The sequence below is a fragment of the Lepus europaeus genome, chromosome 10 (genome assembly GCF_033115175.1).
Source record: "Lepus europaeus isolate LE1 chromosome 10, mLepTim1.pri, whole genome shotgun sequence".
NCBI lineage: Eukaryota > Metazoa > Chordata > Mammalia > Lagomorpha > Leporidae > Lepus > Lepus europaeus.
Window position 1 is genome coordinate 4,373,134 of NC_084836.1, and position 135,928 is coordinate 4,509,061.

The 135,928-nt window shown below is 63.7% G+C and overlaps 4 protein-coding genes across 12 annotated transcripts in view; 1 reads left to right on the top strand and 3 right to left on the bottom strand.

The window, feature by feature from the left end:
- Nucleotides 1-383: 383 nt before the first annotated feature.
- Nucleotides 384-31,867, bottom strand: SAMM50 (SAMM50 sorting and assembly machinery component). The gene is made up of 15 exons (XM_062202715.1): nt 31,719-31,867; nt 29,553-29,663; nt 28,729-28,830; nt 26,608-26,695; nt 22,525-22,631; nt 21,473-21,603; nt 21,188-21,275; nt 18,140-18,268; nt 17,728-17,799; nt 16,506-16,592; nt 12,669-12,739; nt 10,304-10,371; nt 5,557-5,703; nt 4,410-4,551; nt 384-542 (listed from the first exon to the last, which is right to left on the bottom strand). The coding sequence occupies exons 1-15, from the start codon at nt 31,737-31,739 to the stop codon at nt 497-499; spliced, it is 1,410 nt and encodes a 469-aa protein (XP_062058699.1). The 5' UTR covers nt 31,740-31,867; the 3' UTR covers nt 384-496.
- A 2,637-nt stretch (nt 31,868-34,504) lies between these two features.
- LOC133768280 (1-acylglycerol-3-phosphate O-acyltransferase PNPLA3-like) lies at nt 34,505-66,866 on the bottom strand. 6 transcript variants are annotated; one of them, XM_062202717.1, is made up of 10 exons: nt 66,782-66,866; nt 58,990-59,158; nt 49,498-49,730; nt 48,356-48,421; nt 45,424-45,633; nt 44,778-44,838; nt 41,858-42,058; nt 40,643-40,775; nt 38,979-39,083; nt 34,505-38,240 (listed from the first exon to the last, which is right to left on the bottom strand). In XM_062202717.1, exons 3-10 carry the CDS (start codon nt 49,708-49,710, stop codon nt 38,189-38,191), a joined length of 1,041 nt encoding a protein of 346 aa, XP_062058701.1. In that variant the 5' UTR covers nt 49,711-49,730; nt 58,990-59,158; nt 66,782-66,866; the 3' UTR covers nt 34,505-38,188. The 6 variants fall into 6 exon arrangements, with proteins under 6 accessions (XP_062058701.1, XP_062058700.1, XP_062058704.1 ...); XM_062202716.1 differs by lacking the exon at nt 66,782-66,866 and adding an exon at nt 65,958-66,048; XM_062202720.1 differs by lacking the exon at nt 58,990-59,158 and having other exon boundaries at nt 66,782-66,833.
- Nucleotides 66,867-72,660: 5,794 nt separating this feature from the next.
- On the bottom strand, nt 72,661-89,771 carry LOC133768281 (1-acylglycerol-3-phosphate O-acyltransferase PNPLA3-like). 2 transcript variants are annotated; one of them, XM_062202723.1, is made up of 9 exons: nt 89,395-89,771; nt 86,049-86,281; nt 84,788-84,853; nt 81,932-82,141; nt 81,285-81,345; nt 78,362-78,562; nt 77,269-77,401; nt 75,334-75,438; nt 72,661-74,595 (listed from the first exon to the last, which is right to left on the bottom strand). In XM_062202723.1, exons 1-9 carry the CDS (start codon nt 89,579-89,581, stop codon nt 74,544-74,546), a joined length of 1,248 nt encoding a protein of 415 aa, XP_062058707.1. In that variant the 5' UTR covers nt 89,582-89,771; the 3' UTR covers nt 72,661-74,543. The 2 variants fall into 2 exon arrangements, with proteins under 2 accessions (XP_062058707.1, XP_062058709.1); XM_062202725.1 differs by lacking the exon at nt 84,788-84,853.
- A 26,299-nt stretch (nt 89,772-116,070) lies between these two features.
- SULT4A1 (sulfotransferase family 4A member 1) overlaps nt 116,071-135,928 on the top strand; it is a 26,675-nt gene continuing 6,817 nt past the window's right edge. For all 3 annotated transcript variants that reach the window (XM_062202727.1, XM_062202728.1, XM_062202726.1), the window contains exons 1-5: nt 116,071-116,258; nt 127,486-127,616; nt 130,020-130,100; nt 130,502-130,628; nt 135,820-135,914. In XM_062202727.1, the coding sequence (XP_062058711.1) occupies nt 116,090-116,258; nt 127,486-127,616; nt 130,020-130,100; nt 130,502-130,628; nt 135,820-135,914 (603 nt within the window). In that variant the 5' untranslated portion in view covers nt 116,071-116,089. The remainder of the gene's footprint in view (nt 116,259-127,485; nt 127,617-130,019; nt 130,101-130,501; nt 130,629-135,819; nt 135,915-135,928) is intronic.

Sequence of the window (135,928 nt, forward strand, 5' to 3'; positions counted from 1 at the left end):
GACTGGGGAGGGGAGGGCGGGTCAGACCCACGCAGGACCGGAGAGGAGAGAGAGCAGGTCAGACCCACTCGGGACCAGGGAGGGCTGGTCAGATCCACACGGGACCAGGGAGAGCAGGTCAGACCCACATGGGACCAGGGAGGGGAGAGCGGGTCAGATCCAGGCAGGACCGGGGAAGGGAGAGCAGGTCAGACCCACGCAGGACCGGAGAGGAGAGAGAGCAGGTCAGATCCAGGCAGGACCGGGGAGGGGAGGGCGGGTCAGACCCACGCAGGACCGGAGAGGAGAGAGCGGGTCAGACCCAGGCAGGACCGGGGAGGGGAGGGCGGGTCAGACCCAGGCAGGACCAGGGAGGGGAGGGCGGGTCAGACCCACGCGGCATCTGAGCGTTTCTGTGAATTTATTGACATGGTTGCCACTGGGCTGCGGTCCGAGGGCCGCCCCGCAGTTACTCCGAGAAGGTCTGGGCCCGGGGCTGCTCCCGCAGGGGCGCCGGCTACAGGAACCTTATTCCGGCTCCAAACTGGACGCCATCGCAGATCCTGGAAAAGAAGAGGAGAGGGCAGGGAGCGCTGAGACGAGTTCCCGCAATCCGTGTTCTGCCCCGTGCTGCTTCTCACCGGCAAGACAAACGTCATCTACTTGGTTAAGGGGGAGGCGGGGGCGAGTCACAGCCTGCGGCCTGCCCCCCCCCCCCCCGCCCGCGGTTCTGCCAGTGCAGGAGCCTGCTCTCGGGGCACAGCCCCGTGCCCGCCCTGCCACCCGCAGCTGCGTTAAGGATCAGCCTGACAGAATGAAGACACGGAGACACAGCGCCCCCTACAGGTCCTTCCTCACCACTGTCATGGCCAGACGGGGAGGTGCTGGCCCAGACCCCAGGAGAGCCCCAGGGTTCAGAAGAGGCTCGGCCTGGCCACCATGCAGACCCCTCCTGCCCCGGGCAGGCAGGACAGGAGAGGGCCCGGGCTTTGACATCGTGAGGGGGATGCTCCGCGGGCGGGGTCCCCACGCAGGGCGGGTGGGGTCTGCGGACAGATCGCTGTGCCCGTTTTACCCGTGTTCAAGACACCACAGACCCTCGGGTGCTGGGGGAGCCGGGGCCCTCAGCCAACCCAGCGGTGCTGACGTCGGCAGCCTACAGGACCCCCGGTGACCCACACTGAAGACCTCAGGGCAAGACCCCAGATCCAAGCTGCACAGCGTCCGGACCCCTCGGCCGCGTTCGGGGGAGGGGTCTCTGAGGGCGACTTTACCCCGTGGGCTCAGCAAAACCAGGCCGAGAGTGAGCGCCAGACCCGCGCGGCTCTTGGCTCCCGCACCCAGGAGACGGGCGGGCGTCCCAGCAAGGCTCACGTGCTCACAGGAGCACAGCACAGGTGGACGCCTGGAGACCGCAGGATGCGGCTCAGGAAAGACGCCAGGACAGACAGCAGCCCAGTGCTACCCGGGCCACCGCGTCCCCAGACGCCTCCGAGCCGCCCCAGCACCCACGCCCGCCGCGGTCTCCCTCCACCTCAGCATGGGGTCTTCAGCAGCCCCGGGACGGGCATCTGCCCCCACCCACAGCACCTCCCGCCGGGACTCCGCACGTGCCGGGGCTCCTCTGATGGGCTCTCGCTCCGGCAGGGAGTTCAGCGGTCAGGGCGGCCAGGGGACCGGAGACCAGTGTGACTGCAGGGCAGGGGGCGGGAGGTGAGGGTGAGCAGGCCAGCCTCCCGGCCCGGCCCAGGGGCCCCTCCAGCGCCACCCTGTGTCCAGACACCACAGACTCCACCTGCTCCTGGGCTGAGGCTGCCACGCTCTTCCTGGCCGGGCCCTGCCTGTCCCACCTGACCATCGCTGGGTCTCCAGAGACCCTGCTCACACGGCAGAGTGACGTGGCGACAGCAGTGCCACAGGTCACCGGCAGCAAACGCTGAACGCTGCCCATTCCGGAAGTGCTCTGGAAGCCTGACCGCAGTGGGAGGAGCCAGCGGCTCCCCGCCGTGCGCGTGACCCCGCCTGCTGCTCGCGACATCGCGCAGAACTCCCCACATCCCCATCCTGACGACAGAACGTCACACCAGGCCACCCCTGGACACGGCGACCTCCACCCGCACGGACGCCAGGCCCACGGCTGCCCTCTCACAGTGGGAAGGCAGAGCGTGCCCACAGCCTGGGGCTAGGGGTGCCCGTGGTTCTGGCCCTGGAACATCGTAGACACCAGACCACACCACACCTCCAGAAGAAACCACACCTGGAAATTCACCTCCAAATGTAACTTTCAGGTTCAACACACAGGAGGGGGCAAAGCGGAAACTAAGTGTGGCCAAGAGCAGCCTCCGCCCTCCCAGGCTCACTGACACCTGGTGGTCACAGGCAGTACTGCATGGGGCCGGAGGCCGGAAGCACAGGACCGCCCACCCACCCCTGCTGGAGGGGTCCCCAGGGGTGGGTCCCAAGTGCAGCCAGAGGAGTGGGACTCTCTGAAACCCAGGACAATCACGGCGTGAGAGGCCCCGGCTCCAAGGCCCTCGGCACGTACACGCCTCCGGTTCAAGCAGGATGGCTAAGCAGCTCTGGTGGGATACGCGCTTCCCAGAAGGCAACACCAGAGCGCTTCGCTGCGGCTGGGGAGGCGCAGGGGGGTCTGCCGAGTGCTCTGAGCACGCCTTGCTCCAGAAACCAGGACACACGCTCGCCTCCCTGCACGGCAGACGGGGTGGCGGGAGCCGCACGGGGACCCGGAGAAGGGCTGCCCGTGTGGGCACAGCTGCAGCAGCCGCAGGACAAACCATGGCCCGGCACAGCAGGGCTGAGCCGAGGGCAGCCACACCTCAACACCGCGGAGGGCTGCTGTCGCCACCGCCCACTCTGGACAGGGACGGGAGGCCCGCAGAGGTTGAGGAGGTCTCCCGGGTGACACGGCTGGGCTCCGCGGCACACGCCTGCAGTCCGTGATTACGCCTTGATCAGCTCTGCCATGCGTGGCGGGCAGCCGGGGTGAGGGGAGGGGCCCGGGGCCCCTGCAGTGTGCGGGCAGGGCAGCGGCAAGCGGGGGCAGGGTCACCGCAGGGCTGGGGGCCGCCCGTCCGTGAAGCCCAGGACCTGGCTCGCGCAGCCGCTCTCCCAACAGCACCACCCCCGCCTCACGCGAGTGTTAGACCAGCAGAGCCCACTGCGTCACACGTGAGACAGGGCAGACTCAGCACACGCCGGCGGCCACATGGATGCAGACACGACAGGAGGGAGGCAGCACAGCCGTGACACGCAGGCTCACGGTCAGGACCGCGCGTGCCTCCCCCAATGCCCACGACGGGGCCTCACCCACAATGCACTGGAGTTTGGGGGTGGGGCTCCAGCACAGGCCCCAGGGTGGGGCTGGACCCCACCTGAGACTGGTTTGCTCTAGTCCTCTGCCCCGCCAGGACCAGTGAGACCACGTCAGGACACCCACGGGCCGGGAGGAGACCTAACACTGCGGCCACGCTGGGCGGGCTCGTCCCAGCCTCCTGCCGACAGCAGCAGCCAGCCCGGGGAGTTGTGCGAAGGTGGCCGGACCTGCCTGACACACACCGTGACGACTCTCGTCTGCACTCCTTAAAACTCACGCGTGCAGCATGCTGGCCACGCTGTACGAGACGGGACTGACACCTGCGAGCTCTGACCACAGTCGCCCTCTACAGCCACGGCTCCCAGTCATCAATTCAACAACTACACAGACCAAGGAAAACTCCAGGAAGTTCCCAACACCCCATGCACCCAGTACAGCGCCACTTTCACGAGGAGGCAATGATGTGCCGGCACCACACGGGGCACCAGCAACCGAGAGGGGCTGAAAGCGGGGACAGACGGCCCCGGGACCCAGAGCGGGGGGCAGACGGCCCCGGGACCCAGAGCAGGGGACAGATACCCTGGGACCCAGAGCGGGGGGCAGACGCCCTCGGCTGGTCTCCGCACCTGAGCGGGTGTGGATTTCAGTACCTCGCGGGGTCCTGGAACCCATCCCCAGAAGCCCAGGGACGACTGGGTTAGCACATCTTTTCTCAACGAAGCAAGTGGAGGAGAGTCGGGCGGCGGGGCCGCCTGCAGCGAGGCTCGGCAGAGCTCTCTGTGGCCACAGCAAGCCTTGGCAGCTCCGGCGTCGGGGCTGTGGTGTCAGTCAACAGACAGCGCCTCCCGCCAGCAGCTCACGAACGCCCCACCGACCCCCATCCCCACCCTCCAGGGGCTCCCGCCCCCTGGGGGACAGCAAGGCACAGGGTGAGAGGGAGGGGGATTGGTCACTTCACATTCTCTCCTCCAACCTGGAAGAAGCGCCTGCGTTTTCACTCTCCAGCTAACTGTTCCACTCTAAACTCTAAACTCTAAAGCCACGGAGACCGGGCAAGCCCAAAGTGGAGGCGGCGGCAGGCGCGGCCCAGCCGTACCTGTCCCCTCTCTGCACGCCCATGGGGATGCAGTAGTTCAGCTCCAGCCGCGCGATGTTGCCGAGCCGCAGCACGATCCCCGCACCGTAGGACCAGCGGATGCACTCGGCCAGCTTCTGGATGTGGGCTCTGGGCCCCTCCCCTGAGGAGAGAAGAGCAGGTGTCACCAGCGCCGAAGGAAGTCAGGGGCCCCGCCCACTCCCGGCCGCGCTGACTCAGCCCCTGGGCCGGCACCTTCCACCACCTGGGGAGCTCTGCTCCATGCCTGGCTCAGGGCTGTGTCAGGGAGGCCAGGCACCTTCCACCACCTGGGGAGCTCTGCTCCATGCCTGGCTCAGGGCTGTGTCAGGGAGGCCCGGCACCTTCCACCACCTGGGGAGCTCCGCTCTATGCCTGGCTCAGGGCTGTGTCAGGGAGGCCCGGCACCTCCGGCACCCCACGGAGCCCCCTGTGGCCACAATGAGGGGACAGCCAGTGCCCCCAAGGCTGTGTGTGTGGGTTACAGTCTCCACTGGGAGGGGTGAGGAGGCGGGCGCTTCCTACTACAGCGCCGAGAACTGGGGCCTCTGGGAGGGACCAGGCTACAAAGCCATCAGAGCGGCGCCCAGGGCTGGTCCGGGGTTTCACAAACAGCAAGTGAGACCAGAAGCGAGGGCCACGCACGTGCGTGCTCCCTGCCTCTCATGTGGTGCCACCTGACGTCTGCCAGCCAGAAGCCATCACCAGAGGCGGCCCCTGACCGTGGACCGGAACCAGCCGGAACCAGCCGGAACCAGCCAGAACCAGCCCCTCTTCTCCATGACTCAGCAGCGTGTGGAGCCGTTACTGGCGACAGACAGGGACTCGGGCTTGTGGACCGCGCCAGGGGCGCTGGCTGAACAGATGCTGTAGGACAGCACTGCGTGGCTGCGCTTCATTCCATGGATGACCTCCCGTGGGCCCTGCAGGTGTCGCAGCAGCGCCTCTCTAGGGAAGGCCCAGGCCCCAGACAGAAGGACAGACGCCGTCCCTGACACCGCCCGCCTGCCCAGCCTGCCACCACCCAGCCAGAAGCTGCCTGCCCCAGCCCAACGCAGTCCCTGACACCGCCCGCACGGCCGACACCACCCGCCTGCCACGCCCCCTTACCCCTGCCACGCCCCCTTACCGTAGTTGAGGTTGCAAAGGTTCCCCGCGTTGAGGAAAAAGTGGGTTCTGAAGAGTTCCCCGAAGCCGCCCTGGCCGGGCCGGAAGGGCAGCGGCGTGTACAGGTGCAGGCCGCCGGCCCAGTACGCCTCGCCCCCCAGGTAGTCGCCTGGAGCAAGAAGACAAGAGGCCCCGATGCACCCCAGGCCAGAGGGCCGCGCCCAGCCCCGGGAGCTGTGGACCTTGCGTGGGACGAGCCTTCTCCCGGTGTGACCCTGATGCCACCGAGGAGTGCGCGGCGAGCGGGCGCAGCACGGCCAGGAAGGACAGACTGGGCGACAGACCCCATCTGTGCGGGTCACCGGGCCACGCCCACCTGGCCCGAGAGCAGTGTTTCGGCAAGCGCTCAAGGCCACGACACAGGCACCAAAGTGGAGGCGCGCCTGCCGTCTCTGCAGCCAGAGCGCGACGGCCAGTGCGGCATCCACACACAGCAGCCTGTGAGTGTGCAACCACCACTGGATTTCGCGTCACTGCTGCTAACGTGGCGACGCACCACGGAGAGCACACGCCCCACTCCCGAGAATGCTCCCGCCCACTCCACTCCAACCGTGAGCAGCCGCGACACGAACACCAACCCGCACGCTGGGACCGTCTTCACAATGTCCCAGTGCCCTCTGGCACAGGCGGAGGCCTGAAGGGCGACATCCGGGCGCCTCCAGGAGCAACCTCCAGGACTGACCCTCAGCAGCTCCTTGATCCGGGACAAGTGACAGACGGACGTGGTTCCGGGACGCCGTCCCCTTCTGATGGAGGGGGCATAGCACGGCGCAGCTCTACAGGCCTCGGGCTTCCCTCTGCGCTCTGGGAATTCCTCACTCAGAGACAGAGACGCTGACGGGTCACCGCCAGGTGCTTACAAGGGCTGGGGCTGAAGCCAGGGGCCAGGAGCTCGACCCAGGTCTCCCAGTGAATCCAGCCGACCCTACAGCTCCCAGCTCCTGCGCTGGTGGCAGCTGGGCAAGGAGTCGGAGCTGAGAGTCCAGGGACCGCGGGCGGCGGAGCTGTCACCTCGCGTCCCAGTGCCTTCCCGTTCTGTGTCTCTAGAAGCACTCTCACCACAGGGAAGATGATCCGCGTCGTGGGAAGCCCTGAGCCACGCGCAGCGCCGTGGGCGATGCCCCAGAGCAGCACTGGGTGCAGCGGCGAGACAGGACAGGGGAGCACACGGCCACCCAGGTGCCGGTCACCAACGCGTGCAGAGACACCTGAACAAGTTCCAGACCAGGCTGGCGGGAGCAGGACTGGGACAGCGTCCAGAGGACAAAGCCCGAGTGCTCGGAGTGTGGTGCCCGTGCTGTGGCGCGGCAGGCTGATGGCCGCCCGCCCGCGACACCAGCGGCCCATTCGCTGCTGGCTGCGGTCCCGACTGCTCCGCTTCCCAGCCAGCCCCCTGCCCACGCACCTGGGAAAGCAGCGGGAGACGGCCACGTGCTTGGATCCCTAACCCCAGCATGGGAGAGGGGGGAGTCCTGGCTCTTGCCTTCCACTGTGGCTATCTGAGGAGTGAGCCGGCAGACGGAAGATCTCTCTCTCCCCATCTGTAACCCTTGCCTTTCACATGGACAAATAAATGCGTCTTAAAGAAGAGAGCTCTCGTGTCACGTGACAGGGGCCTCCGAAGCCTCTGACTGCGAGGAAGGAGCCGGCCTGACCGGGCTGGTGCCTCTGCTCCGAGGAGGTCCAGAGGGCAGGGGACGGGACAGTGAGGTCAGCGGCCGGTAGGTGGCCGGCGACGGGCAGCAGGGATGGCTAAGTGGAGTGGAGCGGATCTGTGGGAGGTGAGGCAACTCTGTGTGCTATCCTGAGAATACTTCAGGGTTTGTGGAAAACGGGATTCTTTTAAATAGAAAAACAGTTTGAAATCCACATGTGCAGCGCTCCTCAGAGTTCTTGGGGACGAGTGCTCGGCAGAGTGGAGGCGGCCGGGGCACCTACAGGCCGCACCGCCGTGCAGCCTGGGAGTCCGTGCCCCTCAGGTTCCTGCGTCGGCTGATGCAGCCCCTGGGGGCAGCAGGGAGGGCTCAGCACGGGGTCCCTGCAGCACACGGGAGACCGGGCGAGTCCTGGGCTCCCGGCTTCAGTCTGGCTCAGCCACGCTGGGGTGTAAGCCAGTGGATGAGAGTGCTCTGTCTCGGTCTCTGCCTTCCAAATAGGATAAATAAACATTTAAAAAATAATAAAGTTCATGAAAAATGCATATTATCAAAAAAAACTACACATGGATTTCAAAATGTGTTGCACCAAAATAGCTCCGTTCCCCACGCACCTCGGAGCACCCTCAGCGGCAAGGGCATCGTGCCCCGCCACGGCCCACAGCACGCGCACACGGGGGCCCTGGGGAGAGCCGCAGACTGGGGCTCCCACGGCACCGACCGCACGCACTTCCCACGCCCGCATCACGGGAGCTGAGCAGGTGCCCCACGACTCCCAGCGCCTTTTCAGTGGATCTAAAAGTGCTTTATAAACAAAATATCTTACAATGCAACTACAGTGCGTCAGTAAGATGAAACATGCAGCCACTTAAAATGATAAAGTGAAAGAAACGTTTAGGATTTATGCCCACGGAAACTCGGCGAGGTGCCGCGTGAGGCGGGGACTGGGCGGCACAGCGCCCTCTCTGGCGGGCGGGCGCCTGCAGGGCACTGCCTTCTCCAGTTCTGACGCCATCCTGTGCCTGCTGCGCGCTGATCTCTGTGTTGGAGCTAATTCCAGTGCTGTCAAATATGGATGCTACTGTTGTCAGATTTAAGCCAGCAAACACATGGTTTTAAAACTCAGATGTGGGGCCAGCGCTGTGGCACAGCGGGTAAGGCCGCCACCTGTGGTGCTGGCATCCTATATGGGCACTGGTTCAAGTCCCGGCTGCTCCACTTCCAATAACGCTCTCTGCTGTGGCCTGGGAAAGCAGTAGAAGATGGCCCAACTGCTTGGGCCCCTGAAGCCAATGGGAGACCCAGAAGAAGCTCCTGGCTCCTGGCTTAGGATCGGTCCAGCTCCAGCTGTTGCAGCCATTTGGGGAGGAAACCAGCAGATGGAAGAACCCCCAACTCCACCTCTACTCTCTCTGTGTAACTCTTTTCAAATAAATACATAAATCTTTAAAAAATGAAGTTAGATGTGGAGGCCTGAGCTGGGGTGCGGGGAGTTAAGCTGCCACCTACAGCACCCACATCCCACATGGGCTGCTCCATTTCTGATCCAGCTCCCTGCTGATGGCCCGGGATAACAGCAGAGGTTGGCCCAAGTGCTTGTGCCCCTGCACCTCTGCAGGAGTTCCCGATGAAGCTCCCAGTTCTGGCCTGGCCCAGCCCTGGCCGCTGTGGCCAATTGGGGAGTGAACCAGCAGATGGAAGATCTCTCTCTCTCTCTCTCTCTCTGTAATTCTTTCAAACAAACAAATAAATCCTAAACAAAATCAACACAAGGGAAACCTGGCCATGACCCTGAGGACCCAGACCTGGCCATGACCCCGAGGACTTAGACTTGGCCCTGCTGAGGACCCAGACCCGGCCCTGCTGAAAGACAACCTGGCTGTGACCCTGAGGACCCAGACCAGGTCCCTGGGTGAGGACAGACCTGGCCGTGACCCCGAGGACCCAGGCCTGGCCGTGACCCCAGGAACCCAGACTTGACCGTGACCCCGAGGACCCAGACCCAGCCCTGCTGAGGACAGACTGGCCGTGACCCCGAGGACCCAGGCCTGGCCGTGACCCCAGGAACCCAGACTTGACCATGACCCCGAGGACCCAGACCTGGCCCTGCTGAGGACAGACTGGCTGTGACCCCGAGGACCCAGACCCGGCCCTGCTGAGGACAGACTGGCCGTGACCCCGAGGACCCAGACCCAGCCCTGCTGAGGACAGACTGGCCGTGACCCCGAGGACCCAGGCCTGGCCGTGACCCCAGGAACCCAGACTTGACCGTGACCCCGAGGACACAGACCTGGCCCTGCTGAGGACAGACTGGCTGTGACCCCGAGGACCCAGACCCGGCCCTGCTGAGGACAGACTGGCCGTGACCCCGAGGACCCAGACCCGGCCCTGCTGAGGACAGACCTGGCTGTGACCCCGAGGACCCAGACCCAGCCCTGCTGAGGACAGACTGGCCGTGACCCCGAGGACCCAGGCCTGGCCGTGACCCCGAGGACCCAGACCCGGCCCTGCTGAGGACAGACTGGCTGTGACCCCGAGGACCCAGGCCTGGCCGTGACCCCAGGAACCCAGACCTGACCGTGACCCCGAGGACCCAGACCCGGCCCTGCTGAGGACAGACTGGCCGTGACCCCGAGGACCCAGACCTGACCGTGACCCCGAGGACCCAGACCCGGCCCTGCTCAGGACAGACTGGCCGTGACCCCGAGGACCCAGGCCTGGCCGTGACCCCAGGAACCCAGACCTGGCCGTGACCCCGAGGACCCAGACCTGGCCCTGCTGAGGACAGACTGGCCGTGACCCCGAGGACCCAGACCCAGCCCTGCTGAGGACAGACCCGGCTGTGACCCCGAGGACCCAGACCCAGCCGTGACCCCGAGGACCCAGACCCGGCCCTGCTCAGGACAGACTGGCCGTGACCCCGAGGACCCAGGCCTGGCCGTGACCCCAGGAACCCAGACCTGACCGTGACCCCGAGGACCCAGACCCGGCCCTGCTGAGGACAGACCTGGCCGTGACCCCGAGGACCCAGACCCGACCCTGCTCAGGACAGACCTTCGCTCTGTGGTCCGATGCTGTGCATGCTGAACCCACGGACGCTCGTCGGTCCCCCGAGGTAAAACCTGCGACAAAACGACAGGTGTCAGAGACAGCTCACCGGAAGTTCTCACGTCTGGGCTGGATGGCGGCAGCGCCAGTTAGTTACACACGACCACGGGGAACTCCATAAACCCAGCCTTCGAATCCAAACTCCTTGACGGATGCCCAGAGCTTTGGTGCTGCAGGTGACGACAGACCCTGGTGTGTGTGTGGGGGGGGGGGTGCCTGTCCACTCCAGGGCACGCGCTGTTGCTCTGAGAATCGGCAGACCGGGCTTCCGGCCGGCTCACACCGCAGCATCAAGTTAAAAGGCAGGGTACAGGAATGGAACAGTGTGGTCCCAATATGACAAGAGGAGGGAAACAGACCGACTGGAATCACTGTTTTTTTTAACGTTTTTTGCATAATTTTCAACAATGATTACTTTAATTAGGTTGTAATTTTTTAAAGGTTTTAATTTTTATTAATTCCCCTGTGTTTCTTAACGCACCGGGATGACCACACTCCTTCATATCCAAGAGCACAAGTTAGCAATAGCTCAGACGTTCCATCCACTCTAAGACACTGGGCAGCGTTTCAGGTTGTGCACGACACTGAGGAGGAATTACAACAAGGAGAGAAGCCTGCGGCATCTGCCGGGCTGTGGGGGCCCTGCTGACCGGGAGCGGCCGGGGGCTGGGCACCCGCACAGAGGGACAGGGAGCCGAGCCGTTCCTGGTTACCCCCCTCACACACAGGAGCGGCACTTGAACTTGGAAGTGTCCAATGGGCTTTTAGACTTTGAGATTTCTAAGCCACGCCTTTCTGAATACCCCATTAATACTAGAAACAAACAGGAAGCTCCCTTTTCTTCAAAATGACAAACCCTTCACGTTCTTGGCAAGAACTCCAACGACGCAGGCAGCACACAACCTGCCCAGGGCAGTGAGCCCAGCGTGCCGTGCCCAGGCCGGGGGCAGCACCTGGTGCGCGGCAGGCGCCCTGCGCAGCGCTCAACGTGCGGACACCGGTCTCGTTAGTTCTGCTAATTACGCTGCTCCTTCAGGTGCTTCTGCCAGAACGTAATCACTTCCCGGCCGGGGGGGGGGGGGGGCTGTGTGAGGCACTGTTGAATTTTTTGCTATTAATCACGTTTCTATGATGGACATCCTTGTACATAAATGCCTGCACTTATTACTTTTGTAAATTAGATTCGTTGAGGTGAAACTGTTAGGTCCCAGAGCTTATAAATTTAAAATTGTTATACTTTGAAACTGTCATCCAAAAAGGCTGAACCAGTTCAAGCTAAAATAGGAGCGGAGCTAATGCAGGGTGGAAGAGAAAGTTGCCAGCCCCCCAGGACGTGATTTGCATTTCAAAGCAACAAGCACCACCTCCCATCCTGCCAGCAGGCTGTGGGCTAAGTCTGCCGCGGAATCTTCCCTAGAGCCTAACAGGCTTTGCCAGGCTCTAAGCCCCGGTAACTCCACAAATAGGACTCCCTTCTCGGAAAACACTAGGAGCAACAAAGTATTTACAAAGTTATTCTTCAGTGTTACTTCTGAACCGCAACTGAGACTCCGTGAGAAGCAACTGAAACACAGGACAACCAGGCAGGCTGGCAGGTCCCGCGCACGACGGCAATGAGACATCTGCGGCTGCTGGCAAAGGACTCAGGACCTGAGAATGTGAGAATCTTTCCAACCTCCTGAGAAGCACACAAGACCGCACAGTGCAGCACACGGCCCAGCGGCACCCGTACGTGCACGCCACGGCTGCACCAGCGCCCAGCGGCCCCAGCGCCCACTACTCAGCAGGACCGAGTGCACCTCCTTAAATGTGTCTGTGTTTTTGTAATGTGTGTCAACTGTATTCTTTCATAAGCAAAAGGGAACAACACAAGCTTTTTAGTATAATAAAGCAACTCCTCTAACAGAAAGCACAACAAATATTAAAGATGAGAGCTTGGGTATTCTGAAATTAGCTTAAACATAAAAACTAAAATAAGCAAACTTGTTTAAAACATCTTGTGAGAGGGGCTGGCGCTGTGGCACCCCTAGGGCCCCGCATCCCATATGGGCACCGGTTCAAGTCCCGGCTGCTCCACTCCAGATCCAGCTGCGGCGGCGGATGGCCCTTACATGGGAGACCCAGACAGTTCTGGGCTCCTGGTTTCCGCCCAGACCAGCCCTGGCTGTTGCTGCCATCTGGGGAGTGAGGGAGCAGACAGAAAATCTGTTTCTCTGTAACTCTTTAGATGAATTAATAATAATAATAAAAATAAGCCTTGTGAGATGCAAAGGCAAACAGGTGCAGCTCACCCCCGCTCACTGCCACTCACCTGTCAGCGATGCTGGACGGTTTATCCCCGATGGGCACCAGCACGCCCCCCCACAGAGACGCCGAGACGACCTGTGCAGACGCAAACACACAGCTGTTTCCACTGCCTTCATCCGCAGAGAAGAGGGGCCGCACGCCGGTGCCCACGGCTGCACAGCCACCTCGGTGCCAGGCTCCAGGAGGGCACGGCTTGCGTGGCTGAAGAACGGAACTGGTCTGGTGCTGCGTGGAGACCTTTCCCACGAGCAGGTGCAGCTCCAGGCCGGCACACCGAGGTCAGCCAGCGAGGCTCCCACTCTGACCCCACAGCTCAGCCCCATGGTGGACACAGCGCCCTGGCCTGCTCAGCCTCCCCCCTCAGGATGCCCCCCACACAAGGTGTGAAGGCACAGCCGTCTCTTCCGTGCTTTCAGGGAACAGCGCCCCCTTCCTAGCCCCTCACCCCCACAGGACGCGCCCCGCCTGCCCGGTGTGCAGCAGCAGCTCCAGGGGCCTCTCCACCGCCCTCCTGCTTGCACCTGTCCCCACGCTCCTGCTCCTCGTCCGGAGTAGCAGTGACGACCACGACCTCGGACTCCTACCGAGCCCTCACGGCCGCTCCCTCCCCGGCCCCCGCCAGCCGTGGCCCCGTCACAGCCCTGGGTCCGGCTCAGGTGCTGCCTTCTAAGACACTTCTCGTGGCCCTAACCAGCACCCTCTCTTCCCACTGCATCTTTCTTCATGCCGCTTGTCACCTCTGGCCAAACGAGACAGGAGCGTCTGCAGGCCCGCAGGCCCGGCCCCCCAGATCCTGGGAGCGTCTGCCGGCCCCTCTAGATCCCGGGAGTGTCTCTGCCGGCCCCCAGGCCCAGCACCCCCTAGATCCTGGGGGCGTCTCTGCAGGCTCGCAGGCCTGTTCCCCCTAGATCCCGAGAGCATCTGCCGGCCCCTCTAGATCCCAGGAGCGTCTCTGCAGGCTCGCAGGCCCGGCCCCCCAGATCCTGGGAGCGTCTGCCGGTCCCCAGGCCCAGCACCCCCTAGATCCTGGGGGCATCTCTGCCGGCCCCCAGCCCAGCCCCCCTAGATCCTGGGGGCGTCTCTGCAGGCTCGCAGGCCTGTTCCCCCTAGATCCCGGGAGCATCTGCCGGCCCCTCTAGATCCCGGGAGCGTCTCTGCCAGCCCCCAGGCCCAGCACCCCCTAGATCCTGGGGGCGTCTCTGCAGGCCCAGAGGCCCGGCCCCCCAGATCCCGGGGAGCGTTTCTGTGGCCCCCGGCCCCGCCCCCCTAGAACCTGTGCTCCTCAGAGCAGGAAGTGTGCTTCATTCACTGGCAGTCGGGGCACTGCCGTGCGCGGGCTGGCAGGCTGGGTGGGTGGGTGGGCGGATAGGTGGCAGGTGGATGGCTGGCGGGAAGCAGAGCAAACACAAGGTAAGCACAGGTGGCATGCGCACAGCCGAGGAGCCTCCCTCCATCTGGGCGCTCCGAAAAGGCTTGCGGGAGGAAGGCCTGTGCCAGTCTTAAAGGAGGGAGTGGGGGAACAACAGCTGAGACAAGGAAGTCACGGCGGGCAGAGGGTGGCGTGAGGGCCCAGCACCGCTCGGCCTGCGGCTGGCGAGGAGAGGGGGCTACAGCTCCGCCCCCGGGCACTCTCCCTGCAGGCAGGGGTGCGACAGGCTCCGAGGGCTACAGCTCCGCCCCCGGGCACACTCCCCGCAGGCAGGGGCGCGACAGGCTCCGAGGGCTACAGCTCCGCCCCCGGGCACACTCTCCCTGCAGGCAGGGGCGCGACAGGCTCCGAGGGCTACAGCTCCGCCCCCGGGCACACTCTCCCCACAGGCAGGGGTGCGACAGGCTCCGAGGGCTACAGCTCCGCCCCCGAGCACTCTCCCCGCAGGCAGGGGCGCGACAGGCTCCGAGGGCTACAGCTCCGCCCCCGGGCACACTCTCCCCGCAGGCAGGGGCGCGACAGGCTCCGAGGGCTACAGCTCCGCCCCCGGGCACACTCCCCGCAGGCAGGGGCGCGACAGGCTCCGAGGGCTACAGCTCCGCCCGCGGGTGCTCTCCCTGCAGGCAGGGGAGGCTAGTGAGGAGAGGGGGCTACAGCTCCGCCCCCGGGCACTCTCCCTGCAGGCAGGGGTGCGACAGGCTCCGAGGGCTACAGCTCCGCCCCCGGGCACACTCTCCCCGCAGGCAGGGGTGCGACAGGCTCCGAGGGCTACAGCTCCGCCCCCGGGCACACTCTCCCTGCAGGCAGGGGCGCGACAGGCTCGAGGGCTACAGCTCCGCCCCCGGGCACACTCTCCCCGCAGGCAGGGGTGCGACAGGCTCCGAGGGCTACAGCTCCGCCCCCGGGCACACTCTCCCCGCAGGCAGGGGCGCGACAGGCTCGAGGGCTACAGCTCCGCCCCCGGGCACACTCTCCCCACAGGCAGGGGTGCGACAGGCTCCGAGGGCTACAGCTCCGCCCCCGGGCACACTCTCCCCGCAGGCAGGGGCGCGACAGGCTCCGAGGGCTACAGCTCCGCCCCCGGGCACACTCTCCCCGCAGGCAGGGGCGTGACAGGCTCCGAGGGCATTACAGAGGACCCACCTGTCTGCAGTGAGCAGGAGGAGGGCCAGAGGGCAGCAGCGAGCAGGGACAGCAGGGGCTGAGCAGCTCTGGGTGGGGGACTCTGAGGGGCAGCTGGGGGATTGCTGTGCAAGCCAGGGGTCAGGAGTCCAGGCAGGGAGGTTTCAGGACGCCGGCTGCTCCAGTCCTGCACAGGCCGGGGACGAGGCATCTGGAACACTTGATCTGGGGCTGGGAGACAGTCCGGCGAGCTCTGGGGGCACGGTGGACAGAGGCAGCTGTGGCCACAGTCGGGAGGCCTCCTCAGGACGGGCCGAGCAGTGGAGGCCCTACGAGAACCCAGGGGAACCCAGGCCCTCGGGGCAGCAAAGGCCCAGGAGGGAGAGACTGAAGGCGGGGAGAACGCAGCCAGGCAGGGCCACAGAAACCACGAGTGGAGCAGCCCGGGGACAGACGACGTAGAGGCCGTGGAGGGGGAGGCAGGCAGGTGCCAGGGGGCGCTGGACCAAGGACTGAAGGGGGCAGTAGCGAGCTGTGCTCAAATAAACCGTCTGAGACTGGGGGTGTGGGCCACTTTACTAACACTTGCAGCTGGGGCCAGCATCCCATAATATCAGGTGCGAAGCCAGCATCCCATAATATTATGCCACTTCAAGACCTGTCTGCTCCGCTTCCCACCCAGCTTGCTGCTAAAGCGCCTGGGAAAGCAGCGGAGGATGGGCCAATGACTTGGGCCCCCGCCACCCACATGGGAGACCCGGATGGAGCTCCAGGCTCCTGCCTTTTACCTGGCCCTGGCCCGGCCCCAGCCACTGTGGCCATTAAAGGATTATCTGTGTCTCTTCCTCTAACTCCGCTTTTCATGTAAATAAGTTTTGAAAAAAAAAAAAGAAACCCCCCGGCCCCTCGGCGGCAGGCGGCAGGTGAAGAGCCCAGCGCCGGGCACTGGAGGACTTGAGGGTCAGCAGGGGTTCTCCCAGCCGGGGCTCCGCCGGCTGCCCCACCGCCAGCCCCAACGCCTCGTGTCCTGGGAGGACGAGCAGCCAAGCGGCCTGGATCAGAGGAGAGACCGTCTGCGGAGGCACTGAGCACGGACGCAGCAGAGCCACGGCGAGGGGCGAGCGGCACGCCTGCGCCCGGGGGCCGCGTGCAGCGGCTGGTGCGGGACTCCCACAGAGCAACAGCCGCTCGTGCCCGGACTGGGGGGCGTGAACCCTCCTGCTTGCGCACCGCCGTGCTGGGATCCGAGACCTGAGATCAGACGGGGACGCGGCAGCGGCAGGCACTCACCGAGTCGAACACGAGCTGTCTATTCAGCTGCAGCTCAAAGTCCTCCTTCAAGAAGCTCACGTCCCCTCCCGTGTAGCCGGCCAGCTCCTGCGGGCGAGGGGCCTCAGGTCAAGGGGGCAAGACAAGCAGCCCAGGGACCCCGAGTCCTACCACTGACTCGTGCCTTCTAGAAGCTGGGTCCTACCTGCGGTGGACAGCACTGGGGCCTGACCACACACCGCACACCACAGCCCCGCGGGGCAGGGCCTGCTCTGCAGTGGACAGCAACCTGACCACACATCGCACACCATAGCCCCGCGTGGCAGGGCCCGCTCTGTGGTGGACAGCAACCTGACCACACATCGCACACCACAGCCCCGCGTGGCAGGGCCCGCTCCGCGGTGGACAGCACTGGGCCTGACCACACACTGCACATCACAGCCCCACACAGCAGGGCCCGCTCCGCTGTGGACAGCAACCTGACCGCACACCGCACACCACAGCCCTCCGCGGCAGGGCCTGCTCTGCGGTGGACAGCACTGGGGCCTGACCGCACACCACAGCCCCGCACAGCAGGGCCCGCTCCGTGGTGGACAGCACTGGGCCTGACCACACACTGCACACCACAGCCCCACACGGCAGGGCCTGCTCGAGGTGATCGGCCTGGAGGCCCTGTCGGCGTCTGGGCCGAGGACCCAGGCAAGCTCTCACAGCTGTGAGTCTATCAGCATCTCATTTCCAGTTGCTCCTCTAAACCAATGCCCACGTCCCCAGGCTCCTGCCCCACACGACAGCCAGAGCCAGGGCCAGGGCGGCTCCCACTGGGATTGCGGCAGGGAACGCTGCTCTCCCTGGCCTCGGCCGAAGGAGGGGTGAACAGGAGAGGGCACGTCTGTTTTGGGCAGGCACCAGGCACACGGCACAGGTGGCAGCAACGTGCCCACCGTCAGCTGACCCCACAGGTAACCAAGGACATCCCCACTCCGACTCACGGCTCTCCTCCTGGCCATGACCAGCCCAGGGTCCCCAGCCTCGCGCCCACCAGACGGCTGTGAGAAGCAGGATGTGAGCCCGGGCTAGGAGTCCCAGCCAGCAGTTTGAGAACTTCCACACTAAGGGAATAAACGCGACCTGCGCGACGTGACCGCAACGTGACCACTCCGTGACCCCAGCCCCAGCCGCACCGCCTGTGGAGGGCTTGCCCCCACGCCCGCCGGCCGCAGAGGTCAGAGGCGAAGGCTACCTGGTTCACTCTGAGCAGGGCGCCGCGTCTTGGTAAGATGGATGAGCTCCGGGAGTCGATGACCATGGCGTGCTGAAAGAGACGTGCGTGGGTGTTCCTTCAAACAGCGCCGCCTGGGCACTACGGGCCGTGGCCCGGGCCAGGGCCGCCACAGTGGGACCCGCTCCACCCTTACACAGCCCGGGGAGGGCGGCACCGGCACTTCTGTCTCACATAGGCAGCGACAGCCCAAGACCAAGCCTTTGCGCATCTGCAGGACGACCGACGCCGCTCCTCCCGTGGGCGCTGACCCTGTCCCGGCGCCCCGGCCGCCCATGCTCTCCTGCAGCTCATCAGCCTCACAGGGTGCAGGCTGCTCCCCCGGGACAGCCTCGCTCTCCAGCAGCTACTGCCTAAAACCCACGGTCCTCACCGACAGGGACGACTTCAGCGAGTGTCCACTCTCCTTCCGCACCGCGAACGACGCCGTCCTGGAGAGGCAGCCCAGCTCTCGCCACACGCCCTCCCACTTGACGGTGTGGCTGGTCTTCCACACGGGGAACTGCAAAGGCAGGCGCACGCGGGGATGTGGGCACAACTCACCGTCCCCATGGCTGCTTTCTACGATCTGTTTATTTAGGGCCAGTGCTGTGGGTGAAGGCTGCAGCATCGGCATCCCATATGGCGCACCCTAACCCTAACCCACATGGGCACTGGTTACAGTCCTGGCTGCTCCACTTCCAATCCAGCACTCTGCTGTGGCCTGGGAGAGCAGGAGAAGATGGCCCAAGTCCCTGGGCCCCTGCACCCACGTGGGAGACCTGGAAGAAGCTCCTGGCTCCTGGCTTCAGATCAGCTCAGCTTTACCCATTGTGGCCATTTGGGGAGTGAACCAGCGGATGGAAGACACCTCTCTCTGTCTCTCTCTTTCTCTGGCTGTACCTCTCACTGTAACTTTCCTTTAGATAAATAAAATAAATGTTTCTCTTTTCTAAAAAAAAAAAAAAAGCTCTATTTATTTATCTGAAAGGCAGTTACATATGTGGGTTGGAGAGAGGGGAGCAGAGTGGAAGTGAGAGAGCCCTTCCATCCACTGGTTCACTCCCCCAAATGACCACAATGGCCAGGGTTGGGCCAGGCTAAAGCCGGAAGCCCAGAGCCCCATCCAGATCTCCCACGTGGGTGCAGGGGCCCAAGCACTTGAGCCATCTTCCGCTGTTTTCCCAGGTGAGTTCGCGGGAGCAGGATCAGAAGTGGAGCAGCCGGGACTCGAACCTGCGCTCATACGGGTAGCAGGCATCACAGCAAAAACGACCCCACCAGGCACGTTCTGGAGTGAGGCATCACCGAGTCACTAGGTAGGTACCTAAGATGACGCATCTGTGAACGATGGCAGGGTGAGGGAGTGGACAGGCGGGGCAGAGGCTGTGAGCTGAGTCGGGACTTCCCAGCCCGCCCACTGGGAGCTGTCCGGAGGCCGCGCCCCGTCTCTGTGGACAGCCTCTGGTGGCTCTGGGGAGCACTCACGGCTTCACTCTCGCAGGGAAGCCAGGCAGCTCGGCAGCTCCACGCGCCCCAGAGGGTGCCCCTCCCTGGCATTCTCTGGAGCCCTCAGGCCATGAGGGGTGGGCACCCACACAGCACCAGGGCCGCCGGGGATGTGGGGCTTCCTCACTCCTCCCTCTCTGCAGGGCGGCTCTCCACAAGGACACCGGTGCCCCTCTGCACCTGGCCGCCACGTCGGCCCCACAGCACGGCTCACTAAGGCAGCCCTCCCCTCTGTGGCCCGAGGACACGGCAGGAGCCCGACCCAGCCCTCTCCCCCACCGCTCAGCGCCCTCGACCTCGGGGCTGCCAGGGCCTCTGCCCACCCCCCCATCCCTGCCAAGGCCCCTAGCCCACAGCTCTGCACTCGGCTTTCACCTCTGCCACCCCAGGTGCACAAACAGGTTCACTCTTCCAGGAATCCGCTCTTTTAAAAAAGCTTAAAAAAGCACCTGCCTGGGAGACCAGGAGGAAGCACCTGGCTCCTGGCTTCGGATCGGCGCAGCTCACCAGCCGTAGCGGCCATTTGGGGGTGAGCCAACAGAAGGAAGACCTTTCTCTCTGTCTCTCTCTCAACGTCTAACTCTGCCTGTCAAAAAAAAAATTTAAAAATAAAAAATAAAAAAAATTCTTAAAAAGCTTAGAAAAAAGACAAGAGACGGGGACACCAGACAGAGATGGGAGAAAGCTCCCAGGTGCCTCTGCACGCTGGCCTTGCCCAGCCCGGAGAGGGAACAGCGTCTGCCCAGCCTTCTGGCCTCCAGCCACAGGCCCACCTGGCCTCCCACAGCAGGTGGCGGAGGCGCGGTCTTCCAGCGAGGAAAGACTGCCACTTGGTGGACAGAGCTGGAAGTGCAGCTGCTCACGGCTGTTAACCTGCCTGCCCTGGGCTTTCATGACCTCGGTCTGCAAGGACTGAACCCGGGCAGCTCCTGCTGTCAAGAGCTTGCACCGTGCCAGGCTCCGTCAGGGCCTGACCCGCTGGTCTGGGTCTCCACACAGCCCCACGAGGCCCTGCTCTCAGCTCAGGAGATCGGCCGAGGGCCACGGCTGGTAGGGCCTGGGGGAGCCCAGCGGGGCCGGCCTGTCCCGGGGCTTCCAGCAGAGAGAAGGCACCAGAAGCTTCCTGGGCCCCATCCCCAGCGGCTCTGAGTCCGGGCAGCTCAAGGAGGCCCTGCGTGTGCACTTGTTTCTCCTGTAGCCTCATGTACTTCAGAGGCAGAAGAGAGAGAGGGAGAAAGACTTTCCAGCCACGGGCTCACTCCCCAGAGGGCCACAACGGCCAGGCCAAAGCCAGGAGCCAGGAGCTTCATGCCAGTCTCCCATGCCCACGTGGAGCAGGGCCCAAGCACTTGGACCATCCTCTGCTGCTTCCCCAGGCCCATTAGCAAGGAGCTGGATCGGAAGTGGAGCAGCCGGGACCCGAACCGGCGCCCACATGGGATTAGGCACTGTAAGCAGAGGCTGACCCACTGTGCCACAGCGCCGGCCAGAAAGGGCACATCTAACACACCGCAGGTGAGGCCAACGCTGCTGTCTGACCACACGTGGGGGCGCAGAGCTCCAGGCGCTCCCTCCTCAACCAACCCTAAACGGGAGGGGAGGGGCAGGGAGAGCGCAGAGCAAGGGAGAGGCCCGCAGAACGGTGAGATGACACTGATCCCCAGCTGCCCTTAGCCACGTCTGTCTAGGTGCTGCTCCAGTGACAGGACGGTGACAACGTCCGGAGCCTGAGGCACGTGGGCTGGCCATCGGGCTGTGCGGAAGGACACACACGGACAGGCACAGAGCAGACGACGCCAGGGTGGACGCCCGGCAGCCGCTGGGAGGGCAAAGGGCTTGGGCTCTCCTACCCCCTCCCGCTCACTCTGGGAGCCAAGAACAGGCGCTTTGTTTCCGCCCACATCCACAAGGTCCTGGCCAAAAGCCCACTTACGCTATACTCGGCGGAGACTCCTCTGTCCGTCTCCCGCAGCGAGCTCCAAGGGAACTGCCCGGTAACTTTATACAAGTTTACAGAGAAGCTAGGAGGCAACGCAGAGAGTCACAGGCTGAACAGAGAACGCGACCCAGAACAGTCACAGCTACACGTGAAGGAGCAGAGCCCAGCAGGCGGCGCCGCGGGAGTGGGGGCTGAGCCGGCAAGGGCCCCGCACAGGCAGGCCGGCTCCGTGAACCCCCCCACGCGCCACCGCACTCAGCGGTCTGCTCGGCTCCCTACTTCCTGTCGAAGTTTCCAGGCTGCGGTTTGAAGAAGGACAGGCCGTACGAAGTTTCCTTTGTTCCGTAGGAAAACTGGAAAGTCACCTTTTCCGCACGCCCTAGGAGATTCGGGAGCTTAAGGCCAAGAACCTAGGAAGAAGAAAAAACCCCAGTGGCCCGACCCGCAGGAAGGGGCGCGTCTCTCCTCTCCAAGACGGGGCAGCCGGAGACTCCCGTGACCCAGAACCGACTGCAGCCCAGAGAGCGGCCCTTCCTGCTCACAGCTCCTCCCCTCCTAACACGCCCGCGCGAGCACACACCCCTGCACACGAAGCCGACCGGTGCCGGCCACAAGCGGAACCTGACCACTGGGCCACTCCAGGCAATGAGCCCTGCAGCCCTGCAGGAGGGGATCCGAGCGAGAGGTTCCCCGCTGCTCCAACCACTGATGCTAAGTAACGCAGCAGACCACGCAGCATCCCAACTGCAGCAGGCGCAAGACGGCGGTGCCTGGGCGGGACGTTCTGAAGCTGCTTCAGCTTCCAGGACCCAGGCCCAGTGCAGGGCGCCTCCTGCAGGCCCAGTGTGGAGCGCCACCTGCAGGTCCAGTGTGGAGCGCCACCTGCAGGCCCAGCCTGGAGTGCCACCTGCAGGCCCAACACAGGGCACCTCCTGCAGGCCCAGTGTGGAGCGCCACCTGCAGGCCCAGTACACAGCGCCACCTGCAGGCCCAGTGTGGAGTGCCACCTGCAGGTCCAGTGTGGAGCGCCACCTGCAGGCCCAACACAGCGCCACCTGCAGGCCCAGTGTGGAGCGCCACCTGCAGGTCCAGCACACAGCACCACCTTCAGGCCCAGCCTGGAGTGCCACCTGCAGGCCCAGCACAGGGCACCTCCTTCAGGCCCAGCCTGGAGCGCCACCTGCAGGCCCAGCCTGGAGCGCCACCTGCAGACCCAACACACAGCTCCACCTGCAGGCCCAGCACACAGCGCCACCTGCAGGCCCAGCACACAGCGTCAGCTGCAGGCCTAGCGCAGAGCGCCACCTGCAGGCAGGCAGAGCAGTCCGTACCATGCTGCCTTCGTTGTTCCCCACCATGGTGTTGTAGCTGCCCGTCAGCCTCCTTAACTCGGTCACCTCGAAGGTGACGTCCAAGCCGTTGGGAAGGGCGTCATCGCCTACGTGAACAGAAAAAGGGAAGCAGTGAGACAGCCAGAACGTCTCCTACTGGTCCCGCTGTGGAAACGGAAAAATCAAACAAGGTTCATTCTCTCCGCAGGCTTCTCTGGGGGATGCACCATCCCCCCACAGAATTAGAGCACCCCCACCCTCAAACAGCCCCCTCTAACCCCTCAGAGCCCCCCCACAGAATTAGAGCACCCCCACCCTCAAACAGCCCCCTCTAACCCCTCAGAGCCCCCCCACAGAATCAGAGCACCCCCCCAAACAGCCTCCTTCTACCCCCTCAGAACCCCCCCACAGAATCAGAGCACCCCCCCAAACAGCCCCTCTCTACCCCGAGCCCCCCCCACAGAATCAGAGCACACCCCGCAGAATCCGAGCACCCCACCCTCAAACAGCCCCTCTGTACCCCCGAGCCCCCCTCCACAGAATCAGAGCACACCCCGCAGAATCCGAGCACCCCCACCCTCAAACAGCCCCCTCTACCCCCTCAGAACCCCCCCACAGAATCAGAGCACCCCCACCCTCAAACAGCCCCCTCTACCCCCTCAGAACCCCCCCCACAGAATCAGAGCACACCCCGCAGAATCAGAGCACACCTCCCCCGCAGAATCAGAGCACCCCCACCCTCAAACAGCCCCCTCTACCCCCTCAGAACCCCCCCCGCAGGATCATAGCACACCTCCCCCGCAGAATCAGAGCACCCCCACCCTCAAACAGCCCCCTCTACCCTCTCAGAAGCCCCCCCGCAGAATCAGAGCACCCCCACCCTCAAGCAGCCCCACTCTGCCTTCCACGGCGCTGTTGTGTGCAGCTCTACACGCTGCGGATCACGTGTGCACAGGGTGCTATGTTTATAACACGTCTGTAGGAGTGCACGCCAGTTCCAACAAGGAGGTGACCGCACACATGTACTCAGGCACACGGGGTGATCTCAGAGTTGTTTTCTAATATTCAGTTATTATTTGAAAGGCACAGAAGGGAAAAGGGGACCACCTTCCACTGTTTCCCAGTCGCACCAGCAGGGAGCCGGGGGAGGGAGCAGTGCAGCCCGGACTGGAACGGGCGCCTCTGACAGCGAGTCCCGGTGTCTCAGGGGCACTCGGCCAGGCCACCAGCACTGGGCTCTTAGCTGACTTGAGATGCAGCATCCGGGGCCGGCGCTGTGGCACAGTGGACTAAGCTGCCGCCTGCAGTGCCAGCATCCCACACGGCAGTCCCGGCTGCTGCACTTCCGATCCAGCTCCCTGCTAAGGCACCTGGGAAGGCAGTGGAGGACGGCCCAAGTGCCTGGGCCCCTGCACCCACGTGGGAGACCTGGATGACGCTCCCGGCTTTGGCCTGGCTCAGCCCTGGCCCTTGCAGTCACTGGGGAGTGAACCAGCTGATGGAAGACCTTACCCCCCCCCCCCGAGTAAGAGGAGTTCCCATGAGGCTCTCCCTCCCCACCCCGACTGTTCCTCACGTGCTGTTAGCACCTCTCATTCTGCCCCACATCTGCTCAGCCATGAACCCAACTCGCAGCTTCCTGCTCACGCCAGCCCGCGGCTCCAGGGGCCGCTCCAGGCGGTGTGCGCTCTCGGCACGGACGGCGCAGACACAGCACCCGGGCAGCAACCAAGTTCGCTGCTGCGAAGCCCTTCTAGGAGAGTCTACGGTGCGGCCGGCGTGGAGAGCCCCTGCCGAGGCGGAGCAGCTGAGCTCGCCCACGGCCATGTCTGCGACCGGGAGAGCAGAGCTAGAACCGAATGCCACCAGCAAACGCCACACAGAGAAGCGCCGGGACTGGCTCAGGCCTTGGGTGCCAGGATTCCACCACTGGCTGCAGGGCCTGGGGCGGGTACTCAAACCTCGGCAAGCCTCGCTTCCGCCAGCTGAAAACACTTTTAGAAATAACGGCGGTGCCGCCTCATCAGACGTTGGGAGGGTTAAGGCCGGAGCTCGCACGCTCACTGCGGTGCCACACAAGTGCGGGCACTCCTGCTCCCCAGGGTGCGGCGCCTCCCCACCTCCGCTCCCCTTTCGCCAGTCAGCAGGTCCCAGGCTGAGCCACACAGCAGAATCACTGCAGGGCCCCCGACGCCCACGTCCGTGCCCCAGGCTCCCAGCTGACGCCGCGCTGCCGGTCGGGACCACACTGAGAACCCGGTCTGCTCCTCCTGATCCCTCACTGTAACCGAGCAGGTGGCCACCAGCCTCCCCGGCACGGTCGTGGTCACGTGACAGGTCCCGGCCAATGGGTTAGGGGAGTGCTGAGCACAACACCCAGGATAGGTGCCCGCAGGATGCTGTCCCGGTCCCTCTTCCTGCCTCCCCACCCCCGAGGCTGGAGCAAGGCCGCGGTGCTCAGCCATCGGGGACCTAGGGAAGACAAAGGACGGACACCCAGGCAAAACCACGCCATCGGGGCGACCTCAGGGACGGAGCCACCCCGCAGCCCCAGCTCAAGAGCTGCCGCGCTGCCTCCTGGGCCTCGGCTGCGGGCCGTGGCTCGTCCTCCTGTCTCCTTTCCACAGCACCCGGGCTGTCTGCACCCGTCTCCAACGCCTCACCTGGTCTTCTCAAAACAGTGCCCTGCCCAACCCTGCAGAGCTGCACCCCGCCTCGCCTGTCTGCGCCCTCATCACCTCCTCCCTGACCTCTCGTCCCTCCCTCACCCCTGCACCTGCAGCGCTGCCCCAGCCCTAAGCCACCCTGCGGCCCTGGGCCTGGTGAGCGCCTGCCCTCCCCGCTCCCACACCAACCCAGGCGCAGCTCACAGATCAGCCCTTCGGGAAAATCCCCCGCGCCCGTCCCTGCCCAGCCTGGAGGCCAGTTCCCCCTCAGCTCCTTTTAACAGGGGAGGCGACCACTCCCTGTCTACCCCCACCCGTACGCTCCCCACAAAGCACTGGGCCTGGCTTGCAGCTGCAGCTCCCCTACTGTCCGCACAGGGTCAGGCATACAGCAGGTGCTCACTAATGAGGGACTGAACACTGACCAGTCAGGAGACTTGTCCCGTGTCACTCAGCACACAAGAACGTGAACACAAGCCAAGACAGAACTCTTGATTCCCCTCTTTCAAGCCACACATTTTTCTAAACATTTTATTTATTTAATTTTTATTTATTTATTTAAGATTTTATTTACTTAAAAGATTTTATTTATTTGAGAGGTCGAGTTAGAGAGAGAAAAGTCCTACCCTTCCACTGGTTCCCTCCCCAAATGGCCACAACGGCCAGAGCTGGGCAGATCTGAAGCCAGGAGCCAGGAGCCAGAAGCCTCTTCCAGTCTCCCACATGGGTGCAGGGGCTCAAACACTCGGGCCATCTCTACCACTTTCCCAGGCCACAGCAGAGGGCTGGACCAGGAAAGGAGCAGTTGGGACTTGACCTGGTGTCCATATGGGATGCCGGCACTGCAGGTGGAGGCCCAGCCCACTACGCCCCAGCACTGACCCCAGGCCACACATCTAGACGGTGTCTACCGAGACCCTGTAGGCACCGGACTAGCACGGTTGAGTGCGGCCTGGCTCCCTCCACGAGGGCCTCTCTGGGGAGCACAGTGTGGTCAGGGGTTTGGACACCAGCACCTTCGGCGCTCACACCCCTCCCCCCGGGGGCAGCTGTTCGGCACAGAGGTTAGCACACTGCTTCGGACGCCACATACCACACAGAGCACCTGGCTCGGCTCCTACTTCTGCTCCTGATGCCAGTTCCTGCAGATGCTCCCTGGGGGGCAGCAGGTGATGGCTCAACGCTGGGGTCCCTGCCACCCACAGAGCTTCCGGCTTCGGCCAGCCCAGCCCTGGAGGTCAGGGGCATGTGGGGAGTGTCTCCCTCTCCCTCTTTCCAGTAAACAGTTGAAAGATAAGAAGTCCAGGTCCCTCCCCAAGACCTGGTTGCCAAGCCCCGTGCGTCTGATGCACCGTCAGGCTGTGACCTGGAGGACGGACGGGGGACGGGGGACTCGCAGACCGCCGCACACACGTACCTTGACATGTGTCAATCAAAACATCCACCTGCCGAAAAATCCCCAGGCGAAGAAGTTTCTCGCGGGCTTCGTGCGATTTCCGCATCACCTGTGAGAGGGAAGGAAGCAGACACTGTTTTCCTACGACACAGGACACAGACGGGGGCTCAGTGACCAGGCGGGCGGTCACCACTCGGCACCAAGCCGCTGACCAGAGGCTGCAGCAGCCAGGCCGGCTGTGGAGCGAGCGGGAGCCCCGCGGGGATGACCACACGCCTCCTGAGAAGCGCGACACCGACCCGGGCACGAGGGCCGCACAGGCAAGGCCCTCACTGCAGGGAGCGCCGACGGCGGCGACCACGGTGCCACGGAGGGGGGCCGTGAGCTCGCCTCGCTGCGTCCCTGCCCACGTTCCAGCTGTCCCTAACCACGGTTCCCTTTGTTCCCCTCCTCACTGCCAATGGCGGTCCTCTCGGATGGGCCAGGAGCACCAGGAGGGCAGGAGGAGGGAGGAGGAGGCCTGTGTGACAGGTGCAGTGTAGACTCCCTGCAGGGACAAAGGACCAGACTTCCCCAGGGGAGACACGCACGCAATCACCCCTGGATGGACAGAGCTGTGCTCAGGTCAGGGGAGTGGACACAGGGGTGCACCAGGGGCTTCTGCAGGAGGCCCGGGGGGGGGGGGCAGGCTGTGAGCCTGGAGAAGAAGACAGATCCAGGGCCAGAGGACACTGCCGCGGGCCAGAGCGGTCACAAGGAGGCAGCTGTCAGAACCTGAGCTCTGGGCTGAGCACCTGGCCAGAGGTCAGCGCCATCAGAGAAGCCCCGTGTCCCACGAGGGCGCGGGTGCACAGAGGAGAGGCCAGTGCAGAGGTCCACACAGGGCGCTCACAGACGTGACGGAGGCCCGCACAGCAGGGCATCGCACAGCCGGCACAGGGGCGTGCGCTACTGCGCACAGACCTCTGCGATCCACGCCAGGACGGCCACAGCGGGAGAGCCACGAGGAGGATGGGGTCAGTCTCAAGGCCGTACCTGTCCAGGCGGGCAGCCTCTGGACGGAGCGGGGACACCCGCAGCCCTGCCACCCCGCACTGGACGGGCGTCGGCTGCAGGGGGACAGGTGCACCCTTAATTCCAGGAAATTCTGCAGCACGAGTGTTCCTGCTGTTCCCCCTGTGCTCACGCGTCAGTCTTATGAAAATACAGAGTTCTGAGTGGGACACGCCGGAGTGCCCAAGCCACTCCAAGGACAAATCAACGTGGGCCCGGCCACAAGACAGCTGGTGACCTCCGCCCGTTCAGCAGGTCAGAGGTCGAGGGACCACAGAGGAGAGGAGAAAGGGAAGAGAACGGGGCAGGGACAGAGGAGGGCCCCACCCAAAGGGTCCAGGGAGTCCAAGCCGGTGCCCAGAAAGCCCACTGGCCCCCGGGACGAGGCCAGAGGAGGCAGAAAGAACACAGGAGGGGGCCGGCACTGTGGCACCATGGGTAAGGATGCTGTTTGTGATGCCAGCATCCCATATGGGCACCCGTTCACGTCCTGGCTGCTCCATTTCCAATCCAGCTCCCTGCTAATGCCCTGGGAAAGCAGTGGAAGATGGCTCACATGCTTGGGCCCCTACACTCACAGGGGAGACCTGGAAGAAACTGCTGGCTCCTGGCTTCTATCTAGCCTGGCTCCAGTCACTGCAGCCATTTGGGGACTGAACCAGTAGATGGAAGATCTCTGTCTTTCTCACTCTGTAACTCTGCCTTTCAAATAAAATAAGTAAATCTTTTTTTTTTTTTAACAGGCAGAGTGGACAGTGAGAGAGAGAGAGACAGAGAGAAAGGTCTTCCTTTGCCATTGGTTCACCCTCCAATGGCTGACGTGGCCGGCGCACGGCGCTGATCCGAAGCCAGGAGCCAGGTGCTTCTCCTGGTCTCCCATGGGGTGCAGGGCCCAAGCACTTGGGCCATCCTCCACTGCTTTCCCGGGCCACAGCAGAGAGCTGGCCTGGAAGAGGGGCAACCGGGACAGAATCCGGCGCCCCGACCAGGACTAAACCCGGTGTGCCAGCGCCGCAAGCAGAGGATTAGCCTGTTGAGCCATGGTGCCAGCCCGAAATAAGTAAATCTTAAAAAACGAATCATACTTACTTCAATAAGGTTTTTAGCCTTAAAAACATCTCCAATTTCACAAATGATGATGTCATCCTTCGTCCTCCCAAGTCCATCAAAATGAACGTGTTGCACCACCACCTAACGCGACACGGGGACAGTGATTGCCATGACCGGCTCCAGCCGAGACGGGCAGCAGCCCTGGGGCAGCGGCGGGAGCCGCCTTCCCGGGCTGTCCCGCGTCTGACAGCCCCACCTCCTACTCTGCACCTCACTCTCCGCTTTCGGTTTTCTCCGAAGCCTGGCCCCTTGGATGCACTCCTTCCTAGCCCACACGTTCTGTGCAGACCTACCAGGTCTCCCCAGCGGCGGCCCGGGCGGCCACACGGGCTCCCTGAGCAGCAGGCCGCAGGTGGCCGCCGGCCGGGACCCCGGACTCAGCGGCCCTGTCAGCCGGCTCGAGGTCGCGGGTGGATTTCCCGCAGCGCGGCACACCCCGACTGCAGGACGCCAAGCTCCTCGCGAGTGGAGAGGCGTCTCCCCCACGTCCCAAAGCCCAGACTTTAGGAAAAGCTTCCTGGGAGACCCAGGGCCTTCTTCCCAGGAGCAGAGGTCAGAAACACAAACGGAAGCACAATTTTCCTTTGTCCTCGAAACGCTTCTGGGCTTTGCAATGACACAAACACGACCACGGCTCTGCCTGAGCGCTCGCCAAGGAGGGGCCTCTCTGGAAGGAGAAGCGGCACCTGGGGACAAACGCTCGGCTGACAAGGACACTGCGCCAGGTGACTCCTCGCCCCCGGTGGCTGACGGAGGTGAGTTTCCAGGAAGGACCCCAGCGAGACCCTCCATAGCAAACTCACGTCTTTGTTCTCAAGGATTTCCTGTTTGGCTTCAGGCTCGACCTCAACGAACTCGGCTTCTTCTCCCAGTGCTCCAAAATCAGGCCCGCTGGACGGGAGGGGCTCCAAACTCTGGGAGGAGGGGAGAGCAGAGGTCAGGGAGCGTGCACCAGCCAGCCAGCCAGCCAGGTAACCAGCCAGCCAGCCAGCCAGGTAACCAGCCAGCCAGCCAGCAAGGTAACCAGGTAACCAGCAAGCAAGCCAGCCTACCAGCCAGCCAGCCAGCCAGGTAACCAGCCGGCCAGCCAGCCAGGTAACCAGCCAGCCAGCCAGCCTGCCAGCCACCAACCAACCAGCAAGCCAGCCAGCCAACCAGGTAACCAGCCGGCCAGCCAGCCAGCCAGCCAGGTAACCAGCCAGCCAGCCAGGTAACCAGCCAGCCAGCTGGCCAGCCAGCCAGCCAGCCGGGTCACCAGCCAGCCGGGTCACCAGCCAGCCAGCCGGGTCACCAGCCAGCCAGCCAACCAGGTAACCAGCCGGCCAGCCGGGTCACCAGCCAGCCAGCCAACCAGGTAACGAGCCAGCCAGCCGGGTCACCAGCCAGCCAGCCAACCAGGTAACGAGCCAGCCAGCCGGGTCACCAGCCAGCCAGCCGGGTCACCAGCCAGCCAGCCGGGTCACCAGCCAGCCAACCTGCTGCCAGCCAGCCAGCCTACCAGCCTGCTTTCCTGTTGTTCACAGTATCCTAATTTTTAGAACTAAAATTCCACGTTTTAGGATAGCTACAGGGGCCGAGCTGTGGTGTAGTGGGTAAAGCCACCACCTGCAGTGCCAGCATCCTATCTGGGTGCTGGTTCAAGTCCTGGCTGCTCAACTTCCAATCCAGCTCCCTGCTATGGCCTGGGAAGGCACAGAAGATGGCCCAAGTCCTTGGGCCCCTGCACCCACGTGCAAGACCCAGAAGAAGCTCCTGGCTCCTGGCTTCAGATCAGCTCAGCTCCAGCCATTGCAGCCATCTGGGGAGTGAACCAGCAGATGGAAGACCTTTCTCTCTCTCTGTAACTCTCTCAAATAAATAAATAAAATCTGGGGCGGGGGCCAGTGCCAGGCACACAGTAGGCCATCAGCTGAACACACGAACGTCCACTTCAAGACGCCACCAGGGACGCAAGCTCCGCAAGACGTGGCGTCCACTGTAACGCCCAGGACTCAGAACCTGACAGCCCAAGACCAAAACCGCCAAGGGAGCTGACAGGAGGACAGCACGAACCGCGGCCAACACAGGCCGGGGAGCGGGATCTTGCGGGAGGGAGGTCGCTGAGAGCCCAGAGCTGCGGGGCGGTGCAGCGGGCAGTGCAGGGGGCGGTGCAGGGGGCGCCCAGCGCCGCGGCCCGCTTAGGGGCTTGGGGACGCGCCCTGGTGCCGGGATCAAGGCCCCAGGAGACCAGGCCTGCGCTGACCTGCTGGACGCCAACCGGCCGCGCCAAGGCCCCGGGGGTGGCGGGCTGGGGCTCAGCGCCTCCTGGGGCTCTAACTGGGTGACCTTGGACCAGGAGCGCCTCCCGCGGCCCTCCGTGGCGAGGCCCATACGGGACGGCGGGCGCCCAAGCAGCGGGCACGCTCTGGGCGCCCGAGCAGCTGCCCGGGACACGAGTTCCCGCACGGAGGCCCCCGGGCGCCGCCCAGCGCGCACCGCCGAGCCCACGCCGCGTTTCCGTCCGGGCTTCCAGGCCACCAGGAGAGCGCAGAGGGCCCCACGCACCCCCACCCCAACAGCCGGGGAGGAAGCCCCCGGCCCACCCACCCGCTCCTCTCCGGAACGACGCCCGCCCCCCGCAGACCCCGGCGCCCCGACGGCTTCCGGCCGCAGCCGCCTCCCCACAGCCCGGCCCGCAGCGGCCCCGCACGCCCCTCACCGCGGCCGCGGAGACAAAGGCGGCAGGGCCGAAGCGCAGGGCGGCGGACGGGACGCCCGCCCGGCCGAGGGCGCGTCCGCCCGCGGGGTCACCGCGGAGGCTCGCCCGGCGACCTTCGGCAAGTCGCGTCCCTCCGCGGGCACCGCTCCCCGCCCGCCCCGGGGAACCGCGGCGGCCACCGCACCCAGCCCCGCCGCGCTCGGCGCCCCCTCGGCCCTAAGCCCGGCCGGAGCCCAGCGCTCAGGCAGTCCGCGGGCGCCTGCGCCCTTACCCGGGCGTGCACCGTCCCCATGGCTGCCTCTCCAGCTGTCGCCTCGCACGGCCGCCCGGGCTCGATCCACGCTCGGCGTCCGAGGGCCGAGGGCGACTCAGCGGGGGCCGAGCCGCGGGTCAGGGCGCGTCCCACAAGGCCCCGGACGCGGGGCACTGGGCGCTGCCATGATGCCCCGCCTTTGCCCCGCCCCCTGGCTCACGGCGTCTTCGCTCATTGGTCCGTGTGCGCCCGTGACCCGGAAGTTCACACGGACGCTGGGACGCAGTGTTGCCGGGAAGGGGCTCCTGCGCGGAGTTCGCGGGCGCTCGGAGCGTGGGTCTGGGTGAGAGTTCTCGGGCGGCGGGTGGCGGGCGGCGGTCGGTGGCGCCTGGCAGAGGGGAAGCCCCCGGTGGGTGCCCTGCGGCTCCACACGGGTCCGTCTTTCCGGGGGGCGCCGGGCCGGGGACTCCCCGGTCGGGTCCGCGGACACCGGCGCTGCCCGGCCCAGGCTGGCGCCCCAGCTCCACGGCCGCAGGGCCCCTGCACGTCGCCGGCAGCCCCGGAGGCCCGGTTCGTTGTCCAAATGAAGATGAGGGCGTCTCTGCTTCCCGGGGGTCCCGTGGGTGGTCACTTAGTACGCAATGGGTGAGTGACCATTCGTGGTGGTGGTCACTTAGTGATCGGGGATCGTGGATAAGTGACAACGGATAGCTGACCCTTGCGGTCAGCTGCCAACAGGAAGCAGCAGCGAAGGCGCCTGTGGGATCCAGAGGGAAGCTGTGGCGAAAAGCAGATTAAAAACTTTTTTTATTTGAAAAGCAGGGAGACAGGAAAAGAGATCTTCCATCTGCTGGTTCGCTCCCCAAATGGCTGCAGAGCCAGGGCTGGGCCAGGCCGAATCCGGGAACCCGGGATTCCGTCCGGGTCTCCCACGTGGGTGCAGGCCCCCGCGCTTGGGCCGTGATCTGCGGCCTCCCAGGTGCGTGGGCAGGAGCTGGATCGGAAGGGAAGCAGCCGACCCGACTGCTCTGCTGGGTGCTGGCGTCGAGGGGGCACCTCCCTCCCTGTCCCGGGTCCCCTTGCTCCTTCTGCCCCGGATGGCGATCCGTGGCTGGGCTGCCCCGCCGTGTCCGCCTGGCCTTCAACGTCCGCCCACCCCCAGCACCATTGCCCTGTGTGCTCTGGAGGCCTTGGGCCCACCCGGTTAGGAGCCCCTCATTAAAAACAAACAAACAAAAACAACAACTGGATGCATAGGCGTTTCTGAAGCCTCTGAAAGCAGGTCCAGCCTGGGGAGGGGGCAGGGCGTGGGCAGGGCAGGGCTGGGCCCAGGCAAGGAGGCTTCTGGGCCTGAGCCGCCAGCTGGGACAGGAACTGGGCTGCAGATTGACCGGGTCACACGTCACGGCCTCTCACGGGGGCCACGTCGTCCGCTATAAAATCCTGGGACAGAAACGTGAGAACTCGGACGCTTCTGCCCAAGATTGGAAGATCTCGGGTTGCAGATTCGTCCCAGTGGATTCAGCTGTCATGTCAGAGTAGCGGGTCCCGGCAGACTCGGCTTAGCTCCCGCCCAGCGGCTCCGAGGAGCGTCCAGCGGGCGGGGAGGATCTGCCGCTGGGAGCCCTGCAGCCTTAGGCAAGGCTACCCTGGGGCAGCGTCTCCTCTTCGTGCCGTGTAGGCGGTGACAGCATTGACCGTTGCCCCAGGAGCCGTGTGCCAGGTACTGGGCTAAGGGCTTGTCATAAATGGGCTCAGATGCAGGCACAGTGAGGGACCAGACTGCAACGCAGGAGGAAGCGGGCTGGGGGCAGTAACATGCAGGCCGGGTGCATGCTGGGACCCGGCCCCAACCCTCGGCCGCCTCCCGCGTGTCGGGGACTGGGGAGGGGGCTCAGGTGGCAGAGGCCCAGAAGCCTCCCTCCTGGATTCCCCTGGGGCGGCGTAACAGGTGTAGCGGGGGGGACCTGGGAGAGGCGACAGGTGGCCGGTGGCCGGATGAGGAGAGGCGGTCAGTGCTGCTCTCAGTTTACCTGGCAGGACCCTCGACTCAGCCCCAGTGCCCTGGCTCTGCCACCACCCGAGGCCTCCCAGAGGGCTGTGCTGGGAGGGGACGTGCTGGCCGGTGTGCAGAGATGATCCGGGAGCCTGACCCAGTTTGAGGTGCGACCCGCACCAACGGGACCCTCACCTGAAATTCACGCTGCCAGTCCCCCAGGCCAGAGGGCTCTCACCTGGGAGACGGGCGCCAGCCGTTTCCAGGGCACAGGCCGAGGAGCTGGTGGACGCAGGCCTGGGGCCGGCACACTCCCAGCACCAGCAGCCCTCCCTCACTTGGCCCTGAGCTGGCCGCGTGGAACGAGGCAGTGCGAGGCGCCCCAGGTCGCGACAGGAGCCCAGGGCCCGTATCTCCCTACAAGCCTGTGTGTGGCCAGGGTGACAGAGGGCAAAGTCACAGGCATCCCTCCGCACACCCCTGCCTCCGACACGCCAGGGGACCAGCCGCACACGCCTGTCCCCCCAACCCAGCACTTCCTGAATCCCCGGGACACTGGGAGCCTTTGGTCTTTCTCTGGACTTCAGCAGCGTGGTGCTTAGCATCGCATTCCCCTGCCCCATCCTGGGACTCACCCGGCCGACGGGTGGCTGGAGGGCACGGGCCGCATGGTGAGAACCGTGAAGAACCGTGCTGCTCTTCCCCGGCCGCGGCCCCCAGGGGTGCTGGGGGCGGTGAGAGGGCTCCAGGTGGGGACAGCCACAGCACAGCCCAGCGAGCATGCATGAGAAAGAACCCTTTGGCTTTATTTATTTATTTATTTATTTGAAAGGCAGAGTTACAGAGAGGCAGAGGCGGGGGATGGGGTATTCCATCCACCGGTTCACTCCCCAGTAAGCCGCAATGGCTGGAGCTGCGCTGATCCAAGGCCAGGAGCCAGGAGCCTCCTCCAGGTCTCCCAAGTGGGTGCAGGGGCCCAAGCACTTGGGAGTTCTCCTGCTGCTATCCCAGGCCATAGCAGAGAGCTGGATTGGAAATGGAGCAGCTGGGACTTGAACTGGCGCCCATATGGGATGCCGGCAATGCAGGCAGCGGCTTTACCCACTCGGGGCACCACAGCACCGGCCCCTTGGGGTTTTTGCGAGTACGGCATAACCCAGCCTGTCCTGAGAACCACCTAGCCACACCGCACGGGAACTTGGGAACGTGGTTTGCGAAGAAGGTAACGGCACACAAAGGAGAAGGCACACAAAGGAGATGGCAAACGCATGCGGCTCCCCGCAGGACCATCAAGCCGCACTGGCTGGCGGCCGGGAGGCTGCTGCTCTCAGTGGCTCCGGGGCCCTCCCCCTGCTTGTCGCCTTGGACCTGGACCCCAGCGAGCAAAGGTGACGGCAAGAGGAGGCTATGGGACAGCATCCTGCACAGTGGCAGAGCAGGTGGCCCGGGAGGGAGGCTCTGAGCTGCAGGGGGACCTAGGGCAGAGGCCCAGGCCCTGGAGGAGCGACAGGTGCTGGGTGCCGGGTGTGGGTGGGCCTGGGGTGAGCCCTGGCAGTAACGAGGAGGGTGGACAGGCCTGAGGCCACTGAGCCCAGGGGACGCTGCTGTGGGAGCCAGGGCGACAGGGGCGAGGCCAGACTCCAGAGACGGCCATGGGGGCCTACTGGTTGGGGTGGGGGTTGGGGGGCCCTCACTGCTGCCTCCCAGGATCTCAGCAGCAGGAGGCTGGAGTCAGGAGTCGGAAGCCAGGTTTAACCACATGCCAAACACCTGTCCCATTCCACTGGGTGGGGGGGGGTGTATGGAACCAGCCAGTGGGTAGGGGGCAGGTGGCCCGAGGCCCCCAGAGCCACAGGCTGGAGGTCCTGAGAGTGAGCAAGGCCTCCCAGGAGGCAGGGCAGCCGCTGAACCCAGCCCCGGGAGGCAGAGGCAGCGTCTGGGGCCCTGGGACTCGGGTGAAGCCACCTCACTGTGGCAGCGTGGAGGACCGGCCAGGCAGTACCCACGGGCAACGGCGGTGTTGGGAATGGAGCTGGGCTCCTTGGAAGGACACCGAGACAGGAGGAAGCATTTTAGAAATCGCGATTACTGTGTTGTTCGATACTGAAAGGGACGCGTGTCGCTCACCATGGCAATCTGGGCAACTCAGATCAGCCCGAGAAGTAAAACACTGGTAGGAATGACAGCAGTGTGGTAGCTGCCGTGTCACTGCCTGTCCCCTGAGGCTCCAGTGCGCGTGCATGCTCACTGCACACACACACGCTCACTGCACACACGGCTGCACACACTGCCCCTCACACACGCTCACTGCCCCTCACACTCCTGCACACACACGCTCACCACGCACACACGCTCACTGCACACACTCACTGCCCCTCACACACGCTCACTGCCCCTCACACACGCTCACTGCCCCTCACACACGCTCACTGCACACACGGCTGCACACGCTCACTGCCCCTCACACACGCTCACTGCACACACACATCCTCACTGCCCCTCACACTCACTCCTGCACACACACAGCCCTGCTCCACACCAGCTGCTGGAGACAGCCGCTCTCTGACATTCAGTACTGCACGAGGGGACAGTTCTGAGGGCAGAAGCCTGGGGGGGGGGGGTAGGAGGCTTTGCGTGGGTGTTGAGAATCGGCAGAGGTGGGGGGGCACCTGAGGCACCGGTGTGGAGGAAGGCTCGGCCATTTCTCTTACACGTTCCTCAACCTATCAGAGCACACGTTTCCTACAGTTACTCATTTATCTGGGAGAGAGAGAAAGCTCCTATCCACTGGTTCACTTCCCAGATTTCACAGTGGCCCTGGGCAGGGGCTGACGCTGGGAGCCAGGACCTCAATCCAGGTCTCCCGTGGTGGTGGCGGGGACGCAGGCACTGGGGCCAGCGCTGCTCCGCCCAGGGTCTGCACCAGCCGGAAGCTGGAGTCGGGAGCCGGAGCCAGGAACTGAACGCAGCCCTCCGAGGTGGGATGTGGGCGTCCCGAGCAGTGGCTTCCCCACCGGGCCAAACGCCTGCCCCGGCACAGTCTCTTCAAGGATAAGACACACACTCAGGGGAGGAAGACTGAATACTTCTAAACAAACCACGGCGAGTCCCACGGAATCCCACGTCGCGTTTCCCGGTGCTGACGAGACACCCAGCGTCTACATCCATCTATGGAAATAGCACCGGCAAGTACAGAATACCGTGAAGGCTTCGCTGCACCTGCCTGACGTGTCCGAACTCCAGAAGCTACTGGGCACTGTGGAAGGACAGGGGGCTGAGCAGCCAGCACCCAGCCGGGGTCAGACGGGGCCTTGCACCCGCACTGTGGTCCGAGCAGCCAGAGGAGCCCCGGCGGTCAGCCAGACCTCCCAGCAGGCGCCGAGCCAGGCGTAAACCCAGAACTGCAGCCCCGGCCCCTCCATGGGGGCTTCCTGTTCCCGCTGCTCAGCCGGAGAATGAGCCTACGTGGAGCTGTGTCAGGAGCGCCACTGCCCAAGGGACCGGCCTGGACGAAGTGCTGGCCTGAACTGCTGCTTCTCCCGCTGCAGATGGCCAGGACCTGCGGAGGCTGCCCACTGCCCTGGCCAGCACCCGGAGTGTGAGCGTCGTTAGCCTCCCACACACGGTCAGACAACACACACGTGCCCCCCGGTCATGGGCGCGCTGACAAGTTACCCCACCTGGGGAGCTGGCGGGCTCCCTGCTGAGAGCTCCCCGGTGCTAAGGCTGGGGGACACAGGACGGAGAGAACACAAGAGAAAAAGAACCCGGCCGGAGCTTGCGGAAAACGAGCCAAGTTCACGTCCAGGGAAGAAAGGAAGTGAACCCGGGCTCTGTGCTTGGCTGCACCTGGGGGTCGGGGCTGCCGTGCGCTGTAGAGGCTTTCCAAGGTGGATTTATTGATTATTAACTCCCGGGTCGACAGAACACACGACCCGACAAAGGAAGAAACCCCCTTGTGCTTATTTTATGAAACTCTTTGCAAAATATTTTAGCTAAGCCAGAAACGTGTTCTGAGAATGTCCTGAGCGACTGTCTTCTAAGAGCACCTGACAGGTGGGGCGCCCTCCTGGGACCGACCCTGCCTCCCCAGTGCTCGGACGCCTTCCTGCAGGGGAGGGGGACACGTGGCCCCTGTCATCCTTCCAGCCCGCGAGATGGCACAGAGGCCAGGCCAGACCCCAATCACCAGCCACTCCGGCCACCCCCAGTGGGAGTGTCCACCCCTCAGCGGGGCTCTGAAGGCCATCCTGGGGTCAGCACGGGGGGCTGGCTCCCGCCCGAGACTGTGGGCAGACGTAGCTGCACACACAGTTCCCAGACCTGCCCCGGAGGCTCTTCCCGCTGGACACAGGGAGACAGAGCGCCGCGCCCAGCAGGTCTCTGCTCCCCGAGCAGCTCAGGCCGGACCCGAGGACGGAGGGCCCGGCAGCCCCGGCTTCGGCCCTACTGGCGAAGGCGTCCAGGTGCACGGACACAGGGGCCCAGCAAGTCATGTTCTGGCCTGCAGGGCAGCGTGCTGGCCACTCATCCGCCTTTGGGATCTGCAACAAAGAAAGCAAGCTAGCGTTGCAGCCAGTCCCCGGCCGACACTGCTGGCCGCTGAGCCCGCTGCCCTGCACACCCTGGGCGCCTAGCTGGCCCAGCCCACAGCCACGGCTTGCTCCGGCCCTCGGCGCTGGAGCTGGGCTGATGGCGCCATCCTGATCCTCCAAGCCCGGGGACCGCCCAGCCACTGGACGAGCACAGGCGTTGCCCACAGACAAGTCCCTAACAGCGTCCATCGGCTCCCTCCGTGTAAACCAGCTCGCCTGCCAGGGTCGCCACCTCTGCCTGGAGCAGCTCTGTCCACCAGGCCCCAGGCTGCTGCCCCACGGAGCTTGCAACCGACACCTCCCACTATCCTGGGAGCCCAGGGCAGCCCTTTGGCCCCACAGGGTCTGCTGGGTCCGGGCCCCCCACGTCCTCACTCGCACGCGGCAGCCTTCTGCTGGGGAGCCTGCTGCCAGCCCGCGCCATGGCCACAGTCACATGACCATGTGGCCACACTCCCAACCCAAATCGGATCCTTGGACATCTGCCCACAGTAACACCATGGCAGCGGAGGCCCCCCTCCCGAGGGCCTGCCAAGTGCCACGTGCTGTGCCACAGGCTTCTACAAGCAACCCAGAAGACCGGCAGAAGCACGGAGAGCGCCCAGGCGTTCCTAGGATGCTGCATGAGGTCCCACAGGAGGAGAGGGGCGCCCACCTGGCACACATGCCCGCAGCCCGGCCGCTCACCTGGAGACAGGCAGCAGACACGAGGTCAAGCGGGCAAACATCTGGGACACCAGCCACTGCAGCCACTGGACGTCGTCGGGGAGGTCGGGGAGCCACAGCACCAGTCTGCAGAATACCCCAACACCACCACATGTGCTTGTGCGCCTACACACTCACCACGCAGGTGCACATGTCCACACACGTGAGCTCGGCGTGTCAGCACGAGGGAGCCCAGCAAACGTGAACACGGCGTGGCCGTCACAGCAGGGACACTGCCAGGGTCGCCCCGGTCACCCCGAATCCTGCACGGACGCGCTCCCAGGAGGTGGACACTGCCAGTTTGGGTGAGCCGAGAGTAACAGCTCACAGAAGACGAAGCCAGAGGTGAAGAGGCAACGAGAGATGGAGAAGCAGGAGAGAGGGAGAGAGACAGGAACCACCCCAAGAGGTCAAACACCTCACGAGGGCCCCGAGAGCCGAGAGCCGGAGAAGGAGCCACCTGGAGGCCACGCCCCAGGGCTGGCGAGCGAGTGGAAGGGACTCGTGCCCAGGCCTGGCCGTGTCCGGTCCAGGTCCCACGGCATCTGCAGAGAAAGCAGAATGCGGCTGGCGCCGGAGCCCGGTGCACAACCCAGGACGGAGCCGCGTCTCCACGCCCTGGGAAAGAGCGACGTGCCCCCTGCAGGCCACCGCAGCCACGCCACAGCCGGACGCCGTGTGGACAGGCCCACGGCCCGGCGCTCACACAGCCACCCTGTGCACGTCCCCGGGAAGCCACTCGAGACCCCGCTCCAGAAATGAGCCGAGAAGCAGGAAGGTGTGAGGCCCAAGAAAGACGAGAGCAGACAGGACCCACCCTGACGGAGCAGCACAGAGACCCCAGGCGGGGTCGGGGCCAGGACCTCCCGAGGATCCCGTGGGTCAGTGCGTGCTCCCTGCAGGGGCCCCAGAGCCCGAATCCAGTCCCCTCCCTGACAAACACGGAACCTGGCCTCGAGCCGCCATGTCCCAAGGGCTCTGTGGCACCTGGGCGCCTGTGCCTCCTCGTGCCGCCAGACTGCTTGGTTCCACTTCCCCGACCCCCATTGCCGGCTTCTCTTGGCTCTGGTCTTGTGTATGGTCAGATCAGGACAATGCCGTTTCTCACCAAGTGCCTCCCGTTTCTCAGTACCCACCAGGGCGTCCTAACCACAAATCACACCCAAGACCACTGCAGCTCAGAGAGGTCAGGTCACTCGCCTGAGGTCGCACAGCTTAGAAACTGCAGGCCCACTCTGCCTCCTGCCGGCTGACAGTGGTCTTAAAGAACCAAGCTGGAACCAGAGAGGGACTGCCCCACACTCTACCACGTTCGTGTGCTCAGAAAGACAGACCGGCTCCAGGGGCAGCAAGGACCCCACTTCCGGGCCGCCCAGCTACTCAGCTCCGTGGCCCCAGAGCCGGACCCCACCTCTCCAGGCCTCCGTCTCCCCAGTACCCAAGGCCAGCACCAGCTCCTAAGTCCCCAGGGGTTCCGGAGCTCCCACGGCCTCACAGATACAGGACAGCAGAGCAACTTCCGGGCCACTGCCTGGGGGCTGAGCTGCACCCGGCGGTGTGAGGCGCCCCCACTACCCTCCCTCCGCCAAGGGCCTGGAACCCGCGTGCCGAGCCCGGGAGGAGGAGGCACGCGGCGGGACGCTCACCCCCGCACGGCGGCGATGGCGGACTCCACGGGCAGGGTGCAGGGCAGCATCACGTAGGACACGACCCTGACGGGCAGCAGGTTGCAGATCTTGCTCAGGTACCCACCTCTGTCTTTAATCGTTTCGTTCAGAACTGAAAGAGACAACATGGAGACAGCCCTCCCACCTGCACCAAGAACCGATCCCTTCACCCCAGCCCCACCTGGGACTCTGCAGCTGCTGCCCCTCCACCGGGTCCCGCCCCCTCTCTGGTCCCGCCCCTCTTCCTGGTCCTGCCCCTCTTCCTGGGCCCGCCCCTCTCCCTGGTCCCGCCCCTCTACCTGGTCCTGCCCCCTCTTCCTGTTCCAGCCCCTCTTTCTGGTCCTGCCCCTCTTCCTGGGCCCGCCCCTCTTCCTGGGCCCGCCCCTCTTCATGGTCCTGCCCCTCCCTGGTCCCGCCCCCTCTTCCTGGTCCCGCCCCTCTTCCTGGTCCCGCCCCCTCCCTGGGGTCTCCAATCACATCGGCCTGGGCAGCTGCAGCACATGGGGCATCCATAGCTCAAGGTCAAGGACCTGTGTCTGGTCCACCTTTGAATTTCTACAACTCAGACTCTGGTCTGTGGCTGTCGGGCTGTCCGACGCCGTCCCCCGCCAGCTGGACAGCTTGCCAACGGCAGTCACTTTCCAGTCCTGAGGCGGGAGGCACTGCGGGTGGCCACACCTCCCGTGTCCTCAGGGGGTGGGGGGACAAGGACCTCTCTGGGGCCTGGAGGAGGAGGACACTGACCCAATCAGCGCAGTCCCCACCTGCTGACATCATCACCACAGAGGGGCGGGGCTTGACCACGGGAATTTTGGGTCCACTCATCAGTGGACGGCACAGTAGAATACTGCACCACTCGAGACACGGGGGTGGGGGGACGGGGAAGGAGGCCTGGGGACAGGCGGGCAGGTGAAGCCAGCAGGCATGGCCTGAGTCCCCGAGGCAGGACCCCGGACCCCGCACAAAACCACAACCACCCAGGGAAGCAGAGCGGGAAAGGCGGGGGAGGGGCCCATGGGCAGGATGCCGGGGGCGGGGGGGGGGGGGGCTCACTGCAGTCTGCACACCTTGGTCAGGACCCTGCAGGGAGGGAGGCCTGGCAGGGAGAAGGGGTGGGTGCGAGGGGGAGGCTGCCCCGGGCCGTGTGGGTGGGAGCCGGTGTCCCCGACCGCCCCCTCCCGGGCCAGCTGGCACCTGCGGTGAGCCTGGGCGACATGGTCTGCAGCACGCCGTCGTCCCAGGGCAGGATGCTGGCACGCAGGTGCTCCAGCAGCTCGTCCCCCTCGGGCCCGGGGGACGGCTCCCGGCTGGTGCCCTCCCCGTGCGGCGCGTGGGCCTCCGGTGCCGGCTCTGTGGGGAGCAGGCTCAGACAACGCTGGGGCCTGCTACAGATGCCTGCGGGGGACACAGACACAGCCCGTCACGCGGAGGGGGGAAGCAGGGGTCAGCGCGTCTCCCTCCGCCCCCAGCAACGCGGTGGCCAGCACCGGGGGACACCGCAGGCCGTCACTGTCTCTACAGCAGCCCGGGCAGCAGGGGCCTCGCCCGAAGCCACGCAGCTGTGAGCTGAGCTCCTGGCTCCATCTCTCGCCAGCTGTGTGCGCCCCACCTCCACATCTGGGTTCCGAGGTTGGAAGGCAAAGAGGAGAGTTAACCAAGAACAGCTGAACCAGTGGTCAAGCCTGAGCCAGGCGCCTCACGGCAGGCCCGGAGGCAGCCCAGCCGCGGCCACCACGGCCATCATCGGCGCTGTTCAGCGGAAGATTCAGAAGCAGAGAGGGTTAGAGATTTGCCTGAAGTCACACAGCTGGGCCTTGGCAGAGCCAGGATTGGAATCTAGGACTGATGTCAACGGGGCTGGCGTTGGGCCACAGCAGGTTCAGCTGCAGCCTGTGACGCCGGCATCCCACGTGGGCGCCGGTTGCGTCCCAGCCGCTCCACTTCTGATCCAGCTCCCTGCTGATGTGCCTAGGAAAGCAGTGGAGGACGGCCCAGAGCTTGGGCCCCTGCACCCACGTGGGAGACCTGGAAGAAGCTCCTGGCTCCTGGCTTCAGCCTGGCCCAGTCTTGGCTGTGTGGTCATCTGGGGAGTGATCCAGCGAATGGAGGATCTCTCTCTCCCTCTCTCTCTCCCTCTCTCTCTCTCTCTCTCCGTCTTTCCTTCTGTCTGTAACTCCGCCTTTCAAATAAACAATAAAATATTTTCTTCCCAGTGAGTCAAGGAGACCACACGGCCGTGTCTCACAGGACTCGCCTGCCGGGCTGTGGCACGGGCACCTCCGCGGTACCGGGCTCAGCCCTGGCTTCCGGCCTCGGCTCAGAAAGCCCAGGGACACTGCTCGAGGCCAGCACCTCGGCCGTCACACTTCTGCTCCCCCCGGACCTCTCCGAGCCTCTGGCAGACCCAGGCTGTCCCCAGGGAGACACGGTTTCCCCCAGGTACATCCGACGGCAGCACGGCAGCTGTCCGGCCAGACCCACCCCAGCTGACGGCCTGGCCCCGGCCCCAGCTGCTGAGCCGGAGCTGGGCCTTCATCATGAGTCTTCCTCTTCCCACATCCTGCATCGGTCATTGGGTCCCTTCTTCTTCTTTTTTTTTTTTTTTTTAAGACTTATTTTATTTACTTGGAAGTCCGAATGAGAGAGATAGAACCTTCCATCTGCTTGTTCACTCCCCAAATGGCCACAGTGGCTAGGGCAGGGTCAAGCCAAACCCAGGAGCTCTATCTGGGTCTCCACCATGGGTGCAGGAGCCCAAGGACTTGGCACTTTTTTTTTTTTTTTTGACAGGCAGAGTGGATAGTGAGATAGAGAGAGAGAGAGAAAGGTCTTCCTTTTTACCGTTGGTTCACCCTCCAATGGCTGCTGCGGCCGGCGCACTGCGGCCGGCACATCGTGCCGATCCGAAGCCAGGAGCCAGGTGCTTCTCCTGGTCTCCCATGCGGGTGCAGGGCCCAAGGACTTGGGCCATTCTCCACTGCCTTCCCGGGCCATAGCAGAGAGCTGGCCTGGAAGAGGGGCAACTGGGACAGAATCCAGTGCCCCAACCGGGACTAGAACCCGGTGTGCCTGTGCCGCAAGGCAGAGGATTAGCCTGTTGAGCCACGGCGCCAGCCATTTCAGCCACGGCACCGGCTGGCACATCTGCTGCTTTCCCGGGCCATTAGCAGGGAGCTGGGTCAGAAGTGGAGCAGCTGGGACTAGAACCGGTACCAGATGGGATGCCGGAAGTGCAGCCGCCGGCGGCTTCACCCACTGTGCCACAGCGCCGGCCCCCTGGGGCCCTTCTAATCGTTTCCTCCTCACTCCCTGGCCGCCTCCCGGGCCTCCTGGCTGCCGGTCTCACCGTCTGCTCTGCCGCTGCAGGGCCACCCAAGCTCTCTGCTCACCCCCACGCCTGCTCCAGGACCCTCAGTGGCTCCCTACCCCCACCACATCCAAAGGCCCGGCTGCCCCTCCGTTCCCCTGGCCACTGACCCTGCCCGCTCTTCTCCATCCAGCTTGGTGCCCCCACCCCAGGCCAGCTCCACAGGGCTGCACCGTGGCCTCTCTGTGGCCTGCAGGCCACACCTCCAAGGGCCCCGGGCCTGGCGCCTGGCATGCATTCGCACCCTCCAAGCTCTACTTCCCCAGGCCTGGGTGAGCCCCGGGACGTCACATAAGCGTGCCCCCTGCCCTTACTTCCGCTCGCTGCTCCCCCAAGACCGGCAAGGGCCGCGTTCCGGGCTCACTGCAGCGTCCCAGCACACAGCCATTTGTGTAGCACCCAGAATGGCGGAAGGGACCCCTTCTGAGTAGAGAAGTGTGCACTGTCCTTCTAAACGCACTGTCTCCTTGGCCTTGGCCACGGCTCGTTCGGAGGATCCACACGCGGGCTTACGAGCTCCAACACGTCCACTATTCGGTTCATCTGAACACTTCTGCGGCCCGAGGCCCATGGCCCCGGGCCAGGACGTGAAGCCAGGAACCGGCCTGGCAAGCACAGACCAGTGCAGCCAGCGTGGCCTGCACCGGTGGGAGACAGCCACTCTGCACAGGCTGCCAGGAGGCACACATAGCTCCCGTTCTTCACAAAGCTACCCCCCGGCTCGGGGACCCGCAGGCCCAGACGTACCGTTCTCTTCCAGGAACCTGAACGCGTCCAGGTACCCGCGAACGCATATCTCTCCCAGCACCTGCAAGCAAACCAGCAGCAGCGGTCACGAAGCCGCCACCCCGACGCCTCTGCTCCCACAGACGCAGCTCAACAACCCCGGCTCCCAGCGTGCCCGAGCCTGGCACAGCTCCTGGAGGCTGAGCCGAAGGCGCCGCGCCCGGGAGCTTCCCTGGGGACAAGGCTGCAGCGTCACCGCCCACGGGGACACAGCAGGCACCCCAGCTCCACCATGGCGCTTGTTTCTCTGGGCTTCCGCGGTCCTGGCTTGAGCCTGCACCCTAGCAAAGGTCAAGGCCATTGGCGCTGTCATTGGGCCACCATGGCTGCCTCCTCTCTCCAGCTGTGCGCGTGCCCGCAGGACGCCCGGCCTGGACCTTTCTCCCAGAGCTCGGGCTGTGGGTGTGCACCGTGTGCTCCAGTGGGAAGGCGTTTGTGTGAGTCCCCGTCTCTCCCCGGGGCTCCGTCAGCAGGGAGGCCACCACTGCCAAGCTTTGCTCAGGGCGCTCCATCCACGGCCAGGTCTGCTCTGTCGGTCTGTGGGGCGAGCAGCTGGAGCTCCAGGCAGCCTGGTGGTCGGAGGGCCCCTCCCCCGCCGCCCACTCACCTTGGTGTCCGGGGGGAAGATTGCTTGGGTTATGAGGTAGACGTTGCCCAGGCAGAGGCGCAGGCTGAGGTTGGTGACGTTCACGTGCAGGAAGTTGGTGGACTTGACTTTGGGACAGATGTCATGCTCCCCGTAGAAGGGGGACACCGTGATGGTCGTCCTGGCGTCGATGGAGGGGACGTTGTCACTCACCCCTCCGTCCACGTATCGCTTAAGGAAGGGAAAACAGGGCGGCACTGCCTGGAGGAAGCCCGGGGCCGGCAGCCACGGCAGGACACCTGCTCTGAAGTCAGTCTTGCAACACTTCCCTCCTGGGGCGTGCCTGGGTCAGGCCAGGCTCTGCGCTGGTAGCCAGGGTTGCTGGGTACTGCTGCACAGGGCGTGCACTGCGTAAGAGGGCCTGGCCACGAGGCACCGCAGACTGAAGTCCAGCCTGTGTCTGACGGCCAGGGGGGTGCCCGTGGGTGTGTTCGTGCAAGGTGACGAAGGGACCAGGTCTGTGCCCACAGACAGCGTGATGTGGACAGAGACGGCCCTGGGGTCAAATCCAGACCCTGCCCCCGTTGCTGCTTGGGGACCTGGGGTAAGATATTTATCCTGTGAGCCAGTTTCCTTCAACTCCTTGCAAATGAGCACCTTGAGGGACTAAGTCAGAGTTACAGAGAGAGAGAGAGAGAGAGATTCTTCCATCCACTGGTTTCCTCCCCAAGTGGCTGCAACAGCCGGAGCTGGGCCAGGTCGAAGCCAGGAGCAAGGAGCTTCTTCCCGGTGTCCCACTCGGGTGCAGGGGCCCAAGCACTTGGGCCATCTTCCACTGCTTTCCCAGGCCATAGCAGAGTGCTGGATTAGAAGTGGAGCAGCTGGGACTCGAACTGATGCCCATATGGGATGCCGGCACTGCAGGCAGCGGCTTTACCCGCTATGCCACAGCGCCAATCCCCTTTAAGGGACTTTTGAGATGGAAACAAAACAATGAACATGGCACCTAGCGCTGTGGCATAGCGGGTTAAGACACTGCCTGTGACACCAGCATCCCACAGGGGCACCGGTCTGAGTGCCTGCTGCTCCACTTCCGATCCAGCTCCCTGCTAATGGCCTGGGAAAGCAGCGGAGGACGCCCAAGTGCCTGTACCCCTGCACCCACGTGGGAGGCTCAGATAAAGCTCCTGGCTCCTGGCTTTGGCCTGGCTCAGCGCTGGCCATTGCAACTATTTAGGGAATGAACCAGCAGAGGGAAGCTCGCTCTCTCTGCCCACCTGGAACTCTGCCTTTCAAATAAATAAATAAATCTTAGAGCGAGAGCCAGAGGTGTGCAAAGCGGCCCAGCTCTCACCAGTACGGCGGACATGCAGGTCTCGAATTGCCTGGGGCGACCACAGACCGCTGAGGCCTCCTCTGTAGACAGGGCTGGCAGCGTGCCTGGCAGAGCGGCTCTGGGCAACCGAGGCATTGCACGCGAGGCCGGTGCTGCTGCGTCCCGCAAACCACGAAGGCCTCTGTGCTGTCCTCCCGCCCCAAGCCACGGGCAGCTCACGCCATGGCAACTCTCGCCACAGCAGCTCGGCACCGCGACCGGCAGGGGCACAGGGATCTTTGGGCTGTGGGACGTGGAGCAGGCTCCCTCACCTCCTTCCACCAGATGCCGGGGCACGCCCTCGGGGACCCCCCCATCTTGTCCCGGCGAGCCCTGGGCAGAGCCAGCACCTCGTGCCTCAGTTCCACGCCCCTGCCCTTGCCACCCCAGCACAGCTTGGCGGGCACACGGATCTGCTGATGCGGCCAAATCCCAGCGCTATGTGGCCACACCACGGCTACAGAGGACCCAGCAGGACCCAGCAGGGACTGAGACCCTGAGCCAGGAGAAAAGCCAGAATCGGCCCGGGTCGTGAGACTCACAGGTCCCTCCGGTGGGTGCCGGGGAAGATACGACGCGCACAGGATGCCACAGGCAGGCCGGGGGCAGGGGACAATGTCCGAATCCCAAACATGCTAGAGCCACTCACGGCCGGACCCGCGATGGGTCCTGTGGACCCCCACACTGTCCTGCAGTGAGCTAAGACACACCCACCTGGAGTGGGCAGCAGCGGGTGGCTGGAGCCCCAATTCCCAGAGCAACCTGTCTCCACTCCCCCGGCAGGCACAGGGCGACTAAGCCCCTCTCCCTGTCTCCCTTCCCCCGGCAGGCACAGGGCGACTAAGCCCCTCTCCCTGTCTCCCTTCCCCCGGCAGGCACAGGGTGACTAAGCCCCTCTCCCTGTCTCCATTCCCCTCACAGGCACAGGGTGACTAAGCCCCTCTCCCTGTCTCCCTTCCCCCGGCAGGCACAGGGCGACTAAGCCCCTCTCCCTGACTCCATTCCCCCGGCAGGCACAAGGCAACTAAGCCCATTTCCCTCCCATGGAGAGGACTCAGGGAGGCGAGGTGGAGCGGGACCTGGCTCCTAACAGGTGTCTCCCCACAACTGTGCCCTCCGCACCTGACCCTGCCTATGCCACCTGCCTATGCCTACGCTGCTGCTGCTCTCACGAGTTCCAGAACAGCCCTAAGAGGCTAGAACCTCGGAGCCCAGACCCGCTGGTGTCGGGCCAGCCTTGCAGCTTGGTGGCAGGAGCCGGCGAGGGTGCTCGGGAAAGGCAGGACACGCCCTACCTCCCCTGAGAACAGCCCGGTCTCTCGAGGGGCAGACTGGGAGGTGCTCCTGGGTGATTCAGGGCAGACCGAGCGAGCCGGCCGCTTCACCTGCCGACAGCGAGCTCCCGAACTGCCCAGGGGTAAACCTGGCTGTCCAGGCAGCCGGGAGTGGGCCCAGCTGAGGAGTCTCTGTCTGAAAGGCCGAGCGGCACCAGGCGTGCGGCGTGGGGCGTGGGGCTGGGTGCCGCGGCCGAGTGAGTGCAAGGAGAGCGACCCCCCCCAGCCCAGCTGCCACACCTACCTCGCCCCTGAAGGCAGGAGGGATGAGGCCAGAGTAGAAGGGGATGAAGCAGGAACAAAGCAGGGCCTGCGAAGACCCAAGGCTGTGAGGCCGGGGCCGGACGCGCTCCCTCCCCTGGGCCTCCGCGCCCCTGCTCACAGGACAAGCCCCCCAGTGCCCACTGAGCGGGGAACCAACGCGGCGCCACTACTTCAGGTCCTTCCTGTCTGCAAGGGGTCTTCAACAAATTCAGAAAAATCCGAGGCAGAAGAAAACCGCCCATGGACCCCCGCGAACCTCAACTCTGTCCCTGCTCCCATGGGACCGCGCGGGGTCCCTGCAAACAGGACCCAGAGGGGTCCACTCGCGGCCACAAGGGAGAGCTTGGTGCTTCTCCCCACCTCACGTTCCCTGGAATCTCTGTGGGGCTGGTGGGCCACAGACACACAGACAGACAGAAAGACACACAGACACACACAGAGACACACACACTGAGACACACACAGACACACACAGACATATAGACATACACAGAGACAGACAAACACAGAGACACACACAGACACAGACATATAGAAACATACAGACAGACACACACACACAGAGACAGAAACACAGACACACACAGAAGCACACATAGAAACACACACAGAAGCACACATACAGACACACACACACACACACCCTCCTCTGCGAGGTCTGAGAGTCTAAGCCTCTAAAAGCTCCTAGGACCACACTGCTGCAGCTGGGGATGGACAGGTACCAGCTATTGAGAAGAACCTTCCAGAAACAAGACGAGACAGAGCCCGAAGCCGGCTGCGGAGCCGCGGGCCCTGCTCACCAGGTGGCTGCCTCCCACGGACCAGTGCTCAGTAAGATGGCGTCATGGTGCCAGACGCCCCATGGGGACACCAGCCACGTGACAGCCCAGAGCCGCTGCTCGTGCTACACTGAGAACAGAGGAGAACGAGACCCCGAGAAGCGACCTGGTCCCGGAGCACGGAGGGTGCAGAGGGGAGGGACACACAGGGTCAGACGTGGGAGCCAGCGCTGGAGGGAGCGTGGGGTTATTTGTAGAACCGCCCTGGGACCAGATCTCTGAGCGCACAGAGCTGCGCGTCCCCGGGGCTTCCCGTCAACGCCCGGACAGGCGGGCTACTCACGTCCACAACCTCCTCCTTGGAGTGGAAGTCGGACACCAGCACGTTCTCCCCGTCCGACACCCTGGTGAGCGAGATGCTCACTCTGCCCGAGACTATCTGGTGCACGTTGGCCGGCAGGTAGAGCTGGAGTTGGTTTCGGATGTACCTGCCCAGGTTGAAGGATGGATGCAGGATACCAATGTTCCGGCGCCTGGCCTCCCGGACCAGGTCCATGAGGACCTGCAGAATCTTGTCTGCGGGCGGGAGAGGAAGAGAGGTACTGCAGGGGGCTCGGAGCCCCGCCACAGCCAGGCAGCTGCCGACGCTCTACTGGACCTGTGCCGACCTGCTCACCGTATGTGGCCACCGAGTCCCTGACAGGTGGCTGGTCTGAATGAAGACGTGTGAAATACGGGGCTGGCATTGCAGGGCGGTGGGGGAAGCCACCAGGGCGCCGGCATCCCATGTTAGCGCCGGTTCGAGTCCCACCTGCCCCACTTCTGATCCAGCTCCCTCCAAATGTGCCTGGGAGAGCAGTGGAAAATGGTCCAAGCACTTAGAACCCGCCACCCATGTGGGAGACTGGGATGGAGCTCCAGGTACCAGCTTCAGCCTGGCCCAAGTCCATCCATTGTGGCCATTTGGGGAGTGAACCAGTGGATAGAAGATCTCTCTCTCTCTCTTCTCTCTCCCTCCCTCCACCTATTTAACTCTGCCTTTCAAATAATTAAATAAATCTTTACAAAGAAAAGAATCAGCAGAAGAAGCCCCTGAGACTTCTCATTTAAAAAAAATAAATAAAAGACCTGGCTGGCATTGTGGCATAGTGAGTAAAGGCACTGCCTACAATCAATGCTCTCATCCCATATGGGCACCGGTTCAAGTCCCAGCCACTCCACCACCAATCCAGCTCCCTGCTAATGGCCTGAGAAAAGCAGCAGAAGATGGTCCAAGTGCTTGGGCTCCTGCCACCACCTTGGGCTGCTGAGAGACCTGGGAGAAGCTCCTGGCTTCTGGCTTTGGCCTGGCCCATCCCTGCCTCTGCAGACATTTGGGGAGCGAACCAGTGGATGGAAGACCTCTTTTTCTCTGTCTCCCTCTCTGTGACTCTGACTTTCAAATAAATAAAGAAATCTTTTAAAAGTGGGAGATACATACCGGATTTCAAAGGCTCAATATGGATGAAATCTCTTGTTCATAATGGTTTATATTAGATCCATGCCAAAAGTGTAACATTTTGGATAGAGAGGGCTCAGTGAAATCAATTTCTCCTGCATCTTCCGGTGTGGGGAAATTAGTTACATGATGGTGCCCAAAGGAAGTAAGGTGGGCGGAATCAAAAGTTGTTTACCACTAAAATTAATTGGCTATGCAACATCAGGGGAGGTAACAAAACCAGTAACAAGTATATAGACATATGGCTACTCCTATAGAAATCCCCCCATAAAATGACCGTTTAAGTGATTGGTTGGTCCTTAGTCCTGCCCCAGTGACTGCAGTTTTGTGCTATAAAAGGTTCTGTTTCTCAGGAAGTAAATGAGTTCTTGCTAGACTTGGCTCCCCACTGCGTCTGATTGTCTCCGGGATTGGGAGGCTGGGGAACGGACGAGCGGCGCACTTACCTTTCCTCTGACTGTCCATCCTTGTACGGGTGGACTAAGACCCAGCAATCCGGGGACACAGAGGATCAGGTAAAATTCCGTGTGTAAGGGATTCGACCAAGGCAAGTCCTAGTAAATAACTCGTGCCCCTACGGAGCGTGACTAGGGGGCCGGCACCGACCCCCTGCGCCAGCCTGCTCCCCTCTGGCTGATCTGCACTGCCCTGGCGTGAAGGACCACCCCTCCCAGCCCAAGACCCCGCCAGCTACAAATCCTGGGACGCACACAGTCGGACAGACCCCGGTCCAACCTGATCCATCTAGGACTTGCTTCACGAGTCCCCACTGTTCCCCCCACCTCCGCTAAGCCTGGCCAGCACGGATGGACGCCTCTGTCCGTCTCTCCTGACACAGCAGCCTGGGCTCGGTACCTGGGAAACGCTGCTCATAGCTCCCTGGGAGGCAGAGGGCTCAAGCAGGACCTTGGGGTCCCAGACAAACAGGGGCTGACAAAGGGCATTTTCTTTCCACGTGGGGACAGCTCCATGATGCCACCTGCCCGAGGCACTGCCCCTGGCTCAGAACCCACTAGCTGTGGCACACTGGCAACCCGGAGGGATGCCACACCCTCGGAGTTAGATCTTGGCAAGACACAAAGCCCCTGTGTCCCTCTGGCCAGCACTCCAAGGGACAAACGGATTCCACCCCACAGCATCTCACTTCCAGCGGCCCTGCACCAGGCTGTTAAAGGAGAGGGAAGACAGAGAGAGAGGAGATGAGGGCATGATGTCCAGGGGTCCACTCCAGCCCCCCAGAAAGTCTCCCCAACACTGGGGAGGGAAGGAGACACTTTCCCATCCCACCCCTATCTCCAGCGCTACGCCAAACCAGCTGGAGGACCCCAGGTCACCCCCGAGAGGCTACGCAGAGCCCAGAGGGGCAGTGGCTCCTGTCCCTGGGTCTCCTAGGTGGAACACGGGCCAGGGTCTCCCTGTACTCGGACCCCCAAAACCCCACCCTCCGCAAACAGGCTCTTGTGTAGCTCTGACCGTGGGTCGCCCAGGGCAAACCCGGAACCCCAGTCCCAGGAGGACACCCTTGGTGCCCGGGTGCTGGGGCAGAGGGCCCCGGGCTCCGGAAGCCTCCACGCCCGCCGGGTCCCCGTGGGCGCCCACGCCCAGCCGAGCAGCGCCTCGGGCGCGCGCTCTGCCCGCGAGCAGCCGGCCCTGGGGCGGGCCCCTGCAGGACGCACCCCGCAACCGCAGGGGACCCCGCACGCACCCAGCGGCATCCCGGAGAGGAAAGTGACACAGTGCAGCGCCCCGGCCGAGCAGCCCAGGAGCATGCGCGCGTCTCGGAGGAGGTTCGGGGCGTGCTCGCTCAGGCAGCGGGTCGCCCCGATGTGATAGAAGCCCATGAAGCCGCAGCCCGCGAAGGACAGGCTCCAGCCGCGCTCCGGGTCGTACATGGCGGCGCGGGGCTGCACGGGACGAAGATGAGACACCGCAGCGCCCCTCGCTCACTCCAGCTCTGAGCGGGCAACCGAGTGGCCGCTCAGCTAGCCCTGCGTGACGTCACTGGGCCCGCCCCCGCCGATGCAAATGAGCCGACGGGCTGCCCAATGGGCGGGCGGGATGCCTTCTCCCTCCCTTCCTCCGGGGGCGTGGCGAGAGGCGGGGCCCGCGCAGGCGAAGCCCGGGAGCGCCGCGGACCCGGGAGAGCGCGCCGCAACTCCCAGTGGCGCCGGCTGTTTACCTCTTTGCCCTCCAATCCCGGGCTGAGGTCGCAGTCGGTGCCCACCTAGGTCCTTCGCACAACCCCGACCCGTGCCCGTTTCCTCGTGCGGCGCGGGCAGCCGGGGCGGCGCGTCTTTGCCGGCTTTTCTTGCGTGATGCTTTTCAGTTCCGGCCGAGGGCGAGGGAGTTTTCCTGGAAGGGCCGGGACCTGAAGTTGTTCCCGTTTCAGAGTCTCATTTCCAAAAGGAAATGGCGAATGACAGGTGCTGGGGTGGCGACGGGGGGCCCCGGGGGACGGAGGCCTGCATGGCCGCAGGAGCCCTAGGGTGGTCCAGGCTGCTTCGACACAGTAACCCCCCACTGGGCGGCTTGAGCTCGCTGCTCACGGCGCTGGAGGCTGGAAGTCCCGGTCCCGGTGCTGCAGGTTCCCGGTGACACTGGTGAGGCTGCCTCACCCGTGGACCTCCGGGCCTCGTGTAAACGCGTCCTAGCCCCATGCACCAAGCTGCACGTCTTGTGCAACCTCCTTTGCCATCGCCCGCGGGGGTGGTGGGGATTTCAGCCTGTGAGTGGGGGCACCCGAGCTGCCAGGCCTCAGGCTGCCCTCCGTGGGTGCTTGGCGAGCACCGGGCACTGGCAGGGCATCTGCTCCGCAGCCGACACAGGCGGGTCAGACGTTCGCCCAGAGCTCTGCCGTGGAGGGCCGGGGTCAGCTGAGCCATCCTGCCCTCCTCCTTGCTGCCAGTGGACAGGGCAGCTCTCTCCTTTTCCCACCAGGCCCGCGTGGTCTCTGGAGCCAGGCCTCCCTCCCCTTCCCCGAATCCTCTGTAAATCCACCTGTGGAGTTGCTGTCGGGATCCTTACGCCACCTGGACAGGTCATGCCTGGAGCGTGGCCGCCTCAGGGCCTGCACACAGCCAGGCTGTCTCCTCTCCCCGCAGCTACTCCCAGGGCGGAAGCGCTCCAGGGCCAGCAAACACCTGGGCTACCGCCTCCCCACAGAGACACTTTGTCCAGTGACACCTGCCCAGCACAAGGAGGGGCCGGGCCCCAGGTCCCAGGGGCAGTCGGGAGAGCCGCAGCCAGACCAGGGTTCTGTTTGTCCCCACCGCGCTGGCCTTGCTGGGGTGCAGGGGGACATTGTCTACAGTCCCAGCACACACTCAGGGCCGGGGTCTCCAGCCTCCTGCTGGCCCCACCGCGTCAGATGGCCACTCCCAGCACTGACAGCAGGAGGGCTGGGCCCTGCGCAGAATTTGAGGCTGTGTTCAGCCCCCAGGTGAGTCACCCTGCCACCAGCCTCAGGTGGCTGCTGACTTGCACATGTGTAACCCTGATGTGGGCGTGGGTGTGGGCTGCAGGCGGGCGCTCCCAAACCATCAGAGACAAGGGGAGGAAGGGGCCGGGCAAGGGTCTCTTGGTCCAGCTCCCCACCCAGCATCCAGCGAGGCGGGCACCTGAAGGCACCACCAGGGCGGCCAGCTTTGGCCTCAGAAGCTCCAGGCGCCGAGGTAGCGCCCCTGGTCAGAGCTTCACTCCCTGCCAGCTCAGAGCTTCCATTTTCTCATCTGTATCAGGAGTGGGAGAGCAGCCACGTGAGGGTGGTCATGGGGGCAAATGCGGTGGGCGGGCAGCATCCCGCACCGGGCCTGGCCCACTCAACCTCTGCCAGGGTCCCCACCTCTGTCTGACACACGCTCTGTCTCTGGTGCCCGCGCTCCTGCGCATGGCCCTTTTGCAAGGAGGATCTGGCCCCACGGAGCCCGTGCCCTACACGGCAAACCTCTACCCTCGTGTACCGGCCAGGCCCTGGCTAAGTTCTCCTTGATCTCTCCGCTGTTCTCTGCCAGAAGCAGCGACTCTTTGCCCGTGGTGCCCTGCTGTCACCAGGCACGTCGGACCTTCGTTGCTCTGCTGAACGGGGAGGACTGGAAGCCGGGGCCCTTAGGAAAGGAGACAAAAACAAATGAAGGGGTGGGAGGGCGTGGAGGCGACTGAGCTCAGAAGGGAAGGGTCACTTGCAGGAGGGAGACGCACGCCCTTGCTGTGGCCCTGCCTCATCTCACCGGGGTGACGCAGCGTGGGACTGATTGGACGTGCGGGCTGGGGAAAATTTCCATATGCAGAGAGTCCCGTGGCTGTGCAATGTATTCACAGGTCTGGCCGTGAGCTGTGAAATAAGTTCCTCTGACAGCCCCTCTTCCCCAAGGTCTCCTAATAAAACCCTCGTGGCTCGGGCTGGGCAGACGCCCTCCCAGCCGCCTGTCTGGACTCGCCCCAGGGCCTGGCCCGACACGGGGTCCCTGCAGGAGGTGACTGTTTGGGAGTGGGAGGGGGCGGCGTGGGGCTCTAGGGAGGACACAGAGAGGCAAAAGGCAGGCAGGGCGAGTGTAGCCAAGGGTGGAGTGGTGGCCCCCGGCGCTGGGGCCCCGCCAAACCAGTGGGCAGACGCAGCAAGGAGTCCCCGGGATTCTGCTCTCCAGCGAGGGGGGGTTCCGGCACTGGCAGTCGTGGTGATGGAGGGAGAGTAAGGGGTGTGATGTGGCTCTGGCACGAGAGTGGGGGAAGGAGTGAGGGCTCACCCAGGGCCGTGGGCAGCGGACAAGCCGTGGGCTGGCAGTCGGGGACAACACTGGTGCGGGGGTCTCGGCTTGGGCATGAGGACGGTGTGGAAGGGAGAACCTTGACGATCCCACCCAACTTCCGGCTCCATGGAGCCTCCCACACTTCCCCGCGGAAGCCTGAGCTGCCTCTTCCCACCAGGTCCATATCAGGTCCTCCGCACCTGTCTCCCTGGCACAGCTAACGCAGCTCGGCAGGGGAGGACGCCCGGCCAGCGTGCAGAAGGCCGGGGAGGGGTCCTGGGATGGGGTGGGGTGGGGCTGGAATGGGACGTGGCAGTGGAGCAGGGAGCGGTGGTGCCAGGGGAGAGACCGACCTGGGGCAGGTGGGGTGCGTGGGTGGAGGCCAGGGCTGGGGAGCTCGCAGGCCCGAGAGGCTGGTGTGGGTGCTGAAGCCTCCACGGCCGGGGCCAAGGCAGGGAGCCAGGGGAGAGGCCACTGCAGAGTGATGACCGCTGTAGGTGTGGGTGTGGCGGGGGGCTGGAGGAGGGCAGTACGGGCAGGGGTGAGGAGGGGGATGTGCCCCAGAACCCAGCCTCGTTGGAGAGGAACAGAGCACAGCACGAGGACCGGGCATCGGGGCAGCCACTGACCCAGGCCAGGAGAGCCAGGCGAGAGGGAATGTGGCAGGGGCGGAGGATGGCGAGGAGTGGGGTGGGGCGGGGCGCCACAGCAGCTCAGGAAGGAGGTGAGGCAGGCCAGGATGCCTCTTGCAGGGGCAGAGCCCAGGGAGCCCCTGCCCCAGGCTTGATGTCTGGCTCAGGGGCGGGGCCTGAGGCAGGTGCAGCAGCAAATGCGGCCGCGATCGCTCCACCCTGGTGGGTTCTCTGCCTCCTCACAGAAGCGAGGAGGCTGCAGCTGGGATGCTCAGAGCCCTGGCCCCTCGCAGGACTGTCCCCCGCCCTCCTCAGCAGTGGCCACAGGGAGGCCCACGCCGGGCAGAGATGGATGGAGCTCCGGATGGAGCGCGGCCAGAGGTGCCTGGACCCAGGGTGCACCAGCACTGTGTCAGAGGTCAAACCACCCTGCCCCCACCCCGCACAGCCCCTCCTCCTTTCCAGCGGGATCCACCACTGTGTTAGTCAAAGCCGTCTGACCCAGGTGTGTACACAGGCTGCCCCCGGCCTGGTGGAGGCCCCAGGTCCCCCACCTCCTCCAGGAAGCCTTCCCTGACCACGCATAGAGCAGCCCCTGCCCTGTTCCTGTGTCTGCACTGCTCGCTGACTCCACTCCATTCCGGTCGGGCCCACGAGGAAGGACATCTGTGGGAGCAGGGGGCTGTCTGGTCTCCGCTGAGTGCCCCAAACCCAGAGCAGCCCTGAGCGGGGCTCCCAGGCCTCGTGCGCCCTCAGTCTCCCTGAAGGCTGGCTTCTGTCTCACACCCACCCAGGGCTGAACACGGCTGCCCGGTGCCTGCGGGGCTGCCCTCAGCTCCCCCCACAGGGCAGGCCTCTGACCTGAAGCAGCTGCTGTCCCTGGCACTGTGGCCTCGCTGCCGGCACCCCGGCATCTGGGACGTGGCGGGCTGGAGGAGCCGTGGCCAGACTGGGGGAGCCCTGGAGCTGGCTGCCCGTGGAGACGTGGGTCAGTCAGAGGTGGCGAGACTGGTGGGGGTTCAGGGGGTCAGGAGACATTCGGGACTTGGACGTGGATGGGTGGGGTCAGGGGCTGTCACTCGGGCTGCAGGTGTCGGCTCTGCCAGGGTGGGGTGCTGCATGGACGCCTGCCAAGGTGGCTTGGGCCTGCCTGGGTCACTGTCACAGCCCCTCGTCCACCCGTGAACTAGCTCCACAGGTGGCCCAGGGCCCCAGGGCAAACCTGGGCGGTGGGCACTGGTAAGGGTGTGGGTGGGGGGCAGACTCCTCCCTCTCGGGGGCGGAGGCAGTGAGCCCAGTAGCAGCGTGAACTTCACCCTGCCGTTCCCTGTCCCTGCCTCAGTTTCCCCCCTGTTGATGGCGGCTGAGCCGAGACCCCACCCCCCACCCCGGGAGTCTTGCCCACCCTTTACTCCTTGGCTGGGATCTCAAGATGACTCCAGCACCCGGCCCGAGTCCTGTCGCTCCCTACCCCGCAAGGGGCCCCGGCCCCCAGTGCTGCTCTCACCCTGCCCCAGCAGGGCCCCTCACCCCAGCCCCAGGCGCCCTGTGTCTGTGAGCTTCGAAGCCACCGTTCCACGAGGACCTCCTGGAGGAAGCACCCACGCCTCGCTCCACAGCCCCTCCCGGACATGGCTGCTCGGGGCCCTGCTCCTGGGTGGCACGGCGCTCCCAGCTCTGCCCTCAGGAAACCCAGTGAGGGGGGTCCCTCCTGGAGTGGGGCCACAAGACAACCCCCGCACTCCTCCCTGCCTCAGTGCCTGTGCTCACGCTGCTCCCTCCTCCCCCTCCCCTCTCAGCCCGGTGAGCCCTCCCTGGCCTCCAAGGCCCAGCTACAATGTTGCTTTTTCTCTGTAGCCTCTTCCCCACAGAACACCAGGCCCCTGAACCCGGCGCTGCCCTGGACTCTTGCTGGCTCTGCCTTTCCCCCAGCATCCTGCACGGCTCCCTAGTGGACCCTGGGCTCCCAGGGGACAGCCACCCGCTCACTCCTCCCAGAGACTTCCGCCTGGGGAGAAGCACCTGCCAGGAGACGCCAGTCTCTTCCCGAGGTGGTGGGTGCCGCTCACCAGCGTGACAGCCACCGGCCCCGGGAGCCTGGAGCGCTGAACGGGCTACAGTGCCTGTGGAGCCGACTGTGTTGTGTTTGTACCACATTTTACTTCTTAAAATGAACTGTGTAAAGGTTGCTTGTGGTTTCTAACATGATGGTGGGGGTGAAGAGACTGATCCTCCATCCCCTTGGCCAGGGCTGGGTCAGGCTGAAGCCAGGAGCTTCAGGTCTCTGACGTGGGCCAGGGCCCAAGCGCTCGGGCCGTCCTCCGCTGCTCTCCCAGGTCCATCAGCAGGGAGCTGGGTCAGAAGGGAAGCCGCTGGAGCTTGAACTGACGCACTGATACGAGACGCTGGCGTCACAGGCGGCTTAACCTGCTGCACCACAATGTCCACCCAAGGTCTGCTTTTTTTTTTCCATAAGAATCCCCACGGCCGTTTTAGAAACATTAGTCCTTGTGCTGTCCTTGAGCTCCCTGCACTCGCCTCTCCCGCGCACCTGCTGGCTGGGGCTCTGCCCCACCTTTCCCCACTGCCTCCCCCTCTGTCTCTGTGTCCTGGGGCTCTCAATCACGTGTATTTGCTCATTTCCATGTGCTTGAGGGCAGAGCCACACTCAGATCTACACCCTGGTTCTGTCCCCAAGTGCTCGTCACAGCTGGGCTGGCGGGGGTGGGGTGGGGCTAGAACTCAGTCCAGGTCTTCTCTGTGGGTGGCAGGGGCCCAAGTTCTTGGGACATCACCTGCTGCCAGCCAAATAACTAAAGGCAAAGAAGTAAATCAATAAAAATCCAAGGAGAGAGCAAACGCCGCCCAGGCAGAGGATGGAGGAGGGGTGGGCACAGGCCTCGTGACACGGGGCTCCGGGCACTGGGGTGACTGGAGACCCCCGGAGTCACACGACGAACCTTTCTGCCAGGCCGGTGGCACTCACAGACGCTGAGGGCTCGAAAGTGAGGGAGGCCAGAGCATCACTGTGTCCATCCCTGGGCGTGGGGTTCCGGTGCTGGGTCTGGCACCTGGCGGGGACACCAGCTGGCATCTGGAACGGGCTCAGGGGACCCAGCCGGACACGAGCTGAAACACAGAGGCGCGGGGATCTGTTCACGAAGGGGGAGCAAGTTCCGGGGCCCCAGAGGCTGACCCGGAACCAGCAGCCGCAGGTGCGGGGGTGGGGTCTAGTGGCCAGCCCTGCCCCATGGCTGAGGGGGCTCCCTCCCTGTAGATTCCCAGCCACCAAGGCCTGAGGGGGTCAGGTTCCTTCCCAGGGCAGGATCCTGCCTACATTGGAGGTGGCCCAGGGTCACCTGCCCCCAGGTGGTTGAGTCAGTGATGGCCCAGGGTCACCTGCCCCCAGGTGGCTGAGTCAGTGATGGCCCAGGGTCACCTGCCCCCAGGTGGCTGCGTCAGGGCTGACTCACGGTATCTGAAGCAAGGGCCTGTGATTGGCAAAGCCGTGTGGGAAGACCGGGCTGGCCTGTCTCACGGGGCCAGTCAGTGCCCACCTGGGCCCGCTGAGCCCACTCCCAGGCAGGGGAAGGGTGTGTGCGCCGGAGGGAAGCAGCTTCCTCTGCCTCCTCCCCTGGACTTCTCCCAGGGCTGCGTGGAGGCATGGGCCTCTTCAAGGGGCTCACATGAGGTGGGAGACCGAGGTTAGGCCGTGGGCTCCTCCGCACCGACCCGTGGCGGAGGCGGCGTGAGCGTGCCCACTTGACGGGTGAGGCCTCTAAGCCAGCTCGGTGGAGTCCCCCAAGGCCTGCTCAGGACAGAAGGGCTGCAGCCAGGGCTGGAACTGGGCAGCCTGGATCACCACAAACTCTGTCAGAGAACCCCCTGGGACAGGCGGGGGCAGCGGGGGAAGCGGCTGATCGTGACACTGCACACCCTTCGGATCGATGCAGCACTGACCCGAGCGGCCTTTTGGGGGTGAACTAACAGAAGGAAGACCTTTCTCTGTGTCTCTCTCACCAATTCTGCCTGTCAAAAAAAATAATAATAAAAAATAAAAATATAAAATGAAAAAAAATTTAAAAAGCTTAGAAAAGACAAGGGGCGGGGGACACCAGACAGAGATGGGAGAAAGCTCCCAGGTGCCTCTGCACGCTGGCCTTGCCCAGCCCGGAGAGGGAACAGCGTCTGCCCAGCCTTCTGGCCTCCTGCCACAGGCCCACCTGGCCTCCCACAGCAGGTGGCGGAGGCGCAGTCTTCCAGCAAGGGAAGACTGCCACTTGGTGGACAGAGCTGGAAGTGCAGCTCCTCACAGCTGTTAACCTGCCTGCCCTGGGCTTTCATGACCTTGGTCTGCAAGGACTGAACCTGGGCAGCTCCTGCTGTGAAGAGCTTGCACCGTGCCAGGCTCCGTCAGGGCCTGACCCGCTGGTCTGGGTCTCCACACAGCCCCACGAGGCCCTGCTCTCAGCTCAGGAGATCGGCCGAGGGCCACGGCTGGTAGGGCCTGGGGGAGCCCAGCGGGGCCGGCCTGTCCCGGGGCTTCCAGCAGAGAGAAGGCACCAGAAGCTTCCTGGGCCCCATCCCCAGCGGCTCTGAGTCTGGGCAGCTCAAGGAGGCCCTGCGTGTGCACTTGTTTCTCCTGTAGCCTCATGTACTTCAGAGGCAGAAGACAGAGGGAGAAAGACTTTCCAGCCACGGGCTCACTCCCCAGAGGGCCGCAACGGCCAGGCCAAAGCCAGGAGCTTCATGCCAGTCTCCCATGCCCACGTGGTGCAGGGCCCAGGTACTTGACCATCCTCTGCTGCTTCCCCAGGCGCATTAGCATGGAGCTGTCTGCACCCGTCTTCAACGCCTCACCTGGTCTTCTCAAAACAGTGCCCTGCCCAACCCTGCAGAGCTGCGCCCCGCCTCGCCTGTCTGCGCCCTCATCACCTGCTCCCTGACCTCTCGTCCCTCCCTCACCCCTGCACCTGCAGCGCTGCCCCAGCCCTAAGCCACCCTGCGGCCCTGGGCCTGGTGAGCGCCTGCCCTTCCCGCTCCCACACCAACCCAGGCGCAGCTCACAGATTGTGGGGGAGGCTGAGTTCGGAAAGGCCTAGAGGAACTTCCTGAGCTGCCTCAAGTTCAAGTTTGAAGATGAGGAACTCCTGAGTTTGAAGACTTGTGTTCAACATTCAAATCCCTGGCGGTAAACACCCCAGCCCCAGGGCGCTTCTGTCCAATGATCGCTGAGGTGGTATAGTGGGATTGGCTGAGACCCTTTTGCATCACATCACACCCCCCCTTGGTCACATCTGCTCTGTACCTCAGCTATATATACACCTCCCTTTTACAATAAAGTGAGACCGGGCTTCGACTGGGCTCCCACCTTGTCTGATTGTCCCCTGGGGTTCGGGGAGGCTGAGTGGCGGGTGGCGCACTTCCCTCCTCAGCCAGTGAAAGGCGCACACAGCCTGCCTAATTCTCTGGCGGTGACAGGAAGAGTCACGGCAGCTGGCGCCCAACGTGGGGCACACAGGGCACGACCAGGATGTTCGGCTGAGGCCAAGCAGTTTGTCAGGTAAGTGAAACCCTCAAGCATGGGTAATGCAACTTCAGCCAAGGATGACCCAGCCCTGAAAGCCCTAAGGCTTATGCTCAGGTCCTTGGAACTCTGGGATAGCTCGGCGCTTCAGACTAGGGAGACCATCGTCTCCATCGGCCCTTGGGTGCCCAGTGCCAACCTCTTTTCTGGACCGCATGGGCAAGGGTTGAGAAATTAGCCACAGATAGAGAGAAACATCTGGGGATTGCCCCTCCACTGGGGTTCTTCCCTACCATCTCCGCTCTCAAAGCCTCATTTCACCAGGAGGGCCTGCTCCCCCCGTAAGGGAACCAGGTGCTGAAGCCTCCTCCCTAGCCTGCAGCGACGCTGATAAGGCCTTCTCCCAACAACAGAGAGAAGATGATGGCCTTGTGTTGGGAGCCAGAGGTCCTGTTGGGAGGGTGGGCTGGATCAGGTGTCGGCCACAGAGGAAGAGTGCAGGGAGGAGGAAGCCTGGGCTGACTTTGGCGAACAGGGAGCCGCTCGGAGCCTGAGGAAGGCAGGGGCAGGGGAGGCGGGCGTAGATGTGCCTACAGCCACAGCTCCCCCTCCCCTGAAAGGGCTCAGGGAGGAACGGAACGTCCTCCCGCCTATGTCCCGCAAGTGGCGCTGAGGCGAGGATGGGCGTCAATTCCCCTTACGAGGCTGCAAGGGAGGCCCAAGTCGTGGGGCGATCCTGGAGGGGATTGGACGTGTGCATTGGATCATCTCCCCTCTTTCCCTCGGGCGAGAGGGGGCGATTCAGGACCGGCACCAGCTGAAACCCAGGCCTTCCAGTCAACTTAGAGCCTGGGGGAGCCAGGCCACAAGCATGGTACCCCTGGGAGGCCAAAGACCCCAAGGAGCTCCGCAAGGCGGCTGCTGAGCACGGCCCCAATTCACCACGGCGATTACCCTGCTTCAGGACATAGCATATCAGCCCTGCGTGCCTAAGGATGGCCTGACTGTGCAAGGGCTACCCGCAGCGGCCCACAATTCATTAAATGGGTGGCGTACTACAAGGAGGAATGCAGGACTTGGGCCGAAGCTAACAGGCAGGCACAACCACAAACCCCTATTGCTCACCCCATCTCGCGGGGACCGGGGAGGGCTATACTACGAGCTTCAACAAGCTGCGGTAGCTGCCCCATATCAGGACCAGGTACGACAGGTGGGATTGGCGGCCTGGCTGAAGTTGGATGAAGGACCAACAGAGTCACCCTTGGGAGGGGTTAGACAAAAACCTGGTGAACCCCTCGTGGACTTCATCAACAGGGTAGAGCAGAGTATCAAACGTAAGCTCCCCACAGGAGACCTCAGGGACCAGTCTGTAAAACTGATGGTCTGGGAGGGATGGACATGGATCACCGCACAGCCTGTGCAGGGCTGAGGGACGCCTTGCTTAGCTGGTGGGTGGTAGCATCACAGGATGTGGGCACACAACACCAGACCAAAAACTTGGCCATGGCCCTTCAGATGCAAACCACGGCCTTGACTGAGCTCACCCAGGCCCTTGCCGTAAGGGAAGGGGGATCTGCGAAATCTCCCGGGGCCTGCTTCCAGTGCGGACAGCAAGGTCACTTTAAAAAGGATTGTCCACAACAAAAGGCCCAGCACGGCCTCAACCCCCCACGCCTCCAATTACAGAGGGCCTAGTGCCGCCATCTTGTGAACAGTGCGCCTAGCCAACCCCATGGCCAGTCTTCCCTGTCAATGGGGGACCGTGGCCTTTCTCTGCACTCTCTCCAGTCAATGAGGCCTGCCGCACCCACACAGGCCAGCTAGATATCTCTAGGGAGAGCACTCCCTAGGGCTTTTCTCCTCTCCATTTCCAATTCAATGCCCTCCTCACTAGGAGGGGGGAAGGGAAATGCCTTTGCCACTGCTGGCCTCACTAAGGGAACAAAACCTCAGTCCACTAGCCCTTTCCAACCTGATGGGTCTTTCTCTTTGCAGTTAATGGAAACCTGAGCAATGGGCTCCTACGCTGATGATCCGCTCTTTTCTGTGCTGCTGTAGCTGACTTATCTGATGAGAGTTTGCACTGTCTTGAAGGTTTCGCGTTTTAGTGGATTTGTCTGTCTTTAATGTTTGAGTGATTGCCTAACTCTGATCAGATCTACCCCACAGCCTTGGCTAAAATACTCAGGTTAACCGTACTCATTCTTGACTAAGATGACAGTTTAAACTCTAAATGGAGTCTTCCAACTTTGGGGCTTCCAGTCGGATCCCTGGAACCCTCAAAGGATGGGTCTCTAAATTTGTTAAAGTAACAACTGTTTGAGTCAATTCAAATTATACAAAGTGTGCTAAAATGTTATAAAATGTCAGCCTATGTTGTATCCATGTTTTTGCTTTCCAGCTAAAGTGGCCTTACAGTCTATGTGTACAAGTCTTTACATGTCCTTGATACGCTTTAAACTTGTTTCTTTTACAAATCTGTTTTTGCAAAAAACTGTAACGTCTCTTTTTAACACTGTCTGCTTAACTGGTTACTCTGCCATTTCTAGATTGAGGTCCTGTAAGCTCTTTTTACCTCTGTTAAATAGTTCTGAGTTATGTGACGCTTTCGTGTGCTAACTCTTATGTTCAAGGTTTTTATCTCTAGCTTATTCAACAACAAGAGGCATAAAATTCACGTTCTGCCAAGGTACTCTATCGTATACTGTCTCTGTTGAGTTCAGATTAATAAAAAACATTAAGTCTTCAAAGGCTACGTTAAACATCATTAGATCTGATCTAAAAGTGTTAAAAATCGCCCTAATTAAATAAATGTCATTTCAAAATGTTAAAAAATTCTATTCTAACCAGATACTCTTAAGTTCTCTTGGCACCTTTAACAAACTTTCTAAAAATCAAAGTTCTAAATTCTCTGAGCTTTTGGTATCTCCAAAAGGGCCCCTGGAGATGTCAAAAGATGTATCTCTCATCTTACAGAGATAATAACCAATCGGGATGTTCAGATTCAAAGTGCCGCCAAGATGTAAAATGATTCAACACTCCACTAAAATTCCTCACAACCCACAGGGACAGCTATGGTGGAAAGAAACCATCGATGCCTCAGGAACAGTTATTAAAACAAGAAGGGGGAGTGGCTACCCCCATCTACAGTTACATAAGGCCTCGTTTACCATCAGTATTTTAAATGTTTCGAAAGGGTCAAAGGAGTCAAGGTTCCAAAAACATTGGGGACTTTAACCCCTAAACCACAGATGCTCCTTAGATGGAGAGACCCTCTCACCCGACTCTGGAGAGGGCCTGACCCGCTGATTCAGTTGGGAAGAGGATTTGGCTGTGTGTTCCCCATAGGGGAGTTGACGCCGATTTGGATACCGGCCACAAATATCAGGCCTATGCCCGATGCAAGTAACAACCCTCCCAGGGAGCGGCGCGCCCCCGAGGGAGATCCCCTTGTCTTCCCTCTTCCAGAAACGGACGGAGATCCAGAGGAGGTGATGATGCGGACCCTACTCTTCACTGGGATCCTGAAGTGCCCAGCCCAGTGACCGGGGATTCGATGACCCAAACGTGATCAACAAAACACTCCAGGAGGACCTGGAAAACGACGAAGAGAACTCCAAGAAAGCCCCTTTTGGATGGGCCTTAATGGACTCCTGCCCTACCTCCTCCGTCTTCTTGGACTGCTTCTTGCCCTGCTTTTAATCCTTGCTATAGGCACATGCATAATGAATAGGCCTATACCGTTGTATAGGCGCATAGAGGCAACAAGGGTGAGACAGGTTGAGGTTCATTACTAGAGGCTGGTAGCCACAGAGGGCTACGATCCCCGGAACTGGGGAAGCGCCCCCGGTGCCCTCCACATTGCCAATGACGGGTAAGATTCCGGATGGACCGGAACAACCTAAGACAGGCGGTGGAGAAAGCTCACCAGGCTCCCATAATTACAAGTCACACGACACCCCAAGACGGCTAAAGCACTCAGCGTCCTGTACCAACCTAAGACAGGGCTCATGGCCAAGTTGCCTAGGTTACCAAGGACGGCTGGGAACAACCTAAGACAGGGACCCCATGTGGCACAGTGGGTAAGGCTGCTGTCTGTGCCGCCAGCATCCCACACAGGCACCTGTTCACATCCTGGCTGCTCCGTTTCCAATCCAGCTCCCTGCTAAAGCACCTGGGAAGGCAGTGGAGGATGGCCCATATGCTTGGACCCCTTCATCCACGGGGGAGACCTGGGAGAAGCTCCTGGCTCCTGGCTCCTGGCTTCTGTCTGGCCTGGCTCCAGCCACTACAGCCATTTGGGGACTGAACCAGCAGATGGAAGATCTCTGACTTTTTCACTCTGTAACTCTGCCTTTCAAATAAAATAAGTAAATCTTTAAAAAAACGAATCATACTTACTTCAATAAGGTTTTTAGCCTTAAAAACATCTCCAATTTCACAAATGATGATGTCATCCTTCGTCCTCCCAAGTCCATCAAAATGAATGTGTTGCACCACCACCTAATGCGACACGGGGACAGTGATTGCCATGACCGGCTCCAGCCGAGACGGGCAGCAGCCCTGCGGCAGGTCGGGAGCCGCCTTCCCGGGCTGTCCCGCGTCTGACAGCCCCACCTCCTACTCTGCACCTCACTCTCCGCTTTTGGTTTTCCTAGAGGCCTGGCCCCTTGGACGCACTCCTTCCTAGCCCACACCTTCTGTGCAGACCTACCAGGTCTCCCCAGCCGGCGGCCCGGGCGGCCACACGGGCTCCCTGAGCAGCAGGCCGCAGGTGGCCGCCGGCCGGGACCCCGGACTCAGCGGCCCTGTCAGCCGGCTCGAGGTCGCGGGTGGATTTCCCGCAGCACGGCGCACCCCGACTGCAGGACGCCAAGCTCCTCGCGAGTGGAGAGGCGTCTCCCCCACGTCCCAAAGCCCAGACTTTAGGAAAAGTTTCCTGGGAGACCCAGGGCCTTCTTCCCAGGAGCAGAGGTCAGAAACACAAACGGAAGCACAATTTTCCTTTGTCCTCGAAACGCTTCTGGGCTTTGCAATGACACAAACACGACCACGGCTCTGCCTGAGCGCTCGCCAAGGAGGGGCCTCTCTGGAAGGAGAAGCGGCACCTGGGGACAAACGCTTGGCTGACAAGGACACTGCGCCAGGTGACTCCTCGCCCCCCGCAGCGGACGGAGGTGAGTTTCCAGGAAGGACCCCAGCGAGACCCTCCACAGCAAACTCACGTCTTTGTTCTCAAGGATTTCCTGTTTGGCTTCAGGCTCGACCTCAACGAACTCGGCTTCTTCTCCCAGCGCTCCAAAATCAGGCCCGCTGGACGGGAGGGGCTCCAAACTCTGGGAGGAGGGGAGAGCAGAGGTCAGGGAGCGTGCACCAGCCAGCCAGCCAGCCAGGTAACCAGCCAGCCAGCCTGCCAGCCAGCCAGGTAACCAGCCGGCCAGCCAGGTAACCAGCCAGCCAGCCAGCCAGGTAACCAGCCTGCCGGCCAGCCAGGTAACCAGCCAGCCAGCCAGCCAACCAGCCAGCCAACCAGCCAACCAACCAGGTAACCAGCCAGCCAGGTAAGCAGCCAGCCAGCCAGTCAACCAACCAGCCAGCCAGCCAGGTAACCAGCCAGCCAGGTAACGAGCCAGCCAGCCGGCCAGCCAACCAGGTAACCAGCCAACCAACCAGGCAGCCAGCCAGCCAGCCAACCAGCCTACCAGCCACCCAGCCAGCCAGTCACCAACCAACCAGCCAGCCAGCCAGCCACCAAGCAACCAGCCAGCCAGCCTACCAACCAGCCAGGTAACCAGCCAACCAACCAATCAGCCAGCCACCCAACCAGCCAGCCTGCTTTCCTGTTGTTATGCACAGTATCCTAATTTTTAGAACTAAATTTCCACGTTTTAGGATAGCTATAGGGGCCGAGCTGTGGTGTAGTGGGTAAAGCCACCACCTGCAGTGCCAGCAACCTATCTGGGCCCTGGTTCAAGTCCTGACTGCTCCACTTCCAATCCAGCTCCCTGCTATGGCCTGGGAAACCACAAAAGATGGCCCAAGTCCTTGGGCCCCTGCACCCATGTGCAAGACCCAGAAGAAGCTCCTGGCTTCGGATCAGCCCAGCTCCAGCCATTGCGGCCATCTGGGGTGTGAACCAGCGGATGGAAGACCTATCTCTCTCTCTGTCTGTAATTCTACCTCTCAAACAAATAAATAAAATCTGGGGCGGGGGCCAGTGCCAGGCACACAGTAGGCCATCAGCTGAACACACGAACGTTCACTTCAAGACGCCACCAGGGACGCAAGCTCCGCAAGACGTGGCGTCCACTGTAACGCCCAGGACTCAGAACCTGACAGCCCAAGACCAAAACCGCCAAGGGAGCTGACAGGAGGACGGCATGAACCCCAGCCCACCCAGGCCGGGGAGCGGGATCTTGCGGGAGGGAGGTCGCTGAGAGCCCAGAGCTGCGGGGCGGTGCAGCGGGCGGTGCAGGGAGCAACCAGCGCCGCGGCCCGCTTAGGGGCTTGGGGACGCGCCCTGGTGCCTGGGAGCAAGGCCCCAGGAGACCAGACCTGCGCTGACCTGCTGGACGCCAACCGGCCGCGCCAAGGCCCCGGGGGTGGCGGGCTGGGGCTCAGCGCCTCCTGGGGCTCTAACTGGGTGACCTTGGACCAGGAGCGCCTCCCGCGGCCCTCCGTGGCGAGGCCGATACGGGACGGCGGGCGCCCGAGCAGCTGCCCGGGACACGAGTTCCCGCACGGAGGCCCCCGGGCGCCGCCCAGCGCGCACCGCCGAGCCCACGCCGCGTTTCCGTCCGGGCTTCCAGGCCACCAGGAGAGCGCAGAGGGCCCACGCACCCCCACCCCAACAGCCGGGGAGGAAGCCCCCGGCCCACCCACCCGCTCCTCTCCGGAACTCGACGCCCGCCCCCCGCAGACCCCGGCGCCCCGACGGCTTCGGCCGCAGCCGCCTCCCCACGGCCGGGCCCGCAGCGGCCCCGCACGCCCCTCACCGCGGCCGCGGAGACAACGGCCGCAGGGCCGAAGCGCAGGGCGGCGGACGGGACGCCCGCCCGGCCGAGGGCGCGTCCGCCCCCAGGGTCACCGCGGAGGCTCGCCCGGCGACCTTCGGCAAGTCGCGTCCCTCCGCGGGCACCGCTCCCCGCCCGCCCCGGGGAACCGCGGCGGCCACCGCACCCGGCCCCGCCGCGCTCGGCGCCCCCTCGGCCCTAAGCCCGGCCGGAGCCCAGCGCTCAGGCAGTCCGCGGGCGCCTGCGCCCTTACCCGGGCGTGCACCGTCCTCATGGCTGCCTCTCCAGCTGTCGCCTCGCACGGCCGCCCGGGCTCGATCCACGCTCGGCGTCCGAGGGCCGAGGGCGACTCAGCGGGGGCCGAGCCGCGGGTCAGGGCGCGTCCCACAAGGCCCCGGACGCGGGGCACTGGGCGCTGCCATGATGCCCCGCCTTTGCCCCGCCCCCTGGCTCACGGCGTCTTCGCTCATTGGTCCGTGTGCGCCCGTGACCCGGAAGTTCACACGGACGCTGGGACGCAGTGTTGCCGGGAAGGGGCTCCTGCGCGGAGTTCGCGGGCGCTCGGAGCGTGGGTCTGGGTGAGAGTTCTCGGGCGGCGGGTGGCGGGCGGCGGTCGGTGGCGCCTGGCAGAGGGGAGGCCCCCGGTGGGTGCCCTGCGGCTCCACACGGGTCCGTCTTTCCGGGGGGCGCCGGGCCGGGGCCTCCCCGGTCGGGTCCGCGGACACCGGCGCTGCCCGGCCCAGGCTGGCGCCCCAGCTCCCCGGCCGCAGGGCCCCTGCACGTCGCCGGCAGCCCCGGAGGCCCGGTTCGTTGTCCAAATGAAGATGAGGGCGTCTCTGCTTCCCGGGGGTCCCGTGGGTGGTCCCAGCCTGGGGAGGGGGCAGGGCGTGGGCAGGGCAGGGCTGGGCCCAGGCAAGGAGGCTTCTGGGCCTGAGCCGCCAGCTGGGACAGGAACTGGGCTGCAGATTGACCGGGTCACACGTCACGGCCTCTCACGGGGGCCACGTCGTCCGCTGTAAAATCCTGGGACAGAAACGTGAGAACTCGGACGCTTCTGCCCAAGATTGGAAGATCTCGGGTTGCAGATTCGTCCCAGTGGATTCAGCTGTCATGTCGGAGTAGCGGGTCCCGGCAGACTCGGCTTAGCTCCCGCCCAGCGGCTCCGAGGAGCGCCCCGCGGGCGGGAGGATCTGCCGCTGGGAGCCCTGCAGCCTTAGGCAAGGCTACCCTGGGGCAGCGTCTCCTCTTCCTGCCATGTAGGCGGTGACAGCATTGACCGTTGCCCCAGGAGCTGTGTGCCAGGTACTGGGCTAAGGGCTTGTCATAAATGGGCTCAGATGCAGGCACAGTGAGGGACCAGACTGCAACACAGGAGGAAGCGGGCTGGGGGGAGTAACATGCAGGCCGGGTGCATGCTGGGACCCGGCCCCAACCCTCGACCGCCTCCGCGTGTCGGGGACTGGGGAGGGGGCTCAGGTGGCAGAGGCCCAGAAGCCTCCCTCCTGGATTCCCCTGGGGCGGCGTAACAGGTGTAGCGGGGGTACCTGGGAGAGGCGACAGGTGGCCGGATGAGGGGAGGCAATCAGTGCTGCTCTCAGTTTACCTGGCAGGACCCTCGACTCACAGCCCCAGTGCCCTGGCTCCGCCACCACCCAAGGCCTCCCAGAGGGCTGTGCTGGGAGGGGACGTGCTGGCCGGTTTGCAGAGATGATCCGGGAGCCTGACCCAGTTTGAGGTGCGACCCGCACCAACGGGACCCTCACCTAAAATTCACGCTGCCAGTCCCCCAGGCCTGAGGGCTCTCACCTGGGAGACGGGCGCCAGCCGTTTCCAGGGCACGGGCCGAGGAGCTGGTGGACGCAGGCCTGGGACCGGCACACTCCCAGCACCAGCAGCCCTCCCTCACTTGGCCCTGAGCTGGCCGCGTGGAATGAGGCGGAGCGAGGAGCCCCAGGTCGCGACAGGAGCCCAGGGCCCGTATCTCCCTACAAGCCTGTGTGTGGCCAGGGTGACAGAGGGCAAAGTCACAGGCATCCCTCCGCACACCCCTGCCTCCGACACGCCAGGGGACCAGCCGCACACGCCTGTCCCCCCAACCCAGCATTTCCTGAATCCCCGGGACACTGGGAGCCTTTGGTCTTTCTCTGGACTTCAGCAGCGCGGTGCTTAGCATCGCATTCCCCTGCCCCATCCTGGGACTCACCTGGCCGACGGGTGGCTGGAGGGCACGGGCCGCATGGTGAGAACCGTGAAGAACCGTGCTGCTCTTCCCGGGCCGCGGCCCCCAGGGGTGCTGGGGGCGGTGAGGGGGCTCCAGGTGGGGACAGCCACAGCACAGCCCAGCGAGCATGCATGAGAAAGAACCCTTTGGCTTTATTTATTTATTTATTTGAAAGGCAGAGTTACAGAGAGGCAGAAGCGGGGGATGGGGTATTCCATCCACTGGTTCACTCCCCAGTAAGCCGCAATGGCCGGAGCTGCGCTGATCCAAGGCCAGGAGCCAGGAGCCTCCTCCAGGTCTCCCAAGTGGGTGCAGGGGCCCAAGCACTTGGGAGTTCTCTTGCTGCTATCCCAGGCCATAGCAGAGAGCTGGATCGGAAATGGAGCAGCTGGGACTTGAACTGGCGCCCATATGGGATGCCGGCAATGCAGGCAGCGGCTTTACCCACTCGGGGCACCACAGCGCTGGCCCCTTGGGGTTTTTGCGAGTACGGCATAACCCAGCCCGTCCTGAGAACCACCTAGCCACACCGCACGGGAACTTGGGGATGTGGTTTGCGAAGAAGTTAACGGCACACAAAGGAGAAGGCAAACGCATGCGGCTCCCGCAGGACCATCAAGCCGCACTGGCTGGCGGCCGGGAGGCTGCTGCTCTCAGTGGCTCCGGCGCCCTCCCCCTGCTTGTCACCTTGGACCTGGACCCCAGCGAGCAAAGGTGATGGCAAGAGGAGGCTATGGGACAGCATCCTGCACAGTGGCAGAGCAGGTGGCCCGGGATGGAGGCTCTGAGCTGCAGGGGGACCTAGGGCAGAGGCCCAGGCCCTGGAGGAGCAACAGGTGCTGGGTGCCGGGTGTGGGTGGGCCTGGGGTGAGCCCTGGCAGTAACGAGGAGGGTGGACAGGCCTGAGGCCGCTGAGCCCAGGGGAAGCTGCTGTGGGAGCCAGGGCGGCAGGGGCGAGGCCAGACTCCAGAGACGGCCATGGGGGCCTACTGGTTGGGGTGGGAGGTGGGGGGTGGGGGGGCCCTCACTGCTGCCTCCCAGGATCTCAGCAGCAGGAGGCTGGAGTCAGGAGTCGGAAGCCAGGTTTAACCACGTGCCAAACACCTGTCCCATTCCACTGGGGGGCGGTGTATGGAACCAGCCAGTGGGTAGGGAGCAGGTGGCCACAGGCTGGAGGTCCTGAGAGTGAGCGAGGCCTCCCAGGAGGCAGGGCAGCCGCTGAGCCCAGCCCCGGGAGGCAGAGGCAGCGTCTGGGGCCCTGGGGCTCGGGTGAAGCCACCTCACTGTGGCAGCATGGAGGCACTGGCCAGGCAGGACCCAAGGGCAATGGCGGTGTTGGGAAGGGAGCTGGGCTCCTTGGAAGGACACCGAGACAGGAGGAAGCATTTTAGAAATCGCGTTTTGTGTTGTTTTTGATACTGAAAGGGACGATGTCGCTCACCATGGCAACCTGGGCAACACAGATCAGCCCGAGAAGTAAAACACTGGTAGGAATGACAGCAGTGTGGTAGCTGCCGTGTCACTGCCTGTCCCCTGAGGCTCCAGTGAGCGTGCACACTGCACACAAATACACGCTCACTACACACACACCCTCACTGCACACACCCTCACTGTACACACAGAGCTGCACCCGCTCACTGCCCCTCACACTCCTGCACACACACATGCTCACTGCCCCTCACACTCCTGCACACACACACTCACCACACACACTCGTTCACTGCACACACAACCTCCCTGCCCCTCAAACTCACTCCTGCTCACACACAGCCCTGCTCCACACCAGCTGCTGGAGACAGCCGCTCTCTGACATTCAGTACTGCACATGGGGACAGTGCTGAGGGCAGACGCCCGGGGGGGGGGGGGGGGCGGTTTAGGAGGCTTTGCGTGGGTGTTGATAAACGGCAGAGGTGGGGGGCACCTGAGGCACAGGGGCAGAGGAAGCTCGGCCATTTCTCTTACACGTTCCTCATTCCTATCAGAGCACACGTTTCCTACAGTTACTCATTTATCTGGGAGAGAGAGAAAGCTCCTGTCCACTGGTTCACTTCCCAGATTTCACAGTGGCCCTGGGCAGGGGCTGACGCTGGGAGCCAGGACCTCAATCCAGGTCTCCCATGGTGGTGGCGGGGACGCAGGCACTGGGGCCAGCGCTGCTCCACCCAGGGTCTGCACCAGCCGGAAGCTGGAGTCGGGAGCCGGAGCCAGGAACTGAACGCAGCCCTCCGAGGTGGGATGTGGGCGTCCCGAGCAGTGGCTTCCCCACCGGGCCAAACGCCTGCCCCGGCACAGTCTCTTCAAGGATAAGACACACACTCAGGGGAGGAAGACTGAATACTTCTAAACAAACCACGGCGAGTCCCACGGAATCCCACGTCGCGTTTCCCGGTGCTGACAAGACACCCAGCGTCTACATCCATCTATGGAAATAGCACCGGCAAGTATAGAATACCGTGAAGGCTTCGCTGCACCTGCTAACGGCCTGACGTGTCCGAACTCCAGAGGCTACTGGGCACTGTGGAAGGACAGGGGGCTGAGCAGCCAGCACCCAGCCGGGGTCAGACGGGGCCTTGCACCCGCACTGTGGTCCGAGCAGCCAGAGGAGCCCCGGTGCTCAGCCAGATCTCCCAGCAGGCGCCGAGCCAGGCGTAAACCCAGAACTGCAGCCCCGGCCCCTCCATGGGGGCTTCCTGTTCCCGCTGCTCAGCCGGAGAATGAGCCTACGTGGAGCTGTGTCAGGAGCGCCACTGCCCAAGGGACCGGCCTGGACGAAGTGCTGGCCTGAACTGCTGCTTCTCCCGCTGCAGATGGCCAGGACCTGCGGAGGCTGGCCACTGCCCTGGCCAGCACCCGGAGTGTGAGCGTCGTTAGCCTCCCACACACGGTCAGACAACACACACGTGCCCCCCGGTCATGGGCGCGCTGACAAGTTACCCCACCTGGGGAGCTGGCGGGCTCCCTGCTGAGAGCTCCCTGGTGCTAAGGCTGGGGGACACAGGACGGAGAGAACACAAGAGAAAAAGAACCCGGCCGGAGCTTGCGGAAAACGAGCCAAGTTCACGTCCAGGGAAGAAAGGAAGTGAACCCGGGCTCTGTGCTTGGCTGCACCTGGGGGTCGGGGCTGCCATGCGCTGTAGAGGCTTTCCAAGGTGGATTTATTGATTATTAACTCCCGGGTCGACAGAACACACGACCCGACAAAGGGAGAAATCCCCTTGTGCTTATTTTATGAAACTCTCTGCAAAATATTTTAGCTAAGCCAGAAACGTGTTCTGAGAATCTCCTGAGCGACTGTCTTCTAAGAGCACCTGACAGGTGGGGCGCCCTCCTGGGACCGACCGTGCCTCCCCAGTGCTCGGACGCCTTCCTGCAGGGGAGGGGGACGAGTGGCCCCTGTCATCCTTCCAGCCCGCGAGATGGCACAGAGGCCAGGCCAGACCCCAATCACCAGCCACTCCGGCCACCCCCAGTGGGAGTGTCCACCCCTCAGCGGGGCTCTGGAGGCCATCCTGGGGTCAGCACGGGGGGCTGGCTCCCGCCCGAGACTGTGGGCAGACGTAGCTGCACACACAGTTCCCAGACCTGCCCCGGAGGCTCTTCCCGCTGGACAGCAGGGAGACAGAGCGCCGCGCCCAGCAGGTCTCTGCTCCCCGAGCAGCTCAGGCCGGACCCGAGGACGGAGGGCCCGGCAGCCCTGGCTTCGGCCCCTACTGGCGAAGGCGTCCAAGTGCACGGACACAGGGGCCCAGCAAGTCATGTTCTGGCCTGCAGGGCGGCGTGCTGGCCACTCATCCGCCTTTGGGATCTGCAACAAAGAAAGCAAGCTAGCGTTGCAGCCGGTCCCCGGCCGACACTGCTGGCCGCTGAGCCCGCTGCCCTGCACACCCTGGGCGCCTAGCTGGCCCAGCCCACAGCCACGGCTTGCTCCGGCCCTCGGCGCTGGTGCTGGGCTGATGGCGCCATCCTGATCCTCCAAGCCCGGGGACCGCCCAGCCACTGGACGTGCACAGGCGTTGCCCACAGGCAAGTCCCTGACAGCGTCCATCGGCTCCCTCCGTGTAAACCAGCTCGCCTGCCAGGGTCGCCACCTCTGCCTGGAGCAGCTCTGTCCACCAGGCCCCAGGCTGCTGCCCCACGGAGCTTGCAACCGACACCTCCCACTATCCTGGGAGCCCAGGGCAGCCCTTTGGCCCCACAGGGTCTGCTGAGTCCGGGCCCCCCACGTCCTCACTCGCACGCGGCAGCCTTCTGCTGGGGAGCCTGCTGCCAGCCCGCGCCATGGCCACAGTCACATGACCATGTGGTCACACTCCCAACCCAAATCGGATCCTTGGACATCTGCCCACAGTAACACCATGGCAGCGGAGGCCCCCCTCCCGAGGGCCTGCCATGTGCTACGTGCTGTGCCACAGGCTCCTACAAGCAACCCAGAAGACCGGCAGAAGCACGGAGAGCGCACAGGCGTTCCTAGGATGCTGCATGAGGTCCCACCGGAGGAGAGGGGCGCCCACCTGGCACACACGCCCGCAGCCCGGCCGCTCACCTGGAGGCAGGCAGCAGACACGAGGTCAAGCGGGCAAACATCTGGGACACCAGCCACTGCAGCCACTGGACGTCGTCGGGGAGGTCGGGGAGCCACAGCACCAGTCTGCAGAACACCCCAACACCACCACATGTGCTTGTGCGCGTACACACCACGCAGGTGCACATGTCCACACACGTGTGCTCGGCGTGTCAGCACGAGGGAGCCCAGCAAACGTGAACACGGCGTGGCCGTCACAGCAGGGACACCGCCAGGGTTGCCCCGGTCACCCCGAATCCTGCACGGACGCGCTCCCAGGAGGTGGACACTGCCAGTTTGGGTGAGCCGAGAGTAACAGCTCACAGAAGACGAAGCCAGAGGTGAAGAGGCAACGAGAGATGGAGAATCAGGAAAGAGGGAGAGGGGGAGAGATAGGAACCACCCCAGGAGGTCAAACACCTCACGAGGGCCCCGAGAGCTGGAGAAGGAGCCATCTGGAGGCCACGCCCCAGGGCTGGCGAACGAGTGGAAGGGACTCGTGCCCAGGCCTGGCCGTGTCCGGTCCAGGTCCCACGGCATCTGCAGAGAAAGCAGAATGTGGCTGGCGCCGGAGCCCGGTGCACAACCCAGGACGGAGCCGCGTCTCCACGCCCTGGGAAAGAGCGACGTGCCCCCTGCAGGCCACCGCAGCCACGCCACAGCCCGACGCCGTGTGGACAGGCCCACGGCCCGGCGCTCACACAGCCACCGTGTGCACGTCCCCGGGAAGCCACTCGAGACCCCGCTCCAGAAATGAGCCGAGAAGCAGGAAGGTGTGAGGCCCAAGAAAGACGAGAGCAGGCAGGACCCACCCCGACGGAGCGGCACAGAGACCCCGGGCGGCGACGGGGCCAGGACCTCCCGAGGATCCCGAGGGTCAGCGCGTGCTCCCTGCAGGGGCCCCAGAGCCCAAATCCAGTCCCCTCCCTAACAAACACGGAACCTGGCCTCGAGCCACCAAGTCCCAAGGGCTCTGTGGCACCTGGGCGCCTGTGGCCTCCTCGTGCCGCCAGGCTGCTTGGTTCCACTTCCCCGACCGCCATTGCCGGCTTCTCTTGGCTCTGGTCTTGTGTACGGTCAGATCAGGACAATGCCGTCTCTCACCAAGTGCCTCCCGTTTCTCAGTACCCACCGGGGCGTCCTAACCGCAAATAACACCCAAGACCACTGCAGCTCAGAGAGGTCAGGTCACTCGCCTGAGGTCGCAAAGCTTAGAAACTGCAGGCCCCACCGGTCGGTGAGCAGGCTCGGCTCTCAGTACTGAGGTCAGAGAAGTGGAAGCAATGGCCTCCCTCGCTGGCTGGCAGCCTCCTCTAGGAGGCGCACTTCACACCCAGGGCCTGGCAGCCTCCTCTCAAGCCTGTGCCAGGGCCAGGGAGCTGTGGCAGAGAGGGGCAGACTCCGCCGTCCGGGGTCACATGGCTGGCATGGGACCGGGGGCGTCTGAGTGCGGCTGAGCTGCTGACCGCTCTGCCCCGGCGTCGGCGAGGGACGTCCACTCTGCCTCCTGCCGGCTGACAGTGGTCTTAAAGAACCAAGCTGGAACCAGAGACGGGACTGCCCCACGCTCTACCACGTTCGTGTGCTCAGAAAGACAGACCGGCTCCAGGGGCAGCAAGGACCCCACTTCCAGGCCGCCCAGCTACTCAGCTCCGTGGCCCCAGAGCCGCGACCCCACCTCTCCAGGCCTCCGTCTCCCCACAGTCACCCAAGGCCAGCACCAGCTCCTACGTCCCCAGGGGTTCCGGAGCTCCCACTGCGTGACAGATACAGGACAGCAGAGCAACTTCCGGGCCACTGCCTGGGGGCTGAGCTGCACCGGGCGGTGTGAGGCGCCACCACTACCCTACCTCCGCCAAGGGCCTGGAACCCGCACGCTGAGCCCGGGAGGAGGAGGCAGCGCGGCGGGACGCTCACCCCCGCACGGCGGCGATGGCGGACTCCACGGGCAGGGTGCAGGGCAGCATCACGTAGGACACGACCCTGACGGGCAGCAGGTTGCAGATCTTGCTCAGGTACCCACCTCTGTCCTTAATCGTTTCGTTCAGAACTGAAAGAGACAACATGGAGACAGCCCTCCCACCTGCGCCAAGAACCGATCCCTTCACCCCAGCCGCACCTGGGACTCTGCAGCTGCTGCCCCTCCACCGGGTCCCACCCTGGTCCAGGTCCCGCCCCTCTTCCTGGTCCCGCCCCCTCTTCCTGGTCCTGCCCCTCCCTGGTCCCGCCCCCTCTTCATGGTCCCGCCCCTCTTCCTGGTCCCGCCCCCTCCCTGGGGTCTCCAATCACATCGGCCTGGGCAGCTGCAGCGCGTGGGGCATCCATAGCTCAAGGTCAAGGACCTGTGTCTGGTCCACCTTTGCATTTCTACAACTGCCCGACTCAGACTCTGGTCTGTGGCTGTCGGGCTGTCCGACACCGTCCCCCGCCAGCTGGACGGCTTGCCAACGGCAGGCACTTTCCAGTCCTGAGGCGGGAGGCACTGCGGGTGGCCACACCTCCCGTGTCCTCAGGGGGTGGGGGGACAAGGACCTCTCTGGGGCCTGGAGGAGGAGGACACTGACCCAATCAGCGCAGTCCCCACCTGCTGACATCATCACCACAGAGGGGCGGGGCTTGACCTCCGGAATTTTGGGTCCACTCATCAGTGGATGGCACAGTAGAATACTGCACCACTCGAGACACGGGGGTGGGGGGACGGGGAAGGAGGCCTGGGGACAGGCGGGCAGGTGAAGCCAGCAGGCATGGCCTGAGTCCCCGAGGCAGGACCCCGGACCCCACACAAAACCACAACCACCCAGGGAAGCAGAGCGGGAAAGGCGGGGGAGGGGCCCGGGGGCGGGATGCCGGGGGCGGGGGGGGGGCTCACTGCAGTCTGCACACCTTGGTCAGGACCCTGTGGGGAGGGAGGCCTGGCAGGGAGAAGGGGTGGGTGCGAGGGGGAGGCAGCCCCGGGCCGTGTGGGTGGGAGCCGGTGTCCCCGACCGCCCCCTCCCGGGCCAGCTGGCACCTGCGGTGAGCCTGGGCGACATGGTCTGCAGCACGCCGTCGTCCCAGGGCAGGATGCTGGCACGCAGGTGCTCCAGCAGCTCGTCCCCCTCGGGCCCGGGGGACGGCTCCCGGCTGGTGCCCTCCCCGTGCGGCGCGTGGGCCTCCGGTGCCGGCTCTGTGGGGAGCAGGCTCAGACAGTGCTGGGGCCTGCTACAGATGCCTGCGGGGGACACAGACACAGCCCGTCACGCGGAGGGGGGAAGCAGGGGTCAGCGCGTCTCCCTCCGCCCCCAGCAACGCGGTGGCCAGCACCGGGGGACACCGCAGGCCGTCACTGTCTCTACAGCAGCCCGGGCAGCAGGGGCCTCGCCCGAAGCCACGCAGCTGTGAGCTGAGCTCCTGGCTCCATCTCTCGCCAGCTGTGTGCGCCCCACCTCCACATCTGGGTTCCGAGGTTGGAAGGCAAAGAGGAGAGTTAACCAAGAACAGCTGAACCAGTGGTCAAGCCTGAGCCAGGTGCCTCACGGCAGGCCCGGAGGCAGCCCAGCCACGGCCACCACGGCCATCATCTGCGCTGTTCAGCTGAAGATTCAGAAGCAGAGAGGGTTAGAGATTTGCCCGAAGTCACACAGCTGGGCCGCGGCAGAGCCAGGATTGGAATCTAGGACTGATGTCAACGGGGCTGGCGTTGGGCCACAGCAGGTTCAGCTGCAGCCTGTGACGCCAGCATCCCCCGTGGGCGCCGGTTGCATCCCAGCTGCTCCACTTCTGATCCAGCTCCCTGCTGTGGCCTGGGAAAGCAGTGGAGGATGGCCCAGAGCTTGGGCCTCTGCACCCATGTGGGAGACCCAGAAGAAGCTCCTGGCTCCTGGCTTCAGCCTGGCCCAGTCTTGGCTGTGTGGTCATCTGGGGAGTAAACCAGCGAATGGAGGATCTCTCTCTCCCTCTCTCTCTCTCTCTCTCCCCCCCCCCTCTCTGTCTTTCCTTCTGTCTGTAACTCCGCCTTTCAAATAAACAATAAAATATTAACCTTCCCAGCGAGTCAAGGAGACCACACGGCCGTGTCTCACAGGACTTGCCTGCCGGGCTGGGGCACGGGCACCTCCGCGGTACCGGGCTCAGCCCTGGCTTCTGGCCTCAGCTCAGAAAGCCCAGGGACACTGCTCGAGGCCAGCACCTCGGCCGTCACACTTCTGCTCCCCCCGGACCTCTCCGAGCCTCTGGCAGACCCAGGCTGTCCCCAGGGAGACACGGTTTCCCCCAGGTACATCCGACGGCAGCACGGCAGCTGTCCGGCCAGACCCACCCCTGCTGACGGCCTTGCCCCGGCCCCAGCTGCTGAGCCGGAGCTGGGCCTTCATCATGAGTCTTCCTCTTCCCGCATCGGTCATTGGGTCCCTTCTTCTTCTTCTTCTTCTTTTTTTTTTTTTTTTTTTACTTATTTTATTTACTTGGAATTCCGAATGAGAGAGATCGAACCTTCCATCTGCTTGTTCACTCCCCACATGGCCACAGTGGCTAGGGCTGGGCCAAGCCAAACCCAGGAGCTCTATCTGGGTCTCCACCATGGGTGCAGGAGCCCAAGGACTTGGCACTTTTTTTTTTTTTTTTTTGACAGGCAGAGTGGATAGTGAGAGAGAAGGAGAGAGAGAGAAAGGTCTTCCTTTTTACCATTGGTTCACCCTCCAATGGCTGCTGCGGCCGGCGCACTGCGGCCGGCACATCGTGCCGATCCGAAGCCAGGAGCCAGGTGCTTCTCCTGGTCTCCCATGCGGGTGCAGGGCCCAAGGACTTGGGCCATCCTCCACTGCCTTCCCGGGCCATAGCAGAGAGCTGGCCTGGAAGAGGGGCAACTGGGATAGAATCCAGTGCCCCAACCGGGACTAGAACCCGGTGTGCCTGTGCCGCAAGGCAGAGGATTAGCCTGTTGAGCCACGGCGCCAGCCATTTCAGCCACGGCACCGCTGGCACATCTGCTGCTTTCCCGGGCCATTAGCAGGGAGCTGGGTCAGAAGTGGAGCAGCTGGGACTAGAACCGGTACCAGATGGGATGCCGGAAGTGCAGCCGCCGGCGGCTTCACCCACTGTGCCACAGCGCCGGCCCCCTGGGGCCCTTCTAATCGTTTCCTCCTCACTCCCTGGCCGCCTCCCGGCCTCCTGGCCGCCGGTCTCACCGTCTGCTCTGCCGCTGCAGGGCCACTCAAGCTCTCTGCTCACCCCCACGCCTGCTCCAGGACCCTCAGTGGCTCCCTACCCCCACCACATCCAAAGGCCCGGCTGCCCCTCCGTGCCCCTGGCCACTGACCCTGCCCGCTCTTCTCCATCCAGCTTGGTGCCCCCGCCCCAGGCCAGCTCCACAGGGCTGCACCGTGGCCTCTCTGTGGCCTGCAGGCCACACCTCCAAGGGCCCCGGGCCTGGTCCCTGGTGTAGATTCGCACCCTCCAAGCTCTACTTCCCCAGGCCTGGGTGAGCCCCGGGACGACCCATGAGCGCGCCCCCCGCCCTTACTTCCGCTCGCTGCTCCCCCAAGGCCGGCAAGGGCCATGTTCCGGGCTCACTGCAGCGTCCCAGCACACAGCCATTTGTGTAGCACCCAGAATGGCGGAAGGGACCCCTTCTGAGTAGAGAAGTGTGCACTGTCCTTCTAAACGCACTGTCTCCTTGGCCTTGGCCACGGCTCGTTCGGAGGATCCACACGCGGGCTTACGAGCTCCCAACACGTCCACTATTCGGTTCATCTGAACACTTCTGCGGCCCGAGGCCCATGGCCCCGGGCCAGGACGTGAAGCCAGGAACCGGCCTGGCAAGCACAGACCAGTGCAGCCAGCGTGGCCTGCACCGGTGGGAGACAGCCACTCTGCACAGGCTGCCAGGAGGCACACATAGCTCCCGTTCTCCACGAAGCTACCCCCGGCTCGGGGACCCGCAGGCCCAGACGTACCGTTCTCTTCCAGGAACCTGAATGCGTCCAGGTACCCGCGAACGCATATCTCTCCCAGCACCTGCAAGCAAACCAGCAGCAGCGGTCACGAAGCCGCCACCCCGACGCCTCTGCTCCCACAGACGCAGCTCAACAACCCCGGCTCCCAGCGTGCCCGAGCCCGGCACAGCTCCTGGAGGCTGAGCCGAAGGCGCCACGCCCGGGAGCTTCCCTGGGGACAAGGCTGCAGCGTCACCGCCCACGGGGACACAGCAGGCACCCCAGCTCCACCATGGCACTTGTTTCTCTGGGCTTCCGCGGTCCTGGCTCGAGCCTGCGCCCTAGCAAAGGTCAAGGCCGTTGGCGCTGTCATTGGGCCACCATGGCTGCCTCCTCTCTCCAGCTGTGCGCGTGCCCGCAGGACGCCCGGCCTGGACCTTTCTCCCAGAGCTCGGGCTGTGGGTGTGCACCGTGTGCTCCAGTGGGAAGGCGTTTGTATGAGTCCCCGTCTCTCCCCAGGGCTCCATCAGCAGGGAGGCCACCATTGCCAAGCTTTGCTCAGGGCGCTCCATCCACGGCCAGGTCTGCTCTGTCGGTCTGTGGGGCGAGCAGCTGGAGCTCCAGGCAGGCCGGGCAGTTGGAGGGCCCCTCCCCCGCCGCCCACTCACCTTGACGTCCGGGGGGAAGATCGCTCGGGTCATGAGGTAGACGTTGCCCAGGCAGAGGCGCAGGCTGAGGTTGGTGATGTTCACGTGCAGGAAGTTGGTGGACTTGACTTTGGGACAGATGTCATGCTCCCCGTAGAAGGGGGACACCGTGATGGTCGTCCTGGCGTCGATGGAGGGGATGTTGTCACTCGCCCCTCCGTCCATGTATCGCTTAAGGAAGGGAAAACAGGGCGGCACTGCCTGGAGGAAGCCCAGGGCCGGCAGCCACGGCAGGACACCTGCTCTGAAGTCAGTCTTGCAACACTTCCCTCCTGGGGCGTGCCTGGGTCAGGCCAGGCTCTGCGCTGGTAGCCAGGGTTGCTGGGTACTGCTGCACAGGGCGTGCACTGCGTAAGAGGGCCTGGCCACGAGGCACCGCAGACTGAAGTCCAGCCTGTATCTGACGGCCAGGGGGGTGCCCGTGGGTGTGCTCATGCAAGGTGACGAAGGGACCAGGTCTGTGCCCGCAGACTGAGCATGATGTGGACAGAGACGGCCCTGGGGTCAAATCCAGACCCCGACCCGCTGCTGCTTGGGGACCTGGGGTAAGATATTTAACCTGTGAGTCGGTTTCCTTCAACTTCTTGTAAATGAGCACCTTGAGGGACTAAGTCAGAGTTAGAGAGAGAGAGAGAGAGAGAGTCTTCCATCCACTGGTTTCCTCCCCAAGTGGCTGCAACAGCCGGAGCTGGGCCTGGTCGAAGCCAGGAGCAAGGAGCTTCTTCCCGGTGTCCCACTCGGGTGCAGGGCCCAAGCACTTGGGCCATCTTCCACTGCTTTCCCAGGGCATAGCAGAGAGCTGGATCGGAAGTGGAACAGCTGGGACTGGAACCGGTACCCATATGGGATGCCGGCACTGCAGGCAGCGGCTTTACGCGCTATGCCACAGCGCCAGCCCCCTTTAAGGGACTTTTGAGATGGAAACAAAACAATGAACATGGCACCTAGCGCTGTGGCATAGCGGGTTTAGACACTGCCTGTGACACCAGCATCCCACAGGGGCACCGGTCTGAGTGCCTGCTGCTCCACTTCCGATCCAGCTCCCTGCTAAAGGCCTGGGAAAGCAGCGGAGGATGCCCAAGTGCCTGTACCCCTGCACCCACATGGGAGGCTCAGATAAAGCTCCTGGTTCCTGGCTTTGGCCTGGCTCAGCGCTGGCCATTGCAACTATTTAGGGAATGAACCAGCAGAGGGAAGCTCGCTCTCTCTGCCCACCTGGAACTCTGCCTTTCAAATAAATAAAGAAATTTTAGAGCGAGAGCCAGAGGTGTGCAAAGCGGCCCAGCTCTTACCAGTACGGCGGACATGCAGGTCTCGAATTGCCTGGGGCGACCACAGACCGCTGAGGCCTCCTCTGTAGACAGGGCTGGCAGCGTGCCTGGCAGAGCGGCTCTGGGCAACCGAGGCATTGCCACGCGAGGCTGGTGCTGCTGCGTCCCGCAAGCCGTGAGCGCCTCGGTGCTGTCCTCCCGCCACGAGCCACGGGCAGCTCTCGCCACAGGCAGCTCTCGCCACGGCAGCTCGGCACCACGACCAGTGGGGGCACAGGGTTCTTTGGGCCATGGGACGTGGAGCAGGCTCCCTCGCCTCCTTCCACCAGATGCCGGGGCACGCCCTCGGGGACCCCCCCACCTTGTGCCGGCGAGCCCTGGGCAGAGCCAGCACCTCGTGCCTCAGTTCCACGCCCCTGCCCTTGCCACCCCAGCACAGCTTGGCGGGCACACGGATCTGCTGAACGCGGCTGAATCCCCACACTGTGTGGCCACACCACGGCTACAGAGGACCCAGCAGGACCCAGCAGGGACTGAGACCCTAGCCAGGAGAAAAGCCAGAATCGGCCCGGGTCGTGAGACTCACAGGTCCCTCCGGTGGGTGCCGGGGAAGATACGACGCGCACAGGATGCCACAGGCAGGACGGGGGCAGAGGACAATGTCCGAATCCCAAACATGCTTCAGCCACTCACGGCCGGACCCGCGATGCACCCTGTGGACCCCCCCGCACTGTCCTGCTGTGAGCTAAGACACACCCACCTGGAGTGGGCAGCAGCGGGTGGCTGGAGCCCCAGTTCCCAGAGCAACCTGTCTCCACTCCCCCGGCAGGCACAGGGCGACTAAGCCCCTCTCCCTGACTCCATTCCCCCGGCAGGCACAGGGCGACTAAGCCCCTCTCCCTGACTCCACTCCCCCGGCAGGCACAGGGCGACTAAGCCCCTCTCCCTGTCTCCATTCCCCCCGCAGGCACAGGGCAACTAAGCCCATCTCCCTCCCACGGAGAGGACTCAGGGAGGCGAGGTGGAGCGGGACCTGGCTCCTAACAGGTGTCTCCCCGCACCTGTGCCCTCTGCACCTGACCCTGCCTATGCCACCTGCATGACGCCGTCAGCTACACTGCTGCTGCTCTCACGAGTTCCAGAACAGCCCTAAGAGGCTAGAACCTCGGAGCCCAGACCCGCTGGTGTCGGGCCAGCCTTGCAGCTTGGTGGCAGGAGCCGGCAAGGGTGCGCTGGAAAGGCAGGACACGCCCTACCTCCCCTGAGAACAGCCCGGCCTCTCGAGGGGCAGACGGGGAGGTGCTCCTGGGTGGTTCGGGGCAGACCGAGCGAGCCGGCCGCTTCACCTGCCGACAGCGAGCCCCGAACTGCCCAGGGGTAAACCTGGCTGCCCGGGCAGCCGGGCGTGGGCCCAGCTGAGGATTCTCTGTCTGAAAGGCCGAGCGGCACCAGGCGTGCGGCGTGGGGCGTGGGGCGTGGGGCTGGGTGCCGCGGCCGAGTGAGTGCAAGGAGAGCGCCCCCCGCCCAGCCCAGCTGCCACACCTACCTCGCCCCTGAAGGCAGGAGGGATGAGGCCAGAGTAGAAGGGGATGAAGCAGGAACAGAGCAGGGCCTGCGAAGACCCAAGGTTGTGAGGCCGGGGCCGGACGCGCTCCCTCCCCTGGGCCTCCGCGCCCCTGCTCACAGGACAAGCCCCCCAGTGCCCACTGAGCGGGGAACCCACGCGGCACCGGTACTTCAGGTCCTTCCTATCTGCAAGGGGTCTTCAACAAATTCAGAAAAACCCGAGGCAGAAGAAATCTGCCCCTGGACCCCCACGAGCTTCAACTCTGTCCCTGCTCCCACGGGACCGCGTGGGGTCCCTGCAAACAGGACCCAGAGGGGTCCACTCGCGGCCACAGGGGGAGCTTGGTGCTTCTCCCCACCTCACGTTCCCTGGAATCTGTGGGGCTGGTGGGCCACAGACACACAGACAGACAGAAAGACACACAGACACACACAGAGACAGACACACACATACAGACACACAAAGACACAGACTCACACACACACAGACAGACACTCAGACACACACAGACATATAGACATACACAGAGACAGACACATACAGACACACACAGACACACACACAGACACACACAGACATATAGACATACACAGAGACAGACAAACACAGAGACACACACAGACACACACAGACACAGACATATAGAAACACACAGACACACACACACAGAGACAGAAACACAGACACACACAGAAGCACACATAGAAACACACACAGAAGCACACATACAGACACACACACTCAGACACACACACACACACCCTCCTCTGCGGGGTCTGAGAGTCTAAGCCTCTAAAAGCTCCTGGGACCACACTGCTGCAGCTGGGGACGGACAGGTGCCAGCTATTGAGAAGAACCTTCCAGAAACAAGACGAGACAGAGCCCGAAGCCGGCTGCGGAGCCGCGGGCCCTGCTCACCAGGTGGCTGCCTGGCACAGACCTGTGCTCAGTAAGATGGCGTCATGGTGCCAGACGCCCCCTGGGGACACCAGCCACGTGACGTCCCAGAGCCGCTCCCCGTGCTACACTGAGAACAGAGGAGAACGTGACCCCGAGAAGCGATCTGGTCCCGGAGCACGGAGGGTGCAGAGGGGAGGGACACACAGGGTCAGACGTGGGAGCCAGCGCTGGACGGAGCGTGGGGTTATTTGTAGAACCGCCCTGGGACCAGATCTCTGAGCGCACAGAGCTGTGCGTCCCCGGGGCTTCCCGTCAACGCCCAGACAGGCAGGCTACTCACGTCCACAACCTCCTCCTTGGAGTGGAAGTCGGACACCAGCACGTTCTCCCCGTCCGACACCCTGGTGAGCGAGATGCTCACTCTGCCCGAGACGATCTGGTGCACGTTGGCCGGCAGGTAGAGCTGGAGTTGGTTTCGGATGTACCTGCCCAGGTTGAAGGATGGATGCAGGATACCAATGTTCCGGCGCCTGGCCTCCCGGGCCATGTCCATGAGGACCTGCAGAATCTTGTCTGCGGGCGGGAGAGGAAGAGAGGTACTGCAGGGGGCTCGGAGCCCCGCCACAGCCAGGCAGCTGCCGACGCTCTACTGGACCTGTGCCGACCTGCTCACCGTATGTGGCCACCGAGTCCCTGACAGGTGGCTGGTCTGAATGAAGACGTGTGAAATACGGGGCTGGCATTGCAGGGCAGTGGGGGAATCCACCAGGGCGCCGGCATCCCATGTTAGCGCCGGTTCGAGTCCCACCTGCCCCACTTCTGATCCAGCTCCCTCCAAATGTGCCTGGGAGAGCAGTGGAAAATGGTCCAAGCACTTAGAACCCGCCACCCATGTGGGAGACTGGGATGGAGCTCCAGGTACCAGCTTCAGCCTGGCCCAAGTCCATCCATTGTGGCCATTTGGGGAGTGAACAAGTGGATAGAAGATCTCTCTCTCTCTCTCTCTCTCTCTCTTCTCTCTCCCTCCCTCCACCTCTCTATTTAACTCTGCCTTTCAAATAATTAAATAAATCTTTACAAAGAAAAGAATCAGCAGAAGAAGCCCCTGAGACTTCTCATTTAAAAAAAAAAAAAAAAAGACCTGGCTGGCATTGTGGCATAGTGAGTAAAGGCACTGCCTACAATCAATGCTCTCATCCCATATGGGCACCGGTTCAAGTCCCAGCCACTCCACCACCAATCCAGCTCCCTGCTAATGGCCTGAGAAAAGCAGCAGCAGATGGTCCAAGTGCTTGGGCTCCTGCCACCACCTTGGGCTGCTGAGAGACCTGGGAGAAGCTCCTGGCTTCTGGCTTTGGCCTGGCCCACCCCTGGCTCTTGCAGACATTTGGGGAGCGAACCAGTGGATGGAAGACCTCTTTTTCTCTGTCTCCCTCTCTGTGACTCTGACTTTCAAATAAAGAAAGAAATCTTTTAAAGTGGGAGAAACATACCGGATTTCAAAGGCTCAATATGGATGAAATCTCTTGTTCATAATGGTTTATATTAGATCCATGCCAAAAGTGTAACATTTTGGATAGAGAGGGCTCAGTGAAATCAATTTCTCCTGCATCTTGGGCTTTTTTCACAGTGTAATCCGCATATGTGGAATGACACACATGGCTTGTGGATTTCTCTGGTCGCACAGCCGCCCATTTCCTGGGCCCAGGGGAGCCCTCCCCACCTCCACGCCCCCACCAAAGCAGAGGCCAGGAACCCAGCAGCACCAGAGCTTCGGCACAGGTCATCCCAACCCTGTAGGACCCCACAGAAGGAACCTGGACCTGTGTTTGAATCCTCTGTCCACCTCTCACCAACAGAGACCACAGAAAGCCACCTCACCGCCTGTTTAACGTAGGACAAGATTCACCCGACATCCGGGGACACAGAGGATCAGGTAAAATTCCGTGTGTAAGGGATTCGACCAAGGCAAGTCCTAGAAATAACTCGTGCCCTACGGAGCGTGACTAGGGGGCCGGCACCGACCCCCCGCGCCAGCCTGCTCCCCTCTGGCTGATCTGCACTGCCCTGGCGTGAAGGACCACCCCTCCCAGCCCAAAACCCCGCCAGCTACGAATCCTGGGACACACGCAGTCGGACAGACCCCGGTCCAACCTGATCCATCTAGGACTTGCTTCACGAGTCCCCACTGTTCCCCCCACCTCCGCTAAGCCTGGCCAGCACGGATGGAGGCCTCTGTCCGTCTCTCCTGACACAGCAGCCTGGGCTCGGAACCTGGGAAACGCTGCTCATAGCTCCCTGGGAGGCAGAGGGCTCAAGCAGGACCTTGGGGTCCCTGCAACACAGAGGGTGGCTCGTGACAACACGTCTAGATCCACTTTCCAGGGGCTTTGAGGTCCCTGAGGTTCCCCTCGTCCACAGACCACAGCCCCCAGGCTGCACCTGCTGGGTGCTCAGTTAGGAGCCCCACCCCCACCCCCGCCACCCAAAGCTGGAGGCAACGGCTTGCCTTCCAGGCTCCGGGGGTCAGTGCAGGTTAATCTCACCCCGATTAAACATTCCTCCCTGTGGATGCCCACGGGCCACCTGGGGACACAGGCGCTGACTTTTATCATTGCTAACGCCACGGTGTGCAGATGGTCAGCAGGCCAGTCTTATCCTCCCAGGAGGCCACACTTCCTGCCCTTTGCTCCTCTCCCCGGCTGGGGAGGGCAGACAGATGGGCAGGCGGACAGATGGGCAGGCAGCCAGGAAGGCCTCTCTCCTAATCCCCAAATCCGTCAGCCCAGGGTCTGCTCATCCATCCGGCCCAATGGCAGGGCTTCCTGTCCTGGAAGGGGCTTCCCCACTCACCCCCTGCCGGCACTGGCCAGCAGAGCAAAGAGTAAATTGTTCTGGAGCCCAGACAAACAGGGGCTGACAAAGGGCATTCTTCCCACGTGGGGACAGCTCCATGATGCCACCTGCCCGAGGCACTGCCCCTGGCTCAGAACCCACCGCCTGTGGCACACTGGCAACCCGGAGGGATGCCACACCCTCGGAGTTGGGTCTTGGCGAGACACAAAGCCCCTGTGTCCCTCTGGCCAGCACTCCAAGGGACAAACGGATTCCACCCCACAGCATCTCACTTCCAGCGGCCCTGCACCAGGCCGTTAAAGGAGAGGGAAGACAGAGAGAGGAGATGAGGGCGTGATGCCCAGGGGTCCACTCCAGCCCCCCAGGAAGTCTCCCCAACACTGGGGAGGGAAGGAGACACTTTCCCATCCCACCCCTATCCCCAGCGCTACGCCGAACCTGCTGGAGGACCCCAGGTCACCCCCGAGAGGCTACGCAGAGCCCAGAGGGGCAGTGGCTCCTGTCCCTGGGTCTCCTAGGTGGGACACGGGCCAGGGTCTCCCTGTACTCAGACCCCCAAAACCCCACCCTCCGCAAACAGGCTCTTGTGTAGCTCTGACCGTGGGTCGCCCAGGGCAAACCCGGATCCCCAGTCCCAGGAGGACACCCTTGGTGCCCGGGCGCTGGGGCAGAGGGCCCCGGGCTCCGGAAGCCTCCACGCCCGCCGGGTCCCCGTGGGCGCCCACGCCCAGCCGAGCAGCGCCTCGGGCGCGCGCTCTGCCCGCGAGTAGCCGGCCCTGGGGCGGGCACCTCAGGACGCACCCCGCGACCCCCGGGGACCCCGCACGCACCCAGCGGCATCCCGCAGAGGAAAGCGACACAGTGCAGCGCCCCGGCGGAGCAGCCCAGGAGCATGCGCGCGTCTCGGAGGAGGTGCGGGGCGTGCTCGCTCAGACAACGGGTCGCCCCGACGTGATAGAAGCCCATGAAGCCGCAGCCCGCGAAGGACAGGCTCCAGCCGCGCTCCGGGTCGTACATGGCGGCGCGGGGCTGCACGGGACGAAGATGAGAGGCACCGCAGCGCCCCGCGCCCACTCCGGCTCTGAGCGCGCAACCGAGCGGCCGCTCAGCTAGCCCTGCGTGACGTCACTGGGCCCGCCCCCGCCGATGCAAATGAGCCGACGGGCTGCCCAATGGGCGGGCGGGATGCCTTCTCCCTCCCTCCCTTCCTCCGGGGGCGTGGCGAGAGGCGGGGCCCGCGAAGGGCGCTGCCCGGGGGCGCCGCGGACCCGGGAGAGCGCGCCGCAAACTCCCGGTGGCGCCGGCTGTTTACCTCTTTGCCCTCCAATCCCGGGCTGAGGTCGCAGTCGGTGCCCACCTAGGTCCTTCGCATAACCCCGACCCGTGCCCGTTTCCTCGTGCGGCGCGGGCAGCCGGGGCGGCGCGTCTTTGCCGGCTTTTCTCGCGTGATGCTTTTCAGTTCCGGCCGAGGGCGAGGGAGTTTTCCTGGAAGGGCCGGGACCTGAAGTTGTTCCCGTTTCAGAGTCTCATTTCCAAAAGGAAATGGCGAATGACAGGTGCTGGGGTGGCGACGGGGGGCCCCGGGGGACGGAGGCCTGCATGGCCGCAGGAGCCCTAGGGTGGTCCAGGCTGCTTCGAACAGTAACCCCCCACTGGGCGGCTTGAGCTCGCTGCTCACGGCGCTGGAGGCTGGAAATCCCGGTCCCGGTGCTGCAGGTTCCCGGTGACACTGGTGAGGCTGCCTCACCCGTGGACCTCCGGGCCTCGTGTAAACGCGTCCTAGCCCCATGCACCAAGCTGCACGTCTTGTGCAACCTCCTTTGCCATCGCCCGCGGGGGTGGTGGGGATTTCAGCCTGTGAGTGGGGGGACCCGAGCTGCCAGGTCTCAGGCTGCCCTCCGTGGGTGCTTGGCGAGCACCGGGCACTGGCCAGGGCATCTGCTCCGCAGCCGACACAGGCGGGTCAGACGTTCGCCCAGAGCTCTGCCGTGGAGGGCCGGGTCAGCTGAGCCATCCTGCCCTCCTCCTTGCTGCCAGTGGACAGGGCAGCTCTCTCCTTTTCCCACCAGGCCCGCGTGGTCTCTGGAGCCAGGCCTCCCTCCCCTTCCCCGAATCCTCTGTAAATCCACCTGTGGAGTTGCTGTCGGGATCCTTAAGCCACCTGGACAGGTCATGCCTGGAGCGTGGCCGCCTCAGGGCCTGCACACAACCAGGCTGTCTCCTCTCCCCGCAGCTACTCCCAGGGCGGAAGCGCTCCAGGGCCAGCAAACACCTGGGCTACCGCCTCCCCACAGAGACACTTTGTCCAGTGACGCCTGCCCGGCACAAGGAGGGGCCGGGCCCCAGGTCCCAGGGGCAGTCGGGAGAGCCGCAGCCAGACCGGGGTTCTGTTTGTCCCCACCGTGCTGGCCTTGCTGGGGTGCAGGGGGACATTGTCTACAGTCCCAGCACACACTCAGGGCCGGGGTCTCCAGCCTCCGGCTGCCCCCACCGGGTCAGATGGCCACTCCCAGCACTGACAGCAGGAGGGCTGGGCCCTGCGCAGGAATTTGAGGCTGTGTTCAGCCCCAGGTGTCACCCTGCCACCAGCCTCAGGCGCTCCTCCTCTCTCCGGGGCTGCTGACTTGCACATGTGTAACCCTGATGTGGGCGTGGGTGTGGGCTGCAGGTGGGCGCTCCCAAACCGTCAGAGACAAGGGGAGGAAGGGGCCGGGCAAGGGTCTCTTGGTCCAGCTCTCCACCCAGCATCCAGCGAGGCGGGCACCTGATGGCACCACCAGGGCGGCCAGCTTTGGCCTCAGAAGCTCTGGGCACCGAGGTAGCGCCCCTGGTGAGAGCCTCACTCCCTGCCAGCTCAGAGCTTCCATTTTCTCATCTGTACCAGGAGTGGGAGAGCAGCCACGTGAGGGTGGTCATGGGGGCAAATCGGTGGGCGGGCAGCATCCCGCACCGGGCCTGGCCCACTCAACCTCTGCCAGGGTCCCCACCTCTGTCTGACACACGCTCTGTCTCTGGTGCCCGCGCTCCTGCACGTGGCCCTTTCGCAAGGAGGATCTGGCCCCACGGAGCCAGTGCCCTACACGGCAAACCTCTACCCTCGTGTACCGGCCAGGCCCTGGCTAAGTTCTCCTCGATCTCTCCGCCTGTTCTCTGCCAGAAGCAGCGAGTGACTCTTTGCCCATGGTGCCCTGCTGTCACCAGGCACGTCGGACCTTCGTTGCTCTGCTGAACGGGGAGGACTGGAAGCCGGGGCCCTTAGGAAAGGAGACAAAAACAAATGAAGGGGTGGGAGGGCGTGGAGGCGACTGAGCTCGGAAGGGAAGGGTCACTTGCAGGAGGGAGACGCACGCCCTTGCTGTGGCCCTGCCTGGTCTCACCGGGGTGACGCAGCGTGGGACTGATTGGACGTGCGGGCTGGGGAAAATTTCCATATGCAGAGAGTCCCGTGGCTGTGCAATGTATTCACAGGTCTGGCCGTGAGCTGTGAAATAAGTTCCTCTGACAGCCCCTCTTCCCCAAGGTCTCCTAATAAAACCCTCGTGGCTCGGGCTGGGCAGACGCCCTCCCAGCCGCCTGTCTGGACTCGCCCCAGGGCCTGGCCCGACACGGGGTCCCTGCAGGAGGTGACTGTTTGGGAGTGGGAGGGGGCGGCGTGGGGCTCTAGGGAGGACACAGAGAGGCACAAGGCAGGCAGGGCGAGTGTAGCCAAGGGTGGAGTGGTGGCCCCCCGGCGCTGGGGCCCCGCCAAACCAGTGGGCAGACGCAGCAAGGAGTCCCCGGGATTCTGCTCTCCAGCGAGGGGGGGTTCCGGCACTGGCAGTCGTGGTGATGGAGGGAGAGTAAGGGGTGTGATGTGGCTCTGGCCCGGGAGTGGGGGAAGGAGTGAGGGCTCACCCAGGGCCGTGGGCAGCGGACAAGCCGTGGGCCGGCAGTCGGGGACAACGCTGGTGCGGGGGTCTCGGCTTGGGCATGAGGACGGTGTGGAAGGGAGAACCTTGACGATCCCACCCAACTTCCAGCTCCATGAAGCCTCCCACACTTCCCTGCGGAAGCCCGAGCTGCCTCTTCCCACCAGGTCCATATCAGGTCCTCCGCACCTGTCTCTCTCTGGCACAGATAACGCAGCTCGGCAGGGGAGGACGCCCGGCCAGCGTGCAGAAGGCCGGGGAGGGGTCCTGGGACGGGGTGGGGTGGGGCTGGAATGGGACGTGGCAGTGGAGCAGAGAGCGGTGGTGCCAGGGGAGAGACCGACCTGGGGCAGGTGGGGTGCGTGGGTGGAGGCCAGGGCCGGGGAGCTCGCAGGCCCGAGAGGCTGGTGTGGGTGCTGAAGCCTCCATGGCCGGGGCCAAGGCAGGGAGCCAGGGGAGAGGCCACTGCAGAGTGATGACCGCTGTAGGTGTGGGTGTGGCGGGGGGCTGGAGGAGGGCAGTACGGGCAGGGGTGAGGAGGGGGACGTGCCCCAGGACCCGGCTCCGGTGGAGAGGAACAGAGCGCAGCGCGAGGACCGGGCATCGGGGCAGCCACTGACCCAGGCCAGGAGAGCCAGGCGGGAGGGAGTGTGGCAGGGGCGGGGGATGGCAGGGAGTGGGGTGGGGCGGGGCGCCACAGCAGCTCAGGAAGGAGGTGAGGCAGGCCAGGACGGCTCTTGCAGGGGCAGAGCCCAGGGAGCCCCTGCCCCAGGCTTGATGTCTGGCTCAGGGGCGGGACCTGAGGCAGGTGCAGCAGCAAATGTGGCCGCGATCACTCCACCCTGGTGGGTTCTCTGCCTCCTCACAGAAGCGAGGAGGCTGCAGCTGTGATGCTCAGAGCCCTGGGCCCCTCCAGGACTGTTCCCCGCCCTCCTCGGCCCTGGCCACTCTGGTCTCTGCGCCGTGTTGCAGCTCTGAGGCAGTGGGGGCATCCCCACCTTTCCCAGCCAGGGCCACGGTGGAGTGGCATGAAATGGCCACGAGGAGACCCGCGCTGGGCACTGAGATGTCCACGCAAGGCCTCTCCTCTGTCTGTCTCGGGGACTCCGTCTGGCCGTTTTGAAATGAGGCTTCCCACAGAGCCTTTATAGGCATCATGTGATCCACAGAGAGGCCCGCCCACATGGGCCTCTGTCCCTCCGGTCCCAATGTCTTCACCACCTGCAGACCGGCCATGCCCGCCTTCTCAGGGCTGAGGGCAGCTGGGTTTTGTGGTGAGATGCCTGGGCAGCCCCTGCCCTCTTGGCCTCAGTCCCATGCCATCAGACACTCTGGCCTGAGCCCTATGCCATCAGACACTCCGTGAGCTGAAATGGGCTTGGTACAGAGGTCTCAGGGGCTCTGGGCAGGACCGCACTGCTCTTGCTGGGCACGAGTGGGTGTGAGAGCCCACGGCAGGACCCGAGGTCAGTGGGCGGCAGGGAGCCCAGCACACAGGCCTGCACAAAGGAGGAGGCATGTCAGCAGGACGGACACCTGCTGACCCCCCCCCCCCCAGCAGGACCCGTAAGCCCCTGCTGGGCACAGTGCAGAGCGGGGCCCAGCCGTCACCAGGCTGCTCGGGTGCACTGTGCGTCCTTCCTGCCTCGGGCTCCCCAGTCGTAGAGGGAGACCAGGATGCGATCTCTGACGTCACGGCGCAGCCACCCACGCACGGAGGACCCAGGAGCCCGTGCCTGAGACGTTCTACCGGCAGCCCCGCTCCTGAGCTGCCGCACGCAGTTAGCTTTGCTTGGCTCCTCTTGGTGTGGAAGGTCGGTCTCACGCCCAAACAGAGCAGGGTCGTTCTTAAACAGCTGCTTAAAAAACAAAGTGTTTTGGACGGCCGGCGCTGTGGCATAGCGGGTAAAGCCTCTTCCCGCAGTGCCAGCATCTCATATGGGCACCAGTTCGAGTCCCAGCTGCTCCACTTCCAATCCAGCTCTCTGCTACGGCCTGGGAAAGCAGTGGAAGATGGCCCAAGTCCTTGGGCCCCTGCACCCACATGGGAGACCCGGAGGAAGCACCTGGCTCCTGGTTTCAGATTGGCGCAGCTCTGGCCATTGCGGTCAATTCGGGAGTGAACCAGGGGATGGAAGACGTCTCTCTCTCTCTCTCCCTCTCCTTCTCTCTCTGTGTAACTCTTTCAAATAAATAAATAAATCTTTTTAAAAAAAATGAAGGGCTTGGGCTGGGCTTGTGGTGCAGGCAGTCAAGCCACTGCCAACAATGCAAACATCCGTGTCAGAGCACAGGTTCAAGTCCTGGCCGCTCCACTTCCAAACCCACCCCCTGCTAATGTGCCTGGGGAAGTGGCGGAGGACAGCCCAAGTGCGTGGGCCCCTGCGCCCACGTGGGAGACCCCGGTGGACTCCTGGCTCCTGGTCAGCCTGGCCAGCCCTGCTGGTGTGGCCATTTGTGTAGTGAACCAGCCGATGGCAGATCTCTGTCCCTCTGCCTTTCAAGTTAGTAAGTAAATCAATCTTTTGAAGGCTATGAAGACTCGGGCAGGCGTGTGGCCGCGCCCCACATCAGACTGCCCACATTCCAGCCCTGGCCCACTCCCGGCTCCAGCTTCCTACGGCTGCAGCTCCTGGCGGGCAGCCCTGGGAGCTCCAGGACCAGGTCCCTGCCGCCACCCACAGGTGCTCCTGGCTCCCGGCTCCAGCCTAGCCCAGCCCCGGGCACTGCCGACATTCGGGGAGTGAACTGGAGTATGGGACCTCGTCCACGTCTGTGTCTGTGCGTGTGCGTGCATTTCTCTGTGTTTAGGTGTGTCTGTGTGTGTGTCTGTGCGTGTGTGTGTGTTTCTCTGTGTTTAGGTGTGTCTGTGTGTGTGCGTTTCTCTGTGTGTGGTTATGTGTGTCTGTGTGTGTGTGCATCTGTGTGTGAATGTGTCTGTCTCTGTGTCTGTGCATATGTGTGTGTCTGTTTTTCTGTGTGGTTATGTGTCTGTGTCTGTGCGTGTGTGTGTCCGTTTCTCTGTGTGCGGTTCTGTGTGTCTGTGTCTGTGCGTGTGTGTCCGTTTCTCTGTGTGTAGTTACGTGTGACTGTGCCTGTGTCTCTGTGCGTGTAGTTATGTGTGTCCGTCTCCATGCATCTGTGTGAGCCCACAGCAGCCACAGCCCAGCTTGCCGAGGGGCCCAAGTAGAGGAGCCGCCGCCCGCTGTGGGGCACAGAGGCACAGCTGGGAAGAAGCTGGAGGCTCCCTGGAGGAGGGGCAGGGCCACCCCCAGCGCCAGGCCACAAGCACCGCCACACAGGGCCCACCTGGACAGGATGTCCGCAGAGGCTCCGCCTCCCACAAGAGCCCTGAGGTGGAGAGGCCGTGCCCGTCACCCGGAGAGGCGGCCAGGGCTGGCCTGCTGCGCGCCAGGGGTGCTCCCCGGGGTGCCCTGCCTGGGCTCCTGAATGGTGTCCTGGCACTCGGGGCACAGAACGGAGCCACACCGCCCGCGGCTCCCAGCGGTGCGACCTTGGGCAGGCCACGGCCGCTCTGGGCCCCAAGGAGAAGCGCAGGACCCCAGCCCCTCACTTTCCAGAGGTGCTGAGAGATGAAGCCAGCTGACGATGGGGGAGCTCTCGCTCCGCCCCAGCAGGCCCCTCACCCCAGCCGCAGGTGCCCTGTGTCTGCCAGCCTCGAAGCCACTGTTCCACAGGACCTCCTGGAGGAAGCACCCACGCCTCGCTCCACGGCCCCTCCCAGACATGGCTGCTCAGGGCCCTGCTCCCTGGGGGCAGAGGCTCTTGGCCCACTGCCTCGGCGCAGCAGCCAGTCTGGTTCTTTGCCCTTCTCCAGGTTGGACGGGAGAGGTTGCCTAGGGCTGCACCTGACCTCGTGCACCCATGATTCCCCAGACGCCTCTGTGTGTTGTGATGAGAGTTCCAAAAGATGAGGTGAAAACAGAACACCAGGGACCCTGCTCGTCCTCCCCACGAGGGACGCGCTGTCACATGCCCACTCACGCAGAGGAGCCCAGGGCTGCCCCGGTGGACCGGGCTGCAGAGACCAGGTGCCGGCGCCCTGCACAGCCTGGAGCTCCGTCCCGCCGAGGGCAGCTCCCCGGGGCTGGGTGGGGACGAGCCAGAGCCCTGGCTGCAGGGAGAGGCTGCTTGTTAAAACTTCAAACGCTGTGAAGGCAGAGACACAGTCAAGAGCACGGATGGAGAACACAGCCAGGCGAGCTGTCACGCAGCCAATGAGACCACGCTGGGGAGCGTCCCCGCGTCCAGAAAGCTCCTCCCACTGCAGGGAGCACCTGAGAGACAGGATGTGGGGCTGTGGAGGGACCTGGCGGCCCAGGGAGGAGGGAGCAGGTGGGGTGGCACCTGCTGGGCCTTGCACTTTCCCCGCCCCCTCAGGGAGCCGCGGCCCCCACCTTGCTCTGCGGAGGCCAGCCCCATTGCTTTTCGAGCTGCTTCGGCACTGGACTGGCCACGTTGGGGACAGATTTAGGAGGGCTTATCAGACTTCTCAGCCAAGTGCCAAGAGTCCGTGTGACTCCCGGGGAGAAGTGCAGGACGCTGGACACGCAGGCACCGGAGCAGGACGCTGGCGCATCTCACCTTCACACCTGCCTGCCCTCAGCTGTCCTGTGGATGCCCAGGTCAGGTGGGCAAGGTCAGGTTCAGCCAGCAAGTCTGAACTCCGGCTTCTTTACTTGTAGGCTCCCACGTTCCCCTGTACCCGCGGGGCCACCCCAGAAATGAGCCCGGCCTGCGTGCAGCTGCTGGTGTGGGGGAAGGTGCTGCCTGCGCAGACCGTGCCACGGGCACTTCCTGCAGGACCTGTCACCAGCCTCATCATCGGGCTGATGTCACCAAACAGGATTGTTTTCTCATGGTGTTCAGCGTCCCCCCCCCCCGCTCTGTGGGGCTCCCTATCTTAGACAGCTCACCCCAAAATTGTAAAACATAATCCTGGAAGCCCAAAGGACACAGGAAGTCAGCCTGGGCCCCTCGCCCCTGCGCCCTGGACCCTGACTCCTCCCCACTCCTCCCTGCCTCAGTGCCTGTGCTCACGCTGCTCCCTCCTCCCCCTCCCCTCTCAGCCCGGTGAGCCCTCCCTGGCCTCCAAGGCCCAGCTACAATGTTGCTTTTTCTCTGTAGCCTCTTCCCCACAGAACACCAGGCCCCTGACCCCGGCGCTGCCCTGGACTCTTGCTGGCTCTGCCTTTCCCCCAGCATCCTGCACGGCTCCCTAGTGGACCCTGGGCTCCCAGGGGACAGCCACCCACTCACTCCTTCCAGAGACTTCCGCCTGGGGAGAAGCACCTGCCAGGAGACGCCAGTCTCTTCCCGAGGTGGTGGATGCCGCTCACCAGCGTGACAGCCACCGGCCCCGGGAGCCCGGAGCGCTGAACGGGCTGCTGTGCCTGTGGAGCCGACTGTTGTATTTGTATCACTTTCTACTTCTTAAAATGAACTGTGTAAAGGTTGCTTGTGGTTTCTAACATGATGGTGGGGGTGAAGAGACTGATCCTCCATCCCCTTGGCCAGGGCTGGGTCAGGCTGAAGCCAGGAGCTTCAGGTCTCTGACGTGGGCCAGGGCCCAAGCGCTCGGCCGTCCTCCGCTGCTCTCCCAGGTCCATCAGCAGGGAGCTGGGTCAGAAGGGAAGCCGCGGGAGCTTGAACTGACGCACTGATACGAGACGCTGGCATCACAGGCGGCTTAACCTGCTGCACCACAATGTCCACCCAAGGTCTGCTTTTTTTTTTTTTTCCATAAGAATCCCCACGGCCGTTTTAGAAACATTGCCCTTGTGCTGTCCTTGAGCTCCCTGCACTCGCCTCTCCCGCGCACCTGCTGGCTGGGGCTCTCCCCACCTTTCCCCACTGCCTCCCCCTCTGTCTCTGTGTCCTGGGGCTCTCAATCATGTGTATTTGCTCATTTCCATGTGCTTGAAGGGCAGAGCCACACTCAGATCTACTCCCTGGTTCTGTCCCCAAGTGCTCGTCACAGCAGGGCTGGCGGGGGTGGGGTGGGGCTAGAACTCAGTCCAGGTCTTCTCTGTGGGTGGCAGGGGCCCAAGTTCTTGGGACATCACCTGCTGCCAGCCAAATAACTAAAGGCAAAGAAGTAAATCAATAAAAATCCAAGGAGAGAGCAAACGCCGCCCAGGCAGAGGATGGAGGAGGGGTGGGCGCAGGCCTCGTGACACGGGGCTCCGGGCACTGGGGTGACTGGAGACCCCCGGAGTCACACGACGAACCTTTCTGCCAGGCCGGTGGCACTCACAGACGCTGAGGGCTCGAAAGTGAGGGAGGCCAGAGCATCACTGGTCCATCCCTGGGCGTGGGGTTCCGGTGCTGGGTCTGGCACCTGGCGGGGACACCAGCTGGCATCTGGAACGGGCTCAGGGGACCCAGCCGGACACGAGCTGAAACACAGAGGCGCGGGGATCTGTTCACGAAGGGGGAGCAAGTTCCGGGGCCCCAGAGGCTGACCCGGAACCAGCAGCGGCAGGTGCGGGGGCGGGGTCTAGTGGCCAGCCCTGCCCCATGGTGGAGGGGGCTTCCTCCCAGTAGATTCCCAGCCACCAAGGCCTGAGGGGGTCAGGTTCCTTCCCAGGGCAGGATCCTGCCTACATTGGAGGTGGCCCAGGGTCACCTGCCCCCAGGTGGCTGAGTCAGTGATGGCCCAGGGTCACCTGCCCCCAGGTGGCTGCGTCAGGGCTGACTCACGGTATCTGAAGCAAGGGCCTGTGATTGGCAAAGCCGTGTGGGAAGACCGGGCTGGCCTGTCTCACGGGGCCAGTCAGTGCCCACCTGGGCCCGCTGAGCCCACTCCCAGGCAGGGGAAGGGTGAGTGTGCGCCGGAGGGAAGCAGCTTCCTCTGCCTCCTCCCCTGGACTTCTCCCAGGGCCGCGTGGAGGCGTGGGCCCCCTCAAGGGGCTCACATGAGGTGGGAGACTGAGGTTAGGCCGTGGGCTCCTCCGCACCGACCCGTGGCGGAGGCGGCGTGAGCGTGCCCACTTGACGGGTGAGGCCTCTAAGCCAGCTCGGCGGAGTCCCCCAAGGCCTGCTCAGGACAGAAGGGCTGCAGCCAGGGCTGGAACCAGGCAGCCTGGATCACCACAAACCCGGTCAGAGAACCCCCTGGGACAGGCGGGGGCAGCGGGGGCAGCGGCTGATCGTGACGCCGCACACCCCGTCAAGCGCTGGTTCTGGTCCCGGCTGCTCCACTTCTGATCCAGCTTGTTGCTAACACACCTGGGAAAGCAGCAGAGGACGGCCCGCGTGCTTGGGAGACCCGGATGGAGTTCTCGGCTCCTGGCCTCGGCAGCCTGGCTGTCGCAGCCATCTGGGGAGTAGACCGGGGGTGGGAAGTCTCATCTTCCCTCCCCTCCCCATCACTTGCCCGGGTTCGAGTCCCAGCTCCCTGCTAACACCGATCCCGGGAGGCAGCAGCGATGACTCTAGTCGCTGGCTCCCTACCATCCACAGAGCAAACCTGGGTGGAGTTCCCGCCTCCTAGCTCTGGCCTTAGCCAAGCCGCGGCCCTCGTGGGCATCGGGGAGTGACCTGGCGACCACAGCTCTCAGTCTCTCTGCCTCTCAAATATATAAACACATTTTAAAGCTTATGGTAAATACATATTTCAAAAATAACTTCCCTTTTAACTTCATAATTCCATGAACTTTATGAAATCCTCGTGGATTGCTTCTGTTTATGTCCTGGTTCATCAATTCACTTTTTTTTTTTGACAGGCAGAGTGGATAGTGAGAGAGAGAGAGACAGAGAGAAAGGGCTTCCTTTTGCCGTTGGTTCACCCTCCAATGGCTGCTGTGGCCAGCGCATCTCGCTGGTCCGAAGCCAGGAGCCAGGTACTTCTCCTGGTCTCTCATGCGGGTGCAGGGCCCAAGCACTTGGGCCATCCTCCACTGCCTTCCCGGGCCACAGCAGAGAGCTGGACTGGAAGAGGGCAACCAGGACAGAATCCGGTGTCCCAACCGGACTAGAACCTGGGGTGCCGGCACCACAGGCGGAGGATTAGCTTAGTGAGCCGCGGCACTGGCCACTTTTTTTTTTTTTTAAAGATTTGTTTATTTATTTGAAAGGCAGAGTTACAGAGAGGCAGAGAGAGAGAGAGAGAGAGAGAGAGAGAGAGAGAGAGAGAGGTCTTCCATCCTCCAAATGGCCACAATGGCCGGAGCTGCGTCGATCCTAAGCCAGAAGCAGGAGCTTCCTCCCGGTCTCCCACGCAGGTGCAGGGGCCCAAGGACTTGGGCCATCTTCCACTGCTTTCCGAGGCCACAGCAGGGAGCTGGATCAAAAGTGGAGCAGGTGGGACAAGAACCTGCGCCCCATGGGATGTCGGCACTGCAGGAAGAGGCTTAGTCTGCTACACCACAGCGCCGGCCCCACACACTTTTTCTTTGTAAAGGGGTCGTCACTGGCCTCGGCCCCCTAAGCTGGGCCCCCTAAGCTGGGCTCCCCAAGGGGCATCCCCTCCCCAGGGAGGGGTTTGGTGACGGCCAGTCCCGGCCGGCCACCACCCATATGCCAAGCCTTGTGCAGGGGAGGCAGGCGTGCTGGTTCCTTTCCCAGGTGCACACACAGGCTCGGACAGGGCCAGTGTCCCACCCCCCCGGGCACGAGGGGTGCGGGGGCCGGGGGGACCCAGGAGGCTGGGACTCCTCCTTTCCTTTGTGAGCTCCACACCCTTGCACCAGAGCAGCAGACGGAAGCTGGTCAGGGCTGGCGGACACGGCCCTGGGCGGCTGCTGATCCCACAGCCGCTGCTCAGACTCACCAGACCTGTGCACACCACAGGGCCCCCCATCTCCGCCTAGTCCTCCATCCACGCCTGCGGGGCCCCTCGCGACGCCTGGCCACACCCTGCTCCTATCTTTGCCTCCTCCAGGCAGCCTTCTCAGATCTGCCTGTTCGTGGGGCCCCTCAGAGCTCTGCAGCCCATGTGACCCTCAGAGGGGAGTAAAGCAAGGGAGGGGCTTGGTCCAGGTGGGAGGACACAGATGTGGAAAAGGACACGTGTGTGTCCCTGAGAGATGGCCGACCCCTGCACCAGCAGCCCCGACCCCACTGGGGCGCCGCCCTCCTTCCCCCGGGGCCTCTCCCCGAGAGCCGGCCCTGCTGTGCCCTCTCCTGGTGTGGCTCATTGCCGAGTACTCAGTCTCTGTCTCAATTTCACTTTTAAACCAGGGCTCCCCCATCGACCCCCACTTCTGATTTAAAATCAAACAAGCAAACATGTGAAGGCTGTATTTTGTAAGTGCTCTTAAGTCCTTTGTGGAGGGAGACCAGGATTCTGGCACCATGGATTAAGCTGCCGCCTATAACACTGGCATCCACTGTGGGCGCCGGTTCGAGTCCCGGCTGCTCCACTTCCGATCCAGCTCCCTGCTATGGCCTGGGAAAACAGCAGGGGATGGCCCAAGGAGAGACGCGGTGAGCATCCAGCGAGGTGCCCTCGGAGCCCCAGGTGCAGAGCCCCTTTCCACGCAGCTCTCCAACCCCACGGCACAGCCCCGGCAGGCCAGGGTTTGCCAGCTGCTTGGGGTGCCAGGGCAGGTGCAGCCTGCTGACCCGGGCTGCCCCTGGCACCCTGGCCGGAGTCAATGTCATCAGGACTCCAGCCCAAGGTTGTCTTGTCGACAGAGGGGGCTTTGAAGAAGGCAGGGCCATAAAAGCAAAGCAAGTTGGGCGTCCCGAAACTCCTTTGCTTCTCAGGTGGGAACGGGAGACCTAGCAAGGGAGGAGGAATGGCCTGGCTGCCCCAGGGGCCCGGGTCAGCTTCCCCATGTGAGGATCAGGCCACCTGCGCCTGGCCTGTCGGGAGATGTGGCTGTTATCTCGCTAATCCTGTTCCCGAAAGATAAACAGCTCAGTGTCTGCTTGGTGACCTGGAACTGTCACGTGGGTGACCCCATTCGGGTTTTCAGCCTGGTGTCTTGGATGGCAAAAGCAGCCAAGCCCCGGGCGACGCTGTGGACGCCAAGTGAAGTCTCGTGGGCAGCCACAGGGCAGGGGGACGCAGGGCTAAGTGTGCGGGGCAGATGGGCGGGGCAGGCAGGAGTGCTGTCCGCAGTGACTCGGAGCCACTCGGAGCCGCCTGTCCGCCCCATCCCCGGGCCACGGCCCCCCGGGCCGCGCCCACCTCGGGTCACGCCCACCCTGGCCACGCCCACCCTGGGGCGCCAGGCTCAGCCACTGATTCAACTCCTGCACCTGAGCCCAGCCTTGAGGGGCCAGGAGCCGCCAGCCGACCCTGGTCCCCAGCCAAGACAGGACGCGTGGGAGCCGTGGTTTTAGGGGCTTTGGACGCCAGAGCTGGGGCTCTAGGAGGACTCACAGAACAAACACCAAGGCCAAATCTCCCTTCCTCCCTTCATCTCTGAGACCCTGCTTGGACCAAAAGGGATTTTTTTTTTTAAGATTTATTTATTTATTTGAAAGTCAGAGTTACAGACAGAGAGAGCGAGCGATCTTCTATCCGCTGATTCACTCCCCAAAAGCCAGGAGTCTGGAGCATCCTCCAGGTCTCCTCTGTGGGTGCAGGGGACTCGGGCCATCCTCTGCTGCCTTCCCAGGCCATTAGCAGGGAGCTGAAGGGACAGTGAAGCAGCCGGGACTTGAACCAGTGCCCACATGGGATGCCGGTGTTGCAGGTGGCGACTTTACCTGCTACATCACCGCACTGGTCCCCTGAACTGCTTTTTAAAGATCTATTTATTTATTTGAAAAAGAGAGAGGGATCGATCTTCTATCCACTGGCTCACTCCCCAGATGGCTCCAATAGGCAGGGCTGGGCCAGGCTGATCCAAGAACCTGGAACTCCATCCTGCTGTCCCACGAGGGCGGCAGGGACTCAGCACTGGAGGCGTCAGCACCAGGCACGTTAGCAGGAAGCCTGATGGGAAGCAGAGCAGCCGGGACCAAAGGCCACTGCGACACGGTGGGACGCGGGGGCTGCAGACGACGGGCTGACCGCCGCCCTCCCATGCCTGGTCCCCGGCCCTGAACCCTGACCATCACCTCCTCGTGCTCCCCCCCACCCGGGCGTCCGGCTCTCCAGCTGCCCGTCTCCAGTGTTGTGGGTGAGTGACCGGAGGCGGGGCTGCAGGACCCCCACGCAGGGTTGCGTCTCGGCTGACTCGTTGCCTTCCCAACAGCTCCATGGCTCACTAAGGCGGGACCTGGGTCCGCTCTGCCCCCTGTTCTACCCCCGCCTTACTAAGGTGAGGTGCAGGCCCCCAAGTGAGCACCCAAGAGACAAAACCAGGAGGGCTCCACGGGGGACACGGCCAGGGAGGAGGCCCTGTCTACTTTCTCTGCTTGGCACAGGCTGTGGGGGTGGTGGGCACGGCTGAGGGGGTGTCCAGAGAGCCCAGACAGCGGGGGCCGCAGCTCTCCACCTATGGTGCCCCTCTGGGTTCCCCCTCGCAGCGCTGTGCACCCTCCCTGTCTGGGTCTGCTTCTGTCACCCACGCCGGGGTCCCCAGGACAGAATCTGCTCTGTGTTGTGCCAGGGGAGTCCGGCCCAGGGACCGTCTCGGGGTCTGTGCTGGCCGGAATGTAGGGGCTGATCCTTTAATAAATGTGTATGGCCGGAAATGCCACCCAGGCCTCCGTGTGGGGGGTAGGAACTTAACCCATCACTTGCCTGCCGGAGCTGGAATTGGGAGCGGAGCCAGGACTCAAACGAGGGAGTGCAGGCATCCTGACTGGTCTCTTAATTGCCAGGCCAAGCACCTGCCCCAGGTTCAGGGGAGGTGGCCAGTTCCTTGCTGTGGGCTCTGGTGTCCCTGGGCCCCCGAGGAAGCGAGCTGGGGGCCCCGAGTGTGACCCAGCATCCTTGCCTGTGGCACACAGTCCAGTCCCAGCACAGAGCCTGTGCTCGGTGAAGCCTGCCGGGAGCTCAGCCATGCCATCCCATTTTCCGGAGGTGGGAACTGAGGCCAGAGAGGGGAGGGTGTGGGAGCTCTGGACGCGCCGCGGGCTTCCCTTCTCGCCACACCCCAGCTGCACCTCCAGGTGAGGCTCAAAGGGGCTCACGGCGCTCTGGGAGCCCACACCCGGGAGACACCCACGGCCGTGCCTGAGAAAGCCTGGTGTTTGCCCGCTGGCCGGGGAGGGGCACGGGAGAGGCTCGCGCAGAGGGTTCTGGCCTCCCCACAGCGAGATGGACCCACTTTATTCCCCTAACCACACTCCCAGGATGCACTGGGCTCTTCCCGCTGCACGGATGGGGACACTATAGTCCAGAGGTGCTGAGAGAGGTGCCCAGGCTGACACAGCCAGCAAGTCCTGCTCGGAGCCAGCTCCGTGATTCCTACCTCAGTCCCAGGAACAGGCGCGTGCGGGGTCACACAGGCACCTGTAAGGGTGCGGGGGTCGGGCTGGGAGGGAGGTGTTGGCCAGGCAAAGAGAGGGGGAAGGGGAGCCTCTGGCAGGGATGCAGGATGTGCAAAGGTCCCGGGGCTGGCAAGGTTGGGGGGTGCTGGGGGGTCTGTGTGGCTGCGGCCTCAGGGTAGGAGAGCAGAGCTAGGGGAGGCTGGGGGGGGCGGGGCACTGGGCCCGTGGCCTGGAAAGCAGTGGGAGGAGGGGAGCCGTAAGGACAGGGTGCAGAGGAGCTTGCTGGGAGGCCGGCAGCAGAGGGTGAAGTGGACACGAGAGCCCCCCCCCCCTCCCTGTGCAAGCACAGCTCCGGTGGGGGAGGGGATGGGGATGAAGGAGCGAGCAGGGCCTGAGGAATGAGCCTGGACCTGCGCCCAGCCCCTGAGGTCCAAGCTCAGGGTCCTGGAACCCGGCAGGGTCGCTGCAGCCACAAGGGGGCACCAGAGAGCTGCCCCGGGCCAGCCACGTCCACGGAAGAACCGACCGAGGCTCAGGGAAGGGCCAGGGCAGGGCCTCCCGACCGCGTGAGCTGTGGGGTTGGAGTCGGTGGTCCGCCCTGAGGCAGGAGCCCAGCCCGGACGCCAGCCCCTCCCCCGCTCTGGTCTGCACACGGCGCACCTGCTCGGCGACGGTGGCTGTGGCCCCACGGCTGCTGTGTTTGTTCAATGTGCAGATGTGTTACAGCCACGAGGGTGGTGTGGGGGCGCCTGTCCCACCCAGGGCCCACGACGGGCCTCCACCAGGGGCAGGAGAGGGGCCAAGGGCCGGGGGCTGTCTGGGCGATCTGCTTCCCACTGGTGGTCGCTTCTCCACAGGGCTGGCCCTGCCCCTCTCACGCACAACAGCGAGACCTGGGAAGCCGACAGGGTGGGGGCGGGGCATAGCCCGTGCCCTGTGCAAGCAGAGGGCCTGGGGCTGCCAGGGTCCCACCGAGGGGCCCCGCGGTGGGGGGTGGCTGCCAGCCCAAGGCCTCTAGGTGGCCTGGGACCCTTGGTCCTCTGGTAGCTCCGAGGAAGGCCTGTGCTTGTCCCCGGGCCACCTGCTGCCCGGCCTGCTGCCCTGCCAGTGCGTCTGCCTCCTGGGCCCGGCGGGAGGGGCGGTGGGCACCCCGGGCTGGCAGAGCCGGCTGGTGCTGGGCCTGGCTGGTCTCCTCTGTGATACGGGAGCAGTGAGGAGAAGCTGGCGGCCTCCCGGGCAGCACGCTGGGCCCTCCCCGTCCCTGGCCCGGCGCTGCACCTGTCAGAGCCGTCGAGATTGATATCACACAGAGCGGTATCCGGGAAGGACGCCCAGCGGAGGTGACTGAGCTGTAATCCAAAGGTGAGTGAGAGTCCTCTATGGGAGGGGAGGGGAGAGTGTTCCAGGCAGAGGGAATAGCATGTGCAAAGGGCCTGGGGCAGAGGTGGGGGGACTCTTTTTTTTTTTTTAAAGATATATTTATTTATTTGAAAGGGAGAGAGAGAGAGAGAGAGGTCTTCCATCTGCTGGTTCCCTCTTCAAATGGCCACAACAGTCAGGGTTGGGCCAGGTCGGAGCCAGGGGCCCAAGCACTTGGGCCTCTTCTGTTGCTTCCCCAGGCCATAGCAGGGAGCTGGATCAGAGAGGAGCAGATGGGACTCGAACTGGCGCCCCTATGAGATTCTGGCGCTGTAATCGCTGGCTTAACCTGCTGTACCACAGTGCCAGCCCTTGGGGACTTCCGTATTTTTAAAAATTCTCTGGGCCTGCACTGTGATGTAGTAAGTTAAGCCTCCAATTATGGTGTCGGCATCCCATATGAGCGCTGGTTCTAATCCCAGCTGTTCCTCTTCTGATCCAGCTCTCTGCTATGGCCTGGGAAAGCAGTAGAAGATGGCCCAGGTCCTGGGGCCCCTGCACCCATGTGGGAGACCTGGAAGAAGCTCCTGGCTCCTGGCTTTGGATCGGTGCAGTTCTGGTTGTTGTGGCCATCTGGGGAGTGAACCAGCAGATGGAAGACCTCTCTCCCTCTCTCCCCCCCCCTCTGTCTGTAACTCTACCTCTCAAACAAATAAATCTTTAAAGTGTTTTTCTATTCCCCGGGAGAAGGTTCATGCCCGTGGGCCCCAGGTCTCTGTCCTGCTCCATGCTGAGTTCATGGCTAGATCGGCCCCGCTGACGTCAGAGCCAGCGGCCCACAGCGGGGGGCAGGGGGCTTGGAACTGACAGAGCCTCTTCCCGCTGGGCCGAAGCCAGAGCTGGGCTCAGACAGGGCACGATGCAGCCTCGCCTTCTCCTGTAAGAACAGAAGTCAATAAGACCCCCTGTGTGCACAACGGGGCTGCCAGGACCGGGAAACCGGCCTCAGTCTTCTCTCTTCTCGGCGACCCAGGGACCCCGCGTTCAGGCAGGAAGTGGGAACACAGGAGGGGCCGCCCACAGAGGGCTTGCTGTCTCTGCACACCCCGGCGTGGGGTCCCCTCCGAGGGGGAACTGGCACAGGCCCCGCAGGGTGCTGGCTCCGGTCCACACTGTGGCCCTGCCCTGCGGGGAGTTGGGACGCAGCCCCGAGCGCCTGGCTCCCACCAGGACCACAGGCAGCCCCGAGCACTCGAGTCCAAGAGGGGGCTGCGCTCGGCTGTGTGGGCTTGGACGGCCACTAGGAGGACGGAGCTAGGAGGGGGTCAAGACCTGCAGGCGTGTGTGGTGCCCTCCTGTGACAGGTTGGACACTGAGACCCAGACAGGTTCCTACCACGCCCAGGTCATGGGGCAGCTGGGAGGCCCCCTTAAGCCAGTGCGACCCCACAGCGCTGCCCCCCTAAGCCAGCGCGACCCCACAGCACTGCCCCCCTAAGCCAGCGCGACCCCACAGCGCTGCCCCCCTAAGCCAGTGCGACCCCACAGCACTGCCCCTCTAAGCCAGCGTGACCCCACAGCGCTGCCCCCCTAAGCCAGCGTGACCCCACAGCGCTGCCCCCCTAAGGCAGCGTGACCCCACAGCGCTACTGTGTGCAGCCTGAACTTCCTGCTTCTGCCCCGTGGAGTCGGTGACCCCCAGGCCTGGCCACTTCCAAGTTCAAAGTCCATCCCTTATCATCCCTGCGGCAGGTGCCCCGTGGTGCTGACTGGCTCTGCACTGGGCAGCCCCCAATTCCTCTTCCTTCAGGCCTGGTGCCGCAGGGGCTGGGAGGTCCGGCTCTGCTCTGGGCCTGCAGGAGGTGGGCTCAGCCGGGCCCCACCTGGGGGCTCCGCCAGGCAGAGCTGAGGCTGGGCCTCCCCAGGGCGGCGGCATGGCTGCCTGCTGGGCCCGCAGACCTGTGCTGGCTGCCGGGCTTGCTCGGGGTCCGCTCTGGTCAGCTGAGGTGGGCGGAAGGGCGTGTGGGAAGGGGGAGGGCGCGGGCTACTCTGCTCCACCCTGGGCCTGCAGTCCCGCACCAGCCGCCCTCCGGCCCCCTTGTCCACGCTCCTCTGTCCACCCACTGCGCGGCCACTGGCGCGGGCGTTTGGTTGCTGCTGCGAGCCTTCGCCCCAGCGGCTGTGCCCACCAGCAGGAGACTGCGCGGCTGCTCCACGCCTGTGAGAGCCGTCGCAGCGTCCAACCCTGGGGACGTCTGGCCACTCCCAGCTCAGCCTCCACGAGGGCGGGGCGGGGGGTCTCCCGGAGTGGGGCTGGGCTGCCCCCTGGCTTCCACCGCCCACCACGAAGCCCAGGCTCTGAAACTGACCCTCTGCAGACTTTGCCAACCCGCGGCCTCCCGGAAGACGCAGGCCCTCTCCTGTGGACCCCGCTCTGGAGCTCAGGCCCACCCAACAGGACTCGGGGCCCCCCAGGCCGGCCCAGGGACCAGTCTCTCCCACCCTTTCCTGGCCCTCATCCTGCACGGCGGCCCCTGTGCCCTGGCTGTGCCGGCTCAGCTCCTCTCTCTGGAGCTCAGAGCCCAGCTCCCGGCTCAGGGTGGGTTTGGGATTTGCGACCTTTTTCCCTGAGTCTCATCCCAGACCAGGTGGGCAGGAAGAGCCTCCGCTTCTCCTCTGTGGCGGCAGCCCCCACTCCCGGGAGCCGGGCCCCTGGGGCCGGGAACTTCTTTGGAAGGGGCTGGGCCTGCCGGTGTGTCCCTGGGTCACGGGGGAGGGCAGGTTTTCTGCTCTCCTCCCTGTCCCATCAGGGGCACAGCTCCGTCCCGGGGTTTCTGTTGGGAGGGGGCAGCACCGCGGAGCACAGCCGTCCACGCACCGTCACGGGGCTGTTCGCAGACTGTCTGCGGACGAGGGACACGACGCCCAGATGCCCGCGCTGGAAATCAAGGAGCAGCCTGAGACAACGGGGCGCTCCGTGCACCCTCCCCGTGTCCCACACTCGCCCCGGGGGAGAACTCAGTCCGCCTTCCTCCGGACTTCTGTGGTGCCCACGTGCTGGCAGGCTGGGAGGAGAGACTCCCGCCTTCAGGATCCCAGTGTGGGTGCTTCTCTGCGGGGCCCAGAGCCCCCCTTATTCCTGGGGAAGGAGTGAGGTAGCAGCACCCCCACCCCTCCCCACCCTTCTCTCGCTCCCGGCAGAGAGGGCATGGGCACCAGGCTTCCCGTGGCCAGGCCCCAGGAGAGGCTCAGCCAGGCGGAGGCGTGAGCGGGAGAGGCAGCAACGACAGAGACGTGGGGATGAGAGGGAGGAAGAACCATCGTGTCTTCAGTGGGCTCTGGGGCCCAGCTGTGAGCAGCCTTGCACCTGGGTGCCTGTGGGAGCAGGTGCTGAGTGGCACCGGGGGATGGGAGTGGCCGTGCTGCGAAGCAAACAAAGCAGGGTGAGAGCCATGGCAGGGTGAGAGCCGTGGCAGGGTGAGAGCCGTGGCAGGGTGGGGTGGGGGTTGGACCCGTGGTCGTGGGAGGCCTCTCTGAGAAGGCCACGGCTGAGCTGAGACCCAAGGGCGAGAGGCCCAGAGTTCTGTAAGCAGAGGGAACAGCAGGTGCACAGCCCTGGGGTGAGAATGAAGAGGGTGTGCACAGTGTGGCTGCAGCCCCCGAGGGAGGGGCACCCCGAGTGTCAGGGCGGCGGTGCAGGGGTGCATCACAGGTAAGGGGTCTGGATCTGGGCGGAGAGCAAAGCGAGTGAAGAGTGTGTGGGGTGGGCATTTGTCCAGGTGCAATGCCTGCTCCGTTCTCAATGCCAGCTTCCCGCTCATGCACACTCTGTGAGACAGCAGGTGATAATTCCAGTGGTGGGGTGTCTGCCGCCCGTGTGGGTGACCTGGGTGGGGTTCCAGGCTCCCAGCTCAGGCCTGGTTCAGCCTTGGCTGTTGCATATGTTTGTGGACTAATGGGTAGGAGCTATTTCGCAAAGAAAAAAAAAAAAAGTGTGCAGGTGGAATAAAGTAAGCCTCCCTCTACCACCACCCCCCCTCTCTCTTTCAAATAAATAAATCATTTAAAAAGGCTTTAAAATTTTATTTCAAAGGCATAGTGACACAGAGAGAGGGAGAGACACACACAGAGAGGAAAGAGGCCTTCCATCCACTGACTCAAGCCCCACATGGCTGCAACAGCCAGGGCTGGGCCCGGCCAAAGCCAGGAGCCAGAAACTCCATCCGGGTCTCCCACATAGGCAGTAAGGCCCCAAGTACTTGGGCCGTCTTCTCTGTCTTTGAAAAAGCATTAGCAGGGGCCGGTGCCGCAGCTCACTTGGCTAATCCTCCGCCTGCAGTGCCGGCACCCTGAGTTTTAGTCCCGGGTTGGGGAGCCGGATTTTGTCCCGGTTGCTCCTCTTCCAGTCCAGCTCTCTGCTATGGCCCAGGAAGGCAGTGGAGGATGGCCCAAGTGCTTGGGCCTTGCACCCGCGTGGGAGACCAGGAGGAGGCACCTGGCTCCTGCCATCGGATCAGTGCAGCGCACCAGCCATGGTGACCATTGGAGGGTGAACCAACGGAAAAAGAAGACCTTTCTCTCTGTCTCTCTCTCTCACTAACTCTGCCTGTAAAAAAAAAAAAAAAAAAAAAAAAAAAAAAAAAAAAAAAAAAAAGCATTAGCGGGGAGCTGGTCTGGCGGCAGCACAGCGGCTGGGCTTGAATCAACACTCTGATATGGAATGCTGTCATCACAGGCAGTGGCCTAACCAGCTATGTCATAACGTGGGCCTTCAACCTGAAATCTTCTTAAAAGGAAATGGGGGGGAGGTTGGTACATGGGAGCTGAAGAAACATGAGTTGGTAATAGTTGACGCTGGGGGCGTGTGGCACCTCACTAAACCAGTGTATTTGCATATGTTTTACATTTTCATAGCAGTAAGCATTTAGCCTTAAAATGCAGTAGTATGTACAAGTGGAAAAATATGCCCAGGACAGCAAATCCAGAACTACAGAGATCTGTGCTCACAGAGAGCCAACAGCCCGGCAGCAGGAGCAGGCACGGGCGAGTTCAGCACCACGGACAGCGACCCGGGGACGCGGCAAACTGCAGCCGGCTACTGGAGAGGCCTCCTGGGGCCAGGGGCTGCCCGGCTCTCCTCACCCACAGGGCTGGGTGCTCGAGCCCCAAGAGGCAGCCCAGGTCTCGGTGGGCTTTTTTTTTTTTTTTTTTTGACAGGCAGAGTGGACAGTGAGAGAGAGACAGAGAGAAAGGTCTTCCTTTTGCCGTTGGTTCACCCTCCAATGGCCGCCGCGGTAGCGCGCTGCGGCCGGCGCACCACGCTGATCCGGTGGCAGGAGCCAGGTGCTTCTCCTGGTCTCCCATGGGGTGCAGGACCCAAGTACTTGGGCCATCCTCCACTGCACTCCCTGGCCACAGCAGAGGGCTGGCCTGGAAGAGGGGCAACCGGGACAGGATCGGTGCCCCGACTGGGACTAGAACCCGGTGTGCCGGCGCCGCAAGGTGGAGGATTAGCCTAGTGAGCCACGGCGCCGGCCTCGGTGGGCATTTTTTGGCTCACGAGAATCTCAGCTACCGCTTTCTACATTTGAAGGTCACCTTTGCCAAAAAGCAATGGACCTCGCGTCCGTGTCTGTCTCTGGGTGCTCTATTCTGCTCCAGGTATCTGTGTGTCTGCACTTATCAATCCCACGGGGTTAAGGTAAGCAGCTGTACAGTAAGTCTTGAAATCAGGGGGTGTGAGCCCCCAACTTTGTTACTCTTTTCAAAATTGTTTCCACTGTTCTAGGTTCTTTGCTTTTTCACACAAACTTAAGAACCAGCTGGTTAATTTCTACCAAACAGCCCCACGGGATCTTGCTGAATGAGGGTCAGGACAGCAGCAGCTTAGCCACGTTACTAAGTGAACGGGGAGGAGCTCCCCATTTCCTTGGGAAGCGGCAGCAGAAGAGTGAAGGGCAGATGATGTGATTCAGGCTCAACCGCTAGGAAGGCGGTCGCCTCCAGACACAGGAGAGCAAGGAAGCAGCTCCTCCCCGGAGCCGCCAGGAAGGAACCCGATCTTGCTGACGCCTCCACTTTAATCCAATGATGCCTGCATCAGACCGCTAACCTCTGGGACTGAGTGTGTGTGTGTGTGTGTGTGGCAGCGGCCACGGAGCAGGAATACAGCAAGGAGCACAGGAGTCACACCTTCCAGTGTGGCGCTCTCGCTCTCTCTCTCGCTCTCGCTCGCTTGCTCTCTCTGTCTCAGTGTAAGTGCACATATGCACTCGCTGACTGTTACAATGGTGGGGCATTTTTTTTTTCTTTTTTTTTGGTAAAGTCTTTTGAAAGACAGTGGCAGAGATCAGGAGTCTTCACGCCCAAACACTTCAGCCCGTACCTCCTGCGAAGAGCGTCCCTCTGCAGGACCACGGCGCAGCCTTCAGATTCAGGGAACTTAGGATTAACACACGCGGTCTGGACAGAGCCACATTCAGACTACTGCCCCGGGAATGCCCTCCAGGCTTTTGGAAAAAGATCCCGAATGACACTTTTTTTTCCCTTCATGATGCTGAATTTTTTTTTTTTTTTTGACAGGCAGAGTTAGACAGTGAGAGAGATAGAGAGAGAGTTATAGATAGTGAGAGAGAGACAGAGAGAAAGGTCTTCCTCCTGTTGGTTCACCCCCCACATGGCTGCTAAGGCCAGCACGCTGCGCCAATCTGAAGCCAGGAGCCAGGTGCTTCTCCTGGTCTCCCATGTGGGTGCAGGCACCCAAGCACCTGGCCCATCCTCCACTGTCTTCCCGGGCCACAGCAGAAAGCTGGACTGGAAGAGGAGCAACCAGGACAGAACCGGTGCTCCACCCGGGACTAGAACCGGAGTACCGCGCTGCAGGCGGAGGATTAGCCAAGTGAGCCACGGCGCCGGCCAATGCTGACATCTTTAAGTACGATGACAGCTGTTTCATAAAACAACTCCGCTTGCATTAGATTCAGGATGAGCTTTCTGCAGGAATCCCATGCAAGCGATGCCTCACACCAGGAGGTGCGCGCTGTCACTTGGCCACGCTCTTGGGGATGTTTATTCTGGGCACTTGGGTAACTTGGTTTCTTCACCAAGTCATTAAAATAATCCCATCAAGTCAGGGTTCTCTAGAAAAACAGGACCCACACGAGACAACAGCATGGCTACAACGTGACCATCTCCTAGGTCCACGATCCTCCATGTTTATTGTTTTACCAGGATGAAGAGCCTTCTCCCTCCCCATTCATTTTATGATGGAATTATTGCTCTTTCCTCCCCCTAATTAATTTTAAGCATCTCAATGAAAACATTTAGGTACAGATACATATATTGATACACTGTATCAATACACTGTATCAATATATATATATATATTGACACTGTATTGAAGTGGAGTTGCATCTCAGTTAAAATATTTCGGTATGGACACATACGTTGATACAGAGTTTTGCTCCTGGTGAGACTGTATTGAAGTGGCGCTGCGCTGTGTATCTCGGGTTTGGCTCCTGTGCCGGCTGTCTTGACGGAGACCCCGCCGTGGTTCCTTCTCACTGCTGTATGAATGAGCACCTGCCGCACGGCTCACGCACTGCGCCCCGGTGTGCATCTGGGCCGTTCCCAGCCTTCGGCCAGTGTTCCCGACTCTGCCTTCCAGCCAGGCCGTGCCCCTCCGACCGTTCCCATCACTTCTCTGCGGACATTTTTTCCCTTGTAGAACGAGGGGTACTAAGCCCACCTTGCACTCTCCTGGAGCTGGCCCTTTCCCCAGGACCTCTGTCCTGTGTGTGTGGGTGGGGGGGGGACGCTTGTAAGCAAAGACGTGGTGCTGGGCGGGATTACCCGGGTATCACTGCTGTAAGGCCTCTTCTGAAGGCAGAAGAAAGGAGTATTTTTTAAGCATAACGACACGCCGACACTCCAGGACCGTGGGGCTCCCCTCTGCCACCTCCCCCCATCCCTTACAGCCCCCCCCCCCGTGGTGAGCGCTTTCCCGTTGCACGACCCCTCGAGCCTCTGCCCGATGCCAGCGTCCTGTGTCCCTCACCCTGTCTGCGGGCCGTCCTGTGTCCCTCACCCTGTCTGCGGGCCGCCCTGTGTCCTGTGTCCTGTGTCCCTCACCCTGTCTGCGGGCCGTCCTGTGTCCTGTGTCCCTCACCCTGTCTGCGGGCCGCCCCGTGTCCCTCACCCTGTCTGCGGGCCGTCCTGTGTCCTGTGTCCCTCACCCTGTCTGCGGGCCGTCCTGTGTCTCTCACCCTGTCTGCGGGCCGCCCCGTGTCCTGTGTCCCTCACCCTGTCTGCGGGCCGCCCTGTGTCCTGTGTCCTGTGTCCCTCACCCTGTCTGCGGGCCGCCCTGTGTCCTGTGTCCCTCACCCTGTCTGCGGGCCGCCCCGTGTCCCTCACCCTGTCTGCGGGCCGCCCTGTGTCCTGTGTCCCTCACCCTGTCTGCGGGCCGCCCCGTGTCCCTCACCCTGTCTGCGGGCCGTCCTGTGTCCTGTGTCCCTCACCCTGTCTGCGGGCCGTCCTGTGTCCTGTGTCCCTCACCCTGTCTGCGGGCCGCCCCGTGTCCCTCACCCTGTCTGCGGGCCGTCCTGTGTCCTGTGTCCCTCACCCTGTCTGCGGGCCGTCCTGTGTCCTGTGTCCCTCACCCTGTCTGCGGGCCGTCCTGTGTCCTGTGTCCCTCACCCTGTCTGTGGGCCGTCCTGTGTCCTGTGTCCCTCACCCTGTCTGCGGGCCGCCCCGTGTCCCTCACCCTGTCTGCGGGCCGCCCCGTGTCCCTCACCCTGTCTGCGGGCCGCCCCGTGTCCTGTGTCCCTCATCCTGTCTGCGGGCCGCCCCGTGTCCTGTGTCCCTCATCCTGTCTGCGGGCCGTCCTGTGTCCCTCATCCTGTCTGCGGGCCGCCCTGTGTCCCTCATCCTGTCTGCGGGCCGCCCCGTGTCCTGTGTCCCTCATCCTGTCTGCGGGCCGCCCTGTGTCCCTCATCCTGTCTGCGGGCCGTCCTGTGTCCTGTGTCCCTCACCCTGTCTGCGGGCCGTCCTGTGTCCTGTGTCCCTCACCCTGTCTGCGGGCCGCCCTGTGTCCCGTGTCCCTCACCCTGTCTGCGGGCCGTCCTGTGTCCCGTGTCCCTCACCCTGTCTGCGGGCCGCCCTGTGTCCCGTGTCCCTCACCCTGTCTGCGGGCCGTCCTGTGTCCTGTGTCCCTCACCCTGTCTGCGGGCCGCCCCGTGTCCCGTGTCCCTCACCCTGTCTGCGGGCCGTCCTGTGTCCTGTGTCCCTCACCCTGTCTGCGGGCCGAGGCGTCTTCTTCCGGAGCCGATGGCTTCCCTCTCTCTGTCTCTGAGCCAGGCCGCTCAGCCACTGGCCACTCCCGTGCAGACCGCAAGCGGGCAGGAACGCGCAGATCCCCGCGGGTGTGGCCTCCTCCCGGCCTCCCGCCCCGCACCCCACAGGCAGGGACCCCCGGGGGCAGGGAACCGGGAAAGGCGCCCCGGCTCCTCTTCCTGGCCCGCAGGCCCCAGCATGGGGCAGGTGCCCGACGCGAGTCTGCGGAGAGGAAGGCAGGGGAGCGGCGGCCCCACCGACCCCACCGGACGCGGTGTCGTCCGCGCGCCGCGCACGAAATGCAGAGCCCGGGGTGTGCAGCGCGACCCGCCGCCGGCCGCCCGCGGGTGTCACGCACCTGTCCTTACCTGGTCCACCCGCGCTGCTCGGCCGCGCCGCCGCCCCCCCCCCCCCGAGGCCGGAGGCGGCGCCGTGACGTCATGCCCGCGGGAGCCGGCGGCGCGCGTCGGGCGGCGCCGTGACGTCACGTCTGCGGAGCGGGCGCCGCGCGCCGGCTGGAGCGGCGGGCGCGGGCGCGTGCGGGGCGCGGGCGGGCAGCGGGCGGCGGCGGCATGGCGGAGAGCGAGGCCGAGACCCCCAGCACCCCGGGGGAGTTCGAGAGCAAGTACTTCGAGTTCCACGGCGTGCGGCTGCCGCCCTTCTGCCGCGGGAAGATGGAGGAGATCGCCAACTTCCCGGTGCGGCCCAGCGACGTGTGGATCGTCACCTACCCCAAGTCCGGTGAGCGCCGCGCGGGGCCGCCCGCGGCTGTGTGACCTTGCGCGGCTCCCGCACCTCTCTGGTCCCGGCCCTGGGCCTCGGCCGCGCCCGGGGTGGGGGGGGATGGGAGCAGCCCTGCCCCGCGCGCCGGCGCCGGCCCTCGCTGACGTCACGCCCACCGCAGCCCGGGAGGGAGGCGGCGACCGTCCGCACCCGGCCCGCGGGGCCCAGAGAGGCAGGCGGCTCGCCCAAGGTCACACAGCCGGCGAGCGGCCTCCGTGTGGCGTGGCGAACGCCCCGGGGTGTCTGGGGTCGCCGCTGCATTCTGGGGGGGCCGGCCTAGGGGGCTCGGAAGGCGGCTGGGCTTGCGGTGGCGCTGGGCCAGGCTTGGGTAGGGGCCATTAGCCCCGAGGGTGCTGCAGTGTCCCGCCCTACGGGAGGCTGGGGAGGGGGCTGCAGCGCTGGGGCAAGGAGCGGAGGAGCCGGGCTCAGGCCTGGCCCGGCGGGGTTGGGGGCCGTCTCTGGGAAGGACACAGCTACCGAGTGCGCTGTGTGCCCGGGGAGTGAGATAAACCGGGGTTCCGGGCGGCCTGGGGTGAGCCGGGGACAGAGTGACTTTGGGATTGGGGGGAGGCGCTCCTGTCCACACTGGGGCCGGGGAGGTGGAGGTGGGGCCTCAGCTCCTGGGAGGGGCTTGTGGCTCTCCTGCACCCGGGCAGCAGTGAGGTGGGGGTGGGGGGCTCGCTGGCCACGCTGTGGTCTTGGGGGACCCCGCAGAGGGACTGGGGGGCTCTGAGGGGGAACGTCCTGGGTGCTGGATGGAGACTGACGCGTTGGTCTTGAAGATTTCCAGATCACCAGAAGCCCTATCTTGTTAGTAACCTGCACGGCTCACAAATAAACTGGCACGCCTTAGATGTTTGAGTTTTGGTTTGTTTGAAAGGCCGAGTGACAGAGAGAGGGGAGGGAGAAAGAGACAGAGAGAGAGAGAGATCTTCGTCCGCTGGTTCACTTCCCCCAGTGCTCTCACAGGCCAAAGCCAGGAGCCAGGAGCTCCATCCCGGTCTCGGAAGTGGGTGGCAGGGGCCTGAGTGCCAAGGTCGCATCCACGCCCCACCCCCCAGGCGCACTCAGTCCTGGGAGCTCTGCTGTGGGTGCTGGCGTCCCCGGGGGTAGCCCAGCCCACCCACAGGACAGCAGCCGCCCCACACCCCGGGCTTTTCACGGGGGAGCAGCTGCGTTGGCTCTGCAGCAGTGGCTAGGCCCTGGGCGAGGTCTCACAGAAAGCCCTAGAGCTGTTGGCTGAGGAGTTACCCCCCTGTGGCCTTCCTCTTCCTCGGTCCACCCCTGCTTGCCCCTTTTGTCTTACACCTGAGGGTCAGGCGGCCTGAGGACAGCCAAGAGCCAGCGCACGGCCGGCTGGGCAGCTGTCCACCTGCCGTGCCCGTGCCTGGCGACTTAAGTGCATCGTCACTGTAAATGTGGCGGGGCTCAGGCCGGCTCCCACTTCCCAGGTCGGGGAGCGGAGGCCCTGGCTGCCCGAGGGCCTCGCCCCAGCCTCTGTGGCCAGTGAGGCCTTGAACTGCGGGCCTGGGATGCTTCCTGGGGTCGAGGGTGGGCCAGGGGCATGGTGTGCTGCCAGCCCCCATTCCCTCCTCCTGTCCCCTTACTTCCTGGTTCTCACTGCTCCTGTCTCTCTCCAGCATCCCGGGGACGGGCGGCCTCGGTGAGCCTTGTCTGAGAGAGGCCCGGTGGCTGTAGCCAGCGTGTGAAGGCTCTCCTCTGCTGCCCCCTCTACCCTGTTTATACAACGTGGGACGTGGAGTGGTGCAGGGCTGACGCAGGGGCCCCACCTGTCTGCCCCTGTTTCTCTCAGCCCAGAAGCGCCTGGGAGCCGCCCATGGGGCAGCAGGTGCAGCAGGAAGGGCCCGTGGGTTGGGATCTGGGTTCTGCCTGCGACCCTCCGGGGGCTGTCACCAGCAGCACACACCCGTTGCGGTTTGGGATGGGACCTTGGGTGCCCCCAGCTTCTGTGACCGCTTGTCCAGAGCTGCGTGCCCACTGCTCTCCCGCTGTTGGGCGGAAGGGGGCAGGAGCTTGCTCGTCTCACAGCTCCCGGGGGACAGAGGCCAGGCCTGACCGGGTCCCTCGGTCCACAGCCACCTTCTGCTCCGCGGGAGCTCTGTTGTCCTTGGGAACTCAGGTGGCCGCGGGGCTGTGGCCCCAAGGAGGAGGGAGGATCCGCCTTCTTTGAGCGTGCTCTGTAGGGCTGGGGTCCCAGGCCCAGGATTTGTGGTTTCTCAGCTGAGCGCCCTGCAGGCGGGCTCCAGGCGGCCCCCTTCTGCTCTGCTCCTTGTCCCTGCCGACCGCGGTGCATCTGTGGGAGGCCCCCCAGCTTTGCAGCCGAAGGGCCTGGATTCACTGCCACTTTGCAGCTTAGTAGCCGGGCCCTGGACCGGAGACGGAGCCCCGTTTCTACAGAGAGAGGTGAGCCTGTCCCTCCCCCGCGACGTGTGCGGTGAGGACGGCGGACACAGCACCCAGGGCTTCGTGGGCAGGGCTCTGGGCTTTGGGCCACACCTCTCCCCCGCGCACCTGCTGAGCCAGAGGCTCTCCTAGGTCTGGGCAGACCGGGAGAGGCCCATCCATCCGGTGCCTGTCCTCAGGGGCTCCGGTCTGCCGGAGGCGGGGTGTGGTTGTTAGACCTGCAGACGGGAACTCGCCCAGGCTCTGGCACAGGACCCGCCAGTGCAGGTCAGCTGTTCACATTCCACGACGTAAAAGTGGAAATTGAGTTTCTCAGGAGCGCTGAGGGAGAGGGTGAGGGAGACGGAGAGGGCCCCAGGTCCCCAGGGTCACCCCTGGCCCTGGCTGCCCGGTCAGACAGCCCACAGGCAGGGCACCGGCTCTGCTGCCGGATTTGCCAGAGAGAGAACCTTCCATCTTTGATTCACTCCCCAAGTACCCTAAAGAGTGGGGGCTGGGCCGGGCCAAAGCCAGGAGCCCAAAACTCCAGCGGGGTCTCCCACGTGGGTGGCAGGGCCCCTAGCACTTGAGCCCTCAGCTGCTCCTTCTGGGGTGCATGTTACAGGAAGCTGGTTGGAAGTGAGGGAGCCAGAGTTGAGCCAGGCCCTGTGATGTGGGATACGGGTGTCCCCACGGTCGCTCTGGCCCCAGGAGCGCTCTGTGGAAATGGCCGTGTCCGAGAGATCCCACTGTGTTGCCGGCGCCACTTTGTAACCGGAGGTGGCTGGCTGCCTCGGGCATCCTGAGCGCTGGCTGTGGGGGCTCCGCCAGGGTGTGAGGCCGCCCTGGCTGCAGATTCCCGGGGTCCCGTCCACCTTGACTCGCATGCACCTTTCCACCTGTGACGGGCACAGCACAGCCTGCAGGGGCAGAGGGCAGGCCACGGGGTAACATGGCCACGTGGGGCCGGCCACGGAGTGAGCCTGGCCCGGCCCCGACACATCCCCACGTGGGGCTGGCTATGGGGTGAGCCAGGCCCAGCCCCACTGCATCTACACAGGGCGAGCCAGGCCCTGCCACACCACATCAACACGGGCTGAGCCGGGCCCTGCGACACCACATAACACGGGCTGAGCCGGGCCCTGCCACACCACATCAACACGGGCTGAGCCGGGCCCTGCCACACCACATCAACACGGGCTGAGCCGGGCCCTGCGACACCACATCAACACGGGCTGAGCCGGGCCCTGCCACACCACATCAACACGGGCTGAGCCGGGCCCTGCCACATCACATCAACACGGGCTGAGCCGGGCCCTGCCACACCACATCAACACGGGCTGAGCCGGGCCCTGCCACACCACATAACACGGACTGAGCCGGGCCCTGCCACATCCCCACGCAGTCTCGGGAAGCCTGACAGGAGAGGGACAGATGTCCTGTGTGTCACAGTGAGTGAGGTGACGCTGTCCTGTGTGTGTGACTGTGAGTGAGGTGACGCTGTCCTGTGTGTGTCACAGTGAGTGAGGTGACGCTGTCCTGTGTGTGTGTCACAGTGAGTGAGGTGACGCTGTCCTGTGTGTGTGTCACAGTGAGTGAGGTGACGCTGTCCTGTGTGTGTGACTGTGAGTGACGCTGTCCTGTGTGTCACAGTGAGTGAGGTGACGCTGTCCTGTGTGTGTGACTGTGAGTGAGGTGACGCTGTCCTGTGTGTGTCACAGTGAGTGAGGTGACGCTGTCCTGTGTGTGTCACAGTGAGTGAGGTGACGCTGTCCTGTGTGTGTGTCACAGTGAGTGAGGTGACGCTGTCCTGTGTGTGTGTCACTGTGAGTGAGGTGACGCTGTCCTGTGTGTGTCACTGTGAGTGAGGTGACGCTGTGTGTGGTGTTTGGTGTGTATGTGTATGTGTGTGTCTGTGTGGTTTGTAGGGCACGTGTAAGGTATGTATGTGTCTGGGTGTGGTATATATAGCGTGTATGTTTATATATGGGTGTTGTGTTGTAGGCATGTGTGTAAGTGTTTGGATGTGGGTGTGTATGTCAGGTGTGTCTGAGTGTCATGTACATTCACGTGTGTGCCGTGTGGCATGGCCGTGGTATGTATGTGTGGGTGAGGTGCGTATGGGTGGTGTGTCGTATGTATGCACATGTATGTGTGGTTGGTGTGTGTGTGTGTACAGCACGCTGGTTCTGGGGCCAGTGCTGGGGGCTGTGTGCAGTTCACTGCTGAGCCTGCTTCCGGGGGTGCAGGGCGAGGTGGATGCAGGGGCTGTGGGTGTGGTGGGGACCAGACGAGGTCGTTGTTGAGTCCATGGTCCAATGCCAGGGCCTCAGAGCGTTCCCTTGGCTGTCCCCAGGGTGACTCCGGGGCCCCTGTGTGTGAGCCAGAGTAGGCCGGAGCTGGGTGCAGTGCTGCCTTCCCTGCTGGTTTGCCCTTGGGTTCCCCGTCCCCTCTGCATGGTGGGGGGCACTGGCCATGGCAGGTGCTGGCTGGGGAGCCCATGGCAGGTGCTGGCTGTGGCAGGGCGGGGAGCCCGTGGTGGGGTGGGGAGCCCATGGCAGGGCGGGGAGCCCATGGTAGGCACTCACAGGGAGACTGGTCTTTGCTCTGCTTTGGGAGGGTAGGGGACGTATCTGGGGTGGTCCCTGTGACCCTGCGGGGCGAGGGCCACAGGGTCAGCTCTGTGGGTGTCACAGCTTCAGGCGTTCTCCTGCCCCTCCGAGGAGCTGCAGGGCTCCGGGAGTCGCAGCCTCTGGGACCCTGGGCGAGGGCGGGGCCGGGGGTCTCCAGGCTAATGGGACACACATGCCCAGCGCTGCTTCCTCTGGGAGCCTCCCGCCAGCGACAAGGCACAGAGAGCTCAGACCCCAGATGCTGACGACATCACGGGCTTGTGTGGGGGAGAGGGGGAACCGGTCCCGGCCGTGGAACTCTGCGTGGGATGAGGTGACAGGGTAAGGGGTGACGGAAACAGGAGGCTGTCCCGGGGAAGCCTGCACAGAGCAAGGCTGGGGTGCAGGCCCTGTGGGGAGCAGGGGTCATGGGAGAGCTGCAGCCATGGGAGGTGGGGTTCCCGATCCCCCTCCCATGCCCCAGCATGCCTGTGGCCCCGCCCTGGATTGGGAGGCTGGAGGCACCCTCTTGGGAGAAGCTGACCCGAAGATAAGCCCTGTAAATGGTTTTATTTTTTTTTTCTCAAAGATTGATTTATTTGAAAGGCAGAGTTACAGAGGGGCAGAGGCACAGACAGAGATCTTCCATTGCTGGTTCACTCCCAGGCGGCTGCAACGAGGGCCGTGCCAGGCTGAAGCCAGGAGGTTTTCTGGGTCCCCCATGTGGGTGCAGGGGCCCAACCACGTGGGCCATCTTCCACTGCTTCCCCAGGCACATTAGCAGGGAGCTGGATTGGAAGTGGAGCAGCCGGGACTAGAACCCGTTGCCATATGGGACGCTGATGCTGCAGGTTGGCAGTGCTGGCCCTGCCCTGTAACTGTTGCCGTGGTGTTGCCGTGGCGATGAGCCTCCCCTGTGAAGTGCCTGTGGACTGCTCTCAGACACGTGGCGTCCCCAGGAGAGGCGCCCCAGCCTCCAGGAGCCACATCTCCAGCAAGAAGACAAAACCGAACGCAGAGGGAAGAACTCTGGAATCCGGGAGGAGGGGAGCAGAGGCGCTGAAATGCTTCCCGCACAGGGAGGGGAGAGGGATCGGGAAAGAGCAGGAAAGACTGGGGAATCCGAGGTGGGAAAGTTGGAATCTTAACCCCTCTGTCCGAGAACGGTGAAGCAAAGGGTGTGTCCCAGAGAGGTAGACTTACAGACAGAGAGAGGGAGAGACAGAGAGAGGTCTTCCATCTGCTGGTTCACTCCCCGGATGGTTGCAATACCCGGAACTGCGCCGATCTGAAGCCAGGAGCCGGGAGCTTCCTCTAGGTCTCTCACGTGGGTGCAGGCGCCCAAGCACTTGGGCCTTCTTCCACTGCTTTCCCAGGCCACAGCAGAGAGCTGGGCAGGAAGAGGAGCAGCCAGGACTTGAACTGGCACCCACGTGGGACGGTGGTGCTGCAGGCCGAGGCTTAGCCACTGTGCCACGGAGCCGGCCCTTGTCCTGCAGGAGGTTGAGAACTAGGAGCCAGAGACAAGGAGCGTAGACTCCTGTTACGACGAAGACAGCTTGGAAGAGAGAACGCGCCCGGGACCAGCGTCCGCAGAGCACGGGGAGTCAGGGGCTCCCCCTCCCCCAGCAGCATGGTGCCCGAGGAAAGACTGCGTGGAGGTCCCACACTGAGCGACAGGGGCTCCAGCCCCACACAGAAGATGTCTACGACCCTGGGCCGAGAGTTCTCGGTGGCCTTCCGGGCGGCGAGCAGACGCTGTTGGTGCTGGGTGCAGCCCGGGACTCATCCCCAGCCACGCTCTGGAAGCAGCCGGATGCCCAGCGATGACCAGGGGGACATGGCGCATCAACGTGGAGGGGTCCCAGGAAGACGGCCATGTCTTGGCCACCGAGAAGGGCTGTGGCAGAGCTGCAGGGGAGGCACTGGCCAGGGGGAAGAGACCGGGGAGCATCTCGCGTGGGACGCTGGACGCCGCCAGATTCCATCCCCGGTGCTGCTGTGGCTCGGGGGTGTCGGGGCGTTGGCCTGGGTCCTCGCCTTCCTTAGCTGAGGATCTGTGGGCCTCCTGCAGGGCACAGGTCCTGAAATCACGTCGGCAGCACCCTGTTGGTGGAGGCAGCGTCAGCCGAGGGCCTGTTGCTGGGGGCGCGAGCCGTGGGGAGAGCGAGGGGTCCGCCACGTGCGTCTTACAGGTCACTTTCTTCTTTAAAAAAGACTTGCTTATCTGGAAGGCAGAGCGACAGAGAGGAGACAGGTCTTCCGTTTGCTGGTTCACTCTCCAAATGGCTGCTACAACCCAGGCTGGGCTGGGCTGAAGCCAGGAGCCTGAGTTCTGGTCTCCCATGTGGGTGCAGGGGCCCACGCACTCGGGCCATCTTCCCCTGCTTTCCCCGGCACATTAGCAGGGAGCCGGATCGGAAGCAGCGAGACTCAAGCCAGCGCTTCTCCCTGGGGTGCTGGGGCGGCTCTGCCTGCTGTGCTGTTCCAGGCACACGGGCGACTTTGGCAAAGGAGGGAAAGTCAAGGGCTGCAGCCCATCCCCAGCGGCTCTGGCCTGGGCTGTGGCTTCCTGCTGTTCCCAGGGTCCTGGGGTCTCTGACGGGCGCCCTGCCTGGTGCGGCCGCTCACGCAGGCTGTGCCCGAGGTTGGGGCAGGTCCTCCCAGGACTCCACTGGCTCCCCGCCCAGGGCACACTGCCGGCCGCCCCGGAGCGTTGATCTAGTGGGTGTTTTGCCGCGTCAGCAGAAGCAGCTCTGGGAACCACGGCCTCCAGCCCGCCACGACAGAGCCTGTGTGGCTGGTGTTGGTGGCCAGCGAGACAGCCCTGCCCTGCCCGCTGCCCCAGGCTCTGCTCCGGCAGCCTGGCTCCCATTGCTGGGATTGGGTTTGTCGGGAACCGGCCTGGCCTCCGCCCCCGGGGCTGCAGCTGGGGGAGCCGGTTCCCTCCCGTGCTGCCACTCCCTTGCTGCACGGTCCCCTCTTCTGCCTTCGGCGTCTTGTGTGTTGGGGGGACTGCAGCCTGTGCCCCCTGCATGTGCCGTGCTCTGTGGCCAGCATGGGCCTCACTGCCCCTGCCTGCCCTGTCCCCCGCCCCGCCCTTGGCGCACCTGCTCTGCTGCACAGATGTGAGCGTCTTGTCCCTGTCAGCTGCGGGGAGCGTGTCAGAGGCGCCTGTGTGGCAGCCTGTGTGCGACCTATCCCAGCCCGTGGGGCCCGTCCTGACTCAGGCGCTGGAAGCTGCAATGTCGGGGCTGAGCCTCTCTGGCCCTGGGCAGGTCCCCTCCCTTTCCTGGAAGAGGGAGGCAGGGACCGGGTCTCCTCAGACTCCAGGGCCAGCCTGGAGCCTGACAGGGGCTGAGCCCTCGGTCCCTGAATACTGGGGTAGGTGATGGGCAGGCAGGTGGGCGGGCCCTCGGTGTGTCAGGGGGCGGGGAGTCCCTGTGGTTTGGGATAGGTGGGGTAGGTGATGGGCAGGCAGGTGGGCGGGCCCTCGGTGTGTCAGGGGGCGGGGAGTCCCTGTGGTTTGGGATAGGTGGGGTAGGTGATGGGCAGGCAGGTGGGCGGGCCCTTGGCGTGTCAGGGGGCGGGGAGTCCCTGTGGTTTGGGATAGGTGGGGAAGGTGATGGGCAGGCAGGTGGGCGGGCCCTTGGCGTGTCAGGGGGCGGGGAGTCCCTGTGGTTTGGGATAGGTGGGGTAGGTGATGGGCAGGCAGGTGGGCGGGCCCTTGGCGTGTCAGGGGGCGGGGAGTCCCTGTGGTTTGGGATAGGTGGGGTAGGTGATGGGCAGGCAGGTGGGCGGGCCCTCGGTGTGTCAGGGGGCGGGGAGTCCCTGTGGTTTGGGATAGGTGGGGAAGGTGAGGGGCAGGCAGGTGGGCGGGCCCTCGGTGTGTCAGGGGGCGGGGAGTCCCTGTGGTTTGGGATAGGTGGGGAAGGTGAGGGGCAGGCAGGTGGGCGGGCCCTTGGCGTGTCAGGGGGCAGGGAGTCCCTGTGGTTTTCAGCTCCCGGTGTGTGGGGATTCCTTACAGCTGGCCCTGGTTGTAGGTTGGGGAAACCTCAATTGGGCGTGGCCAGGTGCAGACTTCTTTTGTTTCTTTTTTTTTTTTAAATATTTATTTATTTATTTATTTGAAAGGCAGAGTTACAGAGAGGCAGAGAGAGAGAGAGAGGTCTTCTATCCACTGGCTCACTCCCCAGATGGACACAACAGCCTGAGCTGTGCCGATCCAAAGCCAGGAGCCAGAAGCTTCTTCCAGGTCTCCCACTCAGGTGCAGGGGCCCAAGGACTTGGGCCATCTTCTACTGCTTTCCCAGGCCACAGCAGAGAGCTGGATTGGAAGTGGAGCAGCCGGGACTTGAACTGGCACCCATATTGGATGCCAGCACTGCAGGCGGCGGCTTTACCTGCTACGACACAGCGCCGGCCCCTGGGTGTAGGCTCATGCTGTGTGACAAAGAACAAGAGCAGGCAGAACCGTCCTGCAGGGTGGGGGTGTGAGCAGAGAAGGGAACGGGCAGGCTGCTCCCAGGCAGGGGCAGGACGCAGGATGGGAGGGTGATGGGGAGCCCCTGCTGGGTGACATTGGAGTAGGCACAGGAAGGAAGGTGGGGGGAGGGTCCCAGCAGGAACAGCAAATGCTGATAGCCTGAGGCAGGAGGGGGCTGGGCACACAGGCTGAGGAGTGCAGGGGCTAGGAGAGCAGTGGGGAGGGGGCTCTCTGCCTGCTGGAGCGCGCACAGCCCCTGGAGGCCCCTCGGTGGGCGGTGGGCAGCCGTGTGGCCTCACTGCCCTGTTAGTGCAGGGCTGCATGGTGCCCTCATGGGAGGGGTAGGAGGGGTCAGCTCCAGACACCCTGGCAGGGTGCTGGGACCTGAGACGTGAGGAGGGGGCGCGCCACTTGCACCGGGGAGCGGCCGGGCTGGGCCGTGAGCACTGAGGAGCCAGGGCCAGAGCCGGAGTCCCCGCAGCGAACGGGCAGGTGTGTTGAGCTGTGTCCACTTGTTCTGTGGGGCTGCAAGGTGGGGCTGGGGAGGGGTGGCTCGCTGGGCGCCTGTCTGGGTGGTGCTGAACGTGTCCAGAGAGCCACGACCTCCCTGGGAGTTCTCTCTGGTCCCATGGGGCCCAGATATAGGACCTGTGTGCCCAGGGTGGTCGGTGGTGGAGACGCCGGAGACTGCGTGGGGGGAGGCTGGGAGCCCAGGTAGATGTGCGGAACTCAGAGGGCTTCGCTAGGCAGGGGGCTGAAGCCTGGGTCTGAATCGGGGGAAGCTCAGAGCGGCCTGGGCCTCAGCCCATCAACCCCGAGCCTGGGTCCCAGCAGGGGCTGCCCAGGCCACGGTGCTCACTGGCCAGGAGGGAGACAGGGTCAGCAGGTGTGCAGCCCTTTGGGCACCCTTGCCCCCCGCAGCCCCCTCTGCTGTTAGTGGGGACGTGGGGCCTGGGGCCACAGCCATGGGGAGCGGGCTGTGCTCGCCAGGCTGAGCAGACACGGAGGCGGGGGGCGCTGTTCTCATTTTAATGGGTGTCACATGTAGCTGGCCCAGACAAAGGTGGTGACTCTAGGCCCTGGGGTCTCCCTTGCGTCTTCCCTAGACTCCCCTCTGCCACCGTCGCCCGGTCTCATCCATTCTTGAGCCTAGAGCGGTGGAAGCCATCACCGACGGCGAGAGAGCCAGCTGTCGGCTGTGCTGTGCGCAGTGGGGGGCCTGTGTCCTCATCACGGTCGGGCGGTCATCGGGCTCCTTGCCGCCTCTTGTCGGGCGTTTGCGTCTCCAGCCGTCGGCCGTCTCATGAGCGGTGTGGCCGAGGTTATTCTAGAACTTATCAGAAGCAAACCCCGGGTCTCTGTAGACTTGGGAGTGGATTTCTCGGAGCTTCGGCTCTCATAGACAGGAGCAGACACAGTTCCACCGTGAGCATCAGTAGCTGGAAGTTCTCCCTCCCGCTCCGGTCATGCCTGGAGCCTTGGCTGAGCCGGCCACCTGGTGCCCCCGTGAGGCCCTGGTGCAGTGGGCTCTGGTCCTGCCTGCTTCTCACAGCCTGGAGAAGCTGGTGGGGTTTGGGCTCAGACCTTGCACGGGACCCAGCCCTCCCGCCCCGCCCCGCCCCTGGGCCCCGGGCCCCGGGCCTGTGCCTGCTCTGAGCGCACCTCCATGTGGCCTCTCTCCCAGGCACCAGCTTGCTGCAGGAGGTGGTCTACCTGGTCAGTCAGGGAGCTGACCCCGACGAGATCGGCCTGATGAACATCGACGAGCAGCTTCCGGTCTTGGAGTACCCGCAGCCCGGCCTGGACATCATCAAAGTGAGTGAGAGCTGCTTCCACGGGGCTTGTGGGGGCAGGGGTGGGGGTGGGGAGCAGAGAGCTCCCAGGTGGCCCCCGACAGCCAGGAGGGGCACTGGCAGGTGTGAGCGTGACTGTGACCCTGCAGTCTGCCCAGGTGTGGGTGCCCGTGCGGCTCAGGGCTTCCACAGAGCAGGAAGGAGGTGGGTGGCAGGGAGTGCGGGTGGGGCTGGCTGAGCGCCTGGGCCACCCTCTGCGCTGGAGCCGGGGGTGCTGGCAGCAGATGGGTGGTGTCAGGTCTGCGAGGCGTCATCCCCTGCCCCTCTGCCCTCTCATGGACCTGGAATTCCCTCTCCACCATCCACCCCCAACCCCCGCGTGTCTTTAGTTCAGGCCTCCGTCTCGCCTGCCCACCCTCCCGCACCCTGGAGCAAGCTCTGAGCTCGTCCCGAGGGAGCCAGTCTCCATGCCCCGGCCTCACCTTTGCCCCACTCCTGTGCCCGGCTCCCCCGTGTTGAGTCTCTTAGGGAGCCATTCAGTGCCCGCTGCGTGCCAGGTGCTGCTCTTGGCACCAGGGCATAGCATCGCGTCACGGCCGCACAGGACAGGAAATCGTGTGGCACTAGGAGGGTGCCCCAAAGGAGACTGGGGGACTGGTGGGTGCAGAGGCCTGGGTCGGGGGGGCTCGACTCCTTCCGGGCTGTGGGAAGTCCATGTGAGGGCCAGGCTTATTCCTGGAGGGGCTCTGGGGAGGCATGGGAGCCATGGGAGCCATCTGTGTGTGGCTGGCTCAGCCTGGCTGCTGTGTGCGGGCCCGAGGGCAGGCAGGAGTGGAGCGCGTTGGGCCGGGGCCACGCCTGCACCTTGTGCTTCCTCTGCCTTGGCCAGTCCAGACCAGAGCACCAGCTCCCAGATCCACTCAGCAGACACCTGTGACTGGCAGGCTGAGGACAGGGACCCACTTCCCTGCAGGGTGCACGGTTCTCCAGTTTGTCATGGTGGGAAGCCGGCAGGGAACGGGCTGGGCCCTGCGAGCTCCTCACGCCCCCTGCCTGACAGAAAGGCCCTGACAGGGGCCTGTGGGACTGCGGCTGCCTCCTCTCTGAGCCAGTGCCTTCTGAGCCTGGGTCCTCTGAGCCTGGGTCCTCTCTGAGCCTGGGTCCCCTCTGATCCTGGGTCCTCTGAGCCTGGGTCCTCTCTGAGCCTGAGTCCTCTCTGAGCCCAGGTCCCCTCTGAGCCTGAGTCCTCTCTGAGCCCGGGTCCCCTCTGAGCCTGGGTCTTCTCTGAGCCTGGGTCCTCTGAGCCTGGGTTCTCTCTGAGCCTGGATCCTCCCTAAGCCCAGATCCCCTCTGAGCCTGGGTCCTCTCTGAGCCTGGGTCCCCTCTGAGCCTGGGTCCTCTCTGAGCCCTGGGTTCTCTGATCCTGGGTCCCCTCTGAGCCTGGGTCCTCTCTGAGCCCTGGGTTCTCTGAGCCTGGGTCCTCTCTGAGCCCTGAGTTCTCTGATCCTAGGTCCTCTCTGATCCTGGTTCTTCTCTGAGCTTTGGTCCTCTCTGACCCCCAGTCCTCTCTGAGCCCGGGTCCTCTCTGAGCCTGGATCCTCTCTGATCTCCAGTCCTCTCTGAGCCCGGGTCCTCTCTGAGCCTGGGTCCTCTCTGAGCCCTGTGTCCTCTCTGATCCTGGGTGCTCCATGATCCTGGGTCCTTTCTGATCCTGGGTCCTCCCTAATCCTGGGTCCTCTCTGAGCCAGTGCCCTCTGATCCTGGGTCCTCTCTGATCCCGGGTCCTCCCTGATCCTGGCTCCTCCCTGATCCTGGCTCCTCTCTGAGCCTGGGTCCCCTCTGAGCCTAGGTCCTCCCTGATCCCGGGTCCTCCCTGAGCCCGGGTCCTCTCTGATCCCGGGTCCTCCCTGATCCCGGGTCCTCCCTGATCCCGGGTCCTCTCTGAGCCCAGGTCCTTCCTGAGCCCGGGTCCTCCCTGATCCCGGGTCCTCTCTGAGCCCGGGTCCTCTCTGAGACTAGGTCCTCCCTGAGCCCGGGTCCTCCCTGATCCCGGGTCCTCTCTGAGCCCGGGTCCTCTCTGAGCCTGGGTCCTCCCTGACCCCAGGTCCTCTCTGATCCTGGGTCCTCTCTGATCCTGGGTCCTCCCTGATCCTGGCTCCTCTCTGAGCCTGGGTCCTCTCTGAGCCTGAGTCCTCTCTGAGCCTGGGTTCTCTCTGATCCTGGGTCCTCCCTGAGCCCGGGTCCTCCCTGAGCCTGGGTCCTCTCTGAGCCCGGGTCCTCCCTGAGCCTGGGTCCTCTCTGAGCCCGGGTCCTCTGAGCCTGGGTCCTCTCTGAGCCCGGGTCCTCCCTGAGCCTGGGTCCTCTCTGAGCCCGGGTCCTCCCTGAGCCCGGGTCCTCTCTGAGCCTGGGTCCTCTGGCCCCACAGGAGCTGACGTCTCCACGCCTCATCAAGAGCCACCTGCCCTACCGCTTCCTGCCCTCCGACCTCCACAACGGGGACTCCAAGGTAAGGCTTCCGGCACTCCCCGTGCCTCTTGCCTGCCTGGGCTTAGAGGCTGCCTTGGGCCAGCTGTTCCAGCTGTTGGTTTTCTTGTCCCCCAGATGTGCCCGGGGCCAGCTGCAGCCAGTGTTGGCTGCTGGGCTCGAGGGTCCCCGGTCACAATGGTGACCACCGTTCCTCAGCCACGTTGTGTATGTGAGGCCACCGGTGTCAGGGGTGTCCCTTGTGTGTCTCTGGCTGATGCGGAGCAGGTGCAGGGGACAGAAGTCCAGTGGGACACCCACACGCGCAGCCTGCAGGCGCTGTCACGTGGCCGGCGTACACCCTGGGAAGGGGCCGCGGCAAAGCAGGCTGCAGGTCGGCTGGACCTGGACGTGGAAGTCCCTGACCTTCCCTGCTGCCCGCAGGTCATCTACATGGCTCGCAACCCCAAGGACCTGGTGGTGTCCTACTACCAGTTCCACCGCTCCCTGCGCACCATGAGCTACCGGGGCACCTTCCAGGAGTTCTGCCGGAGGTTCATGAATGACAAGTGTGAGTATCCCCGCTGGGGCCATGTGCCCCCACTTCTGGCCGTCCCCCAAGGGGAGGCTGGTATAGGTCATGGGGCCCACTTGTGGCAGAGCCAGTCCCCAGAGTCCTGCACTCCCACCACGCTCCTGGGGCTTCTGCGAAGGCCCCCCATTAAACACCCCTCTTTGCTGCCCGGGCTCGGGACAAGACGAGAATGGAACAGGAGACCGGAGGCCCAGAGTCACTGCTGTCACTCACAGAGGCCAGAGGGTGGGCTGGGGCTGCGGCTGGGCTGTGTCCACAACCGTGGGACAGAGCCCGCAGGGAGGAGGGTTGGCACCCACTGCTCTCGGGGGAAGGCAGGGGTGTAGGGCAGGGAGGAAGCAGCTGCCCTCGGCAGCCCTCGTTCTCTTCACCCTGCTGGCTGCCTGTCCCCTCCCAAGGTGGCCCCTGGGTGTCGGGGACCTCTCGTGGGTAGTATGTGGGGTGCACCCAGCAGAGCCTTCAGTTAATGCGCAGTGGGGCCAGGTGGCTCCCAAGTCTGAAACCACATTTGCCCCTTCCTGTCCCGGCAGCAGTGCTGTTTGGCCACATTGCCGAGTGTGGCCTCTCGGACTCGTCGGGGAGAGCGTGTGACACGGTCAGGACAGAGCCCCAGGCTGAGCCAGAGAGGAGAGCCTTGTGGGCTCTTGGCACTGCAGTGCGTGGCTCTAACGACCCACCTCTATGACCTCACGGCCCCTGGGGATTCTGGGTTGGCTGCGCCTGGGGCTGAGGCCAAGGCACCTGCTAAAGGCCTTCCTCCCCAAGCCACCTGCCCTTGGGGACATCCCTGCTGACCACTCACACGGTTCCTAAAACCATTCCTTAAGGGCCAGCTCGCACTGTGGCCACTGTAGAAGCCGGGGGATGTGGGAGGACTGTGCCCCCGTGAGCAGCATGGGGGGCCACACTCAGACCACTGGGGAGCAGGGCTCACAGCTTCTGTTGGCCATTGTAGGCCTCGGCACGTGGTCAGGGTCACAGCACACGGCCCCCACGGAAGTCAAGGCCATGTGCCCATGCCTCGGTTCCACTGCACAAATCCTGGGCAGCCCGTTGGTGTTTGCTGGCGCCATAGAGAAGTGGGGAGTAACACACAGGAGCCATGAGGTGACTGTGGCACCGTCCGGCCCGGTGGGGAGGTTGAGACCCTAGTAAAGGATCTCAATAAGGAGGAGGAATCTGGGGTCACCCTGGCAGGTGCGGCGTACAACACGGGGGAGCTGTGTAGACAGGCTCATGATGACCCTTGCCGCATGGGGTCACAGTGTAGGCGGGGTCACAGTGAACCATCCCATGTAGGGATGCTGTGTAGACGGGGTCACGGTGACCCATTCCATGTGGTCACGCTGTGTAAATGGAGCCACAGTGACCCATGCCGTGTAGAGACACTGTGTAGACGGGGTCACAGTGACCAATGCCATGTGGGGATGACCCATGCCATGTGGGGACGCTGTGTAGACAGGGTCACAGTGACCCATGCTGTGTGCAGACACTGTGTCGACAGAGCCACAGTGACCCATGCCGTGTAGAGACACTGTGTAGACGGGGTCACAGTGACCAATGCCATGTGGGGATGACCCATGCCATGTGGGGACGCTGTGTAGACAGAGCCACAGTGACCCATGCTGTGTGGAGACACTGTGTCGACAGAGCCACAATGACCCATGCCGTGTAGAGACACTGTGTAGATGGGGTCGCAGTGACCAATGCCATGTGGGGATGACCCATGCCATGTGGGGACGCTGTGTAGACAGAGCCACAGTGACCCATGCCGTGTAGAGACACTGTGTAGACAGAGCCACAGTGACCCATGCCGTGTAGAGACACTGTGTAGACGGGGTCACAGTGACCAATGCCATGTGGGGATGACCCATGCCATGTGGGGACGCTGTGTAGACAGGGTCACAGTGACCCATGCTGTGTGGAGACACTGTCGACAGAGCCACAGTGACCCATGCCGTGTAGAGACACTGTGTAGATGGGGTCACAGTGACCAATGCCATGTGGGGATGACCCATGCCATGTGGGGACGCTGTGTAGACAGAGCCACAGTGACCCATGCTGTGTGGGGATGCTGTGTCGACGGAGCCACAGTGACCCATGCTGTGTGGGGACGCTGTGTAGACAGAGCCACAGTGACCCATGCCATGTGGGGACGCTGTGTAGACAGGGTCACAGTGACCCATGCTGTGTGGTGACACTGTGCAGACGGGGGTCCCGGTGACACCCATGCCATGTGGGGATGCTGTGTGGACGTGCTGTGCTGTTGGGTGCCGCCTGCCCCACTGTCCCTCACCCAGGCCCCTGAGCACTGCAGAGAGCCTGGCTGGGACCCAGGTGCTGGGAAGCGCGGTGGGTGAGAGTCGCTGGTGCGAGTGAGGAGCCGTTTCAAGCAGGCTAGATCCTCATGGGGGCAGACGTGGGTGGGCTCCGGGGATCCTGTGCGCCTCTCCGCTCCTCCTCCTGCCCCAGCTCCTCCTCCTGCCCCCAGCTCCTCCTGCCCCAGCTCCTCCTCCTGCCCCAGCTCCTCCTCCTGCCCCAGCTCCTCCTGTCCCAGCTCCTCCTCCTGCCCCAGCTCCTCCTCCTGCCCCCAGCTCCTCCTCCTGCCCCAGCTCCTCCTCCTGCCCCAGCTCCTCCTGTCCCAGCTCCTCCTCCTGCCCCAGCTCCTCCTCCTGCCCCAGCTCCTGCCCCCAGCTCCTCCTCCTGCCCCAGCTCCTCAAACTGCCCCAGCTCCTCCTCCTGCCCCAGCTCCTCCTCCTGTCCCAGCACCTCCTCCTGCCCCAGCTCCTCCTCCTGCCCCACCTCCTCCTGTCCCAGCTCCTCCTCCTGCCCCAGCTCCTCCTGCCCCAGCTCCTCCTCCTGCCCCCGCTCCTCCTCCTGTCCCAGCTCCTCCTCCTGCCCCCAGCTCCTCCTCCTGCCCACAGCTCCTCCTCCTGCCCCAGCTCCTCCTGTCCCAGCTCCTCCTCCTGCCCCAGCTCCTCCTCCTGCCCCCACCTCCTCCTCCTGTCCCAGCTCCTCCTCCTGCCCCGGCTCCTCCTGTCCCACCTCCTCCTCCTCCTGCCCCGGCTCCTCCTCCTGCCCCACCTCCTCCTGTCCCACCTCCTCCTCCTCCTGCCCCGGCTCCTCCTCCTGCCCCGGCTCCTCCTCCTGCCCCACCTCCTCCTCCTGCCCCCACCTCCTCCTCCTCCTGTCCCACCTCCTCCTCCTGCCCCCACCTCCTCCTCCTCCTGTCCCACCTCCTCCTTCTCCTGCCCCAGCTCCTCCTCCTGTCCCAGCTCCTCCTGCCCCAGCTCCTCCTCCTGCTCCAGCTCCTCCTCCTGTCCCAGCTCCTCCTGCCCCAGCTCCTCCTCCTGCCCCAGCTCCTCCTCCTGTCCCAGCTCCTCCTCCTGTCCCCACCTCCTCCTCCTGCCCCAGCTCCTCCTCCTGCCCCAGCTCCTCCTCCTGTCCCAGCTCCTCCTCCTGTCCCCACCTCCTCCTCCTGCCCCCAGCTCCTCCTCCTGTCCCAGCTCCTCCTGCCCCAGCTCCTCCTCCTGCCCCAGCTCCTCCTGCCCCACCTCCTCCTCCTGTCCCAGCTCCTCCTCCTGTCCCAGCTCCTCCTCCTGCCCCAGCTCCTCCTCCTGTCCCAGCTCCTCCTCCTGTCCCAGCTCCTCCTGTCCCAGCTCCTCCTCCTGCCCCACCTCCTCCTGTCCCAGCTCCTCCTCCTGCCCCAGCTCCTCCTCCTGTCCCAGCTCCTCTTGTCCCCAGCTCCTCTTGTCCCCAGCTCCTCCTCCTGTCCCCAGCTCCTCCTCCTGTCGCAGCTCCTCCTCCTGTCCCAGCTCCTCCTCCTGCCTCCAGCTCCTCCTCCTGTCCCAGCTCCTCCTGTCCCAGCTCCTCCTCCTGCCCCAGCTCCTCCTGCCCCAGCTCCTCCTCCTGTCCCAGCTCCTCCTGTCCCAGCTCCTCCTCCTGCCCCACCTCCTCCTGTCCCAGCTCCTCCTCCTGCCCCAGCTCCTCCTCCTGTCCCAGCTCCTCTTGTCCCCAGCTCCTCTTGTCCCCAGCTCCTCCTCCTGTCCCCAGCTCCTCCTCCTGTCGCAGCTCCTCCTCCTGTCCCAGCTCCTCCTCCTGCCTCCAGCTCCTCCTCCTGTCCCAGCTCCTCCTGTCCCAGCTCCTCCTGCCCCAGCTCCTCCTCCTGCCCCAGCTCCTCCTCCTGCCCCAGCTCCTCCTCCTGTCCCAGCTCCTCCTGTCCCAGCTCCTCCTCCTGCCCCAGCTCCTCCTCCTGCCCCAGCTCCTCCTCCTGTCCCAGCTCCTCTTGTCCCCAGCTCCTCCTGTCCCCAGCTCCTCCTCCTGTCCCCAGCTCCTCCTCCTGTCCCAGCTCCTCCTCCTGCCCCAGCTCCTCCTGTCGCAGCTCCTCCTCCTGCCCCAGCTCCTCCTCCTGTCCCAGCTCCTCTTGTCCCCAGCTCCTCTTGTCCCCAGCTCCTCCTGTCCCCAGCTCCTCCTCCTGTCGCAGCTCCTCCTCCTGTCCCAGCTCCTCCTCCTGCCTCCAGCTCCTCCTCCTGCCCCAGCTCCTCCTCCTGTCCCAGCTCCTCCTCCTGTCCCTCAATTCCTCTCGCCACCCCCCACCTCCTGTGGTCCCCCTCCCTCTGGGCTTGTTCCTGTCCTGCCCACCTCTCGCTGGGTGGTAAGCCTGGGTAATGTCTTTTTTTAAAGATATAATTTATTTATTTGAGAGTTATACAGAGAGAGGGAGAGACAGAGAGAGATCTTCCATCTGCTGGTTCACTCCTTAGATCTGGGTCCTCCACGTGGGTGCAGGGGCCCAAGCACTTGGCCATCTTCCACTTGCCACGCCATTAACAGGGAGCTGGATTGGAAGCAGAGAAGCTGGGACTGGAACCGGTGACCACAGGGGATGCTAGCGTCACAGGCAGTGGTTTAACCTGCTGTGCCACAGAGCCGGCCCCTAGGGTAGTGTTGAAACCTGCCCGCCTGGTACCGTGGATCCCACAGCCTCAGGGGCCTCACTGCCCAGTCCGCTTTTCAAGGCTCCTGAAAGGCAGGGGCGGGCGGAGGGCCGGGGCTTCTCCGGTGGCCTGCTCCTCCCTCACCTGGGCGGGCGCGGAGCCCCGTGCTGGGCGGGGTGCAGGCCCTGCCTGTGTGCTGCCCGCTAAGGCCCACCGTCCTGTCTCCGCAGTGGGCTACGGCTCCTGGTTCGAGCACGTGCAGGAGTTCTGGGAGCACCGGATGGACGGGAACGTGCTGTTCCTCAAGTATGAAGACATGCACCGGGTGAGTGCCGCGGG

Bases quoted from the DNA above. Each gene is read 5' to 3' on its own strand.
- SAMM50 (XM_062202715.1), bottom strand. From the start codon at position 31,739: ATGGGGACGGTGCACGCCCGG. The intron at 18,269-21,187 runs GTAAGTGGGCTT...CTGCCTTTGCAG, and splicing joins GAGTCTCCGCCGAGTATAGC to TTCCCCGTGTGGAAGACCAG. The intron at 4,552-5,556 runs GTAAGGGGGCGT...TTCTCTCCTCAG, and splicing joins CCTTTGCAACCTCAACTACG to GGGAGGGGCCCAGAGCCCAC.
- LOC133768280 (XM_062202722.1), bottom strand. From the start codon at position 52,544: ATGTACGACCCGGAGCGCGGCTGGAGCCTGTCCTTCGCGGGCTGCGGC. The intron at 49,731-52,357 runs GTGCGTGCGGGG...TCCCGCCCGCAG, and splicing joins CCTCTCCGGGATGCCGCTGG to ACAAGATTCTGCAGGTCCTC. The intron at 45,634-48,355 runs GTAGGTGTGGCA...CCCTTCCTTAAG, and splicing joins CTCCTGCCTTCAGGGGCGAG to CGATACGTGGACGGAGGGGT.
- LOC133768281 (XM_062202723.1), bottom strand. From the start codon at position 89,581: ATGTACGACCCGGAGCGCGGCTGGAGCCTGTCCTTCGCGGGCTGCGGC. The intron at 81,346-81,931 runs GTGAGTGGGCGG...GTTTGCTTGCAG, and splicing joins TCTTCCCCCCGGACGTCAAG to GTGCTGGGAGAGATATGCGT. The intron at 77,402-78,361 runs GTGCCAGCTGGC...TGTCTCTTTCAG, and splicing joins GTCGCCCAGGCTCACCGCAG to TTCTGAACGAAACGATTAAG.